Raw genomic sequence first — 132,767 nt, forward strand, 5'->3', positions numbered from 1 at the left:
CAGTACTTAAAGGGTGGCTACAAGGAGGATGGAAGCTCTTCCCAAGGAGAAGACTAGGGGTAACAGATACAAGTGGCACTGGGAGATGTTTCATCTTAGTATAAGGAATTTTTTTATAGTGAAAACAATCAATCACTGAAATAACTTCCCCAGCGATGTGGTGGAGTCCCTGTTGCTGGAGGTTTTCAAGATGCAGTTGGACAGGGTGCTAGATTACCTCATCTTGGCTCCCTTTCCCACAGAAGGCTGGACCAGATGGTCTTTCAAGGTCCCTTCCAGCCTGGGCTGTTCTATGGTTCTGTGATTCTATAAAGCTGTGTGGTATTCAATACAGACTTAAATAGAACAGCTGGTCAGTGACAGCAAATACCAATAGCACTGGGGGTTATACTATTTATAATTATGGAGTGTTAATTACAGCACGCTTAGAGCAACAGTAAAATACTGATGGTGGCATTTAAAAGGCCTTCTGCCTTTCAGTTTTATAACATCCTTACAGAGGAAAGACCCGTGTTGCTTTTCCGGTTCTCAGGCGAACCCACGTTCATTCATCGCGCTGCTCCCCGCTGCGCTCAGCTGCCAGGGACGTCCGCGGCGCGACCCGCGGCCCGCCTGCGGGCGAGGCCCGCCCTCAGCACCGGGGCTCTGTCACTTCACATACACGGAGAAGGGCTCGCGTCCCCCGCGGGCTCTCGCGCTAACGGCCCCGTGACCGCTGTGCCCCTGCCGGGAGGGGGCGATCCGCTGCCCCCTCCCCAACGGTTGCTACCGCCCCCGCAGGCCTGGGGCTGACCGGCGGCCGCCCCTTCCCGCCGCCCGGAGCCGCTCGCTGGCGGCGCGGCCCCCGGCCCGCAGAAGGGCTGCCCACGCAGGCGCACTGCACCCCCAGGGACCGGCGCCGAAGCTGCCTTTCGGCGAGGTAACTCCGTGTCGCCTCTCCCGCCCGTCTTTTTGGCGAGAGCTTCCGGGTCACGCCTGACCAATAGCCTCCGCAGCCTCTCCAGCGTCACCGGCACCACGTGAGCGGCGGGCGTCTCGCGGCGGAGGCGGGCGCGGTGCCGGAGGCGGTTCCCGCGGCACTCCCGCGTCCCGTCAGGCCGCGCGCGCGCGCTGCACCTCCACTCTATGGTAACGATAGAGATCCACGGCGGTGGCGGATCAATACTGGGACGGCGGCGGCCGTGGCGCCGTGGGGAACATGGCGACACTGGTGCTGGATAACGGCGCCTACAACGCCAAGATCGGCTACAGCCACGCGAACGTCAGGTGAGGGCCCGGGAGGGGGCGGGCGTCCCCTTATCGCTCCGCCAGCACCGTCTCGGCGCGCCTGCCCTACCGCCGCTCCCCGCCGGCGCCTGGGCGCACGGGAGGCCGCCCCGCTTCTTCCGCAGCCCCTCACCGGCGAGAGGGCCGCCCGCGCGCCTACGCTCGCCGCGGAGAGGCCCGGCCTGGTCCCGCCCCTGCGGCTGGTGCCGGGCTCCGCCCCTGCGGCGCGCGCCGACCGACCCGGCGGGACTGGCGTCCCCCACTGCTGGTGCTGGGGGTTTGGTCCCGGGGGTGGCGGTGCTGGAGGAGCCCCCGGCGCCCCTTCTGTTGTGCTGGCGGCGGGGCGGGGGTAGCTTAGTGCAGCGTGGAGGGAGGGTGGTTGTGTTTTTCCTAAAGGTGCCGCATCTGGGCTGGAGGGGTCAGAAGTTAGAGATTTCCCTCGTAACTCGCTCCGATAAGTTGATTAAAACCAAAACACAACAGCAAAAATATTATTGAAAGTATACTACTCATCAAAGTACTGTGAAGACAGTGGTTGTGTCTCGTATCATGATATATAGGAAACTTCCCGATCTTTTCCAGCGTTATTCCCAACTGTCAGTTCAGATCAAAGACTGCACGCTTGAAAACCTTTACGGCAAATCAACTGGATGAAATTAAAGATCCCTCTGGTCTTTTTTATATCCTCCCTTTTCAGAAAGTAAGTAAGATCTCCTGAGTTTAACATTAGAGCCGAATGTAAATTGGTGTTTTAAAGAATACTTTTCATACAATATGCCCCAACTGCAGGGTCATATGTAGTATCATACAAGTGTCAGGCTCAGCAGTGTGAAGTTTACCAATCATAGAATCATAGAATCATTTAGGTTGGAAAATACCCTTAAGTCCCTTTGAGTCCAACCATAAAGCTAACACTGCCAAGTCCACCCCGAAGCTCTGTCCCTAAGCACCTCGGCTACACCTCTTGTAAATACGTCCAGGGATGGTGACTCCACCACTTCCCTGGGCAGCCTGTTCCAATGTTTGACAACCCTTTTGGTGAAGTAACTTTTCATGATACCCGATCTAAACCTCCCCTGGTGCAACCAGAGGTCGTTTCCTCTTGTCCCATTGCTTGCTGCTTGGGAGAAGAGACTTAACACCTGCCTCATTACAAGCTCTTTTCAGGTAGTCGCAGAGAGCAATAAGGTCTCCCCTCAACCTCCTTTTCTCCAGCCTAAACAACCCCAGTTCTCTCAGCCGCTCCTCATAACACTTGTCTCCAGACCCTTCACCAGCTTCATTACCCTTCTTTGAGCACACTCCAGCACCTTAACGTCTTTCTTGTAGTAAGGGGCCCAAAACCGAACACAGTGTTTGAGGTGCGGCCTCACCAGTGCCAAGTACAGAAGGACGATCGCTTCCCTAGTCCTGCTGTCCACACTGTTTCTGATACAAGTCAAGATGCTGGTGGCTGCCTTGGCTACCTGGGCACACTGCTGGCTCATACTCAGCCGGCTGTTGACCAATACCCCCAGGTCCTTTTCCACCAGTCAGCTTTCCAGCCACTCTTCCCCAAGCCTGTAGCAGTGCACGGGGGTGTTGTGCCCCAAGTGCAGGACCCAACACTTGGCCTTGTTGGCCTTGGCCCATCAATCCAGTCTGTCGAGATCCCTCTGCAGAGCCTTCCTACCCTCAAGGAGATCAACACTCCCACCCAACTTGGTGTTGTCTGCGAACTTACTGAGGGTGCGCTCGATCCCCTCATCCAGATCATTGATAAAGATACTGAACAGAACTGGCCCCAATACTGAGCCCTGGGGAACACCACAACTCTTTGGGTCCAGCCATCCAGCCAGTTTTTTACCCAGTGAAGAGTATGCCCATCCAAGCCAGAAGCAGTCAGTTTCTCCAGTAGAATGCTGTGGGAAATGGTGTCAAAGGCTTTACTAAAGTCCAGGTAGACAACATCCACAGCCTTTCCCTCATCCAGTAAGCGTGTCACCTTGTCATAGAAGGAGGTCAGGTTAGTGAAGCTTTCATAAACCGATGCTGACTGGGCCTGATCACCTGGTTGTCCTGTATGTGCCACGTGATGGCACTCAAGATGATCTGCTCCATAACCTTCCCCAGCACCGAGGTCAGGCTAATAGGCTTCTATCAAAGAGAATAATTTATATAGGAAACACAATTTACATTGTTTTTGTAGTGTAGTAATTAACATATTGATGGGCAATATTTGCAACATTCTTTATCCTATGTAACATTTACTCCTTAGCGTAGAAATGTGAATTTAGACATTTTTACTCTCAAATTTCTTTTTATTACCGGTCTATCAATCACTTGACATTTAAGTATGATTTTATTTTCTAAACAGTGTATTTTTTTTTCTAAATTTCTGCAGGGTTACTTGGTGAACTGGGATGTCCAGAGACAGGTTTGGGATTATCTTTTTGGAAAAGAAATGTATCAAGTAAGAGCCTTTTTAATTACGGATTTTGTGTAGGTTAAATACTGACTAATGGAATTAACGTAAGTACATCAAATAGAATTGGTGAGCTTACTGTTCTCTTTGAAAGTGCCTTCAATTAGAAATCATGGGGATTTAGTTTTTTGCAAGCTGAAGAAAAGTTTTACTTTGAGCTCTGGTGAAGGAATTTAAAAAACATTTAAATTTTTCAGTCTTGTGTGTATTCATACTGAGTTCAGTTCACATATGTTAAGAAATTCACGTCAATATAATTGAGAGTTCATGTTCGTAAAAAATGATGATAGACAGATACAATGTGATTTAGAGATCAACAGATTGTTGATGTAAAAGAGAGTGATAAGCTAGGTCAGTAGGCCAAAAGACATACACATTAAGTAACCATCTTTGGCTAACCATTTCCTGCCTATGAGTAAGTTGAATGTATAAAATATGAGTATCTGATACTTAATTTTTCTTACTTATCGCACAAACTGGATTTAGCACAAGAAGTGTAGTAAGCCTTCCCATTTAATTTCTCTTTAAAAAAATATATTGTTATATACTTCGAAAGTTGTTTTTTTTTTTGTAACACCTAGGAGGCAGAATGGTCCTGAGAATGAATATAACACCTTAAAATATCTTAGTCTCCGTACATAAAAATATACAGTGCTGGCTTTTGATACTTAGCTTTCATTTTAGTTTTGGAACTAGATTCAATTTAGTCATGGTTTCAAGGAGAATTTGTTTTTAATTCTTTTTATGAGTGAAGACTACAGAGAGGTAACAGCTGGCAATACGTTTAGGGCCATATCCAGTTATGATTGAAGTAACCCTCTGAAGTCCTTTCTAAAGGAGTTTGAGATTATCAGTAAATGCGGAAAGTTCAGAATCTTTTGCTGGCCTCATTAGAGGTCACTGGGAGTTTTATTATTGATTCTGCTTTGCGCAGGACTTCAGCTTTGGTTATTAGATAAGTAATTTTGTGAGGCAAGTGCTGAGCTGTTAAAGAGACTTACCTTTCTGTAGTTGACAGGATTAGTGTAAAGTATCTTACGTTAGTATTGTGGTGTTCCTTTACGGGTATCTCTTTAAAATGTTGGATTACAATTTGTAAGGATGGCAACAGGAGCAGAATATGTATGAAGGTGTTCCCTTCTATTATGTTTTCACCCATTAATTTGATAAAGTTGTATCACTGCTCATGAAGTCTATGAAAAAACTAAGGCTTTCTAAACGTAGCTTCTGGAAACAGATACGGCAAGTGGTAATCATGTCTTCAGATTTACATGATCTTCAACTGCTGCAAAATATGGTAACAGAGTATTAATTTCTAAGTTTTGTGTACTGACAATCTTGATGTATTTTTCATAGGTGGATTTTGTAGATACCAATATTATTATTACTGAACCTTATTTTAACTTCAGTTCAATACAAGAGTCCATGAATGAAATCCTGTTTGAAGAATATCAATTTCAAGCAGTTCTTAGAGTAAATGGTGAGTCTGTCTCCTGGTTCACATTTATATATTTTGGACAAATGCATATGCACACACATGTATATATAAAAATAGTAAAGGAATTAATTTCCTTCCTGGCTCTTGAGTAATATGCTACTATATGTACTCTAACTGGATTAAATTTATTTTTTTTTTAGAAATTCCAGCTATACTCTTCTATTACTTTCTTAAGAGTGTCATGGTATAAACTTAGAGGAGATCTGAGGAGAGTCAGGATGACAGAGATAACAGATGGATTTTGAAACCAACTTGATAGCCTTTTATGAGGACATAACCCGGTGCATAGATGATGGGAAAGCTGTGGATGTGGTCTATCTCGATTTCAGTAACGCGTTTGACACGGTCTCCCACAGCATCCTCGCAGCTAAACTGAGGAAGTGTGGTCTGGATGATCGGGTAGTGAGGTGGATTGTGAACTGGCTGAAGGAAAGAAGCCAGAGGGTGGTGATCAATGGGACAGAGTCCAGTTGGAGGCCTGTGTCTAGCGGAGTCCCTCAAGGGTCGGTACTGGGACCAGTACTATTCAATATATTCATGAATGACTTGGATGAGGGAATAGAGTGCACTGTCAGCAAGTTCGCTGATGAGACAAAACTGGGAGGAGCGGCTGACACACCGGAAGGCTGCGCAGCCATTCAGAGAGACCCTGGAGAGTTGGGCGGGGAGAAATTTAATGAAATATAACAAGGGCAAGTGTAGAGTCCTGCATCTGGGCAAGAACAACCCCATGTATGAGTACAAGTTGGGGACAGACCTGTTGGAGAGCAGCGTAGGGGAAAGGGACCTGGGGGTCCTAGTGGACAGCAGGATGACCATGAGCCAGCAGTGTGCCCTTGTGGCCAAGAAGGCCAATGGCATCCTGGGGTGTATTAGAAGGGGTGTGGTCATCAGGTCGAGAGAGGTTCTCCTCCCCCTCTACTCTGCCCTGGTGAGGCTGCATCTGGAATATTGTGTCCAGTTCTGGGCCCCTCAGTTCAAGAAGGACAGGGAACTGCTAGAGAGAGTCCAGCGCAGAGCCACGAAGATGATTAAGGGAGTGGAACATCTCCCTTATGAGGAGAGGCTGAGGGAGCTGGGTCTCTTTAGCTTAGAGGAGACTGAGGGGTGACCTCATTAATGTTTATAAATATGTAAAGGGCAAGTGTCATGAGGATGGAGCCAGGCTCTTCTCAGTGACATCCCTTGACAGGACAAGGGGCAATGGGTGCAAGCTGGAACACAGGAGGTTCCACATAAATATGAGGAAAAACTTCTTTACGGTGAGGGTGACCGAACACTGGAACAGGCTGCCCAGAGAAGTTGTGGAGTCTCCTTCTCTGGAGACATTCAAAACCCACCTGGACGCGTTCCTGTGTGATATGGTCTAGGCAATCCTGCTCCAGCAGGGGAATTGGACTAGATGATCTTTCGAGGTCCCTTCCAATCCCTAACATTCTGTGATTCTGTGATTCTGTGAAACAGGATAGCATTTGAGAAAGTCTACCAAAGATTTGCGTGAAGACTTTGATAGCTTTCCTTTTTTCGGAAGGGTTGTGGTGGTGTTTTTTTGTTTGGTTTTGTTCTGTATTAGCAAATAAAATGCAGCATTACAGTCATGAAATATATTGTGTCTTACAGGGAATGTGTAAATAACATCACAACCCTTCTGACAGATAGTGGGACATAGGGTACACCTTTAGATAGGTTTGATAAGTTGTGGTGTGACCAGTCTGCTTGGACTTCAGGAGAGGAAACTGAACATGGGCTGGAATTCTTGAAAAAGAATAAATGAGGGCATATACAATACTTAATTTTATACCCTGTCAAAATTAATTCATGTGTTGGGTGTACTATTATGTATTGAGGTCTTGGAAGTCTGTCAAAGGCATCTAAAATATGAAGCAAGTATACTTCCACATCAATGTAAATTCTAAAAGTGTATATTCATACAAAAATTGAATGAAGTTTTCTGTATTTCAGCTGGAGCTCTTAGTGCGCACAGGTATTTCCGGGATAATCCATCTGAGCTGTGTTGTATCATTGTGGATAGTGGATACTCTTTTACACACATTGTACCTTATTGTAGAAGTAAAAAGAAGAAAGAGGCAATCATCAGGTAAAGTGCAGTATATGTTTTCTAGAATTGTTTGCTATACCTGAAGTTAATGATGACAGAATTCCTTGTGTTACTCCTTTTCTGTAGGATTAATGTTGGAGGAAAACTCTTAACCAACCATCTGAAGGAGATAATCTCTTACAGGTAAAGCATGCTAATCATCATCTTGAGACCTAGTATGAAATGAGCTAGAAGTTTGTGCGGATGTTCTTACTGTTTCTGTGAATTTTAGATGAAATGCTGTTTAAAGGAGAAGGCAATTTTTGTCTATTATAATCTGCTAGCTGCCATCTTGAGTTTAAACTCAAGATGAATTAAAATGAGCTTAAGCTCTTTGAAGAATTAGGCTGTTAGTTTTTAAAGTGCCAGCACTTTTGAAGTTGCGGAGGTTACCTGTGTATTCGCAGTTACACAAATCCTTACATATTTTCTGAGATGTCTCAGTAGATCATCGGTCCGTTTGCTAATTGATTCTATCCATACCACAAATAAAATCCAATAGGATCAACTTTTCATTAGGATCCTTTAGCTTGAAACTTTACCTAGGCAAAGATCTTTGCTAGTAGAACTAATTGCAGGATTATGGCTATACTTGTTATGAAGACATTGGACAAATGCAGGTAGTTTGTATTTATTGAACTGTGAAATAGGAAAATATCAAACTCCAGTAGGCCAGGAATGCTTTTGTAAATTGAATACAAGTTTTAGATATTGAGACAGTAGCTTTCTACGATTTGAAAACTATGGTTGCTCATCTCCAGTGGAAAACTGAACAGGTAATGCTAAGACTTAATTATTCTCAAACTTCTGTGTTTTTTTGTTTTTCACAGGCAGCTACATGTTATGGATGAAACACATGTAATTAATCAAGTGAAAGAAGATGTGTGTTATGTTTCTCAAGACTTTTACAAGGACATGGACATTGCTAAGTACGTATACAATGGTACTAAATGTAAAAGTTGGTACTTCTGAATAATCTATTTGTACAAACAAATAAAACTATACTCTTAATTAGAAAATTTTCCAGTTAAGTAAAAGGAAGTCTTGTCAGTATTTAACAGTTGGCATTTAGAACTTGTTCTTTATTCTGTTGTATTTTACATTCTTCTCTTTCAGATTGAAAGGAGAGGAAAATACTGTCATGGTAGATTATGTTTTGCCAGACTTCAGCACAATCAAAAAAGGATTTTGTAAGGTAATGATAGCATGTTTTTTTAAGTATTTTTTGGACTGTTCCACTGCACAAGTGTAGTAGAGAGGTTAAAAAGACTTTCTTTTTTCTAATGCTGTATTGTAACTTCTTTCTGTGCTATGCATTAAGTGGTAAAGTTTTCCTTAGGAAGTTGAGATGAAAATTAAATACTATTTTTCCAGCATAGCATTTTATGTTTTATTGTTTAATACTTGTAGCTTTCTATGCTTGTGCTCTGTCATTCATACAACCTAACCATATAAATATTGGGGGTTTTTCTTAAAGTTGGAAAATGTTTTCTTTGCTTTGTTACTTTTTTGTAAGTCTCTCTGAATTTCATTTAAATACCCTAATAGGTAGAAAGTTCAAAGTCATGTTATAGAGGAGCCTGAAAAGTCTTCATACGAATGAAGACAATTTAACAATTTTATCTCTCTCATTTACTGAGTTGGCCATAGTTTCAAAAGCAGTCCCAATATTTTAAGTCCTCTCTCGTGCATACCTATTTTATTTTGCTTCAGGCAAAACTGCAGCTGATAAGAGCAAAGCCACTTCAGATTTCATACCAGAGTATGTATTACTCTTAAAAGATTTGTTGATAATACAACTTAACATAGGATATACTGCCTACCTCTGCAGTACATTAAAAAGATTAGCTGAATACTCTAGGATGTAATTTCTTTTCTTAAGCAGTGGCTAATATTCATGTCTTTAATTTAGCCAAGGGAAGAGATGGTGCTAAGTGGAAAATACAAGACTGGCGAACAAATACTTCGTCTAACAAATGAAAGATTTGCAGTTCCAGAAATACTCTTCCATCCTTCGGATATTGGTATTCAAGAGATGGGAATTCCTGAAGCCATTGTTTATTCTATTCAGAATTTACCTGAAGGTATAACCTAAAAGTATTTTGAAAAGTGGGTGGGGGTTGTTGTTGTTTTGAGGTTTTTTTGTTGTTTTTGTTTTTTGGTTGTGTTTTGGTCTTTTTTTAAGCATCTAAAGTATCTTAAGAAGCTAGTACTCTCAATATGCCAGTTACTAAGTTGTTGTGAACTGTTCTGTCTTCTGGTGTGTGTCACACACCCTAGAACTGATTGTCTACAAGATTCTCTCCTAGGCAAACACAGTTTTGTGGCGTTTCATTGTTTGGTTTCTACTCTTGTTTCAGTTAATCACTGTAGACTTAATTCTTCTTAACATCCTTTTCTCATGTGACCTGTCTGTCTTTGACGCCGATGATGGAAAATACTTGAAATTAGTTTTAGTTGTGTTTTAAAATATCTTTCTTCACTGGAAGAAGAGAAAAATCAAACTGATGAGAAAAATTAAACTTACCAAAGTCAGTAATTTAAGCATCAAAGTATAAAACCTTTCTGGCTGCTGTGTTTTTCAGAAGTAATACTAAAGCTTTCATTTTGTAGATTATGTACATGTAATTAATGTTATTACTACAAAAAAGACTTTCATAGGTTTTTATGATACCACAGAAGTACGGCATCATTGAGGCTATTCTGTACTCTTGAAAAAATTGTATTATTTAAAATCCTTTTGAAAGGGGAATTGTGTTGGCAGACATAAAATTTAATAGACAATATAAGAAAACAGTAGTTATTGAAGCCAAATACTAAAAATCACAAAGAACAGAGGCTGACTGCTCACTTCCATGTATTTCTCAATAAAACTGCTTAACTGATGTGATCATTAGATGATCATAAAATTCTTCTATGCATATTTCTTTCTTCTGTTCCAATTCATAACAAAATTGGTGTGGAGGCTTGGTTAAGTGAGAAGGGGCATGATTTCATGCCACTGAGCAGTCTGAGCAATCCAAGCTTTGAGCAAGAGTTAGGCCCAGAGCGAGTCACCTTGGACTCTCCTTGAACACTGCAAAAATGCAACAAAACAAGGACTTGGCAGTTGTAACAAACAGATAAGAGAAACAGGAAAAGGGGAGGGGGTGCTCATGGCTCTGTGTATCTAAATATATAGACCAATCATATATGCTACTAGTACGCGTGGACAGCAAGGCTTTACCAATGGAAATGCGGGCTTTGGTGCGTGATCAGCGTGCTCTCTGCTTAGAGTCTATATATATCCTGTACGTGTAATCATTAAAGGGAGAACTTCTATACTCATATTGGGATTGTGTCGTTACTCCGGAACCGTCGCCCAGCACCCGTGAGCCGCGCCCTCGACTTCCCCTTTTCTTCAAATTGGGAAAAATACTTTAATCTTTAAATATATATTCAGTCTCTAACTACAGATTTACTTATTTATTTTACAGAAATGCAGCCTCATTTCTTCAAGAACATAGTTCTCACTGGGGGAAACACCCTTTTTCCAGGCTTCAGAGATAGGGTTTATTCTGAAGTTCGATGTCTTACTCCAACTGATTATGATGTTTCTGTTGTTCTTCCTGAAAAGTAAGTTCTAAACTGTACAGAACGAGCTTTGTCCTTCTAGCAGAACAAACTATAAAGTAGGATTTCTTTTGTGGTAAGGGGGTTAATTTAAATATTAAGTGAACCAAAATTGTACAGGGAGAATGTTTTAAATAAGTGTATTTACAGACAAACCAAATAAATTAGAGACCACGTGCTTGCCCTGTACTTTGGCTAATAAAGTTTAAGCACAAGTAGGTGTTTTCAGGATCAGTCTTTTTATTGTAAACAGATAAATAAGACTGTATTGTCATTAAGTGGATACTAAGTATGCAAGATCAGAGTTTAGTCTTTTACTTACAAGAATTTTCAGTATCTGAATGCTGCTGTGTCATTATTAACGTAGCCACTTCAGAGATTGGAAGGGGTCACATCTTTGTAGAGAGAGAGTATACAGTTGAGGCAAAACAAGTATATCTTGAAAGTACAAAAAAAATCTACTTTTTTAAAGTATTATTAAAAAGTATTTTTAAATATTATTAAAGAATCATTATCTGTGCAAAGTAAATACCAAAGACATTTCCATTTCCTGCCCTCTTCATACCTGCCTCCAAAGAGGCACTTGCTTTTTATAAAGACCAAAGTCAGTTAGCCCTGCTAAAATTTCAAACTTTGTCTCATAACTTGTCTAGAGCTGTATGGTTTGATTTAGCAATCAAAAATGTATTTTTAAATAGGTATGGCTAAATAAAAGTCTTGGAAATCATCACTGCAAACTTCTATTTAAAATGAACTTACAGATGAGTAACAGTAACTTTGTTCATTTTTCAGCCCTATTACTTATTCTTGGGAAGGAGGGAAGCTCATTTCTGAAAATGATGATTTTGAAGACATGGTAGTAACCAGAGAAGATTATGAAGAACACGGACACAATATCTGTGAAGAGAAATTTGATATATAGGCAGCGTAGTTGGATACATTGTTACTCCATTGTTTTACTCAGAAGGGAACTCTCTGAACTACAACCTATTTTCTGTCAGTTAGGATTGTGTTTTAGCTTTCCTGTATTTAAGTGGGTTGGGAAAAATAATTTTCAGAGTTTAAAATTAAAGTTTTACAAGCCTAATACTATTCGTTATGTTCTTATCTTTTACTGATAGCTTCATTGTATTCTTATTGCAGAAAACCTCAATGCATGAGGCAATAAGAATATTGAATGCTTGTACTGATGTGAGAAGAACTCAAGATTTCTTTTTCTTTTCAAAATGAATATTATTCTAACTTGTGCATGCAATTAAATGGACATTAAACACATCTCAAATGGTGTCTTTGATATTGCCTGTCCTGAAAAGGAATACTTGAGTTTTATTTTTGGTTATTTTAGTGAATAGCCATGAGAGGAATATACTTGAAATGTGACTGCTGCTATTGAAAGTATACTTAGGCTTTGAGAAAAGAGTAATTTGAACAATTCCTTTTTATAAAGGGGTTTTGGGTTAGTAGGTTGTGGGGTTTTTTGTTTGGTTTTTATTTTAAACAGTGGCTGAGCAAATAAGCTTCCTACCACTCCCCTCACCTTTCTGAAAGGGTGACATCAGAAGCTGTCTGAGGTGAAGAAATCTTCCAGCTGTGTCCTGGGTAATCCCATGTGTCCTATCCATGCATTCTAGATAAACGCAAACGCCCCAGCCTCTACCTGTTATTTCCATTTACAGAGCAAAGGTGGCATCAGAAGCTCTGTTACTGTACCATCAGTCTGTGCAGCATTGCATGCAGGAGGGGAAGGAGCAACAGTACGGGTAAGAGCCAGATAGAAGCCTCGGAGGGCTGTGCTAGTAGGGGGTGCCACACCTGGCTTGCTTGGTGGCCAGGACAGGGGCACACACTCTGACAGGGTGGATAATGGACACACAGGTGCTGACACAGATCTTGGCCTGATGCAGCTCGTGGCCACAGGGGAACTGCCCTTTTAGTTGGGCTGGTGACAGTGGACTCAGATTTGCAGAGGAGCATCCTATTCTCAGCTGAAGTCTTCTACTCCTTCTCTTGGCTGACCCTATGTAAAACCAGTAAGTATACTTACACAGTATGCTTACCTAGCTAGGAACAAAGGGCACTGACTGACTGAGGGAGTTGATGGCAGGGATCAAGCAGAGGCTTCACTGGATTTCATGCCCCTCCGGTAGTCCTTGAGAAGGTCCAGAGAGGGGCACTCTGAAGCACAACGAGATACTATTACCTTCTGAAAAATTGTTCTTTGTGACGATCTGTGACCCAAGGGTAGTGGATGTAGTTGAATGGTCAGAGCTGTGAATTGAGGAAACAAAGGTGTGTACCACCATCCCCTAGGCTCACTGATGATAGCATTAAGATACAGAGATATCCTCATTTCTGGCTTCCATTTCTTTTCTGCTTCAGATAAGCACGTGGAGTCAGAGCTATGTTGTACTGATCAACATTCCAGATTCTCATGAGCTGCTCCTGTTGCTACCTAGAGGTCTCAGCATAAGGGCAATATAGAAGAGAAGCCAACACTCCTAAGAATGGAAGATCTTGATGGTAAGTTGCCCCAATTAAATAGTTTTCTGAGAAGATCTTTCTTCTTCTTCAGTATGATCTTTTCTTACTTTGGACTGCCAGCTTATGGTGGCTTTCCTCCAGTCTAACCTGCTGAAAGGAATGGAAGAGGTACCCTCCTCCTCTTCTTAGTAGCTACATGAGCCACACAGGAGGCAGCTAGGGTATTGATGCAGGAGACCACCACCTACAAATTCTTGGGTACAGCTGTTGTATTACTCTGTGTAAGAAAATACAGGACATGAATAAGTCTAGTACACTGTTATTTTGATAGCCACATGTAGAGGCCCTTGTGTCTGACCTCTAGTTTTTTAAATAACTGCTTCACAAAATTATCAGTATGCTTTAGCTCAGACTTAAAAAAAGGAAATACGCATGTTGTTCTCATAAAAGCAGCAATGAACCTTTTCCTTGGTAGGATCAAACATGAATGCTCTATGAACAGAAGTAAGCCTCCTTACTCTGAAGGTGGTATCACTTGTTCTTTGATAAGACTGCACTGGAAAGTAGATCTAGACTAAGCTCTTCACTCCAGAAATTTTATACTTCAAATACAAATTCATACTGGCAATTAATTTGATAGCTCTATGCTAGAAATCATCAATAGAAATGAGAGGTCCAAGTTTCCCTACCAACGGATTTTGTGTCAAATATTGTTAAAAATAAGACAGAACTTTCTGAAGTCCAATGAAGTTTTCCTGATTTTGGACCGTAACTGAAAGCATAAACAACGAAAAACAGTAATCTGTAGTTCACCGAGCTTGTTCTGTTCAGCAGGCCCTTAAACTTAAATGTAAAACAACGTTTCTTTCAACAGAAGATTAAAAATCAGTAGATCCTTCTCTCAGGGTAGGTGAATAACAGGGCTCTCAAGAGCTCTTCCTTTCCTTTGCAGAACTAGATCAATCTTGACTTCTTGTCCCATGAACTGAAGCAAAGCACCTGGCAGCTATAAACTCCTGCTGTCCACGTGAAGCATTTCCTTACTGTTTGATACCTGGTTCTACACCTGCTGAGCCGCCTCTTCCTTATGAAAGCACTATGAAATGATAGACAGATTCATCTCTTTTTATGCAATGTTTTATTATCATCTTTAAATTAGCACAAGAAAATTCTAATCAAGCCACAAAGTGCAAGAATTTGTTTTTCAAAAAATACAGTTTTCCCCAAAGCAATTCCCAGTCCATCTAACCTATTAATTACCATGTTACCATCCCTCCCTGTTACCAGGTTCAGTATTTTGAGTGAGACCCAGTAAAGGGACTGAAGACAGAGCGAGAAAAAAAAAAAAATTAAATCCCATTCTCCCACTACTCAACAACAGAAGCACTTCATCAGGAAATACTTTCCTGTTTACCATTCTCGATAACCTACTTCTGTACGTGCTCCCTTTTCTAGGAGAATGACCAAAACACCCCCACAGGGCTAGAAAAAGAATACATGTGGCCCTGTAGTCATGTAATTAGGGCATTCACCTCTGAAAGGTGAAACTTGGTCTTTTTTCCTCCTCCAGAAATTTTGTATTTCACATTGGACAGTCACTGTTGAATAACAAGTGCACACACAGGGATGTGCAGACAGAGATTTCAACTACTCTCCCTGACTTCTAGTAGGGCTGCATCATTTAATCAAAGCTACTTAGAATATGCAAGTTAACACAACCTACTACCTGTACACATAGTTGGTTATATTCAATTTCTAAAAAAAAGAGAAAACAGCACTTGTTTTCAGAAAGCTTTGGTATCCTCTTAACTTGACCACACATATGTGGAGTAGTTGAGGATGTAGATACCTAAAGAAGTATATTCACAATAAAACTCACGGGCATACTGGAGCTAGTCCAGCAAAGGGGCCATGAAAATGATAAGGGATTGGAGCATGTGTCATACAAGGAAAAGGCTGAGAGTGCCTCAATTGTTTAGCCTTGAGAAGAGAAGGCTCGGGGCGGTGGAGGGGGAGCGTGTAAAGACTAAGCCAAACACTTCTCAGTGGTGCCCAGTGAAAGGGCAAGAGGCAATGGGCACAAACTGAAATGCAAGAAATTCTACTTAAATGTAAGAAGTTTTTTTATTATTATTTTTTAAATACTACAAGGGTGGTCAAATTCTAGACGAGGCTGACCTGAGAGGTGGTGGCATCTCCAGCCTTGGAGATACTCTAAACTCAACTAGAAAAGGCCCTGAGCAGTCTGCACTAACTGACTCCACTTTGAGCTGGGTGGTAGGACTAAAAAAATCTTCCAATCTCAGTTCTGTGTTTCTGTGTCCAATACAAGATCAAATGTCTGCCATGAGGATGGAAGAGGTAAGTTAACCCCTATAACATTATATTGCATATTTATTTAATGATTTGAATCAACATTTCTCTGTCAATGTACAGTTAACCATCAATCTGTCAAGACAGGCCAATGTGCTTTCTAGCTTTGCCGTATGAATCCATAAATGCTATCAAAGTATTTATGACAAATAACTGGACAATACCAAAGTATGCTCATGTTAAAATAAATTGCTTCAGTACATCAGCAGATCTAAAACAAGATTATTATTTCTCAAGTTATTTTAAAATGTAATTTTTTTTCTTGCTTTTTGTGTAACTGCCTAATTAGCAGCAGCTCAGTCTGCCAGAGTGGGGAAGGAGCCACAGGCTATAATTACTGACTGGAAGCACACACAGCTCCCTTGCCTAATGATCCTGCCTGCCACAGATTCAAAACTCACTGACCCGCTCCTAACATTTTGGACACACTTTGTACAGTTACAATACTCATAGAAGTCATAATCTACAGTTTAAGATTAGCCTACAGTTAGATTATGAACTACATATAGTAAAGATTAAAAACCTTACAGAGTATCAACCCAAGCATGGCTCTGAATGTAGACTTGGCTCAGCTAGAAAGCCATGGGATCATGGAACAGAAGGAAAAAAGTGCCAAACCCTGAACTCAAAGCAGCACAAGCAGTGTGCCGTTATTACCAACTTAAAAGTAATTAAATACATTTTGCTTAAAAGTCATTAATTAGAATTAATGCTTTTTAGCAGCATAGTAATTTTGATAGTTGTAGTTTCCTGTAACTGAAGATTTAAGGACATCAGAAGAAAATGGTTTGTAACATGAGCAATTTTCATATGCATCCCCCCTTTTTAAAAGGAAAATAAATGGCTGTATTGATGTCTAACCATTTAGAGTACAAAATTCACATGTAGTTTTACAACCACTACAACAGGTGAGAGAATGGTATTTTCTGACTTCTTTAATTAATTTCTTCTTCTGCTTCGAAGTAATAGTGGGGTCATTGCCCATCTCTTGAACCAACGCGAGAAGATACTGATTTGTTTGTTGTTTTTGATCTTCATATTCTTTAGTTGTCACGCGCTGACAGAAGGTGAAGCCTTTGTAAGAAATCAGAGGTTCAGATTAAGTTTAATACATCACGTAAGATCCCAATTAAAAATATGATCAGAAACACAGGTATATTGTAATCACATCTGAACAGGAATATCAATTCTCTACAAACAATGAGAAACATATAGCCCTCTGCTGAGCATAGATGAACATCTAAACATTAATTGCAAAAATAAAATTGAAAAGCAGTGTTACAAGTGCAATATCACAGGTGATCTTGTACTGCAAACTGGCCTGCAAGACAGCCAGAAATTGTAATGAAGAGTAGAATCATAGAATCATTTAGGCTGGAAAAGACCCTTAAGATCATCGAGTCCAACCCTAAACCTAACACTGCCAAGTCCTTAAGCACCTTGTCTACATGGCTTCTAAATACCTCCAGGGATGGTGACTCCACCACTTCCCTGGGCAGCCTGTTCAATGCTTGACAACCCTTTCAGTGAAGAAACTTTTCCTGATATACAATCTAAACCTCCCCTGGTGCAACTGGAGGCTGTTTTCTCTTGTCCTATCACTTGCTACTTGGGAGATGAGACTGACACCCACCTCACTACAACCTCCTTTCAGGTAGTTGTAGAGAGCAATAAGGTCTCCCCTCAGCCTCCTTTTCTCCAGACTAAACAACCCCAGTTCCCTCAACTGCTCCTCATAAGACTTGTTCTCCTGACCCTTCACCAGCGTCGTTGCCCTTCTTTGAGCACACTCCAGCACCTCAGTGTCTTTCTTGTAATGAGGGGCCCAAACCTGAACAGAGTGTTCGAGGTGCTGTCTCACCAGTGCTGAGTACAGAGGGACGATCACTTCCCTAGTCCTGCTGTCCACACTATTTCTGATACAAGCCAGGATGCTGGTGGCCGCCTTGGCTACCTGGGCACACTCCTGGCTCATACTCAGCTGGCTGCTGAAGACCAAGTTTCACCTTTCAGACACTTGGCCTCGTTGAACCTCGTACAATTGGCCTCGGCCCATCGATCTGGCCTGCCCAGATCCCTCTGCAGAGCCTTCCTACCCTCAAGCATATCAACACTCCCACCCAACTTGGTGTCATCTGCCAACTTACTGAGAGTGCACTCGATCCACTCATCCAGATCATCGATAAAGATAGTAAACAGAACTGGCCCCAATACTGAGCCCTGGGGAACACCACTTGTAACTGGTCCCCACCTGGATTTAACTCCATTCACCACAACTCTTTTGGGCTTGGCCATCCAGCCAGTTTTTTACCGAGTGAAGAGTATGCCCATCCAAGCCAGGAGCAGTCAGTTTCTCCCGTAGAATGCTGTGGGAAAAGGTGTCAAAGGCTTTACTAAAGTCTAGGTAGACAACATCCACAGCCTTTCCCTCATCCAGTAAGCAGGTCAATGCTACATAACAAGAATAGCACCTTGCAGTTGTCATGATCCAGTGACTCCCTGTGAGTGAATCAGACCTGTAGCAAGGCCCAGTACCTAATACAATTGAATAAATACTTTGGAGAAACAGTTGCCTCTGAACAACACCTCTGAAATCAGGAATAGTATTCAGGAACTTTCAGGTGACAGCTCAGTGTGGTTTTGGCACCAGAATCAGAGGCGATGTAACAGGCAGCAGTTCAGGGTGAGGGCAGAGCAAGAAACTGAACCCCAAGAAACACACAACTCAAGCATGACTTAGCTATAAAAAGGTTGTGAACCTATGCAGTAGAGTACTGCCCTGCAAGGATTCAAGCCCCATCATTGGAGAAGCAAGTTCTGGCCTGAGGAAAGACTGGCATTCAGCTGCTCCACAGACACTTTTTCTTCCTATACATGTTAGAGAGCAAGTTGGTTGAACACCACCACCTTCTCAAGGCTTCACATACAAGGTGGTAATAACCTGAGCTGCCATAATTATCACATGGACCTATCCTTCCCTTCTTTTACAATAAGTCTGTCAAACACCAAATGTGAAATACTTTTTATGATTTAGTAGAGCCAGATCAAGAAAAGATACCTCTTTCAAAAGGGAAAGCTTAACAATTTCTGGCAAAAGTATTAACTCTTAAAACTTCAGAGTGGCTCCATTAGTCCAGTGGTTTCAAGTGGCTTACTAGATTAAAACTAACCCCAGAGTTCCCTCAGTGTTTTTAGTGTTTTTTATTTCCTGCAGACCTAAGGATTACCTTCTTGCAATAGATAGACCCCTTTTCTTATCAGGGTCCCCTAGCCTTTCCTGCTGCTCCCACCTGCACTTCAGAAGTTCACCAGCTAAGAATGATTTTCTTCCTGTCTCCATGAGAAAAGGGAAAAAGACACCAGAATATGAGGCACACAGGAAACCAGGAATATGCCACGCTAGAGAGCTTACAATCAGATCAAACTAGCTATTTCAACAAGTAGATGGAATCCGTATGCATTTACAGATTGACATTCCAAAACTTAGTAGGGTGAATATAGTATGGGGTTCGTACTTCAATTGTCAGTTCAATGTACTGATGGAGATCATACAGGCCCCAAGAATACTGTAGACAGGCAGCTCCTTCCTCTGTTGCTCACCTCTGTATTCTTTGGCTACCCAATATGCGATACTCGGAACACTGAACCGGAAGCAATTTGGACATGTTCCAGAACCTAACACAGATTGTAAAAGATTCTGTACCAAAACTACTTCTCAGGCAGCTGCTCTATTAAATATAGTATTAAACAGCACAATAACAGTATTATTCAGTTCCCTAATGGTTTGTCTTCAATGTTTAAGCACATAATGCACCGGCAATACAGAAGTCAAAAGGAAGAAGCTAAAGAGTCAGAGAGAAATTCAATTATTTAAGCCAGCCCTTTTAATCACAGTGCTGAAAGATGTTTTTGGCTGCAAGGTCAGACGGAGTGTTAGCTCATAAAGGAAATGAGCTGGAAAACACTAATCCCATATATGCACCAAGTGTCAAATGCCTTCCTTTTAGGCTACACTACCCTTCTGTAAGTCTTAAGCTCTTAATAAACTTTGTACTTACCCAGAAAAGGAAGAGAGTTCTTCAAAACAGTAAACGATCAAAGTCTGTGCTCAAGACATCTATTAGAACCTAAAACTACTCAGCTCTATGAGAATTTTTAGGTGTAAGAATGTAAGAATGCTGCTCCTAAATATAAAGTCACATCAAATTCACCAACCAAATTATAAGCAAGTCACTTCAGGAAGCACATTTTGCATTAATATCTCCAGAAGTAATTATTTGGTAAAAAAATTTTGTAATGTGTTCAAACTAGATAATTAATAGAAACCTTGTTGGCGAATATTCAGAGGTGAGTGTTCTGCTTATAGCAGATAATTATTTTGTAAATTAGCCAATAGTTCCTTTAATGCTTCACTTCTGATAAAGGAAAAGAACAGTCTATGCAAAATCATAGTCAACTGATAATAAATTGATTTGTATAGAAAGCTTTATATAAAAGTGTGTATTCCATTATCTACCTGAATCGATACCTGGATCTTGTCCTTCTAGCAAACTCTCAAGTCTCCTATTAGTTAGATCCAGAAGTGTTAAAGGAGTCTGAAAATACAATCCAACACAGAAAAAAAATTACGAAAAAAAATCCTTCTGTATTTTGAGAACCTACAGATTTCAGATGATCAATTTAAAAATCACATAATTAACTGCAGAAGAATCTGTGCCTCCATTTATTTAGGTAAACATTCAAAATCTCTCACAAAATTGCACTAAAACACATATACATATGTTTATTCCTGCTATTTCTGGCCAAAGAAATAGGACAAGATGTTCTAGATATTGTTTTCTACTGAACTACAGCAAAAACTGTAGCGTAGAACTTGAACGGATTTCAGCTTATATAATACAAAAGGCTCTCAACTGCAGTTGTGAAAGAGCAAGCCATCCTGCACTCCGCTGTCACTGCTATGAAGCAGTGTGCACTTCATTTGTCAGATCTGGCTCCATCTCCAGTCATGAAACAAAGCACTAACCCTCATGTCAGAACCCTTAATAACAAACTAAAAAGAAAACTACAAAAAAGTATTTGATTTTGGCTGCATATTAACACATAAAAAACTCCCAGTAACCACTTGATGCTTTCAAACTAAACTGCAGCTAATTAAAAAAAATAAAAATCAAAAATCTCCCATGTCTTTTTACCTGAGGTCAGAAGTAGAAATGAATGTGTTGTATAAGAACCAAAACTATTTTACTGACATGAAAGTAGTGTTTCTGTGAGGCTTATTTGTAACTGGACAATAAATGTCTAGAGCATTTTACAGCTATCTTACAACAGCTGAGATAATTAGTTCATATCTATCTAGTGTTTTAATGAGGAATTTTATAGTTGAGGAAAACAGTAGAGAAGCATCACAGCTTTAATGCACTGTCTGAATTCAGAAAGTCAATATAGGGTCTGGGAAGGTTGCATCTATTCACATGTGTGACAATATGATGGAAGGTAAATAAAGGAGACCATAAAATATATCTGTAGATTTACATAACTGATAAAGTTAAATAGAAAGGCCATCTCATTTTGTGGTTCTATTTATTTTCTTTAATTTAGAAGTTAACATTTCAAAATATGAAAAGGAATTCTTAAGAGTGTCAGAGCTGTACATGTACACTGGGGCAACAGAGCATGCCATTTTATGTATCACTCAGTATGTCAGCTGACTTTTAAAAAAGCCTAAAAATAGACAGCCATCAGAAACAAGGTGCCAAAAGCCCTCTTTAAAAATTCTTAATAATTCTAATATTTTCTTAACACAAATGATGTAAATAAAGAGAGAGGATATTATATGTAAAGGATTGCAAAGCTCTCAAAAAGCTGTCCTCCATAGTCTGAAATAGCTCCTCACCCTACTTGACTGTACCATTAAACTGTAATACATGGGATATTAAACTCTGCTCCTCATACGTCTCATCTCCAGAAAGGCACTTCACAGCATTTAGCCTTTAAAATGACAAAGCCAAAGATGTAAGGAAAATGCTACCTTGAAGAGCTCAGAGTGATTGTCCATCAGAAACTGAGTCAGCAGTTCTGCCTGTGGTTTTGACAATGTCTTATTTTGTAAAATGAACTTTGTGCAAGTCTTGATGATCACTGATCTGTTATCAAACTAGAAAAAACAAACACCCAGATTTGGCATTAGATTTACTTGCAATGTGTCAGCAAAGACTAAGGATGCTATCAGTGGTATTTGTTTTAAAACAAATCACACTGGAAGGCAGTAAACAGAATACTTCTAACTTGGGGGGGGGGGGGGAAATAAAAAAAGCTAGCTTTAGTAAAGTGCTATTTCCCACACCAAACATAACAGATACTTACTTGTTTTTGTAATTTGTAGCCCTCAGATTCAGATGCAATGACTATGAATGTCAGGAGTCTATGTAGTTCTTCTTGGATATTTGGTGCTAGTAATTTTAAATAAAGTTGTGATGCCTCTAGAGCTTGATCTGTTTTTCCTTTTTCTGCAGTGGAGAAAAACAGTGTATCCAGTGCAACTGTTCATTTTCAGAGTGAAGAATACATATTTATATTCCAATATTAATCCAGTTTTGGGGGGGTTTTCCCTCCAAACAAAGCAGGTTCTCTCAGTGACTTTAAAACCTTTTGACAAGACTCAATACACCATTTAATTAATATAAGCTTAAAGTCTTTATCCCATAGCTAGTCAGGGAACAGATATACTTGGACAACATATATAGGACATTACTATGTTTGTGTAAAATGTGCAAACACTGAAGTGATGTTTGCACTGTTTGTGTTTACACGTCTTTGTACTATATTCCAGGATTCATCTCAAAGTAATTAATGAGCTGAACAAGTCTAGCTTTCTCATTGCTTTGAGGTTTTGTTGGTGAGGAACTACCAAAAGGGCAAGTAACTTTCTTAAGGCAAGAGCAAGATGAGGGCAGATACCGGAACAGAACCTATGTATGATGTTCTGGCCTCTGTCCTATTACTGGGACAGAGGTTATATTTTACAAGAAATAATCCAGGGCTTTCAGTGGTGTACCACAAGCCATTTGAAACCATCTTTGTTTAAAAAGAACACCAAAAGAGCAAGTAAGTGACCCTCTTCCAAAAGAAGGGCAGACAAAAAAGCAGGAAAGAGAATTGTCAAAGGACATGATCAAGACAGGTAAAAGTACGGATATGAAGACAGAAAGTTAAATAATTTCTAGATAAAAGTTTAAGAGTTTCTCAGATCCGTGATTGAAGCTTTACTGCGTTACTTTAAAAGACTGTAGGAAAAAAAAGTTCCAACATAAAAAGGTTCAATAAAACACAAGGACTAGTTTGACCAACTGCATTCATCTGTTACATACGTAAAGTACTCTAAATCTGTTTAGTTTAAAGGCAACAAGCACAGCACACTGCCTTCACAATAAATCTGTATTATCAGCCATCTTAAATCAAACTGTTTAACAACTGAGGAAAATACAGTTATAACTGTATATGCATTGATAACAAAATGAAGTCATACTTTAGCTAACTGCAGCACTCCTCAAATTAATTTTGGAAGCGTTTTAAATATGTAGATGTTCATAGCCAGTTTGAGCTCTCTCTTGTGCTAGAGTCAGAACAGCAGCACTTAATCAAAGTAAGGTTAACTGCACTGGATTCTACTTGAAAATTATTATTATTAGAATCCAAGTTAAGCAGATACTTAATAAGGAAAAGACCTATAGGCAACTAAAGCATTAAAGTAAATCAGCAGAATGATGACAGTCGTTTTCCCTTGACTATAGATTTGGCTGTTTTGATTCTCTACTTTAGTAATATTCTATAATATTGGTTTGTATCAGTTTTGGATTTAAAGTGTGTATATGAACTATAACATCTTTAATTTAAATGACCGTTTAGCAGAAGTTACCAGTAGCTATGCCAGTTATTTCAAATTAGCATTCTTTTTTTGTGGATGGGTTATGTAATTTCGCAACAGTTTCCCTTTCATGACTTCTCTTATAATTTGATTTTTTTTTCTCCTTAGCAAAATACTACTGATAAAAATATTGCCTTTTGTATTCTCATGAGATTTTGGCCACAGGATCCACCACTCTGCTCCAATTTTTACACCGGCCAATTGTGCTCCTATGCCAGTAAGGTTGTCATAGTTCTCTGAAAGTTGAAACTTTTGATAACACTCCATACACCCTACAGAGCTGAAGAAGTAACAGGGCCTATTTAGGGTAGGATTGATCTTAAACTTGTATTTAAATTAAACCCTTCCATTTTACTTGTGAGTATATGTAGGGGGTGTTTATTGGGAGGAATCACAGCCTGAATCACAACCTCAACAGCCCCTTTTATCATTTTAAATAACTTGTATTACTAAAAAAGCCCTAAGTCCAGAACTTACAAAACCTTATTCTGGTTAACAAGAAAACTTTATAGCAATGATTTTATTTTTATATTATTAGTCACAAGTAGCAATAAGGAAATTCTGACTAGCAGTAAGAAATTTTCACAATGAGAGTATTTGTATATTGAAACAGGTTATCCACAGAGGTTGGTGAATCTCTGTCCTTGCAGATTTTCAAACTTCGGCTGGACCAGGCCCTAAGCAACTTGATCTAACTGAAATCTGTCCTTGCCTGGAGCAGAGGTTCTAACTAGTGACCTCGAGCATTCTCTTCCAACCTACAAATTAAAGTGCATCTGTAATAGCATTGCAAATGGTGTTATGATTCAATCAATTAATGCTTAGTAAGTTACATCCTTTATACAGCCTTCACTTGCATTTTTTGTTCCAGATTGCTCTTACCTATAAGTTCTATAATTCCTGAATGAATATCGAGATCCTGAGTGGCAAGAAGGGAGTCCTTCTTTTGACTATAATACCTTATTATAATGTCAAATATAATCTTCTTGTATGTATTCAGACTGCTCGGTTTGTTAGTGCTTTGAGGTAACTGCTGACTAACCATCACTATGAATTGGTCTGGGAAATACTCCAAGCATTCAGTTGCAGCATAGAGCCATTTGTCAAGCCTGTAGAAGGAAAAGTTAGTTTTAGTGCTTAGTTTAAAACACTCTGCCTATTCTTCATTAATCCGTTAAAGAAAATTAGATAGAAATAATCATGCAGGTAGAGTCACATATTTGAACCACAGCATTAAACTTGTTGCTTATTAAGCAGTTTATGTAATTTATTTCACGATAGTAGTTCAAGGACCTGCTCAAAATAAGCAGCTCTCATGGTTCTCCTACACTACAGACAATACCCCTGAGGTACGCCCAGATCAAAACAAGGTGCAATCATGCCAGACTGTCACTGATCCCAGGACGCTTGCCTGATTCAGCTAGTATTTAAAGCCAAACACTACCCCACTCATACTTCAACACACACACTGAAAACCCACCAGAGCTAATCAGAGTGAAAAAGCAAGGGGCTGAATCTTCAGAGAAGAGACACAAGACAATTAGTTTGAAAACGGAGAAAAATAAAAATAGTTTAAATCCCAGAAGACTGCAGAAGCAGTTTATTACGTGACCTACTATAAAGGCATGCGTTTTCTTAAGCATTTGTTGCCAATATGACTTAACAAAGGGAGAGAAAATGTAAGGCGAATCTAAAATTCAGACAGACAACTCATTGTTCAAAGGGGCTGGAAAGTCAAAGGAAAAAGTCACTAACAAAGGAGGAGGGAGGTGTGTGGAGGGAGAATTACTTTTATCTGACTCTCTGGGTATAAAATAATTTGAACTGAATTAATAACTCGTGAGAAGATGCAAACATTATTTAAGATCCACACACTCTTATTTTTATCACGGAGAGCAGAAACAAAGTTTTTTGAACTTGCTGCTGGACAGCTAGATAAACATGAACCTTTGCTAGGACTGCTGTGGCCAACAAGGATTGTATAACTCTTGGATGCATAAATGGGGTAATACAGTAAAGTAGAAATGGGATTACGACCTTCCTTTAGTTATGATCCCACAAGCAGTGCAACCACACTGCCTCTAATTTTATCATCCATAACAGAAAAGTCATAAAGAAAAAAAAACCTGGAAAACATCTTTGTAAGTTAAGCATTCAGAAAGGAGTCTAACTAGCTTTATAAAAGAGGAGGATAAAGCAGGATTTGATTGCAGTTTTTAAGTACCTACATGGAGAACAGGTATTTGGTTACTTCAAGCATAACACGACACTATTTGAAAACTGAAGACATAAAGAGATATAAATTATGTTCTCTCCCACCCCCCTTCATAAATGGGGCAATTAATCCTGCAACAACTTGCAATGCTGGTAACTATTCTTCATACCTGGAATTTCTCATTTCTCAGGCGTGCTAAGCCAGACCTAAATAATATACTGTCTACAAAGATGCTACTCTAGCCCTCCACTTAAGTAATTGTAGAATAAAGTGATGAAGCAAGCATTTAATATTCTTTATACTCATTTGATATATCAGCAAAGACCCAAATGTCTGAGACACTTAATACAGAGTAACAACGACATATGAGAGATTTTAAGAGACATAAACCCACCAATCACCCAAGAATCAAGTACAACAGAAGTATACAGCTCAAAAGAAACAGCGTCCATTAAGCCATTCTGGGAGGAAAAACCCAGGGAGTTAAGATGCTATCCAGCAATAAACCTAGTTTGGAACCAGGAGTTTCATTAGGTTATATAAAACTCTAAACATATGCAAGAATATTAATATTTTCTCCCTAAAGCAAGAATGCATAAAAACCGTAAGAAAGTCTCTTTAGGTTCACAGATTGACCTCAATCTCACAAACAGATAAAAATTGCATTGATTTGACAGAAATAAGCACTACTAAGACATACACAGATGAGGAGACATGCCTTGACATATTCATAAAAAGTACACGCTAAGATAGAGATCAGCCCAGGTGCAATCAACAGGAACACTACAAAAATAATAGAACATTTAAGGGAAAAAGCACTGATGACATGCAGCTACTTCCACTTCTATATTCTCATGATATAAGCACTCTTCAGTGCTACAGCGTAGTTTCTCCTTTTTTGTTGCTAGCAGTAGATGCCTTATTGAGTTTAGATCTTCACAGCACCACCACCAGGAACTGTGACAAACAAACAAGAGGCCTCAGAATAAATTTGTTCAATTCCTAATATCTGTTTTAGAGACCTAAGAGTGAAGTGTCTGATCTAGAAACTAGGAGTGTTTTCAACATTTGAGGTTACTGTTTTAATGTATACTTAAAATCCTCAAATGTCCAATCCTAAACATATACTTTTTGTGAATTTCCTTACCAATTCTGAAAGAAGTCAACAAAGGAAAGCACATTAATGCCACCCCGGTCTACAAGTATAAAAATGTAACTATGTCTGTTTTGTTCACTTAACACAAATAGCTGATCAAGAGTAAAATAAAGCATTTACTAACAAATCCATTTTATAGATGTATAACTTACTCAGGCAAGTTTAAGCTACATGTAACCTCTCTGTCCAGGAAAGTATTTGAGATAATCAGGTCTTCCTCTTTGCCAAAACGGTCCGTATTTGTCTTTGCTGAAGACATCAAGATGTCTTCTAGAAGTGGAACGTCAATTAACTGCAGCAGTCGTAGCAGAGTTTGCTGTTTCCAGACATCATCTATTACTGATACCATGAACAAACAAACACACACTCTCAGAAATAAGATCTTATGTAAAACACTAACCTTTGTTTCTACTCACTCAAGAACGTTTTAAATGTTCAAAGAAAACAAGGTAACAGCATAGCATGAAGTTTCTGCTTTGGGGAAGAAGGGATCAAAATAGGAATGCTAAGAAAGAAGGCTTTAAAGAGAACATGTCTCCTCCATCACATCAGAATTAGTAATAACCTAGTCTAATTAGTAACATGTACAAAAAAAGACAAATGAATAGCAAAGGAATCATATAATGCAGATGTACTTAATCTTAAAACCTATTTCCTTCTGAACTGGTATTCGCATAAATAGAATAGCACCATCCTGCAAAAAAATTTAATCCTGTTTTGCTTCCTTCATTTTACACACTATGAGCATTTACCCATTTAGCACTCATTTAGCTATTTTGTCATTAGTGACGTTAAATTTAGGACTCTGAGGGGCAGTGTTTAACAGAAATGAGGTACTCCAAATAGACACAATGAAGAACAATAAAGTTTTAAAAAGAATAATTCAATCCTTACCTCTTTTTGAAAGCAGATGAGTTGGTTCATTAACCATGATCTTTGGATGTAAAGATGCGTGAACATTTATTGATCGAAGAAGCTCCTCTACCCTCTTTTTATCGGCTGCTTCTAATGCTAAGTTGTTTGAAAGTGTTGTTTCACACTTCGTTCTCCTTAGGAGGGGAAAAAATAAAAATCAGATGTATAACAAATGCAATCAGGACACATTTATCTTTCTGTCACTTCCTAAATTGCTGTTAAATCAGGACTTTAGGGCTTCATTGTAGCTGGGGTTTATCCTGCTGCTAGAAAACCAATCATCCATATGTGCTTTGTGGAAAGGGCAAGGATATTGATTCCAAATACTGTTTATTAGTTCCATTTCTTTTACCAGCTTCCAGCAAGTTACTCATTCATACTAATTCTCAGGTTTCAGCACAACTGATTGCAAAACAAAGGCTTATGCTACTGTGCCAGACTCTATTCTGAACAACAAAGGGCAGATCAAAGCAGTTTAGCATTACCAAGAAATATTAGGTAGCATCTGCAATTTAGGCATGACATTTCTCAAAACTGTCATGTAGTTTTCAAGTCTTCAATACCTGGGTTACACAGACATAACTTCATCTACAGTTAACCCACCTAGTTCAGAGTAACTCACTTGGAACATCTTTTTGTCTTCTGTTTGCAGATTTGCTCAGGAGACAAGCTCTCATTGTCTTTATTCTTTCTCGGAAGAAGAGGAGTAGGACTGCTATTTACAAATTTATAGAGACTAGTGTTTGTATCTTCAAACTCTGATTCTTTCTCATTCTTGAATAAGTAAAGCTTTGCTCCGACCGGCTCAAACACCTTGTGATCCATCAACGCTTGGCATACACGGACTCCCTTCAGCCGAGAAATATCATTGCAGCTCAGGTACATGCTTTGCATAAGGTGGCTTAGTACCACATCAACAGCATTTGACCCAGTGAAACAGTTTTTATATGTTTTCAGATGTTGTCTACGTCTTTTGATTTCCACCTGACTGTGAAGAGCGTGAATAATACTATTCCACATCTGAGTTGCTTGAAAAGGACCATCATAATCTGCAAAATATTTGTATGAAAGTTTTACAGATGTTTATAAAGATTTACTTGTAACATTTTTAAACATATTTTACTCTGAGAAATTAGTTATATATTTAAAAATTCTCCAGAAATCAGCTTAATTTTACAAAGACTGAGAAAGATAATACTTCATGAATCAGTCCTTCTTGTAAGCTGACTCCCACCCACTAGGGCAGAGTCAACAGAAGAGAACAAAAAGACACTAAAACAGGTGAGGAAGGTGGGGTTTTTTTGTTGTTACCACACGTACTGTATGTATGTACACATACACATTAATTCATCACAGAATCACAGAACAGCAGAGGCTTGCAGGGACCTCTGGGGTCCATCTGCTCCAACCTCCCCTGCTCAAGCAGGGCCACCCACAGCTGGTGGCCCAGGACCATGTCCAGACAGCTTTTGAGTATCTCCAAAGGCTGAGCGTCCACAACCTCCCTGGGCACCACTGAGAGGAGCCTGGCTCCGTCCTCTTTGCACCCTCCCTTCAGGTACTTGTAGACATTGATGAGAAACCCCTGAGCCTTCTCTTCTTCAGGCTGAGCAGTCCCAGCTCTCTCGGCCTCACCTAGCGCAGATGCTCCTCCAGTCCCCCGTTTCTCCTCCACCTATCACTCTCAGCTCAGCAGACGACAAACCACCATTTGCAACACGCTAAACCTACCAGCCCCCGCAAGCCTGTCGCTCCGAACACTGAGACACAGCTCCGCGCCCAGCCCTAGCAGCGGCACCCCCTTAGCCACGACTGCGGGAGGCAGAGCCGAAGGAAGCTCCTCTCTCCTCTTCAGAGCTCCTTCCTGCCCGCCAACGGCCGCTCCCGCGGCACCGGCAGCCCAAGGCACCCTCAGAGCCCGCTCCGCTCCCCGGAGAGACAAGGAGCCACCGCCAGCCCCACAGGCGCTGCAGAAGAAAACCCCGCGGCAGCGCAGAGATGGGGACGACTCTCTTCCCCTACCTCGTCGTTGCCGCCGCCCGCTCCCCCGCCGCAGCTCTAGCTCGCTCTGACTCCGGAGCCTCCTGAACCGCGGAGTCAAATAAACCGCCATCAGCGCGGCGGCCGCCGCTGGCGGAAGGCCGCAGAGCGCATCACTTCCCGCCCGCCGCCACCTCCCCCGGCCACCGCCCCAGCACCGCCCCTCCGGGGCGGAAGTGAGGCGCGCTCCGGCCGCCCTCCTCCCCCGGCGCTATGGCTGTTGCTGGCGCTATGGAGTAGCTGGAGCGGGACGGGGTCGAGCTGGAGCCGGAGCGAGAGACGGAGCCGGCGTGACAGGTGGCCCACTGAGCCCACAGGGCGACGGGCAGCCGGGCGCTGCGCCGGTGGCTTCCCGCGGGCTCAGGTAAGAGGCCTGTCCCCCGCGCCGCGGGGCAGGAGCGGCTGCCCGTGGCCTAGTGGCATTGCGCGGGGCGGGCAGGGCCCTCTGGCTCCGCAGGGGCTGGGGGCGGCGGTCTCGTGTCCCAGGAGCACGGCGCTGAGGGGTGGAGGGGAAGGGGGCTGCCCTGAAGGCGCGATGGTTGCGGGAGCAGGGCCTGGCGGGGACCGTTGAGCCGGCGGATCGCGGGTCACCTGCCCGCAGGTGTGCCGCTTACCGCCACCGGCCTCTGACCGCGGCCGCCCCCCGCCCCAGGCAGGCTCCCTCCCGGCGCCCAGGCAGGCTCCCTCCCGGCGCCCGGGCAGGCTCCCTCCCGGCGCCCGGGCAGGCTCCCTCCCGGCTGCCCCGCGGAGCGGTGAGCAGTCACTGCACAGGCACCGGCCCTTCGGGCAGCGGGGGATTCCCTGCGCGCCGCTGGCGGGGGTCTCTCGGCGGAACGGAATGAGTCCGGTCTCACTGTAAATAACAGTAAATACTTCGTCCGGGAGGACTGGCCCGCGAGAGACAAGCCCGGTGTTTGTGCGCCATATGGGTTAGGTTTCTCCTGTCAGCAGGCGACAGACAAATCCCCGTGCATGGATCTCCTGCCGTGAGTTTTTGTTAGGGTTTCGGTTGCAGCTCAGTACCGAAATACTGAAAAAAAATCACGAAGGTGACTTTTCTCTAAGGGCAGCTGCACCATGCATAGTGCATCGTTGCCTATGATCCTCCTGTTGTTTTTGTAACAAATGCAAAGGCTTGGTTGTGCCCAAAAAATGTTGGATTTTGTGTTTTTTTTTTTCTTTTTTTTCCTGAGATTTGGTTGTTCTAGTACCTGTTTCTTCCATGAATTCGTTCATTGTTTGGGCCAAATGGATAGGATGGAAGTTTGGGTTGGGTGGCATGAAGTGCCTGTGCACCTGCCTACTGCCTTGGCTCACAAAAGGGAATCCCAGCTTGTTATAGGTCAAAATTCTGGCTGAGTGGGTGATGCACTGCTGTACAGTGTGTACCTGTATCCATACATCAGATGAAGCTATGAATGAGTTCAAGGATAAATTAGTAGTTTTAAATCATGCAGTTATTTTACGTGAGTGAGAATTAAAAAGTAGTGAGGAATCTTTCGTTTGGATTTACTTTTATTTCAACATTTTGAATGTTTTGCCTCATTTCTTAGTGCTGTGTTGGCAGGTGCTTACTACCTTGCTGAGTGATTAGGATGTCATCGTGCTGACGCATTATTGTTGATGTGCATCAGCATAAAGACCATTATCGATTGGACTTAGTAGCATTAATATTACCCATGAAATTCAAACTGGAAGAAATCAAAGTTCTTAAACATTTATTGCATGTCCTGTATTGCTTGTCCGAGCACTGTTACTCTTAAGATCTTGTACTTTTCTCATTTATTACCTTTTAATTTGAAATGAGAGTTTCATTCAGGGTGACTGACTTGCTTTATTGCCCCGTGGTTGTTAATTTTTCTGTAAATAATAGTTCAGTCTTAACTGAACAAACCAGTTTCCGTACGGTTGAGAATTAAAGTTGCATATTTCAGATAAGGTTAATATCCTCATGATTTGTGGTATTATCAATACTACCCAAAATAGTTTGTTGGGTTTTTTTTTGGCATGGATTTTCTAGGTACGTTGTTCCTGTTGACATAGGTTGAGTTTTTACTGGAGTTGGTAATAACAATCATTTTTATAAAGCAAAAGAAATACACCATTTTAGATCGGAGTTGAAATGTTGGCCTGAGGATTTCTACGAATTTACACTGTTAGATGGACATAAACTTAAAACCCAAGCTGCTTATTGGGAAGTAAGTTTCTCAGTACTCCTTACTCAGTAGCTAGATTAAACAGTAGTTTGCATACTGTCAAGGTGGAGAGGAACAGGTTGGACAGGGCCTACCAGGCTTGCTTTTTTAAATCCTAACCCTTCAGACATTGGAATGCTGTTAACGTTCTCACCTAGTGGCTTTTCCAGGCTTCTCACTGCAGTTAGTCTGTCACCCACAGCAGAGGGCACTTCTGATTTAATCAATACTACACCATTTTTCCACCATCTGCATAGAGACGCTTCCTTTCAGATTTATACAAAGGAATTTGATAGGCACATGCATTTTCTTCATACTCACTCTGCAATTAATTTTGCAAAGCGTCTCTCTAGTTTTGAGAATTCTAATGCAAGATTGTGTTGCATTGATACTAGAGAAGGTTGGGAGTGAATGAAACAATGTAAAAAGCACAAGATTTAAAAACAAATTAGATTTGTGGTTATCTTAAACTCATGAGGATTGATTTTATAGTCCTTTAGCATATAGAGTTTGCCCCATGGAATAGCTGCAGAATAAAATCTCTTGAGAGCTGGAAATACCTATAGCTCCTGTTCAGAATACTCCATGATTATTGTTTCTACCTATTTATCAGAGTAATGAAAAGTTCCTTTATACAGGGATATTAGCTAATGTCTAGTAGCTGTTTGATCTTGGGCTGCACAGTTAAGAGTTGCATGCATTTTTCCATAAAACAATTCATAAGGTAAAATTAATATATTGTAATAAAATGTCACATACTGTAATAAAATTACTTAATAAAGGAATTCCATGTTTCTGTAATTTATTTCCAGCTGTGTTCTCAACAAAACACTTAATACATACCAAGCAAGTACATAATTATTCTTAAGATTATCTCATTGTATTCAGACTCAGCTTCTCATATCTAAAACTCACAACCTCCATAATTAAGACCAACTCCACCCTGAATGTACTTGCAGTCATATCTGGTTCTGCTCCTGAGTAGTCCCACTGAAGCCATAACTACCATTTCTGATTTTAAAGTTGATTATTTTCTTTAAACTCCTAGTCTGATTCTCCTTTTAGTAGCACAAAGGTGTGTCACTTAGCTGACATGGAAATTGGAGATTTCCATGGAGCCAATCTATGGAGCCACAGCATTAGTGTATGTCTGCATTTCACTATGGGAGAATACTGAAGATGGGATATAACTGCAACAACAATCAAGACAGCGCAGCATAGATGTGGTGCTTCCAGCACTGTGCTACAGTTTGCTTTGGACTGGGTTAATACTGTTGTACACATCCACACTGGAGTGAATTGTTCAGTAACTCATGTAACTTTTTAAGAAGTTTTGTTTCGTATGTTTATTACTTCTTTTAGAAAACAAGTCTGTCTTTCCAGTTTACTACTAATCAGATTATTTGCCCTGATTTCTAATGAAATCACATCTATAGTACCAGGGAAAGAAGGTGTGCATGTCCAAGTAACTTTAGTGTGGTTGATTTCAGTCAAGTTTGACTGAGGTATAGAGATGTCAAAAATAAGTTGCTACAGGTCTTGTGAGACTAACGAGCTGTGGAAAGGGAACAAACTCCATCTGTGTCTTGAATGTGGATGAAGCTGTGGCATAAATAATATATCAATAGACACCAGGTGATCTATGTAGACCAGAACTTTGCCTTATAAATGTATATAATACAGTGGGAAGAGCTTTAATTTATACAAGCAAGCACCTCACATCAGATCAGAAGGATACTGGGGCTGATTAGTCCCAGTGCTCAGTGGATTATTTGTTAGTGCCTTCTGCTTCTTTTGTCCTTGTTACTATGACTTGGCAAGCGTTATCTTCATCACAACAGAATCTTGTCTCTTCTATTTAAATAGGAATGACATTCTCTATTTTTCAAGTAGTTTTACACAAAATATATGCCAATGGGTTGAGTATATGGCAAATAAGGCTATAAATGAAAATAGTATTTCTACAGATTTCCCTACATTTGCTGATGTGCTCTCTTAAGTTTATTTTACTATAGGTTGAAGAAATTAGTACTCTTCACACCTATTTGAAAGAGAGTATGAAGTAGTATCCTTAAATGTTGCTTTTGAATATACCACGTAATACTGATTCCAGGAAATAATTTCTTCTTGCATTCTCTCTCCATTTTTGCTCACACCGATAAGGAAGATGGATGTCTATCCCCTTTTTTCACTGTTTCTTTCCTGTCTTCATTCTTTCTTGTGTAACCATTATCAGAGAGACAATTGCATAAATGTGACATAGGCTTCAGAACTTCTGTCTGGCAGACTAGGCAAGTCAGATTTTTTTGAACTAATTATAACAACTTAAGAAACTGTGGAAGCACACAGTACAGAGGAAGGTGAACTAAATTGTAAGCTGCCACAGTCTTTTAGCTTTTAAATTTGCAAGGTGATGTAAAAAACTTCCTTGTACAATTTCATTAAAATAAAGCATAAAAAGATGGTTTCTTGTTTCCTTCCCCTGCAGCAAATGATTAATACTTAAGGTCATTAATACTTAGATCATACAAATAGTAATGTCAGCAGTCTGATGGGTAAAACACTGAATTTTGAGCTTGTTTTTTGACAGACGCAGTGTAGGAAAGAACACATTTTTTACTTGTTTTCTGTATAATACACATCTATTCCTTTGCTGGTCTGGGATCTTAAGGTCCCAGGGTTGCTTAAGCAACCCTTCCCTTCAGAAAATGTGTAGTTCCATGAGCACTGGAATTAAAGGAGCCTGGTTTCCTTTGGATTTGGTTCTCTTTGCTGATTGATATTCATATACAAGGTGTGAACCTTTCCCTTCATGTGAGCAGTTTATAGATGCTCTGCATTATTCACTTACCTGTTTTCAAGAAATGGTTGCATTTCTCAGTCTTTAATTGCTTCGTTAGATCTAATGAAGAATGATGAAGAGACTCAGAAGTTTTTGAGGAGGAGTAGAAGCAATGACATATAATGCCCAGACATGCACACACAGATCTGTGCATGCAGTGTGAATATGTATAACTGCAAAGCCCTGGAAGTTATATTTCAGTATTCTTTTTGTGTGTTACTCCTGTAACCTATTGGATCCTTGGTTAGATGTTGTAGTTCTCAACATGTGTCTTATGTTAACAGAAATGGTGAGAGGACTGTAAAGCTTTTTTTTCTTGTCTTTGTAGGATAAAACATTGGTGCACAGTTGAGACAATGGAGTCCATGCTGAATAAATTGAAGAGTACTGTTACAAAGGTAACGGCAGATGTCACCAGTGCAGTCATGGGAAATCCTGTTACCAGGGAATTTGATGTTGGCCGACATATTGCCAGTGGTGGTAATGGTCTTGCTTGGAAGATATTCAATGGAACTAAAAAATCAACAAAACAGGTGGGTTGTCAAGTAAAGACCTAAATTTATAATCATTAAATAACAGACTGATAGGTAGCAGCTGTTAAGTGGCATTTAAAAACAAAATCCGACTAGGCAGACTAATGCTAAGGATAGTACTTTAACTAAAATGAAACTAAGAACTCAACATTATTTAAATATAATGTTCTCAGCTACATAGGTCGTATGTAGCCGAGATAGTTGCTTTAAGCCTTCACTGCTGGAGAAAGAAGTGGTTCTGCATGCATAGTGTACAGTTTGAGAGCAAGATCAAGAATTAATCCGAGTTAAAACTGATTTGACAAGGAAGAAGTTTGTTTTAACATGGATCAGTTCCGCAATTTGTTTTACCTTACAGCTTTTTTTGGCAACAGTACTGGCTTTTTACAGATTAAAATAATCATGAAGTATGACATCATTTGTTGTCAGCAAAAAAGACTGTAGATTTTTGCTCAGCTGCCATACAGAAATTGAGGGGTTAAAAGTGTTAAGTCATGAGATACAGTAACAGGAAGGCATGGGATCAAGGAGGAGGTTGTGGAGGAAGTAAGTTGTGCCTTCTCTGTGCTGCTTTCACATCTGTATAGTTCCCTGTTAGTTTTCTCAAAGTATTAGGGTTTAGAGCACTAGTATATAAACTTTTGACTCACTTGAAGTCACATGTGTAAATGGAAGTGGGATTGTGACTTTGGAAGGTTTGCCAGAAACAGAGTTTAAGAACTGCTATTATAGAAAATGATTTTTTTGTACTGGAGAAATGTGAAATATCTTTTTGTAAACTTGGAGAGGAAATAGGATTTTCAACAAGTAAATACAAGAGTTAATAAGTTATGGCCTTCAGTTAAACTTGATGCTGAAGTGATGTGAAGTCACTTAGACAATGAATCAGCTTGCTACAGATGTACCAAAAAGAAATGCACACAAAGGAATAACTTTGGAAAACATATATACAAGCTGTTAGATTGTAGGAAAATAAACTGTAGCAAATAGAGAAGAAATATACTATGCAGAGTATATAATCTGTGGAGAATGCGTGATGTGATTGTGACAGAATCTGAATAATGTTAAACACATACTTTTTGTCATACTCTCAAGCATCTGTCTCGCTGTTGCAGGACTCTATACATCTAGTATTTACTGAATTTACCGAATATACCAATTGTGGGTTTTTTTGGTCTTATTCAATTACAAAGAAGTGATAACATTAAAAGTGTGGTAGTTTTCATAGGTTTTATACAATCTCTGTGCCCAGTAAGCATTTGAGCAGGTGTAGCTTTGAGGGTCTGGAGAGTTGTAGCAAGTTTCTTTCACTGCCTAATTGATAGAGTGTATGTAACTTGGTTTCTGTCAATCATGTTTTTTTGAGCTTTGAATGGGTGTTTTGACCACTGATTTTGCAGACTTTTAGTTCAGGTGTTACCACATGTGATCCTGACTAATATCTGTATATTTGTATGCCATCATTAGTCATTAAAAATACAGCAGCAGTTGTACTGCAGGGAATTTTAGTTGGCTGGTGATTTGACATGCATAATTACCATTCATTATTAGTATTACCACTTAGATAATGTCATGTCAACGTTCAGTTTGCCTTTGCAAAATAAAACTACGCAGCAATACAAACAGTGTATGTTGTGTTGTATAGCGATATATCTGTTTAACGTTTTTTTTTAATTTCTTTTGCATGTACCATTTGAATGTTGGCTGGGCAATATGGAAGTGGCTGGCTGTCATTTTCCAAGTGGTAGCAGTCACTTTTGTGAAGTGATGCACATATTTGCTGTATTGCAAGTGTGTATATCTAATTTGAAACTACAAGCACTTAGCTTTCTTAGAGTAAATGTGTATTGCGATCAGACAAGCTGGATGTAAGGGCTTAATTGCCCATGTTGTTGTCACTTTACAACAACACAAGTAATAATTTAAGTCATTGTAGCCAAATAAAGTAGCTAAATTTGGAATTTCAGCATTGCAGCAGTAGAACTGATCAGAAATCTTTGTTCTCAGGACAAATGGAAGTCAGTGGTCTTACAGAAGTTGGTCAGCTGAAGTTAAGATTTTAAATATGGATTAATTCGTTTCCTATTTTAAGTCAGTAGACAGTTACAAACGTTCCATCTCTGGTGACAGTAGATACGTATGATTTTATTCCTCCTTTCAGAGTTTCACCTGGTTCCTGCCTTGCTGATTTTCCTGGATTTCTGAACGTTTACTTTGTTTTTTTTAACGAGTCTTGTCTTTTCTTGCTTATTTTGTAGATGACTGAATAACAACCTAACAGAATGTGAGGAAATTACTTACCTGTGTGCATATGTTTGTCTAGTGCTATTTGATAGCTGATTTTCTGTTGTCTATTTGAAAGATTTATGAGTCTTTCTGGTTATATGTGTATACATGAAGTAACATGTTGCTAATTTTACAGTATGTACTTTGCTTATCTTGGATTTGTTAACTTATTTTTTTCTGGCATAGTATGGTAATTGTCCTTTTTTCTGCTTAGAAAGTGTGATCATAAAGAAATAGATAGGGTAAGGTCACTTAATGTTCTTGTTGGCAGCTCAGTCATAAAAACTAGCAAAATTAAGGATATAATGGTTTGCACTTCAAGACTAATATAGTCAAGTTTAACTTTTATTGTGGTAGTACTAAAAATGTTAATGGTAGGTAAGTCTGCTTTCTGTTGTTTTGGCTGTGCATACAGTAGCTTTGAGTGAAAGCTTCCTACTGTTCAAACTTTAAAGGCTAATTCATTTTAAAACTGAAATAGTTGTATACTGTATGACTGAAAAAAACTGATGGGAAAGTAGGGTTCTAAAAAAAACATTGGCAAACTTCTAAAAATAAAACCCCCAAAAGCTGGAGGAAAATTCTGGCGAAAGACCAGAGTAATACTGGAATGCTTTACAGTATTTTAGTTCAGAGACTATTTTGCTTTGCATAGTGGGAGGCTTTGGTAAAATATCATGTGTTTGCATATTGAGTTACATTTGATTATTCATTAAAAAAATGCATGAGTGCGTATGGGTAAAATAGAGAACAAAAACAAAAGGGAAAACAAACATGACGTTTCTAAAATCAAGCACTCTGTTACCTTAAAATTTCCTTTGCTTTTATGTTCATGACTTACTCTTTAACATGATCACATTCATTTTTTTTCAACTAGAACACTACAACATTCAGTTCACAGGATAGATGGTGAACTGTAGTTATTAAATATTTTGTGGTGGGTTTTTTTTTCCTTCCTTATTGTTCTGTGCTTAATCTCTGGCCTTATCACTCCACACTATTCAAAACGTCATTGAAAAAAGAAGATTTGAGTTTCTGTAGCATTCATCACTATAGTGCCTGAATGTTTTACAGGTATTGTTAACATGCTTTCTCAGTACACAGTGAGGTGAATAGGAAGAGATATTGCTATTGCATTATCATTACATTTCCGCAGCTTTTAGTCCTTAATTTAGAAATACATTCTAGTTTTGTTTGCATCTTTTTTGATGCACAAACCCAATGTGTTTCTGAATTCTTGCCGTCCTCTTGGGGGCAGGAGAGAAACCGTGAGATGCCTTGGTAGCCTGATTGCCTTTTTCTGGTTAGGGGCAGAGGATATCAGGAGCTGGAATGGAAGTGATGGGGCACAGCTTGCTAAGAAGCACCAAGGATAGGTGTACTATTAATATTTCTTTCCCTTGGTCATGGCCTTTGTTGATGGACATCAGCAGTACTTCTTTTTCCTTGCATGAGAACAGAGTAGGACTTGCTTTTAATTTTGACTGCCTGCTGATCTTAGAATTATTTTTCTCTCTCTCTTTCTCCCTTCCCTTCCCGCCTTCCTTTTTTTTTTTTTTTTTAAGCAGTTGCATTAGCTAAGATAGGAGCAGGATCTTTGCATTCTCCTTAGTTTATAAGGTATATATGTGAATAAATAAGTGTTTTAAACTGTCAGTGTGTGTTTCAAAATGGTGTGTGTTTCATAAGGAATGCAGGATTGCAAACGGATTTGGAGGATGCGGTGGGTTGACCCTGACCAGCAGCCAAGCACCCACACAGCTACACACTCACTTCCCCACTCCCAGCAGGATGGGGGCAGAAAAATAGGAAGAAGAAAAGCAAGAAAACTCATAGGTCAAGATCCAGACAGTTTAGTAGGTGAAAGAAGAGGGGAGAAAAACAAGCAAAGCAAATTAAATTGCTCACCACGTCCCACATGCAGACTGATGCTCAGCTAGTCTCCAAACAGCAGCCACTTCAGAAGCCAAAACCCCCTCCTCCTTGCTCTACCCTAGTTTTTATCACTGAGCATGATGTATATAATACGGAATAACCCTTTGGCTAGTTCGGGTTAGCCGTCCCAGCCATGTCCCATCCCAGTACGAAGGAAAACTGCCCAGAGAAGCTGGGAAAAGGAAATTGGGGCATTTAGTGATTAAAAATACAAGGATAAAAAAACCTTTATGAAGGGGTATATTAGTGAATACCAAGTGTTTGGGTCAATGGTCAACAGAATTCCCTTGAAATACACAAGCACAATCAAGGAGAACTTATTTACACTTTTCTGTTCAGTGTCTAAAAGTGTTCTAGATGTGTTAATATGATTACAGCCGAGTTAAACCATGTCCTGTGTCTTGCATGTTGTGGATAATGGTTACTGCTGTTTTCACAGGTGACATTTAATTCCTTGGCAGAGGCATTGTAAAACTTAAACACTGATCTTTTCAGAGATTCATGTTAAAAATTCTGAATTCGTGGCAGTAAAAACAGATCTTTTCTTGAAGGTCTTTGTCCTGGCAAATATATACACAGTACACATCACAACATAGAGCTGTCTCAATCTCATCACTGAGCTTTACCTAACACCACTTTGAAGTAAAGCACTTGCCTTAAACATGTGGGAGGTAAGACAGAAGGTGCAGACTATCTCATGTTTGTGAACAGAACTGAGACTGGAACTTAGATCTCTTGAGTGGCCAGTCTAGTCCCCTACATACTTGTCCATACTTCCTAACCCAGGTAGTAGCGTTACCAGTATACTGTGTTGAGACAAGAGCATGTTGAGCAAGGTGTGTATACTTCCTATCACATAACGAATGAAAATTTGTGTCATTAAAGATAAGGGTTGTTTTGTCTCTACTTTTTCACTTTGTGGAGAGCAGTCATATTTTTTAAATATATTTTAGTCTTTTTATGTTAAATTTATTTTTATATCACAAAGTTGTAATTACGACACAACTGCAGATTTAAATAACAAGTAGTCATCTGCAGGAGGAAGCTACTCTTCCTTCGTACCTATGAAATGAAAAAACCAAAGTGGAAGCTCCCCTAGAGCTTTCTATGGAAAGAAGTAATAACTATGTAAGCCTTTGCAGGCTTTCATCTCAGTAAGTTTCCATAAAAGTAATTACAGGAAATAGAATCCCTATCAGCTACAGTCAGTAGCACTCCTTTTTGGGGTTGAATATCAGTTCTCGTAAAACAGAAACGGAAAAACAGAAATAATGTGTTCAGAGTCAAAATTTGACAGGGTTATTTGGTTCACGCAGCATAAAACAATGAACACTTTTAAAGTGTTTCCAAGCGTACTATATGGTTTCAGTGATTTTTGTGCATTGAGAGTGTGTTCTATGGCCCATGACTCAGTGATCTCTTCATTCTTCTGTAGGATAATATCTGGTGACTTGCAGGAGTTAAGATATTATAGTGTTGATATGGCATTCTGCAAATAAAAATCAATGTTGATTATGGAATTAAATTTCAGAATGCCGTATTTGGAATTTTTAATATCAAAACACATTTAACATTTTAGTGTCCATGAGCAGACAGAGATGGCTGTATGCTTTCTTCTTGTATCAGACATGTTACATGAAAATGAAGTATGTGACCTATGTTAAAGACAAAGTCACACAGCTCACAATATTTTGATTCTTGACACTCCACAGTAACTAGGTCTACAAAATCAGTGTGATAGCAATCATTTTCATACCTAGAATACTATGGTTTCATTTACATACTTGTATGTGAGCTAATTTTGGATATGTAAAAGTTCTGTCAAACTTCAAACAAACCATGAAGGATTTCTGCAAGCACCAATAGAACTTATTTATAGCCATCATAAAATATTCAAACCATAGCTCATGTCCCATACTATCCAATTTAAATATTCACTTTCTGATTCTTTTGACTTGTCATTAAACAGAAGTGCTTTCAGAAGTGCTGAATTAGTTTTAAATGTTGTTATTGGTCACGTACTGCTGAATACATCCACACTTTGTACTGGAAAATGTGTATTTTTTAAAAAGTGGATATAGTGTGTGTCTTCCATCCCATCATTGGTTCCTCCTTGCCTTGTGTCAATGTTAATGTTTGATTCAACACACTTGAGAGTTGGAGCAGGGAGCTGGTATGGATAGAAGCAGGAAAAGTGTACTTAGCTTAGTTAGTTATAGATGTTCACCTGCTAATGACTTAATGAAACAGGTACCAGCTAAAAAATATAAAAATATTGTTTATTGGACTGAATTTCTTTTTTTATATACCCTGTTTCTAGAAGTATTTTTTTTACATCAATAATGTAACTGTTCCTGTGAGATTTTAGTTAGAATAATGGTTATAAAATGTGCGGTACAAGAGCATAGACTTCCTCTTGGGACTGAAAACTGTATTTTCATATTATTTTCTACTGGTTTCTAACCTTTATTATTATTCATAACACTGTTGTAGGAGTATAAGAACATCTCTGTCTCATGATAAAGCTTTTAATTCCTTTTTTCTTCACTTGATTTATTTCTCTTTAATGGCTTCCAAGAGGTGATGTAATCTAATTTTTTATTTCACATCCAACTCTGTAATTTCAAAGTTTCATATAAATGTCTTAATTTTCTCCCACTCCATTTGCAGAGGTTGATTGGAAGAACTATTTTCCCTGTTTTTAACATCTACTACATTTCTGGGACTTCTTTTTACACATGTTTAAGCATAAAAAAAATTTGTAATGTTTTATCATGTGAATGATCTAATCAGATTAATTGATTGCTGTGACTATAAATTGTCTTTCATGAATGTCTAGTTTCATATAGATCGTACTGGTTTTGAGCAGAACGCTGAGACAAGGTCTGGTTCAATAAAGTACCACTTGATACATTTAATGCCAAATGAAAGCATATATGCTCATAATATTTTAATTGTTCATACTGGATGTAAATGCTTTCATCTACTTGAAATTAATCTGATGTCTGTCCTGTGGATCTGCTGCTTTGGCACTGTGGAGATAGTGGTCATAATTTACATATTATTGTATGTAAGATAAGAAGCAATAGTACCTTAACTCTTAAAATATATGTTCCAGAGGTTATATACAGTAACCTGTGTGATTATGACTGGGACAAATTAAGGACAATATGTATATATACATTGAAATATTTATTGCATTGGTGGGATTGTACTGTTGATTCAAAAAATGTGTATGTGTATGTAATTGTGTATAGGCTTGTTTTTTGGCTATGTTATATACCAAGTGAATTTTATTGCTTATTTCTAGGAAGTGGCTGTTTTTGTCTTTGATAAGAAGCTAATAGACAGGTACCAAAAATTTGAAAAGGATCAAATTATTGATTCTTTAAAACGAGGTGTTCAACAGCTAACCAGGCTTCGACACCCTCGACTACTTACTGTTCAACATCCATTGGAAGAATCCAGGTAAGCTGTAGTAAAGTTGAGGACAAACTTTTTTAATCATTGTTTTGTTATCAGACATAAAATATCTGGAACATTCAACACATACAGCTGATGAGATTCAAGTCTACTCTATTTACTCATGTGAGAATGGTATTCAGCTAACCCTCAGATTTTTTTTTCCCCCCAATCCGTAGGATGCATTTCTGTTGTGAATCTGGTGAATCTAATTAATAATCTATTACATGATCTTAGTCCAGTTGCAGCTATAAGGCTACACATGACCCTTACAGCATGAAAATTTGGTAGTTCAATTAATTTCACTTTTAAAGAACTCTTTTGAAAATAGTTTTCTTTCAAAAGGTTCTTCATACATTTGTTCCATTTATGAGATGTACGTACTTAGTGCATGTGAGTGTGGAAATTTTTGGTAAATTGTATGTGTTGTGGCCACATATGTGTTTAAAAGGTCCTCAAATGCCAACTGAGGGAGACAAAATTCAGTGTGTTTTTGTAGTGCTTATTTGATTTATGTAAGATTGGTCATTATGCACAATAATGGGTTAGTCTTACAGATTTATCATTCAACTGTGGTGATAACAGCACACTAAAACCTAACAAACAAATAAAATGAAGGTTTCACGTTAAAACAGAAAGCTGATCCTGATGCTACTGAGAAAGATCATGAAGGTTTTAGAGGTTTTTTCCCAAAGCAGTTTTTCTAAATGGTAGCCTAATAAAGATTCATGTACATTACCTTTCAAACTTCTACATTTTTGATTGTATCTGTTAACCTGCATTTTTGAGAATACTGTAGGAATGGTTGTTCATCTTTGCAGTGCCTGCTTTGGGAACGATTCTTGGATTAAATGACACTTGCATATTCATATATATATATCTTTCCTCCAGTACTAAACACATTTTGCATTAACAAGGGTTCAAAGCTGTCATTGCTCCGAGCATTTAGTATGCCCCTCACAAAAGCCTAAGGAAGATTAATTAGGTAATTGAAGACAGCTCTTGGTGCTCTACAACGGTAAACAAACTATTACACACTAAAGGGCCTTGGGTCATCTCAGTCATAGTGTCTGCAAGTGAATCCCAGAGCATACCCCAGGCTTCTTCCTAAAATTTTCACAGTATTTCAATTGACTCAGCAACTGTATCTGTAATTATTTTTTCCCTGAACTCTGCACTTCAGAAGAAGACGCTAAGATTCATATCTTGGAGTGTTAAGAAAGCTTTGATGATGTTCTTGTGAAGAATTTAAGCCTTTTGAGTAAAATTAACAGTTATGTCAGTTCTCATTTGTGAGTTTTTAGTAATGCCCTATGCTCTGCCTCAGTTGTTCTTCTCTCCATACTCAGCACACTCAGCTACTGGTGTTTCTACCAGCAAGCACTGCTTGCTGTGCCAGAAACTGATGTAACAGTTTTTGGAGGGGGTTCATAAAAGAAAAGTTTGCTTACAATATTTGTGTGTATAACCTTGTGCAAGCATGCTGTAAGATTTCTTTAGAGTTGCAGGTCTTTCCAGAGTGCTTATTCTTGAAGAAATCTGTCGTGGGCTCCTTCTGGCTAGACTGTACCTGGTCTTTATTTGTGTCTCCAAAGTACCATACAGTTGTGTTGAACTGCTTGCAAGTCACCCTTTATTCCTCCTTCGTGGGGCAAAGGGCTACTTGGTGTACCTGCACAGCTGAAGTAGATATAGAAAGAAAGGCCATACCTTTCTGACCCTAGTGTGTAGGCAGCTTTTCCACTATTAATAGAATGTTTCTACTCCAAAATATTGCTATTCAATGTAATTACTTTTAATATAAATATATGTTCTATATACTATGGTGTATACATTTTTACATGCATTTATGTAATGAATAACTTTATACTAAATATTTAATATAAATACAATATATTTACTTACAACTGGTCTTGAATTCCAGTAACAGCACAAATGAGCAATATTATTCTATATTTAATTTGTTATTGGAGAAAGGGATAAAAAAGCCAAATTATAAGTTCACTCATAATGTCATTGCTACCCATTAAAAATATCAGTAGTGTGAAGAGTCCCAGATACTTAATTTACTAGACATGCCATCTGTTGTAGTTTTTCCCGAAGCGTATGCATTTGTGGCCATCACTTTTATTTTTAACTTGTTTTCTTTTTGTTATGTTACTCTGAATTTCATTTTTATGTTATTCAGGGAACTGTTAAAGAAGGTACACTGTATGGCAGATGTCGGCTTCTGCAATATTCAATTGCTTTAATTAAATTTGCCCCATGCTTCCGTTACTCTGGTTTGGGTCCTTATTTAATTAGCTCTTAAAGTAAAAAATGAACAGCCATCTTTTTATTCCCTCAAAACAACAGCAATCAGAGGGTTTATGTTATGACAACCACTGAGTAACTGTTCCCTCGGTATTTTCTATCATCTGTGCCTTAGCTGTGATTAAATGTATAAGCACTATGGTAAAGCTGAAGTCAGATTGAAAATGAAGGGCTTCGTCTTTCTGTGCTCTGATTCTTCCTTGTGATTACTACAGAAACAAGTTTTATAGCCCTAGCTGTGTTAACAGAAACATGAAAGGGATGTTAACAGAATGGTAGGGAGAAAAGCAAGCAAAGAAGTTCTGTCAGGTTGACTGACACTTAGGATTCAATGTATTTTAATTTTCAGTTGTTTTTCCTTCAGAAAGGCAGTAGATAAAACTAAAGTAAAAATGAAATCTGGATGGGTAATAAGAGATTTGCATGTTTTATCAGCCTTATTACTTCAAAGAGAAAGCTTGTAAGTTATTGAGATACATAAAAACTATATGATAGATTCATGCTCAGGCATTGTGTCTTCTGTGGTATTTTTGATGAACAAAAAGTTAGTTTTCTGTCTTTTTGCCTATAACTTTTTATTCAAAAATATATCTTTATTATTGTTACTCAGTCTCAGTTTTCTGTGTTCATACCGATGCAGTATTTAGTGTTCTCATGAATTACTCATCCTTAAACCAGGTATGTGTGCTACCATCTGTATAATGCTTTCTCCAAAGAAAACTTAAAACCATTAAGAAGTGAGGTGCAGTGACTGTCCAGGGCCTCCAGTGCTGTGCAGACCAGTATGAAGAATGCGGATGTAAAGAATGACTCTGTCTGTGTTAGAAGTTTGTGAAACTGAGGCGTACATTGTTATCAGGACTTAGAAATTTGAAATTTTGAAGCACAGTGTTACAACCAGTTCACTTCATGTGCAGAAGTGTGCTTCATGTGTGTTTTTCAAACACCATTGACACAAAAATGCATAAACAGGACCTGTAGTTTTTTCATGAAGAAAACAATAGATAAAATAATTTAGAAAACAGTCATTTCACATTCAAACTGCAGTTCATACAACAAGCATATTTGTGTATGCACCTCTTTTCTGTTCATATGCAAAATAAAAGAATATTCAGGTGCTACCTTACGTTTTACTAATTTTTTTTCTGGTCATTGTCTGACCACATTAAGTATTGCTTCAGTCAGGGACATGTCAGTTTTAGGGACAGCTAAAACCTGATTTTACAAGTTTTAATAATAGTAAGAGTTATTTGTTTGATTTTTCTGGATCAAGACAAGGAAAGCATTGTTTTGTTAAAACTTTTTATGAAGCATTGTGTGCATCATTAGTAATATATGTGAATATTAGAGAATAAAATAAGATTATTTCTGGATTCTAATATTTTTGAATACTTCAGATATTTATGTATTTCTCTCTAGTATAATATTACTTACAAGGATACAAAACCTGAAATATAACATGTTTTTAGGTAGAACGAAGTGCTCTGGTAATGTGTAATATGTTTGTATGATTCTTTAATCGCAGTCAAGAGATCTATTACATTTATTTACAGGAAATGTTTTTATGTATTTCCTCCATAGGGATTGCTTGGCATTTTGTACAGAACCAGTCTGTGCAAGTTTAGCTAATGCTCTTGGCAGCTGGGACAACCTACCTTCTCCTTTACCATCTGACATTAAAGAATACAAACTTTATGATGTGGAGACCAAATATGGTTTGCTTCAGGTATGACACATATTGTCCTTATAGTTTTCTTGTGCTTTTAGTATTAATGATTATTCTATAAAGTTTGTAAACTGCCAAAGTTTTGTCTGCCTATAGTAAATCAAATAATTGGGAAGTGAGAGATGATAGTGCCCTGATCCCTGTAAGTATAAGAGAGGAAGAACACTGGAGGCTCTAAGTTGCTACTGTTTTTGCTTATTCTGACATGGAAAATATGAAATCAAATGAATTTTTATTTTCCATATAAATGTCTGTGCTACAGCTGTCTCTCCTATGCACCTCTCCTATGAAGAGAGGCTGAGAGAGTTGGGGTTGTTCAGCCTGGAGAAGAGAAGGCTCCAGGGAGACCTTATAGCAGCCTTCCAGTACCTGAAGGGGGCCTACAGGAAAGTGGGAGAGGGACTTTTTACAAGGGCGTGTAGTGATAGGATGACGGGGAATGGTTTTACACTGAAAGAGGGTAGATTTAGATTAGATATTAGGAAGAAATTCTTTACCGTGAGGGTGGTGAGACACAGGAACAGGTTGCCCAGAGAAGCTGTGGCTGCCCCCTCCCTGGCAGTGTTCAAGGCCAGGTTGGATGGGGCTTTGAGCAACCTGGTCTAGTGGAAAGGTGTCCCTGCCCATGGCAGGGGGGTTGGACTAGATGATCTTTAAGGTCCCTTTCAATCCAAACCATTCTATGATTCTATGAACTTTGAAAAGCATTTTTGTTCTTATGCTGTGATAGTTGATTGGCATTAGTAATCTCATAATCTCATCTGCTGATTACACATCAGTGTTTAATTTCCTTCATACATAATTTTTAAGACATAGCCCAAAATAGTGGTGAAAAATTATTTCTTAGTTAAGTTACCAATTTAACCATGACCACAGGAACAGAATTTTTGTAAATGTCTTACAGGATGTTTGGGGAAATATTTAACCTGAAATAATAATCTTTGATTAACAGGTTTCTGAAGGCTTGTCATTTTTGCACAGCAGTGTGAAAATGGTCCATGGAAATATTACTCCTGAAAATATAATTTTGAATAAGAGTGGAGCGTGGAAAATTATGGGCTTCGATTTTTGTATCCAGTCAACAAATCCGTCTGAACAGGAGGTAATAGATCTTTATATTTATCATCATTAAATTTCAAATTCAGATCTTTGTTTGAAACCAATTTCATGACCTTGCATTTCAGTACAGAATCATTTATTTAATATTCACCTCTATATTTTGTTGGCAAGAAGTTTGAGCATGTGGCACAGGTCTTTGATCATCACAGAAAAAGAACCTGAGTTGGCTCAGTGGAGTCAAAATAGACTAGTGATAGTTTCAGACAGAGGCTGAAGCCTGTCCTGCTTCTGCTCGCCTGCATGTTGGATGACATGCAAAGCTACCTAATTTAGTCTGTTGCATCCATTCAATACCTGGTTGCTATGTTGTAAAATGAATTTCCATCATAGCTCATGTTGCCTTTTACACTAGTGCTTTGATTTTACATTATACTTCACAATTCTAATATTCAGACTTAACTGCATCAGCTAATCACTCTAAGTTACAGAAACAGATTTTTAATGGTTTTGCCTTGCTCTGTTTCTGTTTCATTCATAATTGAATTTGAGTGGATTAATTATTTTTTGCTGCTCAAGTTTCTTATTTAATATGTTCTTTAAAAATACCTAATAAATGTACTTTCTTTTACTTCTCTTGTAGCCAAAATTCCATTGTAAGGAATGGGATCCAAACTTGCCATCCTTGTGTCTTCCAAATCCTGAGTATCTGGCACCAGAATATATTCTCTCTGTGAGCTGTGAGACAGCCAGTGATATGTACTCTCTAGGAGCTGTTATGTATGCAGTGTTTAATAAAGGGAAACCGATTTTTGAGGTCAACAAGCAGGATATTTATAAAAGCTTTAGTAGACAGCTGGATCAGGTATTTGTTCTATTTGTGACTATTATTAATTGATTTTCATATTTGAAAAGTTACTGTTTTAAAATAGATTTAAATAGTTAGAACACAATACCAGTGCTCCAACATAAACAGTCCGATAATGGTACCTTGCATCCTATCTTTATAACAAGAAAAAAGAATCCTAGCAAAATATGTGTAGAGAAGGTTACATGTACCAACTTTATAAACTACAAATTTCATTTTTCACCTGATTTCTCTGTAAACCTGTTGAACACTGGTCTTGTGGAATAAGTACTTTACCTGTTGGGGTGAACAGTGTGAAACACAAGGTAGTGAATAACCTATGTTGGACCCTTGAAGATGGCTGAGTTTAGAGTGTTTTGATCACTCGACATTGCAGTTGTTATCCACTTAGTTATCAGCTATTTCAAATTCTTTGTGGACTATGAATATTAACAGAAGACAGTTACCTGGATCAGCTGATATAATGTACATTCATATGCAAGTTTCCTTTGTCATAACTTCTTTGGGTGCCCATTGCCTTAATTGTGTGTACTGTATTTTAATGTGTGTAGACAACATCTCAGATAATAACATGTACCTATTTAAAAATGCTGGGTTTGTGTTCTCCAATAACCTGAACACAACGAGGAGTTGGAAACAGGGGAATGTAACCTGAAGCAGGTAGGCTGTTGGGAGACAGTACGACAACTATGAGAGATCAGAAGTAAATGGGTTACAAAAGGGGAGAAGGGGGGGACTTCAAAGGTGTGGGCAGAGAAACTATCAAGAGGACAAAGTATAGTCCTGTTGTATATTGGAAACAGTTATATTCAGGACTTTCTGACTTCATGGTGTGTGTGCTTAAATTAATTACACAGCTGAGCCGTTTAAGCTCCAGTACTCTTCAGAATATACCAGAAGAGGTGCGTGAACATGTAAAGCTACTCTTAAACGTAGCTCCAGCAGTCAGACCAGATGCAGATCAAATGACTAAGGTCAGTTCATGGAAAATACAGTAGCCATAGGAAAGAGGGAAAATAGTGTTTTGTTTGTAGAAACAATAGAGCTATTTTAAAGTGTTTTCCTGTTACTCATTTTAGTTGAAATGTTAAATATTTTTTAACTATTTTGGAAGTAATGATGTTAGTTGATGCCAAAAGTTATCCTTATGCTGACTTTTATTAATATGGAGGAAGTGGGTGCTGAGACAGAATTTAGAATAGTCATTCAATGCAACACTACTTTGTTGCTTTCCAATGCAGTTGCAAGTATTTTCTATGTTTTTATACAATTCAGTGTTTAAAACTGTGTTGGGGCAATAAATGTAAGGATTAACTTTTGGCTTATGAGTTTTGTTGTGTTCTTAAATATGCAGAAGAATAGCTTAAAATATACTTGTAGCTTGCTTACCGTAATAAAGCAAAAATTAATTGCAACTAGGATAATTTAAGTTTTAATTTGACAAACTTTTCCTCCATTTTCCTATCTGAAAGTAGAACTTAAAAGCATGATTCTTCCTTTGTCTTATACCGTATTTTTTCATACCTGAGAGCCTTTCAAGTTCCTGCTTATAGATTTGCTTAGCTAAACAATTGTCTTCTTTTCCTGTCATATAAAAAGAGTGTATGCAATGTCTTAACAGTTGGAAGAAATAGTGAGTGAAGAAGGGAGGGGGAACAGGTAGTAGTTCTGCCAACATATATGCTGAAAGATGGGAATTGAGGAAATGGGCAAATATTACTCAGGTATCAACTCACTTGTCTGAAGGACTACAACAAACAAATCTGTAAATGGTTGTATTAAGCAGTATGGTTTTATAAAGATGTTGAGTCTGTTTTACAGCATCTGCCCTGCAGACTGGATTGTAGGGTAGAGATATTGGAGTTGTAGTTCTAAAAGCAATTTGTTATGGCCAGCATGGCACGAGCTAAAACAGAGCTTGCCCTGCTCCTATCAGCTTCTCTTTCTGCCTTACAGCAGAGCTGCTTTAGATGTTTTTATATCCTTTCTTTTTGCACAAATTTTTCAACTGAAAATAAATTTCTAAATAGTCTGAGAAGACCGTGCTTTGTCTTTAACTGTTGTGAGCCCTTGAAGTTTGATATATCCCTCCCTAAAACTGAGAGCTAGCAGGAAAGAAGAATCTTACCCACGCAAGTTTTTGAATGCAGAATTTTTCATTCCAGTCTGTATAGGTTTGGGATAGACACTCTTCTACTCCTTTTGTTTATCTGCGAACTGAAAGCTGAATATTTGGGGATGGTTTTTTATATACAATCTTGTTATCATCATGCATTTTTATCAGTCTTTCATTAATGATGAAGCAGCTCTATCAGTATTAATATGATATACAATGGCTGGTTGATGAAACACCCTGGTATTTTTTTGGTGCCATCTTTATAAACCTGGTCTAATGCCCTCTTTGCTGAAGTAATGCAAACATGGGAGATCATGTGAAAAATTACAGTGGACAGGATTTGCAATTGAGTCTGAACATTGGAGAGAAATTTATGTAATTTATGTAATTACACATTTATTGCATATAAATGCTTGTTGATTCATTTTAAGTTTCCAGGGTGGTAGCCAGATCTGGATGGCCCAGTCGGTAATCCTTTGTTGTAATATTAAGTAGCATAATTATTCCTAGGAGAGCTTTTAATCAAGGTTTTTACTCTTCATTCCATTTTTTGTAGACAAAACATTATTTCATATACAATAAGTTAACTTAGATACACATACCATGCATGGGTTTCTTTAAAATGTTAGGAAAATTCTGTCTTAATAATCAACCTTTTTCTGTTTTACTACTACTTAGTATGTAAAAATGTACTTTTCTAATTGTTAGTTGCAGGCACACCATTGTGAAGGTTTGCTATAGTGCATTGAGGAAGTAAATAGATTATTATATCATGGAATCTTTGTAACAGTGTCCATGCTGTCTCCCTGAGGATAACAAGCTTTTAATCTTATTTTTAGATACCATTCTTCGATGATGTAGGAGCAATGACGCTTCAGTATTTTGATTCATTATTTCAAAGGGATAACCTTCAGAAATCACAGTTTTTTAAAGGGCTACCAAAGGTTCTGCCAAAACTACCTAAGGTATGTCTGTATGATCTCTTGAAATAGTGAGTTTAAACATATGTGAACATCTATTAACATTCTGAATCTGGGAATGCTGGACTTTGTGTAGCATTGTACCGTGATAGACTGCCATGAGACTGTCAGAATAGAGTAGTAGGAAAGAAGGGGAGATTAGAAGATAATTGGTGTGGGAATACCCCTCAGCTATCAATAATTCTTTAAACAAAAAATGGCAAATTGTGCTATCAGTGTGTGTAAGGAAGACATCATTTGTGTGTCCTCTAGTAGTTCACCCACTTTGAAAGGGAATTGTCTTCTCTCTGCTTACAAGGCTTTCCCTTTGTTTCCAGATGCTATCATAGCTCTTTGAAGTCATCGTGCCACCTTTTCTCCCAGTAAGATTGCTTCAGGTTTTTTCATAGCAAGGCAGTACTTTAATGATGTTGAATGATGCAAAGCTTCCTTCCCTCAACAGACTAAGTGCTTTCTTGTGCTAGCAGTGTTAGACATTATGTCTAGACTGACTCTTTTTCCTTTTGTGGTATTCTTTGATTTATATAAGGCATAATGCATATGTGATAGAAAAATAGTATTCGTTTAATACATAATAGAATAGCTGAGCTTCTCAACCATTGCATTAAATTTCTTTAATTTTAATTATGTTTTGAACTACACAGTGCAAAATTCAGACTTCATGTTTAATACTGTCTTCTTTTTAATTTAGTAATTTTTTTCCTTTAATCAGAAATCGTTGATGCTTTGAATTTGGAAATAGATAGGATGTATTTCACCTAACTTTAGACAGCCACTGACTGACCGAATCATCTTTAGGGCATTCATTTTTTTTTTCTGTCTTGAAAGTGTATTTTAGGAGGAAAGGGACTGTGCCCTTGAACTGTATATTTCTCTTTATTGACTTTAAAAGCATTTAAGGATGTCTAACTTTACAGTAAACATCCACAGTGTATTTTGTCAGCAGAATCCCATTTGGGAATGTACCTGGAGTTTTACAGGGAGGTATAGTAGGATTATGGTTTTGTTCAGTGAGTGACGGGGTACTGAAAAACTAATTATTTGGGGAGGGGGGCAGGGGGAGGTAATAGGATCTTTTTTAAGGGTCTTTTTAGGGTCTTTTTTGAGAAAGCATGTAGAATAAGGTTTTCATAATTCACGTATGTGACCGAAAGTCCTATTTTCTGTACATTTAATTGCTTTTTGTTGACCTTCACAGTTTTTATAGTCTCCAGTTATGTTTTGAGTGCAAGAAGAGAAAAGTAAGCAAAGTAGCACAGTGTAAATTATCTAGATTCCACTGTAAAAATAAAAATTCAAAATTGAAAATTGTCTGTCTGCTTTTTTGTAAATATCAGGTTAATACAAAAGCTGTTGAGCTGGCACAATAGTGTCTTACTGCAATGCGGTACAATGTAATGCATGCTTTTGTTTCTTTTCTTTTAGCGTGTTATAATTCAGCGAATTTTGCCTTGCTTGACTTCTGAATTTGTGAATCCTGATATGGTACCCTTTGTCTTGCCTAATGTTCTTCTGATTGCTGAGGAATGCACCAAAGAAGAATATATCAGGCTCATTCTGCCTGATCTTGGTCCTGTTTTTAAGCAGCAAGAACCAATCCAGGTATGTTAATATTGTTCAGATTACACTTTTTCTCTTTGGTGTTTTTTTCCCTGAAAAATGACTAATTCTTCTGTTTCCCTTTCCAGCTTCACACAGATTGCCCATCCTGCTCTGTAGTTATCCAAGCAGTCAGTCTTGATACATACGAAATAGATTTTTTCCAGGGAATTCACAAAGCCTCTACCCCTGCTTTTTTAGATGGGTTTTCTGAGGGTGTATTTGCATTTATAGATGAGATTAGATTAGCAAAAAGGAAACATATAATTTACCACTCAGTTCTTGGTTTTGGTTAGTTGTAGAAGGTGTATTTGTAAACATTTTATCACTTATCTAGCCAATCTGTGCAAGGTTGTACAGCACAATATTTGCACATATTCTACCAGTAGCTGAACCTATGATTTTTTTTTTCTTGTGTCCAGATAGCTGACACTGGGATTGTGGGGTGGAAAAGTTGTAACTTTGACACTCTCTTAAAAGTGCTGTTTATTGATGATAATAAAATAGTGTTTATTTGAGGGATGTGCACATATTTGTGAAATTTGTTTCATTTTATTTGGCAAATCTATTGTGTAAGTAAAATATGCTTTTTCCTGTTGTTTACGTGCATAAAAGTAGTAAGACTTTCTCATTACTGTAATGAGAATACTGTATTCTCGTTGCGTCCTTTTGTCAATACTATGTGCATGATGATTCCTGAGATTTCTGTCACAAAGTTAGGCATTGTGCCTCCACAGGTAAAAGGCAGCTAACGCGTTCCTTCTAGCTCACCTTGTTTTACTGCTGGATGCTGTTATTTCTCTGCAGAGCACTTAAGGGGCAAGATAAACATAGGAATGAACAAGTAGACCATTTATTTCTGGGTTTCAGAAAACTGGATCAGAGAACTGTCATTATACTGGGAAGGGGGGACAATTGTGTAACTGAGAATACATCAGAAAATCAGAACTACTTAATGTTCTTTACTTTGGGTACACTGGGGCTTTATGTTAGCATTGTTGTTGTCTTGAAAAAATTAAACATTTAACCCACTGAAAGCCACTGAACATCTTGTTTGTGCTGTTTCATCCTAAAAGGTAACATTGTGTTTTGCTACCTTTAACATCAGATTTGTGAGACAATCCTCGCCGCAAAAAGTTTATCTCAAAAGTTATATCTAGAATATAATGGGCACAAAAGCTGTTTTATTTCTTGAGAAATGAGGGAAGCAAAATACAGACTTTGGATCAGCTCATAAAGAGAGAGCTTTGCAAAGTTTTTCTATAGCTTTCTAGTTACCGTATGTTAAATTCTTATGTTGACTTTTTTAATGTACACTAAGTACTAGATGGCTTATTCTACTATTATTTCTATAGTCTTTTTAGTATGGCAAAGTTTGTTTAAGTAATCTAGGACAGGTTTTCAAAGTTAATATACCAGAAATTCGGGGAAAAAAAAAAAAGGTTCAAAGTGACAGAGGACAGAATTCCAGGTCTGACTGTGCAAGACAAAAACGTCCAGTTCCTGTGTGTTTGTAACTCGTGGAGAGGCGTGGACAGAGAATGTGTCAGTGTTTCTTCCAGATGCTCTCTCAAGATGTTTTAGATATGTATGAGGCCTGTTGCTTGGCTTTTGTAGGGTACTTGAGTTAGGAAGTGAATGTATCATAGGGAGGCTCCTGTAATTCAGTATGAAGAAATTGTTACCCAGTGTTCACTGTGTCTTTGTGTGACGGAATTTATAATATGAAAATGGAATATTTAGTTAAACTACTCATTCTCATCGTACTCTTGGAGTTAGCATGGAGTAACTGGTATGCTGTAAATTGTCATCCTAGCTTACTCTGACGTGGCTTCACAGTGTAGACAAACCCTTGATTTTTATCTAGGGGAATCCATGTGAAGTTAGCATGTGACGTGCTGTAAAGTCATATTATATTTCATTTCACCAGAGTGTACCCTGACAAGTACTGGGCTCTGTATTAATGAATGAAGCACACCTTTAGCATTATTGTTTAGAGTGCAACTGCTGGTGCTTGCTTATTAGATGGTGTGTTTGAATCTGTGACTATAACATCTTAGTTTCTACTTAAATGGATAAAAAGTATCAAATATGATCTTATAAAGCTAAAAATAAAAGTGGTTCATTGGAACAGCGTGAATTACGTTCAAGTTAAAGACAGGTAGAGAGAGATAGCAAAACCAATACAGCTTTATGTTGTCTTAGTTGAAAAGCGTTGACAGCCAGTGGAAAACAGCTGAACTGCTTCTGTGAAATCTAAATGACTATATAGTACAATGTTTAAATTAAAAGCAGGCTGATACATGTTTAGACATCTGGATCTTATTTCAAAGAATGTTTTCTAGTTAAATAACAGGTTTCGTTCATGTCCTTTTCAAATTTGCAAAATCAATCTAACGATTCTTCTCCAAAAATACACATTTAGCTAACACAGAAACTGTCATGCCACAGTATTACAGGGTTGCTAGACAAGAGAACAATGTTATGAGCACATGGATGTTTCAAAAAGTCAAGCTTAGGACAAATAAAAATTCTTTATTCAAGAATAATTATAAAATCTAACTTTAAAACTGATCTGATCCATCTCACCTTAATTCTTCCAAATTTGGGGATATTGCGTCTGAATCAGTGTTCATGGAATGAATGAATGAGTCTGTGTGTACGTGTGTACAGTTTAGGTAATTATAAATATACAAAAAGAAAGCGGATATTAACTGCAGTTTAAAAGAATTAGTTTTCTTCCCTGTAAAGGAAGCAAATGAAAGGGAAAACTTACATGTGGTCTTGGTATGCTTGTATTTCTACACTTTGATGCTTCTGTTTGTTTGACATACAAGCACTGATTGCTACATATTTTTAGACTTAAAAAATGAAATCTTTCCTCCTATGAAATACTTGTCTTTTTATTATGAACGTGATACCATTCACTACAATTTATCCATCTAGTCTAACCTATTTTTTAAAAGGAGTTTAGATATCAATGGATAGTCAGTGTCACCTGTAGCGTGTTGCCTCACCTATCTGAGATGAGACATGAGTCCTATGAGTTATGTAGCTCTCTCTTGGAGACTGAGCCTGGATGAGTAATTTAGAATAGCAGCTAACTTTTAGATGTCTAAGTCTAAGCAAGGTGAATCCCACTGTGTAAATGTGCTATTCTAGTGTTACTTTTGAGGTTAACGTGATGTGAAATTTTTTTGTTTGGGATTTTTTGTTTTATTATATATAATTTCCATGTGAAATAGAATAAAGGTATTTTGTGTCCATACAATAGCTGTAATATTCTTTTCATTGTGTCCCTATTTTGATTCTAGATACAGGTGGAATGCAGCATTTATATGGGGAGTTGTGGCAAATGCTTTGACAGCATTTCTGTCACAGTTTTTTGAAAGTTTAGCTTTTTCAATAGTGATGTGTGTATAAAGATTTTCTGTGGGTGGATTTTAACAAAAGACCATGTTGTAAATAGAAACAAGAACTCCCTCCTTAGCCATTATGATTTCTTATTTCAGAGGATTAGTCTAGAACACGCATATTTTGTTTGATTTATATTTGCTGTTTTTAAAATGCAATAATATGTCAAAGTGTTTTTTGTCTTCCATGCCTTCAGGCAAGCAACATGGTAAGTGAACACATTTACTGAGTTACAAGAAAACTTCTGAAGTTTTTATGATATGATACAACACACTTTAAATTGTAAGTATATGTTTCTGGAGTTAAAACTTTTGGCTTCTGAATTGTCATTCTTTTAATAGATCTTGTTGATCTTCCTGCAAAAAATGGACTTGCTTCTAACCAAAACTCCACCAGATGAAATAAAGAACAGTGTTCTACCAATGGTTTATAGAGCCTTGGAAGCACCTTCAATTCAGATCCAGGTATAGTAATTGCAGCCTTTATTTAAAACAATTTTTTTCTCTTTTCTTTAAGCTGATGTCCCAGCTTTTTGTGTACCCCTGTGTTTGTTTACTTGAAAAAAATGATAAAGCTGTGTAATATTCCTGAATGTTGAAAAAGATGAATTTTTTATTAAAGAAGATTTGTTTGAGTAAGATAAAATTTAGTTCCCTGATTTTCCAGGGAGCACCATTTGATTGTTGTTCTAATGCTGTTGTCCTAAATTCTGACTAGCCACCATAGCAAAAAGTAGGATGTGCGTTTATAAAGCATTGCCTGTGCCACAGAAACTATGCAGGCATGCATGCTCTTACCAGTCAGTGAGAGGTGGCTTGTTCTGAGGTCCCACTGGTAAGAACATGTGTGCTGACAGTTACCCTGGAAGACCTGATTTGCTATAAAATCATATTGACATACCTTCTGGTGACATTTTTATGTATCCATATTTTAATGTTTCTCTTTATGCTTTCTCTGCCTTTCTAAAGTTCTTTTTTTTGGAAATCATTCTTCCACTGGAATTAACTTCCAGTTAGCCAAAGTTATTTGAGAGTGGGAAGGGGAGATAAACAAAGAAAATATTTCTCAAAGAAGGATTTGGATAATCAGATGTGACTTTCACCTTTGCAAAACTTTTGCAGTATTATGGAGAAGGGTTTTTCTTTCTAAATAGGCTTGAGATTTTTCTGCATCAGTAGTTTGGTTGCTCAGATATTTACTTGCAACCTATACTTAATATTGCTGTCTCTTATATTTTGAGATGGGGCTGAAATTAGGTATTTTTATTTCTCTGTTGCTTAAGTATGTTTAATCTTTATGTGCTCTTTTATCTTTCAGCCTATCATTGAGCTGCTGCAGTGTTGTTGATAGTACTCATTTAGATTTGCTTCATTTATGTAGGAAAATGTTGCAGTTTGATGTAATAAAAGTTGTTTTTTATATAAAGGTGTTTTGTGAAAATGCAAGATATTCTTGCTATCCAAATATTTTATTATAGATTTATGAATACTCTTTTTGAAATCTATTTCTCAGGGTTCTGTCTGCATTTATTATTCCAGTTATTTTTAAGTAAGTCTGATAGATTAAGGTTAGCTTAGTTGAACATGATATTTCCTTAAATATTTCCTTAAAAGAAAAACTTAAGAAGACATTTTAAACTATTTTTGATCTTCAGTAATATTAGTGCTAATTTTATAATAAACATACATGTTTCTTTTTAAACTTATGTGCATTTTTTTATAGGAGCTTTGCCTAAACATAATTCCCACGTTTGCCAATTTAATAGATTACCCATCAATGAAAAATTCATTAATTCCAAGAATTAAAAATGCATGTTTGCAGACTTCTTCTCTTGCTGTAAGTATCCTAATAATTTTATCTCTTTCTCAGTCCTCAGAAAATGTTGTTACCTTTTATTACTTTGGCTTTTCTGCTGTTGTGTCTTTAAAGAAAAGCCCATCAGTGTGCCTTGATTTCTTTTTGAGATTTTTTTTTTCACTTTTTACAAATACAAAAGCACAGTTTACTTTTTGAGTCTAACAATTTTTAAAGTTATTAGCAACTTAGTGTTGTTAACAATACTGTAAAAATTGTTGAAGTGTGTTCCAGAATAACAGTGTTTGTCCTGCAGAAACACCAAGGTTTTGTGAGCAGTATGTAACTATATATATTTTCCTTTCATGACACAAAAGGGTTTTTTTAACTTGTCTTGAATTTTCAGATACGAAGGTCTTAGTTTCAGCAGCACCTGAAACTGTTTTTTTTTTTTTTTTCTTAGGCAAAAATATAGTAAAGAGTTTGTTTAATCTTGTCATACTTAACAGGTCCGGGTAAACTCACTAGTGTGCTTAGGCAAGATTTTGGAATACTTGGATAAATGGTTTGTGCTTGATGATATTTTACCTTTTCTACAACAAATTCCATCCAAGGAACCTGCAGCGCTAATGGGAATTTTAGGTAATTCATATTTTCAACTTTCTCCTCTTTTGTGCTTTCATGTTGTAAATCTGAGAGCTTTCGATATTATCATTGATAATGTTTACATAGTGTATCGTTAAAATAACTATTAAAAACTAGTCCTGTCTCTGGTTCTTAAGTATGCCACTGTTCGGTTATCTTGTGTATTGCTGGTATGTCCGAACAGTAGTACATATATTTGTAGTCTTCAAGGCCCAGTGCAGTTCTGAGTACTCATTGCAGTTCTTGGGCTATGACACTCTCATGGACTGTATGGTCCACACAGCCAGAGAAGCTGTTTTCCTCAGAAGAGTACATGATCTGTCTTCTTTCAGATGCTGCTGGAGCTTTTAAGAGGTTACTGTTGCCTTCTCTTAACACTCTTGCATGTCAGATGCTATAAATGATTGTCTACAAATCTACTGCTCTTCGCTGCAGATTTTGTTAGACTCATTTTGTTGGACATTTAAGCAAACATGGCTGCCTTTGCACTGAAGTGGAGCATAGTCTGGGTGAGGTTTCACAAAACAGCTAACAAAACCTAATGGCCTGTTAGTTCTGGAAGGGGAGGCCTCACTCCCAGTTGTGCTTTCCTAGTGCCACTCTGGTGTTTGCCTAACTCAGGATGTGTGATTTTATCAACTTGAATGGGCTCAAGGAGACCAGATGACCAGAGTCACTGCCAAGAAAGAGGTGTGACTGCACGGCCAAGTCTGGAAGACAGTGACCATTTCTCTTACTGACAAGAAAGTAGTAGACAGAAGACCATTTGTAACAGTTGAGCTGTACCGGCAACAGCCCTCATTAAACACTGTATTAATACATGATGGCAGCATTATTTTGATTTGCTCAAAATCAGCAAGAGAGCATCTATCTGTGCTGATTTAAAGCTGCCTGTTTCCCTTAATCCTTGCAGCTTTGACTTGTATTTGCTGTCTGAGAATGATGGACAGTGTATCTATTACTTTAGTTGTATTACGCCTGAATTCTATTCAGAGTGGATAAGTGAACCCTAGTTTGGAAATGATGGGCTGAAATTAGTTTTATATACTTGGGCTGTCCTTTTTTCCAGGATCATAATACCTTCCATCTTGTATGTGATATCTTATTTGGCCAGGTGACAGCTCTGTTCTAATACTAACCATAGAAAGTGAGGAAAGCTGCTTCTTTTACATTAGTATGTTCAGTGCTTACCTCCAGAGGTGAACTATTTAAGCAGAGGAATACTTCTGTCAGAAACACTACAGAAGCTTGTAGGCTTAACACTGGATCCCTTGTGCCTGTCAGTATTCTTTTTTCAGTGATTTTAGAACAGATACAGACTATGCATGATTTCTGATCCTATGTAACACAGCCCCAAAACTTCTAGGTAAGAGTCTTTGTAAAATGCAGAGACCAATGTGATTGTTACTCCTAGCCACTTTAGTGTGCCAGGAGAGAACACATCCTTAGTTAATGCAGCTGAATTTCTCAGCGGCAGTTTGTCAGTTCATGATAACTCAGTTGCTCGTGATCTGTTCAAAGATGCATATTCTCAGATAGTTGTCCAGAACAATACATTGACTAATATCAGGTTTCATAGCTGCAAAATATTACTTTGGACCTCCTCTTGTTCTGAACTTTAGCAAAGTCTCTTGCTATCGTATGTTTCTGTTGTGGATGAGTACTTAGCTTTTATGGTTCTCTTGATCATGTTTGTCCCTGCTTCCACACAGAGCCAATGTACATTCAGATGATCAATACATATTTGTGTGTGCTACTTGTTCACGTTGTTTACTAAACATAACAATTTTTGCTATTTTGATGTTGTATGTCAGGTATCTACAAATGCACATTTACTCATAAGAAGTTAGGAATTACCAAAGAACAGCTTGCAGGAAAAGTATTGCCCCATCTGATTCCTCTTAGTATTGAGAACAATCTTAATCTCAATCAGGTAGGAACATGATGTTTTGCATGCTTTTACTTGATAATTGGCAGAGAAAAAATTTAAACTGTTGTCAGAGGAAAAATTCATACATTACTGTATGTCTATGTCTGTTGTAAAAACAAAACCAAAAACCCTTCCAGTATTACTCTGTTTGCATGTTTAAAGCCTGTTACTTTTCAGTGGATTTAACTAATCTAGTATAAAATTCAAGAGGAATACTATCACCTTCCAAATATCCTGCAAAAACAGTTAGCTACTAACATAATTACAATTCAAATTAAAAGCTGAAGTACAATCTTAATGTTTCTTCCCTTTCTTTTGTTTGTAAATGTTGCAGAAAATGTAGAAGTACCATCATGTTGCTGTGAAATATTAGGAAATGGAATACCTAATAGGATTTTTTTTTTAAAAATGGATCTGGTAATACTGATCCGTGGGGTTTTTGTCTGCATTGCCCCACTTTTTTTTTTTTCTTTAGTGATATATATTTTTCCCTGTTTCTGTATACACTGTGCTTGTAGTTGGGTATCTAATGCGAGATAGTGAAGGTGGTTTGTAAATTGTTTAAAAATCTTCAGTTTATCTAACATTGCATATTGTAAGTTTTAATGAGGTATTACCTTTTAAGTTATACATGTCTGAATTCCATCACTGCAAAACCCAAACTTCTTGTATATTTCTTTTCCAGTTCAATTCTTTTATTTGTGTTATAAAAGATATGCTTAATAGATTGGAGGCAGAGCATAAAACAAAACTTGAACAACTTCATGTCATGCAAGAGCAACAGAAGTAAGTGCTTGTTTATGTTTGTATTAGAGAAGGAACAAGTGAGCAGAGATAAATTTCAGTTAATTTTTTAGCAAACGTGAGAAAACTCTAGCCATAGCAATAAATATCTAGGTAATTCTTAGTTCAGTTGTTGAGAATTACCTCAAATAAGCACAGTTGTCAGAAGATCTATTAGTCCTAGAAAGATGATAATATTGTGATGTTAGTGGTTTTATAGAGTAAAATCCTTTACTTTTATGCAGTTTGGTCACATTTTATTATTTTACGTCAATAATTTTTAATTCATTAAATGTAAAAGTTCATACTGAGCTCCACTAGTACAGTTTACGTCTTGTTTCTGTATGCTAAGTTGCGTTTTTGTAGTTGTTGAGAACATAAACCATACTGGAGAAACGTAGAAACATAAACATTGCAGCCTTCTAGAAGGCTGTGATATTTAAAGGTATTTAGAGCTATTTTATGGAGTCTGATATGAGTTGAGATTTCTGAGACAAATTAACTTGGGCTACCTGACGTCTGTGTCACCTCATTCAAAAGGAGGAACTAAGAGCATGTGAAATGATCATTAGGAAACCTTTACAATTTAGAATATTAACATTTTTCAGTCTCCTACGGGCATTCTATAAAAATGGCAGTGCTCTCATAATGCAATTTTTTTTATTGTTTAAATGCAGAAGAATAATCTGCATTGCTGAATTAGTGTTGTGGATGTGACTGCAAAGTTATCTTTTTGTAATATGTATACTCTGCACTATATAGATCTTTGGATATAGCTAACCAAATGAGTGTGTCTGAAGAGGCAAGATCTAGTAGTACATGTAATCAGGTAAGTGACAATATTTTATTACGTTACATATAGAAATTTGAAATTTAAAATTACTTTGTATTTAATGTTACTTTAAATTACAACATTTCAAATAACTAAATTTTGTTTCTTTGAACTTAAACAGATTGACAAGGTATTTAATACTAGTGGAACTGACCTTCTAACTAGTGGATCTGATAATAATGAGAATGAGATGTCATCAAAACAGAGAAAGGTGTGTTTTACTTTGTTTTGGGATTCTGTTACATCCATTTGTCTAATACAAGGCTGATATGGTTACATAAAAAGAGTATGTGTAAATATTTACCATATTTAAAGCTTTAAAAGAAAAACTTAACTGCTTTTGTATAGCACACCACCATACATAGTCACACGTGAAGGTCCACTGAAAAATGTTCAAATCATATCCTTGAATTTCTGTGAAAGCCTTTCCTTGAAAATACCTTTGTACAAAGTAGGCAACAATTAGGATTATAAATCTTTGGTCATTTTGTTTCTCCTTAATTATAGATTTCAATGAAACTGAAGCTTCAGCAGTGGATTTAGATAGGAAAATCAAAATAGTCAACTTTATGATAAAATTACAGAGATGAAGATAAAATGTAGAATTTCATGCAGTAGCAGAGACTAGCATTACTGTACAATTCAAAGTTAAGTGAAAATGAATAGTCAATATGGGGATAAATACAAGAAGGAAAGACAAAGCATGACATGACATGACATAGCATATTAAACATAAGCATAAACTATTGTAAAGTTCTTTTCATGCTATTAATTATGTAAATGGCCCCCCAGAATCTATACATTTTATAATTTCCATTTCTAGTTATATGAACCCTCTCACTAATTTTAGACTAAGAGGGAATGATTTTATGATTTTATCCTTCATTATTAGCAAAAGTAGAGTTAAAATCCTGAAAAGCCTCTGAAGCAATCTTAAAATAAAATTCCCTTTCCAGCTCCCTGGTCAGTTGCAGTTCTATATCAAGTGCCATTTGGTAACCATGTAAAAATAAAAACTGTGAAGAACACTTTTTTCTTATGCCCAACATTAAGAAGACAAAGATGAAATGGTTTAGTTGTGATACCTCTTTATTTGAGATCTGCCCAAATTTCTCATTATACTACTTTCAATATTGTATTTATTTGCTTTAAGTACTTTTTAGCAATATGATAAATATTACAATAGATTTTGTGCTTATCCACTTTCTCTTTTGTATAAATAATATGTATTGTTCTACCATGTTATTGAAACGATAGTGCTATTTATGAAATAAAAATATCATTGTAAGAATAACCATTCTGTGCAACTTAGTGTCGGTACTTTCCCTTTTAAAGGCATCACTTACACTTGAAGAGAAGCAAAAGTTAGCTAAAGAACAAGAACAGGCACAGAAACTGAAAAGCCAGCAACCTCTTAAGCCACAAGCAACTGCAATAACACCTCCAGTGAAGCAGGTGAGAAAACTACTGCACTGTTTCCATTGGAGCTGTGATGCTTTTTCCTTTCAAGTGCTGTATGCATTCAGCATTTTTCTTCTGTGACTCACCTTTGTTTTCACTGGTAGTACAATGGCACAGATGAGAAAAACTAAAATAAATTTTAATCTGCCTTCCATTTACATCATTAACAATATTTCCCGCTTTATAAATCGCAGGAGTTTCCAAAGGAATAATTATTATTGGAAAGTCATTGTTCTAGATAAGGAAAAAGCACATACTAATAAAGGTTTTGCTCTGAAGAGTTTATTAACTAAATATATAAAGGGCTTGGGGATAGGAATGGGGCATGTAAGCAAATGTCACAGTAGTACTTCATGTATATTCTTAGTTGTCAAATTAAAGCTGCATAACAATTAGTTCTAAGTAGCAAAGAATGAAAATAACCTAACTGCTGCTGTGTATAATTACATTTCATGCCCAATTCCATGCAGTAAATTCTTAAGTCCTGAAAAATGAATGCCACTTCTGCAGGAGCAACGATAAAGACTGTTTGCTAGAGTGTTTGTACAGGGAAAGCATTTAACTGCATTTTATGTATTTTGCAGACAAAAGACTTGACAGATACCTTGATAGATAATATGTCGTCTTTGACTAGCCATTCTATCAACAAAGCTAAAGTTGCATCTTCAAACAGCTTCTCTTCTGTCCCTTCCATGGGTGTTGGAATGGGATTTTCATCACCTGTTGACAACACAAAGAGAAATATAACAAACGGACTAAATACTAATACGGGTTTTCAGACTGCTGGATTCAGTATGGGAGCTGGTCCCACCACTCAGAATTTCTTCGGTGGTCCAAGCGCAACAAGAACAACCAAGATGAACATTGTACCAACTGCCAATATGCCAAATTACAGTCCTATGAATGCTGCATCTGCAGTCTCTCCGCTGACGCAACAAAACAGACCCCCAGATATGTCTGCTTTAGATAATCTTTTTGGTCCTCAAAAACCCAAAGTTAGTATGAAACAGTTGGCTCAGCAGAAATCAAGCCAGTGGGTAAATCAGTTTGTACCCCCGCAAGGGTCCCCAAGTGCGAGCAGTTCAGTCTTGGGACCTCAGATGAACATGATAGGACAGCCTGGCTTTGGTATACAGGGTAATCCTTTCTTTGCTCCTCAGAACTTTGCACAACCAACAAACACAATGACAAACAGCAGCTCAGCTAGTAATGATTTAAAAGATCTTTTTGGGTAAAATGCTTGGTTTTCTTCTTTCAAAGACTGAGGAAATTTGGATCATGGGTAAGCTGATTAACATCTCCTTTTGATTAGTAAAAGCATGACCTGGGGAAACTTTCAACCCAGCAAAGTAAAGACTTTCGCACTGGAAAAATGACTGATTTTGCATTCACCTGGTACTGCAGTGGAATTGCATAAGTGCAGAGTCATCTTACACACTAAAGATTTCCTGTCTCTTTACCGAACATCAGAGCACTGAAGGTAGGATGCATATATTCAACTGAAAAAGAAGCAGCTAAGTATTTCAAAATTATTCAGAAGTGTACCCAATCAACTCCTATGAAACGTCCTACAAAATTTTGTTTCTCACATTCAACAAAAATGGTTAGGGGGTAATAACGCTAGTGAATGCAATCCTGCAGCCCAGTCCTTTCAGCGTCTGCTAAATTCTTATTGATGATTTGTGTTGCCTGAGTTTGGCACAAACCGTCATTTTGCCACATGACACTGCAGAAAATAAATTCATACGCTGCCTCAAAAAGTTTTGTTAGCCATGTTACACAGAAAGATCTCTAACCAGTAACTATGTAAGAGGCTAAGAAGAGAAAATATTTTGTATTTCTTCTTTTATAAGATAATTAAAATTAATGTGGCAGTAAACTACAACAAGATTCAGGAGGCATAAGAAGTTGTTTTAAAATTTTGTGCAAGTTTGGGACAGAGTAAGAATACTGCTCCAATGGTGATGCTGGTTTACAACCTGTTTTATGCTGCCAGATCCTTGTAACCCACACAGCAAAAGCAACAGACCACTTAAGCAGAATTTTAAAATACATATGGTGACTTGATCACATTTATTATATATTCCATTGTTTTGGCTCATTTGACACTACTTCTCACTGGTGTTAAAAGAGAGTATGAGTAGTTATGGACCCTCCTAAAAAGAATGTTCTCTGTGAAATTCAGATGTTGACTGCCCCAGCTGTGTAACTAAACAGTTCTGTGTAACTAAACACACACTGTTTAGTTACACAGAAATATCTTTAATTACGTCATTGGTTTTGGCTCCGTTGGGAAGATGGAAAAGGATTGCCTCGTACAACTTGTACATGGTTGTGTGAAAAAGCAGACTGCCATAAATTGCCTTGACTAGAATAAACTATTTCATTTTAATTTTGTTTTAACTCAAGTCCCTATGAAGGATAGATGAATATGAAGTGAGTTCTCAAATATGGATTTGTAAGCTCTAGAATATATGGTAAATACACAAGTATTTCAGATCCTTTTTATTGTACTACTCCAAATTTAATAAAGCTCACCAGAAAACCAAACAGTAGTTTCTTGTACTTCCCAGAAGGTGTATGTTCAGCTTGCCCATGATAGAATCTCTGCTCTGTCAGATACTACTGTTGGGTTTTAACTTTTTCTTTCCTAGGAATTTCAGGAGCTTTCTTACATAATATTTTGAAGACTATAGCTGGCTATTTTGAGAAGGAAAGAACTAGTTACCTTTTTTATGGAAAGCCTACATGCTTTATTTTTCAAAGCCTTTCACTGAAGAAGTTGTTCTTTCATTTGCTGCTTAAGAAACCAAAGGGCCTTATGCTGTAAATGTGACTTGTATTTTGTTATATTTCCACAGTTCTAAGCAGTAATAGCATTAAGCATATTTCTTAAAGAATTGTTTATGTATTATAGCTGCTGCCTTAGTCCTGTTATTTTAAAATACCTGGGACCAGTGAAATTGTGGTTTAGAAAACAATACCTAACACATTGTGATGCTTATGTGGTGTTAATATTCATGGTCAACATTGTAGGTTATGTTAAGGTATCTGTGTAAAGTTAAGTACAATACTAGAACTGTTAAACTATTTAAGTTCATTTACGATTACTAGTACTCTATACTCTCTATCACACTAATGGCTTCTTTTGTGTCAACTTTTGAAAGCTACATTTTGTTAGGGTAACTTAAGGCAAGCCTTTGAAGAATTACTTGAATCTATATTCCTCTAAATTATTTGGAAAATGAGTTTATATTAAAAATAACATCTCTTGGGACTCTACAATGTATTAAATTAATACATACATGGTAAAGGCAGTCTTAAATGTTAGTGTCCTGATCTGGGGTTTCAGTCACTGATCCCCCTGGACTGGGGGCTTTTCAAAACTGAATTTTAATTTAACCTGTTGGAGGGAAGATTAACTGAAAAAATTTGATCTGATTTTATGTACTAGACCTCCTAAACTGTGGGGTTTGGGGTATGTGCTTTTGGCGTGGGCTATCTAAGAATGTAATTATTTTGTAAGAACAAAGTCAAAAAAATCCTACAAGTTCAAATTAAGAGAGGCTCTTCTCTGCACTGGTAATGTCATGGAATAAGATCTTTGTCTGGCTCAAGTAATTTGATTTTTTTTTTTTCTATTTATATATGCAAACATAACTTTGATTTCTCTTGTTTGCTGCAATTTTCAGAATGACCAGAGTAGCAGAATAACAACAAAGAAAAGTGAAAAGGGTCCTTATGAAAGTTATAACAAAACTTTACAGTTACTTAAAAATAAAAAAGAAAAAAATAACTTCAGTTAAAATGAGAGGGTCAAATCCCTCTTCCTTGTAGATGCTTCCTGCTTAGTGTGTCAGGAAACTGGGTGTGTGTGAAGTTCTCTAATTATTTCTTCTTAACTTAAAGAGGAGTTGCAAGAGATATGTCACCAAGGCCATGTGCCACTTGGCTCTTGCTACAATAGTTTTTCTTTGGGAAGCCTTGTCCAGTTGATATCTCTGCTTACAAGTCGTCATTCTGAGGCCCTGCAAGAGGCTGGAAGACTCATGTTGTGGCCAGAGTGAATACCATTGTTTGAGAGCAACAGCTGTACTTCACATCCAAGTTGTTGTTCGGGGAAGAGTAGGAGGATGGGACAATGTTACAAAATGTGGGCATTCCAGGGGCCTTCTGTTTCTGGACTTGAATGGAAAGCAGTGTTACATCTAGCTTGGCCTGAAGCAGAGGGACCATCCAGCCCTAATGCAAATCAAAATGGAGAACACAGGTTTGAAATTGGTATCTGATTAAGAAAGTGCAAATTGTGTTACTGAAAAAGTAACCTGATATAAAATAAGTTCTTATTACAATGCCTTGAACAATACTGTAAGTTACACACAATTTCTGCCCTTTGTATTCAGCTTAATTTAAAGGAAAAAATGTGGAAGCCTGGCAGGTTATATCATCACTTTACAGCCTTCACCCTATGCACCCACTGTGCTCACCCACTGCGAGCAGATCTTCATTCCACTGTGGATATTAGAGCAGGGTCTGGGCTGGACTGCCCAGCCCACCTGGTTTACTTTACATTTATTTGTAAAGGAGAGGTAAAGAGAAGGGAGTAAGTTCCTATTCTTTAATTGATTTATCTATATTATGTTTACTACAAAAGGAGAAAAGAAGTGGGAATAGCTGCACATCTGAAGTATAAGCATGAGTTGTCCTTCGACCACTCTGGTGTGTGCTAAATGAACATGACTGCACCACAACAGCAGTGTTTTCCATATTAGAACTGTTGGTTCTGATTGGTTTTAAGTATGAAAGTCTCTGGAGCATCCTTTGAAAACTCAGTTTTAGAAAACAAACTAATCATATTAGATGGAAGGATTGTATGAAAGAGGCTTGGAAATCTTTGTCTGCTGGGGCTGATGGAGAGGAACCTTGAAACTACTGAGTTACAGATTAGTTTAGAAGCCCCTAGATCTGCCTCTCTCCAGAGGAGAGATACAGGGAGTGAAACGGCTCAAGCGTCATTTCAAGGATGGAGGAGGGAGCAGGTTTTCTGTTCCTTTTCACACAAGTGTTCTGAATAAGGCACAGAACAGCCTGTGGAACCGGCTTATGCAGGAGGACAGCAATACCAGAGGAGTCCTTTGAAAGGTAAAGGAGTCCACCAGTCTCCCAGGAGTTGGGAGATGGGGAGAGAAATTTTACTGGGAACATGGGTAGAATGCCCTAGTTTGATTTAATGAAGATACTATGTCTTCCTCTCTCAATGGTGATGCAAATTAGAAATGTCTTGGGAAAGCTGTGGCCTTACAGGTCTGCGCAGATGCTGAGTACCCCAAGCAAAAGGCTGAATTTCTGGATGTATAGGTGCACAACATTTCAAGCCTTATTATTTAAAACTTTCCTTTTCTGTTAAGTTTTGTCTTTCCAACACCACCTGTTTCACATTTATGTGGAACTTTAACAAATACGCCGATGGCCTTTTAAAGTAAGAAAAATGTGTGTTAACTTTTGTATTATAACCCCTGTTATAATGTTACATATGTCTGTAGATAGGTAAGTAAGTGTGTATATAGATCATAGGATTTTAGATTTTACAGTTCAGTTGCACCAAAAGAGCAAAGATTAAATGAGAAGTTAGGTTTGAATCAAATGCCACAAGGCTTCCATCCAGGCTAAAAAGTTTTGTTATAAATTTACATGCTTAGTCTGCCTACATCTACGTGACTTGAGCAGAAAAGGAAAGTTTTTAAGACATTAAGTTTATGTACACTGGATCTCTCATTGCAGATGAAGCTTTTGGACTTTAGAGTGACCTTTGTTTATTGATTAGGAGTTTTTTTAATTGGGGGTGGGTGTGATATCACTGATTTGTGCCATTTCGAATGAAAGAAGTACAGGGTAGGGGATTACAGAAAAAATACCCTGTTGTATATGTGACCCTTTTTTGTTCTTTGTTAAGAGATATGCTGCATTTTATATACTCATTGTAAACTTTTACTCTGAAATAGCTGTGAGGAAACCTATCTGGAGAATTTCCGATGAGTTAGCTGATTTTCAGGTGAGGTCCTGCCTTGTACCTTACTTTTCTGTTATGGTCGACTGCTTTACAAGGAAATTACGCAAGGCAGTAAAACCTTGGATTCATACACCAAATCGTCTTGCCTTCCAGGCCTCACACATGTATCAACAGAACAAATAAGCCTCTGAAGTTGTATTGTCTTTAAGTTCTCTGAAACAGTTTTAACTGCTGTACATATTTCTGAGATGAAGTTGTAAATCAAGATGTGTTATAGTGAACTCAGGCCTTGTGCAAATTATTTAATGTTTATTTGTCTAATCATACAGTCTCTGTACTAGTGGCAGTTTTATGTTTTGATTGTAAAACATTAAAATCCTCATGAGATCTTTATAAAGTGATGTTATTGTAGTGTCAGCTGTGATTCGTAAATAGAACTCTCATAGCATGGCATTAGTGTATATCTGGTTTACTGGACAGCTCTTCAAAACCAAATTTATTCTTGTATCAACTTTTAGATCAGTTACTTAAAAATATGTAAAAGGTACAGTGACAGCTTCAAAAAATTCATATCACTTTGGACTGTGAATGAGGTTGCCTATGGAAATAAATGAACTTTTCATATTTTCATGTTGGAAGATATTTTTATTTTAAATTTCCATAAAATTAACTAATAGTAACTTATGTAGAAAACTTAATCACTGTATATTTTGTTTGAAATACATTTTATCCCACGTAATTTTGAGTTCATTTCTTAGAGTGGTTGCTGTCCAGACATCTGTAAAATGTGATCACATATTGCCTTCATGCAAAGAATAAAAGTCCTGGGGAAAAACTGACACATTAGATGCCTTTAAAATTAGCATTTGCTTTTTCTGAAATCACACTAAGCCCATGTCAGAATCTGGGGTTCTGATACCACATAGTGATCTCAATTTGTATTTTCACTGCTCTTTTACCCAGAAACCAGCCCCTTCTCTAAACCTGGATTTCAAGATAACACTGCTTTGTCAGGCTTAGAGTTTGCCAGCTCTGAAGGAAGATAGTTCTCAGCTTTTTATATGGTATAAACTGATACAGTATGAGACATCTGAGATCTGATCTGCTTAGGAACATCATTGTTGGCTGGAGATGGTATGGGAGGAGAGAGTAAAAGAAGAAAGAGGTGGATTAAGTGGAAACAGGTAGCATCACATGGCTCCAATTCCCTCTTCCTTTTCAGTTGCTGAGGATGACAGCATCCCGATTCCTCCCACAGCTGTGTCCATCAAGGGAGGACGGCCTTATTATATGCCAGCTTTCAGTCAATAGTAGCAGAAGCTGAGTGTGTGAAATTTCAGTACGGGGGAGCCATACTTGATGTCACTCTGTAGAGAAAATGTCTGCTTAAGCTGCTCAGCAGATCACAGTCCTGGTCTGACTTGAATGTCCTTTCCTGTGATAATGTTCTCTTTGTTCCCTCCATTGCTGGACATTGGCAAGATCCATAACTGTTACCTGTTTCTTAAGCAGAAAAGTCTCAGGTGCTGAAATCCAGATGTTCTGGGTTGGTTTGTTGTGGCTTAAAATTCACAGTTTCATAAACTCTTTCATGAATTCAGATAACCTAAGACTTCAAACAGGAAAAGCTGGTCTTTGCAGTTGATTGTTCTTTGCCTGCAATATTTTGATATTGGCAGCTAGTTGTCTCTGCTTCATCACTTAAATATGTCTAGTCCCTCCTTTAGGGATGTCATACACCAGAGCTTTAGGGTAATCCTTTTTATATTGGTGTTTGTAGAGCTCTGTTACACTATCAAGTTTACAGTTGTGAGGAATGCAGCTCAGTAGGTGTAGGAAATGAGCTGTTTGTGAGGAGTTACACAAAGAGAAATGGTTCATTCGCTGTTCTCTTCCTGTTGCCAGACACAAATGCACTTTTACCCTGCATCTCAGAAGCTCCCTGCACTCATGTCACCAGCTGGAGACCACTGCAGTTGCTCAGTAGATTGGAAAACTGGCTCTTAGGGTGACAAGGTGGATTCCAATTTGTTGTGCCAAACTTACTCCCAAACTTATAAACCAGGAATTCGGAAATAAACTCCTAACCATGCACAAACCCAAGAGCAGCTAAATAAATACTAGTTATTCAAGCTCTAAAATGATCTACTAAGTATTCTAGGCATAAGTTTTAGAGTTAAACTATAAGCTTTAAAAAAAAAAATCTTTCCTTTTTTCTTTTTTTTATTATTTGGCAAGCAGGAAACTCCTCAAAATTAGTTGAGTTTTTTGTAAGTTGATTGTGCATATATGCTTTATGTTTCCTAAAGAATTCATTGCTTGATTCTTACTGATTGACAACCCTTACAAGAAAAAGATTTACAGTGAAATACCACCTTTGCATTGTACTCGCTGCCACATTTTGCAAACCAGAACCATCCAGTTGAAGCTCTTTGATTAAACAAGCTATAAATATTACTTAAGCTAATCAGATCATTAACTGTCTGCTGAGTAGGAGGTGTTTCCTTATTCTTTTCATGACATAGATAGCACAAAGCCTTGGTTTTTCTGCACATTGGAGAAATCAAATAAGTGGAGGTCTCTTTACACATAATTGCCAGCTTAACTGAGCTCAGTCATGTGTAGCACTTCTTTCATCAGAATTTTTCTTAGGACTCTGTGCCTGCTACTTTTCCAGGCCCTTTCTGGTGCAGCCATCTCTCGCAGCTCCTCTCTCTTCGATTTTCTTTCCTACATTGATGCCCACAGGCAGCACATGGCTGTGTAAAATTGTAGAAGGGCAACAAAAATCAGAGGGCTCTGACAATTTTTTTCTGATGGTACTTGGTAAGGGAATGCTGAATTTAAGACAGTGGCAGCCTGGATGTTGTGCCTGTTGCTTTTCAGCTGGAGATTATTGCTTTGCCATCAGGGGCTGCAGAAGGAACCTAACCTGAGGCTCTGCATCTCTGCTTGATGGTCCAGTTTGCCAGACTGTGTGATGGAGGTGGCTGATGAGTAGGCACGTGTTTCCTTTGCTACCTTTTCTATGGGCAGCGTGAGACTGAAGGGGAAATGTTAAAAGCAGCTGCAGGTAAGGGATCCAGAGGATTTCCAAACCCAGATCCCAGAGTGATACAGCAGCTGTTCAGAGCAAAGGGACAGATTTCAGGGAACGGCTGAAAAAAAAAGAAGGAAGGAGACTGGAAACTGTCATCTGCCAAAATGACAGAATAGCCAGTGCCAGCCCCATAGGCATGGACCTGGTTTCTTTAAGATACTGTCCCCTGTCCACCCGCTCTGTTCCAATTCCTAAGTTGCCTGTGCAGAGGGTGCTGCCTGCTGCTGCCTCATGAAAGAGCTTAACTGGTCCTGACAGCTGCTGTTGCTGCAGGGCAGCTGCTTCAGCTCGGATTTAATTTAACCATAACACACTTACTGGAACGTTTCATTTCTGTGTGTTTGTTTTAGTTGGAAATGACTACTTTGTTAGATTGAATGGTTGTGATTAGAAAGTTGAATAAATTACTCTTTTTTTTCCCCTGTTTTGCTGTAGCAGACATTTTCTGGTGAAAGGTAGGTAAAATATTCAGTATATAAAACTACATAGAGAGTACATTCATAAAAAAGGAACTTTATTAAACCTGTGCATTTTAGAACAAACTTATTTGAACAAAACTATTAGTATCAGTAATTACAAGCACTGTCCTGGACTGTGCATTATTGGTCACCATGTCCTTCAAGACTCTGCAGCTGATGAATTGCATTCTTCTTCAGTTCTTTTTTGTGTATGCATTGTAAGGAAAGAGAAGGTTTTGCTTCTTCAGTGTTGTTCAGTTTCTTAACTTTGAAAAACTCATGGTTTTAAGTAGAAATAGAACTGGTATCTTTTCTACTCTTTCCAAAAAACTGGTGCTAGGTGCTTAGCCAGTGATTTCAGCTAGCTTAGCATTATGAGTATCTTTAGAAGTCTGGTGAAAACAGGTGTTTTTCTAATTTATAGATTGTAAGAGATGACATATTTAGGCACTGACATAGGTTGTCAGCACTTAAAGTATTAATTATAAACAGATTTGTTTTGCTCAATTAAACAAAAAGCTGACTTACCATTTTAAGCTGTGTCTCTATGCCACAATCAATTTGTTAATGAGAAGGAGCTACATAAAAGTTATTCTGGAGCTTATTTTATTCTAATATAAATAAGCCTTACCTGCAGTTCAGCATAAACACAACTCCCCCTTCCAAGGAAACTGTAGCATATGTAGATTTTAAGCTTTGTTTTTAAGACCAATGTGACTGCTCAGCCATTCTTCTCCCTCATTCCCTCTCAGCCCTTTGCTCACTTTTAACCCTTGTTTGATTGAGAGGGTGATTAAAATACTAAAGGTAAGGAATTCATAAATGTTTTATGGAAACCATTGGCTCATTAGAGGGACCAACTTCGCACTTCAAGTGCGGGAAGGGCTGTAGAGTGAGATGCCTCCTATTAGACACTAGAAAATTAATGTAAGGCAGAGCTCCAGGAAGGCAGGTTTTATGAAGTCTCATTTTCACATAGTAGCTGGTTCAGATATTTACTTACATATTGGACAGGTCTGGCTTTCAACAGTATTTCAAAGGAAAGAATTTTTTCATTAACTTCTTTCATGTTGTTTTCTTTAAAGCAGTTCAGATCTGGGATTAGAGGGACACAATTAGCTATACGGTATAATTTGGTGAATCAGTCCAGTAAGAAATTGTATTCACAAGTCAGGTTTCACCACAGGTAATTTTGAATAGCATGTTATACATGTACTGCCTGGCATAGATTATCTATTAAACATGGAGAGAAGACAATACCCAAGACTATTCCCTTTTAAAATCTATTTTCCTAGTAAGGGCAGAAGGGAAACCAGAAAAATTGAAGGGATGAAATAAGTTTTTTAGTAACTTATAAGAAAAAGCTTTCTAAAAACATCAAAGCAGTTCCTTGCTGATAGTGACAGGCTTTAACAGGCTATAAGAGATCTTAACTTTCAAAATGATATGTAAAATATAAAAAAACTACCATAAGGTGTCACTATAACCCAAGCAACTTTCAAATCAATTGCAAACATTATAGAAATGTTCTTATCGAGCTACAAGTCTTTCCTTGTGCTGCTTTGTGAAAGTAAAAAGGGACCTATTTTTAAATAATATAGTGTGTTCCTGTATGCACAGAAATCATCACTAAATATATCTGTAGTAGTTAGTGCAATAACAGACACTCTGTCCTTTTCTTTGAGAGGAAACAGATGTACTTCATGTAGTAACTTTCCACACAGAAATGCTTTAAAAAGCCCTCCTACTTACTGTATAAGGTGTCACAAATTACCACTTAATTAGCAGTTTCCAGTAAGGAAAACTATAAATAAGAATTCCCATTTCCGTTATTGTTTTATTTGTTGTTAGCATTTTTGTTCCCAGAGTGCCGTGCCCCCGTCTCAGAAGTACAGCATCACAACTCTTGTCTCCTACTGGAGGATTTTTATTTGCCATATGTAATGCTCTGCCTCCTGAGGTGAAGTGACAATTTCAGCTTTGAGTGACTTTAATGCTCCCTGAAACTTCAGAAAGGAAGAAGGTAAAATAAACCCATTTAGAGAAGAACTCTCATGCTTTCTAAGCTATAATCTTGTGATTTCTTAGGGCCGCAAACGTGATTTTAGCTTTGTGTCCTACAGATGCAAAACATATGTGATCATCCTGTCTCTTCCTCTGTGTCCTCTCTTAACTTTTGAGCCAATTTCAATCCTTTTTACAGGAGTAAAAATCTCTAGGAACCTAAGTTGCTACATTTTATAAAAAATAAGCAGCAAGGTAGCACACACTTGACAAGATACCAACAAATCTACCAGACAACTTTTACAAAGGTCTTGTCCATGGGAAAAGCATTGTCAAACCCACGCTGCTGTAGACATCAAAGTCTACCAATCGTATGGCCTACGTGCAGATGAAACCAGTATTCAGCACTTCTGCTTCATTACTTTGCTCCATTTGGAAGAAAAAGTAGGTATTTAAAACTTCCAAAGAGAATTTTGAAATATCGTAATGTTTTAATTCGATTTAATTTTAAGAAATCTTAAGTTAGGGAGACAGGGAACCCAGGATTTTCTAGCCTTTGAGCTCTTAGTAAGAGCTAAAAGACAAACTCACCTGGGAAGCCCAGAGCCACAGATAAGTAACTTGCTTTACCAAAGGAAAGTTCCTCCAAAGGAACTTTGGAGCGATCTGCAATCCAACAAGCGGCTCACAAGCACCAGGGATATGATCACATGGCCTCCAAATGAAAAGAAACCAATTAAAAATTGACAAGGTTATTCTAGTCTGACTGTGACTGCCCAGGCTGTGACAATGCTTTGCACTTGTGTATGTTTCCACTGGAGGACCCCAGCAGCCTCTGGTTATTGTTAAGGCTGACCATACAGCAAAAAGTGAAGCAGCTTTATGTTAATTCAGCAGAGACACCAAAAGGTTAAATTGATTTTCCCAGGATGTTAGTGTCAGAGTGTGAATGACTATGATGATTAAAAATTTGTAAAGAGTTCAAAATTTTATATTTTACAAACATTGGGAGAAGTGGCTGCTTGCAAGGCTGTATCAGGAATTGCAGTTAACTGAAGCACACTGTCTGAATGACACCTGCACATGAAATGTGTATGCTGCCCAGTCCGCACTGAAACCAGCAGCAAAATTCTCCCTTTAAATGTGGCAAAGACATTATTTTGAGGAACCAACAGTAGAAGTAGCATAATTAAAATAAAATAATAAAAGTAGAAGTAGCCTGGATTTTTCCAGGCTTTTCAACAAAAGAAATAACTGTAACAAAGTAGATGATAGCATCTAGGTGTACATTTACTTGCACTTGTAGAAACTATCCTTCCAGGTGAGAGTTATGTTTATTGCTAGCTGTGACATTTTCATGCCTAGTTTTCTTACAGGGATGCCGCAATCCCGAATCTAGCCCTGTGTCTGCGAGGCACAGCTGTTGTTAGAACAGCACATCTCCTATATGTGCACTTGACCCATTTCTAAGTTTTCTTACAACTCATTTTATTCTTGAGCACCCAAGGTAATGATAGTATACGAGCCCACAGCAATGGCTGTCTACATGCTGGTTTTATGTCCATATTGGCTCTAAAATACAGTTTTAATACAGCCTTACTGGAGGTCTTCGGGGATTTGAGTCTGTAGTTTCAGCTGTAGCTACGAGTTGTATGAGCCAGGAGTAGTTTTAATTTTGCAAAATATTTCTTTGCCAGTGCAGGCCTCAATCATGCTGGGTCTTGGACTTAGATTCCAGCCTGCAAGCAGCAGGCTTACAGTGATATGATATAATACAAGGTGTTTTAAGAAGAACTGAGACATCAGAAGAAGAATTTCAGAGGGGTAGTTTAATTTCTGCAGAAGAAAATTGAGGCATATAGGGTTAAAACAGAAAAAAAAAATAGGAACAAAGACACTTGGGGCCAGCCGGGTTATCTTGTTAGATCTTGTTAAGGAAGACATGAGATTTCCTCAGCTGACACTCCAAAAGGTGTACTGGGATTAGTCACATAGGGATTTCCATGGCCTCATCCAGCTCATCCTTGTTGAGAATTGGGTGGTGGCCCTGTGGCCAGTGCCCCAACAGGAGCAGGGTACTGCAAAGCTGCTGTGACACTCTCTGCAGCGGCATTTTGGAGTCTGGGCGTTTTCCTATCCCTGGGGAGGAGGAAGTGGAGAAGCAGTGCTGCTGCTGTCTAGCAGCCTTCCTGCAGAGAAGCAAGAGTAACACCCTTTAAGCCTTGGGGAAAGGGTCAGTGAATTTCAAAAGGGGTCACCACTGAGGCACTGCAGAACTGCAGGCAGTGGAAGGATTGCAATGTGTAAGGAAGAGGGAGAGGTGAAACCTGTGGTGACGGACAATTCTGCTAGTGGTGAGGTGGGCAATATTGCTAAGGAGAGCCTCTCCATCTGTGAGGGGAATGTACCCTGCCAGGTGCCAGCCAGGACATATCTCTGAGGGAGCTGCTTGAAGCATTCCCAAATGCACGAAGGACAGACTTAAGACTTTCATGCTAAATGCAATTACAGAATGTGTGGATAAGTGAACAAAGCACTAAATTTTGAGCATAGCTCCTTTCTTGTGTCTGCTCTGTGCTCTCTTTTACTGAAGGAGGACCAGAAGTCCAGAAAGAAGGGCAAACTAAAAACCTCTGTTCCACAGCTGCCAGGAGATCCTGGTTTTAACCACCACTTTCCAGCCTGAGCCCCCAGTCTTTCAAGGTGGATTCCTTGCACTGGGATTTGCACCATTTCCAGTTTGGAGCTGGGTTCTCACACGGTTTCAGGTGTTCAGCTGCCTTAAGAGCATTCAGGAAACTATCCCAAATGTCGGCAAATAGATGTTTGCATAAATGGAAGACAATTTAATTACACACTTCTACATATATACATCCCTACAAACATGCATACCTCTGATGTGTGGCAGTTAGCCTGCTAGTGTTTTTCTGTGTGCCCTCTGAAAATTGGAGACCTTGTTTTCATGTGTGCACGTGATTGCGTTGGGCCTGTGCTCCCTTCCGCAGTGGTGACCTTGCTGCTCTGGCTCTCAGCGTGTCCCAGTGGGCCAGGATGTACCAGGGCCAGGGGTTTGGAGTGAGAAACCAGGCAGAATTGCCTCCTCTTGCTCAGCTGTGGAGATGGCCACATTCAAGCCTGAGCAGTGCGAGGAGGAGGAGGTGCAGCTGCTGCCAGGGCAGCGAGACACACTGCAGGGAGGGTTTACCAGGCAGTGCCTGCGGTGACAGTGAGAACAGTTGCTGTTCAACCCAACTAGACAGAAATACACCCAGAGAAGCCCTGCTACAGGCATGCGGGTAGGTAGTGCTGGGAGCTGGCTGGCCCCACGGCCCCAGCTGCACTCGCTGCTTGCTGTGGGAGAGCTGGCTGCTGGAACAAACGTTTGAGTTAGCCGTGCTGAGCCTGGGGCATCCCAACACTGCTCTACAGCACGTGAATTATTCAAAGAGGAGAAAGAAACTGTAACCAGTTCTGCAAGGAAAGAGACTCCAGCCAGCAAAACTTCCTCCCCTCTCTCTCCTCTCTCCTCTTCTTTTCGTGTTCATACTAGGAATAAAGGGATTTCAGTGCAGGCTGATTTTCTGCTTCACCTAACCATGAGGAAGCGTTTTTTCCAATATTCCCTTCTTCGTCGTGGAGCTGGGACAATCCAGACATTTGATATTTGTATTATGGAGATGTCTAAAACCCAGAGACTGGTGGCCCGTGCAAGGAGCTAGGGGAAGAATGGAGGGGCGGATAATCCATGCCCTGCTTTGGCCCAGATTTACCTCCTACGCAATCCTACTCACTCAGTTCAAACACCCAAATGAGGAGTCTGTAAGTGCCCTAAGGCAGCTGAAAACAACTCAGATGCAGTTTGTTTCTCTGGAGGAATCACTTTCTCGCATTCTTTTTCCTTCTCTCTCTCTATAGAGTCTGGGTAGACCCAAGTTCTGAACAGAAGTTACGGGAAAAAGCGTGGCCCCGCTGCCTGGAAGATTAACAACAAGTATAGGGCAGGAGGGAGGGACCCAGAGCCACAGCAGCTTGCTCAGGGGCACCAGGTAGCCAGTGGCAGAGCGGGAGACGGGGTTTGTGGGTGGGCAGCTGCCTGCCTGCCCCACCTGCCCCCCACACGGCTTCTCAAACCCCGGGGCTTCCAGGTGAAACCAATTCTTCTCCTGCAGGTGGCCTGAGAGGGCACTGACAGGCTCTTAGTTTAACTTTCCTTGGCAGAGCAAGGAGGACATGGCAAACACAAAGCTTTCCATTTTTCTTACAACCTGGAAGGTTTCTGCCTTCCCTTCCACCCAGGGAACAGGGAAAGGCTGACAGAAACACAAAACCATTATAAAATGGGGCTTCTTTTTTTTTTTTCTTGTCATCCATAACCCAAACCCAATAACTGAGGCCTTGCCAAAAGCAGAATTTCTTCATTTGACTCCAGCCAACATGCAGGCTTGGCGAGTGTAATGGCAGGCTGCATTTCCACAAGTGTTTTCATGAAATACTTTCCGACATGCTAGGGAAAGTGTGTTGTCATGAGGTCACGTTGAGTTGGACTGGTTCACCTCTTTCAGCCACTTTGTGTTTCAAAAGTGCAATACATTTAATTTATGGACAGTCTTTCATTGCTTATTCAAACGGCATCACACCAATGCACCTCCATGTCTGTTTGCCCAAGGGCCCAGAAACATCAATAATAAATGACCAGGCTGGGGAAGGTGGCTCTGGGTTCGAACCAGCAGGTGCATTGGAGTAGGGGGGCTCATCTGGGCGGGGGGTACATAGAGAATGGGAACTGTAGCTTGCAATAATTCCCTCCCTGCAGAAAGGACACGTAAATGTTTAATAAACTTCTTCCCTTTGTCATAGATGAGGTCTTATTAATGAACTGGAGTGGCTTGAGGACAGGTATTGTGTCCGTTACTATAGCATCACCTTGCACAGGATCTCGCCGTGAAAGACGCAGAGGAGGGAGGGAGGGAGGCACTGAGGATGAGCCCCAGCAAGCCAGCCTGAGGTTCGCTCCTGGTGCAGGCAGCAGCATCCTGCCCAGGGCCACCAGCCCTCGGCAGCGCCTCCAGCTTGCCAGCTGCAGCCCCCCGACCAGCTGCCCCCGTACAGGTACCCGACCCTGCGCAGATGCCCATCAGAGCTGCTGCAAGTGCACTGCTGAGTCCCTGAGCACTTCCAAGAAGGTTTCGCTCCAGAGCTCACCCCGACTGACTTTCTGGCTTTGGAAGATTTGCTTTATTTTTTTTTTTTCTTCCATGCTCCTTTCTTGAGCAACTGGTTGTTATTGCCGAGGTCACCGAGGGGACCGGCAGAGGCTCCCGAGTCTGGCATCGGGAAATATGACAGCAGAAGTGAATGCTTGTTAACATAAGGGATTTACTGAAGAAGAAAGACAAAATGCCTCTCAAAGGGTTTGGTTCACTGAAGGAAAGATTTTTTAACCCAGGAAAGGAAGAGGTGAAGAACACCATTAGTGACTCGCTGGGGAATCTGAGAAGGTAAAATCCAACAGAAAATTCCCAGACAGGTCCATTGGTAATTTATCAAAGAGAAATGAAGTATAGAAAAATATATAAACATAAGACAGAAATGAGAGTTGAAAATTAATATCTGATTTCAGATAGCGAAAGACACTTTGCTGCAAGACATGTAAAAAGAGCACTGTTACAACAGCACATGATGATAGATGATAAAATATTTATAGTAAACAAAAAAAGGTGAAAATAAGTTATAAAATAGTGTTCTAATATTACAAAGAGCATGAAAAAGTGTTTTAATTAAAAAATGTTTAAATAATTAAATGTGAATAATTCTGAGGTTTAGCCTGCATGAGAAAAACTGATGATTTAATAGGAATTAACACTCTCAAATAATGCCACTCTTGAAATTAGACTTAATGTCCCTAAATTACAGGGGCTTGTTCAAGAATCTTGTTCTGAATCAGTAAGAGAAAATGTATTAAATAGAAATGTGTATGTGTGTGTTTACTGAGACTAACAAATTAGAAAGAGAAAAAGGAGAAGCAGCTGTTTGCTAGCAAAAAGAGAAAAAAGATTAAAGATTTTTATCTTAATCTGACAGTTTATGAAAAAACAAAGATTTTTATTTTTTGATAAATGAAAATACAATGTAACAAATGACCAGTTTCATAAAGGGAAAGAGATTTCTCATTTAAATGGAAGATTATGTCTATTATTAATGGCCACTGACAACATTTATTTGTCTAATCAATAGATGAGAGCCAGAGGGTTCAATGGCACTTCTTGCATGCTTGATGTTAAGGTTTTTAAATCTTTGTATGGATCAGGCCAACATTTTAACTGAATGTATTTTAAGTGATTGAATTGTATTTGCTTTCATATCCATCCCTTTACCTTCTTTTGGGAATGCTATTTTGAGTCGAGATACAGTCCTTGGCACATCTAAACATGCTTTTGATCACAGGAAAATGTATAATAATTTACATGTATTATGCTACAGCATGTATATGCAAGAAAATAAGCATGTACACTTTAAAAGAAGTTACTAATATGCACTGGTAGATTGCCAGTTACACTATTTCTATGCCATGTGGACAGAGTATCTCTATTCCGTACAGTTTTAACTTAATTTTTCTTCATTTACAGTGTTACAGATGAAGTCTGGCATTTTGCTTGGTTTACTTTTACCATACTCTACAGTAATTCCAGGGATTAATTTTTTCTTTCAAAACATCAAGTTAAGTCATTTATTGATTCATAAATTCTCTTTGTTGTGGGCTCTGCTGGCCAATTTGACCAAATACATGTAGGGTTTGTATTTAGTGAGTATGTGATGTTTGCTATGTGGAAATGGTATGCAAACTTTAAATTATCCAGATTCCTCTTGTAGCTATGTATCAAGGATGTCATGCTGGTTCCTACACCGTTGATAGTACTGGCATCCAACTTCAGCAACATTGCTACTGAATCAAACCAAATCAAATTTGAGTTGAAATACAAGAAAGTTTGCTTGGAGTTAATTATTTTCTGTTTTAAACATATATATACCAGTGCCTTTCTTAGATGTACTAGCCAATGGAGGAAATAATCCAAACAGTAAAAGTTTCTTTACTATGTCTGCAGTCAGAACTGAGTAAGAATTGCTGCAAGTTGAGCAGTCTGTTAGGAAGTATGCAGTCATGTTTGAAGGTTTCTGCAAGGAATGAAACATACATGTTTCTAACTTGAACTTCATTCTCTACAGCTTAGCCTACAAACGAGAGCATACACTCCTATTTTTACATGATGGTATCTATGTATATGTACCAGCTGCAACCTCGACTTTGCTCTTCATCCAGTCCTATTGGCTTTAATATGGTGTAAATCAGCAAAGAATTTGGTGTCTTTTCTAGCATTTGATAGGTGATTAATTACATTAATGTGCATTCTTGATTAGGTCTCTGAGTGTGAGCTCACTGACTGCCGTGTGTGGATGTGGGATCAAAACTAGCAAAGTAGATAGAAAAATACTTTTTAGCTTTGGTAAATGGGACAAGTCTATGCCTTCCTACCACATTTCCTCCGTCTTGCAAACAACAGAGCAGATCCAGAAGCCAGTGTCTGGCAAGACCAGCTGCCGGATACCAGCTGCTCCATAGTGATTGTCCACACACAAGTTCAAGTGCTAAAGCACAAGCAGCATAAAGCAACTTACTGCCTCCTCACAGGTGTGTAGCAACCTCAAATTATTTTGTGGGTGCTGTAAAACTAGTCTGCCCACAAGAGGTTACTTTAGGGTAGCTGGATCCTGGAAGGGAGGCAAGGGGGACTGGAGAGGCGTCCTTTCTTTAGGCTGTTGCCAGCGGTTTCATTTGTGAGATCTTAGAAGATGTTTTAGAAAATGTTTTAGATGTTTTGTAAAAAATAATTTTTTATGCAAAATTGGGGTTGTTCTTGATTAGTTAAATGATCTTGATTCTTAAGATTAGTGGGGCAGAAAAAAAAAAAAAAAATTTAGAGGATTCAAGGCTTGGGTGAATGGATATCCGAGATAGAGCTCTGCAAGCCTTACAAGTTTCCCAGAAAAGAAAGCTTTTCCTGCAGAGCTTCTTGGCATGCACAAACACTTTGGGCCTTCTGTGAACTTAGTGTAGTCAAAGAAAAATTCATGAACTAAAGTAAAATCTCAGGCTCTGCCTACTCTGGGGATTTCAGGAGTCTTGGATCAGCTAATGCAACTGTGGGCTTACTGATGCAGTGGGAAGTGACTAAGTGGGTTTACAACTCAATAATATCACTGTTCATGTGAAAAGTCATATGGGCTATGTCATACAGCTGCTGTATGTAGTCCGGGCCCTGATAGGTGTAGCTCTGGCTGCTGCAGATGTCCTTTGATGAATCAGACAGCCTAAACTGCTGAAACCTGCAACCTGAAGCTGGACAATGCACCCTTGCATTGGACAGGGCTGCTTTGCCTGTGCCGGATCACAGCCTTAGTCCTCTCAAATTTTTGCTTTGCACACAAGTACAGAGAGCTTAGTGCACCGCAGCCCGCGCAGCACTGTGAACACAATGTGGGGTGCCCAGACTCAGCTGGTTTGTGAGTCGTATGAGGGCCCTTGTAAAAAGGTGTTAGTGCAAGGGCACAACACACATGTGCAGCGCTGTGCTGCAGCACCCATGGGGCGTCCCTGCGGTGCATTGAGGCTGTGCTGAGGAGAAACTGTGAGGCTGCCCTGCGGGCTGGGAGTGCAGCACCTGTGAGAAGCAGTCCTGTGGGGCGTACGTTTGAGACATGCCACGAGTTTTGTACAAATACCATGCAGAAACCTGCCATGGAGGTCCCATGCACTGAGCGACTTCAGAGGGTTTGCCTGTCTTTACTGGGATTTTGTACCAATGCATCAATTGCGGGATCTGGTGTGGACAATTATCACCTGGGCAAATCCCCAGAGAGTAAATGAGATCTCAGAAGATTGTATCTGCGTTTGGATAAATGATATTTTTCGATAGCCAGAGTGTAGGTTTCTGAAGTTATGTCAGGATCATAATTGTTGCATGTGATGACTGATGCTGGGTTTGTAGGTGTGAGGTTTGAACATTGTGTATGATTGTTCTGTAGCTGTCTGTGAAAGACTAATATCTGTTAAAAGCCATTCTAGAATGTGTTGTAACATGTGGCAAGTATTAACATTTGTCCATTATTGTAGAATTTATGTGGTTTTAATCAAAGGAAATGAAATGGTATTATTCTAGTCCACCTACCTTATCATTTGAAGAAATAAATAATTCCTATGCCAAAATCCCATAGATACAGATTGGTGAATGCATATCTGTTCTAGGGATTTTATTTATTATTGATAGGAATTTTTGAAATTTCATTCTTCCAAAATTCTGTATGTGCCAGAGTAAAGTCATTCAATAAAGAAGAGAAATTTTGCATACAGTTATTATGACATTTGGACACAGAACATGAATGCAGATATCTTCAAACAGCTTAGCTCTCCTCACTTGCCAAGTGTTGTATGTTTGCTGAAAAAAGGAAACAGATATAAGGACTGAACATTCCCCATGCAGCGAAATGCCCTCCTGCATTGGTCAGATAATGAGAGGCAAACGCTGGCTCTGAAGCAGTTTTCTTCTAAATCATTGGTGTACGACAAGTGAAAATCTTCAGTGGCACTACCAAAATATATGGATCAATTGGAAGATATATATCTCATCTTTTCATGGAGTTGCCATACCATCATTATATGCCTGTTCTATAAAACAAGGCTAAAAAGCTAGGTCAGACACTGGCTCTGTGAATGTCTACACTGCTGATGCTTCATCCCAGCTCCATTTTTGGACTGCTATTGCAAAATAGTTTTCTCCAAGACATATCTGCTACAGAGGGGTTAACGTTAAGTTTTGGGGGTATAAAAAAATGCTGTATGAATTTGAGGTCATGGATCAGTCCTCAACCTGCTTTTCATAGAATCATAGAATGTCCTGAGTTGGAAGGGACCCACAAGGATCATCAAGTCCAACTCCTGTCCCAGCATAGGACAACCCCAGAATTCACACCATGTGTTTGAGGGCATTGCTTTTATTAATGAGTAGTTGAATACAATAGCAAAACAATTAATTTCTCCGCAGAGGCAATGTTGGCCCATAGTGCTAGTCCTGGCTCACCGCTTTTAACAGTGAATTTGGTGCAGAAGGATATTTTCATGCCTATGTGAATTGACAGCCAGCCAAAAATGTCCAGATCAGAACAGATGTTTTGGCTTTGCATGATGTGTCTAATCTTTGCCAGCTGCCCAAAGTAATGCACCAATTAAAGTCTAATGTCTCTCATAAAAATAGAGAGCCTGGTAAAGGAATAAAAATTTGAGGAATTGTGCTTTGATTTAATTCAATCAGTATCTTAGATTATGTTAGAGGAAGACAATCAAATTACTTCTTTTGGTTTGTTAATAGCTCTTTTGAGATGACAACAGTTCTAAAAATAATTATTCAATTGTCTTTTAACTTCCTGAGGTCTTTATTTTTGATATTTTATTCCATTTACACTTACCTATATTAACACACAGAGCATGGAATTTATGGTGTCTTCTTTTCAAAGAGGCTGACTGCATTACTCCCTGCACTCTCATTTCACTAACAAATGCTGTTTCCCTGCCAGTGAATCATAAGATCTCAATCACCTTCAATAACACCACAGTAATATCACATTTCCTGTGTTACCTTGCCTTAATGCAAAGACTTCCCTCCAGACTGACAATGAGCTAATGACCTAACTTTGCAGTTAGCACTGCTTTGAGCAAGGGGTATTAGTTGATTGAAATAATCCCTGGAGTTCCCTTCTGGCCCAAACCACTCTGATTCTAGTGTTTCTTGGAAGCATGAGCTGATGGACTGTAACATGCTTTTTTTTCTTGTTGCTAAGAATAAGGCTGGAGTAATGGTTTGATGATATGATATAAAAAGGAATAACATAATAAAAGATGCATCAGTTAGCCTGTAGCTGTAAAGCCTGGAAATGCTGAGTTTTTTAAGTGAAATTTCATATTGGAAAGTGAAATTTCATATGGCACCACAGGAAGCCATACTTACCATCTATATTTGCAAAACCTTTAGTATAGAGTACTATCTATTAGATTACGGCTAGTGCATTAGATTTACAGCAACTGGAGAAAGCTCTGATTAAACCAACACTGTTCTTCCAAAAAAACCAACCAGCTACTGTGCAGGTCGGCCAGGTGTAGCCCCTATATGCTCTGGCAACATTTCTTTATAGCTGATTTTCATAGGAAAAAACGAAGTGCATTAGATTTGAAACACATTCAGTCAGATGTGTGAAAGAAGGAAATAAGTTACTCCTTATCAGAAAAGAGTGAATGAAATCATTTCATCATCTTATATGGCAAACTGGGCTTCCTTTAGATTAAGTAATTGTTCATATTTTCACAGTACTGAGTGTAACTCCATGGCAGACACGAGAGGAGCCGGATCCTGAGCTCACTGCTTCAGAGCGATGCCAAAACTGAAAGGCTTCATAATGTAACTGCCAATCGAGGCCTCCCTTTAGCAAACACTTAACCTTAAGCTCGTGGGCAGTATTCAGTGGGCTAGTCATGTATTCACAGCTAACGACGTGCTGAAGTGTTTCGGCATGTCAGAAAACCCATATTCTCCATTCAAAACAAGTGCATGGGAAGCTAATGTTAGGAAAGGAAGCATTTAACTCTGGTCCAGTGGTGCGTACTCAGTTATTTCTGACCTAACCTTTTCTACCAGGGACATTCCCTGGTCCTACAGCACGGGATGTTAATATCTTCAATCAGACTGGAAGATTAAATTAATTTTTAATTGCACTATCATGCAATTCCAGCTAACATGGAAGTGCCATTTTGAATCTCTCAACTGGGTTGCTTGTAGGAAAGAAAACACTGGATACACAAAGCTGGAGCAGCTGCATTCCCATGTTAGTTGGCAGCTGGTGAGCAACCTCTCACAGGCTGAAATGGCTGGGTACCATTTGCTCCTATCCTAAGTAAATGGGAGAGCCGACATCCCTGGCCCCTTCCCTCCCAGGTGCACTGCAGCTGACACACCAAATTTGATCCCAGGCAAAGCCCTTTCAGCCTCTGCTGCTGAGTGGTGGATCAACAGCCCAGAAAATCCCTGTCCTCCTTCAGATCTCATTTAATATTAAGTATTCTACACAAAGGGCAACACGTTCAACAATAGGAGTTGCGGGGGTTCACTTAGCAACGACCTAAGTCCTTGTGGTGAGAGGATGTTTCAGAGAAGATGGGACACGTGGTTTCAAAACCCTTCAGGCAGAGAAAGTCTGGGCCTGGCTCTTTTACATCTTAAATAGGTGCTTTTGACACCACAGGCACTTCTTTTCAGCATAGCCCTGATTTTTGTCTCAAAGGTGAAAATAAATTCACAGGGAGTTTTGGGCTAAGCAAAACCATGCTTTGTGCTGTATTTGCCCTTTTCTTGAAACCTGCTGCCAGCTCTGCTTAGTGGATCTAATTAGAAATTATTATTAATTTCTTCATATGTGTATTTTCCTAACAATCAGCAGAATTTATCACAACAGAGTTCAACACAGCTCTTATAATTATGCTCATGAATAGCCTGTGACCATTTTTCTAGCTAGCTGCCTGGCTTGGTGGCTTGGGTTTACAAACTTCAGAGGTTGTTCCTGAAAAAGTGCAGGCTATGCTAACCTTTCACAGCCTGCCCAGCACTAACCCATCACACCACCAAGAGACAAAGACCTCACAAGGAGATGACTTAGCAGCTGACTGGAACACCTAACTATCTACATTTAAGCAAATTTTACTGAGGCAGTAAGGCCATTTCATTTTCTCTTTCTTCACTTGTTCAGGAAAATCGATGGCACCAACGTAGAGGAGGATCACATTGAGCTGACAGAAGAGGGGCGGCCTGTGCAGGCAAGCACCCGCAAGCTGGCACCGTGTGACTGCTACTGCTGCGGGCTGCCCAAGCGCTACATCATCGCCATGATGAGCGGCCTGGGCTTCTGCATTTCCTTCGGAATTAGGTGCAACCTGGGTGTTGCCATCGTGGAAATGGTGAACAATAACACTGTTTATGTTAACGGAAAACCGGAGCTGCAGGTGAGAAAACATCTTCCTTTCACTATTCTGAGGAGACCCCATTGCAAAATCATCAGAGTGACACATATCAAAGTACTGTATATAAATAGATTGAAAATGGAGGTGGGGACACACATGAGTCTGGATTCACACAGACATGTAGGTGCTTAATTCCTATTTAGGTCTCTAAGTCACATTAAAAATCTGTAAGATCTGAGGATTTGCAATGTCATACAGGACGTAAGTAGCAGAAATGAGAAGTGAATTGGCTTGCATGTCTGTCAGGTCCCTGATCTTTCAGTTGTAGACATTTTTTTTTGTGATGGCAGGAGCTTTTACTATTTACTGTCTCTCACGGAAGCGTGCTCTGATACTGCTACAGAAGGAATGATTAATTGCTGTATGTAGTGCTGCACTCGCTCTGTTCAGACCAGTAAATGACTTTCAAGAGAAGAGGTAGGTTGAGGAAATTTGGACAAACTCATCTCATGAATCTCAAATTATTCTGTTTGGGCATGAGTACTTCCTGATACAGGAACTTTTTCCATGTCTCATGGTATTTCTGCCTTCAGAAATCAGCACTACCTAGAAACTAAGCTGGAAATCACTAGTAGAAAGTCAGGTATTCAGAACAGAAATGTAACTCAGCACAGGAAAGTGGGTCTCTTCTCAGAAGGTATACTGATTGAGAGGAATATCCTTTAGCCCTCTGTAAACACGCCTGGCTAATTAATGCCATATTTCTCCCTGCAGGTCAAATGATGAGCTATTTTTCAGCTTGCTTGTTTGGGGAAAAAAAAATCAGCCTACTGAGGAAAACTGGTTCTTTTTACACACAGAAAGTAATACAGAAAAAAAGAAATGTTAAGGTTTATCACTCTAGTTTTCATTTTTCTGTAGTATTTTTGTGACAGTTAGTTCAGAATCTAAAAGACATCTGTGCTGCTTCTTCGTATGATGCTTAGCCACCTTTCCTTACGCTGTGATTAGCATAAAAATGATCATGAAGCACAACAGTTTCTCTTTGCTCCAAAACAGCCCTTCTCAACTGTGAGTTCAAGGAGGAAAAGCTGACCCTGGCCTTACATCAGTGTGATTATACTGAGCCTGGCCCTGTCTGACCTCCCAGAATGGAGGGCAAGAGGGGCACCTTGGATCCACCTTTCTTTTCTTCACTTCCTCTATGTTTTGCCCTGGGCTTTGGCTATCCCTCCTCTGAACAAGGTATGGCAAACAAACAGGCTCATCAGAGAACAGGAATGTCCTTGTTCAGGAAGAGTCTTGAGAAGACTGAAATTGCTTGGTATCCAAGGATGAGGTGTATGATGAAAACATTTCTCTGGGCTGCAGATATTTTTGTCTAGGAACCATCTATGACCAGCCTGTGAGTGGCCTCCTGTATCCAAATCCAGCCTTCCAACGGGCATCACTTTTAACAGAAAATAAACTAGTCAGCTAGCTAGTGTTACCTAGTTTTATTTCCAGATTGCCTTGTCTGCAGATGTTACCCCCCCGCCAACACTCCACACTCCCCCTTTTCTGTTTTCACGCCACTTAATGCAGATGGTGGATGGTCAGAGCTTAGCCCTGACAAGGAGAACCATGGATAACACAGGACGAGCCTGACCAGGAAGCTGACCAACCCAAAGGACCTGAGCGACTTTGATAATCGTGGGGAAATGGATATGGCTATTGAAAGGCATCAGGTCCTTGTTATAACACCGAGCATGTTTCAGGAATAAGCAGCCCAGGGGGAAGCAGTGACAAGTGGCAAAGGTGAAGGTCCAGCATTAGCTGCCTAAAGGCTGAAACCTTTTCTATCTCCTATCCACCTGACTGAAAGCTAAGAGTAAAAGCAGTAATCTTACATGGGAATTTGACATCCTTTTGCCTTAACTGGGGGTATTCAAGCTCAGCAACACCAGCGTAAAGAGACTGCCTTAATTTGGAGGATGAGTGACTTCTGTGTGATTTCCAAATAGTGGTTATCTTACAATGAGTATGCGTATCTTTTTTCTGTTTCCTCTACAGAAAGCCCAGTTCAACTGGGATCCAGAGACAGTAGGACTCATTCATGGCTCTTTTTTCTGGGGTTACATTGTGACACAAATTCCAGGAGGGTTCATCTCAAACAAATTGGCTGCTAACAGGTAAGAAAACAATAATCAAAAGAATTAAACTTTACAGCCTGATGACTGTTTTACACTGTTTAAATGATGATTACCAACACAGTGAATTCATGTGTTTCAGAAATACACTCTGAAACTGAACATGCAGTATCTATGTCTATAACCAAAAATGGGACTAGATTTCCATTATGGGTCTACTGCTGATTCTCCCAGTTTAGCTTGTTCATCTCAAATATTTATGCATTTCTTGTTCTCTAGACAATAATGCTTTCTGGAGAGTGTTAGGAAAATCACAATGCTTTAGACAATGACTGTAGCATTTGTCTTTCAGAAGTTGCCTTAGTGCTTTTTAGCTGAACACCAAACAAAAATTTTCCAACAAAATTTGACTTTTCTCCTTTAAAAATTCCCTGTGAACTGAAGCTGGGCATATAGTCATTGCAGAACTGTTTATGTTGTGGAGACACAAATCCATCCTCATGCACATGGATAGCCTCACCATGGCTGGATACAGTACTGACATCTGTTGTTAGGATTGCCTAGAACTTCTAATACAGCTTCATGATTTCTGTTTGGTGAACTCTGAGCATCAATACAGATTTATTCTATGATGTTCGTTGTATTTGTGAGCTGATTTTTTTAAATTCAACTGCTTTTGAAAATGAAAGTAAGAGAAGTAGCTAATTTTGCCAAAACTAAATTTGGTTTTGGGCTTTACTTCAAAAAGTGTTCAGAACTTGGAATATGATCACGACAGAGAGGGGGAGATTTTCTGAAGACAGCTGGTTGTGAATGAGCTCATGAGACATGCATGTTAAGGGCATTTGGGATTTACAGATAAAAAAGATGATTGATACTCATTTCATTCCCTGCAAACAAGATGTGACTTATCTACAAACACTTTCAGAACTGGAAAAGGTCTTTAAGACTAGTTACATATTGTTTTGCCCCAAATCAAGTACTTTGCTCTCTGCATTCTGCAAAGAGCTATAGGGGTTACAAGACTGCCTGGCAGTTCTTCCCACACATATGCCCTTATGGAAATGACTCCAGGACAGAGTCATCCCATAGAATTGACCAGAAATTCAGTCCCAACTCCCCTCTGTCTGTAACCAAAAGTTACTCAGAGTTCAGTTTGCACTGCTGCTTCAACATTACTAGCATCCTCAATTATTCATTTCTCTACCACACAAAGGTGCCTAAGCAGAGTATTTTTCCATCTGCTGAACTAGCCATATAAGCTAAGCTTAATCATTTCCCCAGCCTTTCTAATCTTGCCACCTGCTTTTGCATCAGAAGGGTGCCAAAACACAGATGTGCACCCTGTTGGCTGAATAATTCAGCATATTATTAGTTTGGCTTTTGTTTCCCTAATTTTCTTGCAAACGGTAAAATCAACCATGTTTACACTGTAAGTCAATGTATTCTGTCAGCTGACTGCTTCCTTAGGTATGTGTTGTTCATATGCACAGAAAGCTCTAGTTCTGTCCCCATGAGACTTTCAGAGTCAGCCTAATACTGTAATACTACATAAAGTTATGGATTTGACTATCATAACTGGGCTTAGGAGTAGAATTTGCTGAGGAGCAACAATATCCCAAAGGCTGGGCTCAAAGAGAATTTCTGTTTGTATTAATAGGATTCACAGGTCTGGCTAACACTATATTTTTCCTTTATTCCTTGTTTACCCAACCAATTTCAACTTGGGTAGATTCAACAGTGGTGCTGAGCTTCTGTTTCAGAGGGGTTACTTGCTTGCTAAGACACAGGGCAGGAAACCAGGAGATCTGGGGCCCGTCTGTGAACCCACCCCACCTAGAAAGACAAATGTTTTCTTTTGCTCCAGCTGCACTCTGACAATGAGATGTATTATTCTATCCTATTATTAACATTATAGATTTAGGTACAGACTCTTTTGTCACCCATTTAAAACCTGTACAGCACTGTACAACCTTGAACATACATGGATGCCCCCACCCCAGGCACTTCTTCAATGCAAATAGTTATCTCTAATAATGAGGGATTCAAATGGATCTCAGAACAGCTGAAAATATTGAGCACTTTGTGGTTTTGCACCAAAACCATCTAACAGCGTGCAATTTGCTTTATACATTCGTCCAAATTTGTGTAGGTCTTCATTCCACCAAAAAGTTCATGAACCATTTAGTGACACTATCTCTTTAACTTGCTGCTTATCCTCAAACATGCAGCTAAATGTAATTTCATCATTGTTTGGTGCTGACAAGGATACGTGAAATGTGAGGCACTTCCTGATATCGGTTTTCAGTAACAGCACCCTGATGGGCAGAGGAGTCCGTCGCTGAAGAAGTCTGTTTTGATCCCAAAGTGGCAGCTGGCCAGGGATCACAGCAGCGAGGAGAGAAGAACACGTGAATGAATCGAACAGAAATGGGATATTTTTAGTCATGGTGGACAACAACGTTTTTGGGATAAATGGCAGTGAACTGCTGGAAAGATGCTGGCTCTTTGTGGAAACACTACTCGCCCTCTTAAATAGTAGCAGAAGAGTGACTGGTTCTAACTCAGTATAGATGATGAATTTACAACCTAGGCATATTAAAAGCTGGCACTAAATGAAGTAGCAGAGACTGGAAACTTAGTCTTCAGAGCTAGCTGTTTGGATAATTAAACATGTTCTCTTTCTTACAGCTTATTCTTCCATGTGCTTATTAATTTACATAATTTGCTGTAGTTCCCTGAGACTGCCAGTTGCGTTACCGTAACAGACCTGATATTTCTATTAGTGGCAAGGAAGCAAGGTGCAAAACTCTTTTTCTTCACTGATCATAATAGAGAGCTAAGTAATTCTTATTTCTCAGTTAAATGTTTACTTGGCTTTGAAAGTAGTCTCGACATAAATGTCAAGATATGATCATAGGCTTTGTATTTTAGTTCAGATTTTCAGACTGCTTGCTATATAAATCTGTTCCTTTGTCACTTTTCTCTGCCAGCCTACCCAGCCTCTTTGCTTTTGTGTCCATCTGTTGAGTGCTTTATTGTCATTCAGATTATGAGCTGTCCAGGCATGGACTGTTGTTTCTGTCAGTAGGTGTAGAGAATTTAGATAAAACAGTGTTGATCTCTGACTGTAGATTCTTCACGCTATAATACTACCATTAATCCTGCTGTGAATAATAAGACCAGATTCAAAAAATTAGGTGACGTATATTTCCTGTGAATAGCTTTTCAAAAAGAGATTGAAATATAAACAATTTAAATCCTTATTTAAAAAATAAAGGATGAAAAGAATGGCAACAAAGTTTTTAAAAGTTTATAAATATTTTGAAGTGGAGCATGATAAACAGCTATGCATAACAACATCTGTGTATGTCTTTGGCAGAAAAATCAAAAGGGGGATAAACACTACTGTTGTCCAAATCATATGATTTCTGATCAAATATCTGTCTAATACCATCCATATTGAGAAGGAAGCTTAATGTGTCTTTCTGAAATGCCACACACATAACAAGACAATTCAAAGCTTGTTAAATGTCACTGAATTTGCGTAGTTTGAAAAAGGAACATGAATTCTGGTCCACAAACAGCAGCATGCTGCTAGCTAACATCAGTGTAGCTAGGACTTGAGGGCCTTGAACAGAAGAGGCTGCTTTATTCTCAGGGTGTCACCTTGAGTCCTGGAGCAAGACAGGGCAGCTTTGGGCTGACCTTCCATGTCCTAAGTGCTGTGGTCCCCAGGTTCACCAACTGCTGCAACTTTCTGTCTATCTGCAGAATGAAAGATCTCCCACACAAAGGCAGTCCCGCAGGGAACCAGACATGTTTGCTTTGAATTGCAGACAACACAAAGAAGACAGTAAACTACTAAGGATTAGTATTAATCCATTCAATTTAGATGGTGCTTGGCAGTTGTGGAGAACTGCTACTGCCAGTTCTGATATTTTTCAGTGCTGTAACAGGATCTTAGAGGGGATCCTCATGTATATCAGCTTCCACAGATGCTGGAGTAATGAACTCTTGATATTCAGAGAGTGCATGACGTAGCTATTGAACACCATTCATTGCACAGAAAGGAAACAAACCTGAGGCTTCAGTCAGCCAGATGTGAAAATATATGAAATCTAATCAATGAAGTACAGGTCATTCCTACTAATGGTAGTAATTTCAATGATTGTTCCAGCTGGTTGTTCCCAGTCCCTTTCTTGGTTTCCAGTGGTGTTTTTCATGGTGCAGCAGCTTCAATTTTCAAATGAGCTCCCCAGATGTCCTTTCAGAAGCTGGGCACCCAGGGATGCTTTTCCCTTGCACAGCAGCACCAGTGCCTGGCAAACCTGCAGCCCATGCCGTACTGAAATGACTTCCTGGTAGCCCATCTGTCTTTCATGTCTGGTGTCACTGTTTATTATTGGCACAGGGCAATAAGTGTGCACCACTCTTCAGTTAAACATAGGAAAGCCCATGTCCATGCTGGGAAAAGCTCCCACAGACTGCAGTAAGTGAGGGAGACACGGCTTTGAGTGTTACCCCAGGGCCTCTGAGTGGCCTGGACTTTGATGGATGTTGCTTGGATCCATTACCACTACACAGAGGTTTCTGCTGCCTGTTTCTCTAATGGGTGCTAACACTGAGAAGCTGCAAATGATTTCCCAAAGGCCCTGGGCTGCAGGTGCATTTAGAGCCTCGACTGACTTGTGCCCAGCTGCAGCAAGTGCTCTTCCCAATCAGGGTAACAAAATGTTTATATCATGTTTTTCACAGAAGTTGTCTTGTAGAAATACCCCTTCTATGTCATAGTCACAAAGGACACTTGTAGCTGTTATTTAGAGAATGATGTTGGAAAGGAGTTGATCTTAAGCAGCTCTGTTATACATTATAGCAGCAGCAGCAAGTGGAACTAACCAGCACACTTCCATGTTCAGAGAGGCACCTAAGCAAGACTTTATCCGATTTAAGTTAAACCCTATTGATATAACAGAATTTAAGTACTTCCCAGGATAGGGAACTAGTACTTCGCAAGGATAGGCTTCTCTCAGGTCAGGACTCATATAAACACCTTAGCCTCCAGTACCAACACCCATATCTATTGCTTTGATACAAAGAAAAATCCAGCACCTTTGTTTGAGTATGTATAAAACTTCTGGTCTATTCAGAGAAGAAAATGTATTGACCATATGGGGATTTATCCCTTTTTGCCAATAAGGAGACTTTACAAGTATTTGGGTTGGTGAGATGGTAGTAGGTGAGATTGTCTCTGTGACTGTACCCAAGAACAGCATTACTTCTGAAAAGTAGACGATAATTATATTCCCTTTCATGTTACTTTTTTCCATAGGGTATTTGGAGCAGCTATCTTTCTAACATCGACACTGAACATGTTCATCCCTTCTGCAGCAAGAGTGCATTATGGCTGTGTGATGTTTGTAAGGATTCTGCAAGGTCTGGTGGAGGTAGGAGCACTCATCATTTTCGTCCTTTCATGTATCATTTGGTTTTGGAGATTTGGTTCTAAAAATTTGTAAGATCATTTGGTCAGGTTTTCTAATCAATCTACAGTTTTACTCAGTCATTTTTAGATGACAATTTTTAAATCATACCAATTCATATTTTTAAGTTTACTTAAAAGGAAATAAAAAGTTTAGGTTTCCAGTGCTGCACAGAATCACAGAAACACAGAATGTTAGGGATTGGAAGGGACCTCGAAAGATCATCTAGTCCAATCCCCCTGCCGGAGCAGGATTACGTAGACCATATCACACAGGAACGCGTCCAGGCGGGTTTTGAATGTCTCCAGAGAAGGAGACTCCACAACCTCTCTGGGCAGCCTGTTCCAGTGTTCGGTCACCCTCACCGTAAAGAAGTTTTTCCTCATATTTAAGTGGAACCTCCTGTGTTCCAGCTTGCAACCATTGCCCCTTGTCCTGTCAAGGGATGTCACTGAGAAGAGCCTGGCTCCATCCTCATGACACTTGCCCTTTACATATTTATAAACATTAATGAGGTCACTCCTCAGTCTCCTCTTCTCTAAGCTAAAGAGACCCAGCTCCCTCAGCCTCTCCTCATAAGGGAGATATTCCACCCCCTTAATCATCTTCGTGGCTCTGCGCTGGACTCTCTCTAGCAGTTAGAGCTATTTTAATTTCCATTCACTGAGTGTACTAACCAGTATTTAATGCCATTCACTGCATGTGCTAACCAGCATTTTTACCTCAGAACACATTAGCATTTAAGTGATTATCCAAATTAGTTTGACATCTTCATACCCCAACAACAGAGGCCTTTCAGGCTTAGCTAACCCTTCCTACATCTTCCATGGTGACAAACAGCTAGACAGGTTGAACAGTATCAGCAACTGCTTGAAGCAGGAATGCAGTGAAAGCAAATCATATGATGTGTGAAATGTCTGCCAGGGCGTCACCTACCCAGCCTGCCACGGGATGTGGAGTAAGTGGGCTCCTCCGCTGGAGAGAAGCAGGTTGGCCACCACATCGTTCTGTGGTAAGTTGATAGACTTATATGGTTTATGTAAGTACATATTCCTATTAGACATATTTTATTCATTTAATTATTTAAAATAGAAATGTAAACCCTCTGCCCTTTACTGTACCTGCCCACATACCCATTTGGCTTGTACTCTGAACTCAGGAATCTGAGAGTCTTTTTGTTTAGTATGTCGCCATTTCATCATTTAAAGCCAACCCTCAGAATGGCTCTCATAGTATATTAAATGGGTCTAGAGGTGCCACATGAGAGAAATCACACTTCATTTTTTTTTCTTCATTTGCTCCATCCTTAGGGATTCCATTTATTATACATATTGAATTGACCCTCCTAAACAAGCACACATTTAAAAAAAAATCTTAAAAGAACTTGAGTACTTTAGGCTGGCTGCTCAATATACTGCAGTGGAGGTGATGTAACTTCTTGCCGCTGACTGTTTTGCTTCACTCTATTTTGAATTATTATCAGGCAGTACTTTGCTCTCTTCTCTGTGTCCCTTTCCAATGCTGACAGCTGGCCTTTTGGAAGATGGCTTGTGGGAAATTTCAGAAGACTTTGGGGAGAGGAACCCCGTGGAAAGATGGGAGAAGTCAAACTCTCTCATTCCCTTTGGAATGTTTCTAGCTTCTGGCAAGAGCCTTAAACCTTGCTATGAAAAAGGAAGGAAAAATACTGAGGTTTTACACCTTGTTCTTCAAGGAAGATACCCTCTTTTTGCTTACAGCCACAATAATGAAAAGGAAAAAAAATTTAAAACGGCTTTCTACTTTTAATTCCATCCTCCAGGTAGCAGTTTTTGCCACAGGTCACTCTGTGCTACCATAGATTCTTGCCAGAAAAAAATACTGTGAGTGTCACACCTGCCTGGCCCTTTCCCAGGTCTCATTTGAGCTGTCCCCTCCTCATACATTCTCCTACCTAATGTCTTCATCTTTTGGTAACCCTGCAATCTTCAATTGCTAATTCCAGGGAAAACGGTGAATGTTAGTATCTCCTTACCAGCTCCAGGCTGGATTTGGGTAGATGGCTAAATGTAAGGAAGGTAAGACATAATCTGAATGTACTCCCTCTGCTTTTTCACCCTAAAAAGTCCAGATATGCAGAGTACAGGGCAGGAATTGTTCTGCTTAAATTTCAAATGCACTGTGTTGGCAGTGAAGGAAAAGGCATTGCTCATTATTTCACTCTGTCATTTCTCTCTAAGACACCCTCATCATCTGTATTTGGTGTGTCCCTTCCCATTTGTAACAGGGAAATTGGAATGGTGAGTGGATGTCTAATAATACTGGAGAAAAATCAGAAATAGTAGGACTTTGAAGAGTAAGCAGTTGGGAAAGGTGGAAGAGAAAACAATGAAAATAAATGCAGGTGGTGGGGCAAAGCCAGATGAAGATGAATGTCTGTGAGAGAGAATATTCAACAGAAAATTTAAAAGAGGAAAAAACAGTCTGTCCATCGGCAGTGGAACTGAAAGGCCAGGGAAAATACAGCACTAAAATACAGGAGAAAGGGTAAAAGGAGGAGTGAAATGAGAAAAAAAAAAAAGCAGCTTTTCATAGTATGGAAATTTTATTTTTCCTACAGATGACTCTAGGATTTAGTGATTATTTAGGTGTTTCCATTTTCTGTAGAAGAACAGACCAAAAGATAAGCCCCTGCCCCCTCAATGCTCTCTCCTTGAAATCCTAGCTCTGGGTAGAGAAAGATCCATCCTGCAGCCCAGCACACATTTTAGTTGCTACAGATCACCGATTCTTGCACTCAAAAGGTGCACAGGAACAGTGGAAAAATTAGGAAACCCCATGTTAACCAGGTTCCTGGTTTCTCTGACTGTATTCTTGCCTGGGGCTTTGCTATTGCTGGAGGAAAAATGAATTACACAGAGACAAGGGAGAAGGGTCACTGTGAACCATTGCAAGAAGTATTTGCTAATGAGTAGAGCATTAACAAATGCTCATTAACAAAGTATGTTATACTCTCAAAACGACAAGTATCTAATTTCCTAGAATAATTCAAAGCAACACTTCTCACATGTGAAACCACTGCCATGAGCTTGCACTGAACCCAGATGTCCCGAGTGCATGATTTCTCCCTAGGGTCTTCATGGAAATTCCTTTCCAAGCACTTAAATACTCATCTCTTTCTACAGGTCACTCGGAGATATATTTCACCAATATTATATATTTCCCAATCAGAAACCTTGGCACAGACCATTTTTTCATCCTTTTTTTCCCCTGTCAACTTTTGCCTATTTATTCCAGCTCTTTATTCATGCCGCTGATATGAACTAAACATGATTAAACAGACTCAGGGTTGGTCTGAACACCCCCTCTGCTAGCAGCAGTTGTGGGGTCATGGGGCTAGAGCCACAACAAGAGCCTCCCAGACACCAAGAAGGCTTCTGAAACTTGGGCCATTATTTTAGGTGGGATTCCCCACTTAAGTGCATACATTCAGCTTATGCCTGCATGATGGTTTGCCGTCAGTCTTGGATTTACACAGAATCACAGAAACACAGAATGTTAGGGATTGGAAGGGACCTCGAAAGATCATCTAGTCCAATCCCCCTGCCGGAGCAGGATTGCCTAGACCATATCACACAGGAACGCGTCCAGGCGGGTTTTGAATGTCTCCAGAGAAGGAGACTCCACAACCTCTCTGGGCAGCCTGTTCCAGTGTTCGGTCACCCTCACCGTAAAGAAGTTTTTCCTCATATTTAAGTGGAACCTCCTGTGTTCCAGCTTGCACCCATTGCCCCTTGTCCTGTCAAGGGATGTCACTGAGAAGAGCCTGGCTCCATCCTCATGACCCTTTACATATTTATAAACATTAATGAGGTCACCCCTCAGTCTCCTCTTCTCCAAGCTAAAGAGACCCAGCTCCCTCAGCCTCTCCTCATAAGGGAGATGTTCCACTCCCTTATTCATCTTCGTGGCTCTGCGCTGGACTTTCTTTAGCAGTTCCCTGTCCTTCTTGAACTGAGGGGCCCAGAACTGGACACAATACTCCAGATGCGGCCTCACCAGGGCAGAGTAGAGGGGGAGGAGAACCTCTCTCGACCTGCTGACCACACCCCTTCTAATACACCCCAGGATGCCATTGGCCTTCTTGGCCACAAGGGCACACTGCTGGCTCATGGTCATCCTGTTGTCCACTAGGACCCCCAGGTCCCTTTCCCCTACGCTGCTCTCCAACAGGTCTGCCCCCAACTTGTACTCATACATGGGGTTGTTCTTGCCCAGATGCAGGACTCTACACTTGCCCTTGTTATATTTCATTAAATTTCTCCCCGCCCAACTCTCCAGCCTGTCCAGGTCTCTCTGAATGGCTGCGCAGCCTTCCGGCACGTCAGCCACTCCTCCCAGTTTTGTGTCATCAGCGAACTTGCTGACAGTGCACTCTAATCCCTCATCCAAGTCATTAATGAATATATTGAATAGAACTGGTCCCAGAACCGACCCTTGCGGGACTCTGCTAGACACAGGCCTCCAACTGGACTCTGTCCCATTGACCACCACTCTCTGGCTTCTTTCCTTCAGCCAGTTCACAATCCACCTCACTACCCAATCATCCAGACCACACTTCCTCAGTTTAGCTGCGAGGATGCTGTGGGAGACCGTGTCAAACGCTTTACTGAAATCGAGATAGACCACATGCACAGCTTTACCATCATCTGTCCACCGGGTAACATCCTCATAAAAGGCTATCAAGTTGGTTGAGCAAGACTTCCCCTTGGTGAAGCCATGCTGAGTGCCCCTAATGATCCCCCTATCCTTGATGTGTCTAGAGACAGCACCAAGGACAAGTTGTTCCATCACCTTTCCGGGGATGGAGGTGAGGCTGACCGGTCTATAGTTACCTGGGTCCTCCTTCTTGCCCTTTTTGAAGACTGGAGTGACATTCGCTTTCCTCCAGTCCTCAGGCACCTCTCCCGTTGCCCACGACTTAGTAAAGATGATGGAGAGTGGCCTAGCAATGACTTCCGCCAGCTCCCTCAGCACCCGCGGGTGCATCCCATCAGGGCCCATGGATTTATGGACGTCCAGATTGCTTAATTGGTCCCTGACCCAGCCCTCATCTACCAAGACAGATTCCTCCTCTATCCTGACTTCTTCTGAGGCCTCAGGGGTCCGGGGCTCCTCAGGACAGCCTCCAACAGTATAGACAGAGGCAAAGAAGGCATTCAGTAACTCTGCCTTCTTTTTATCCTCTGTCTCCAGGGCCCCCACCTCATTCATCAGTGGGCCTACATTGCCTCTAGTGTTGGCTTTACCTGCAATGTATTTGAAGAAGCCCTTTCTGTTGTCCTTGACCTCTCTTGCAAGGTTTAATTCCAAGGAGGCCTTAGCTTTCCTAGTTGCCTCCCTACATCCTCTGACAACAGACTTATATTCCTCCCAAGTGGCCAGCCCCTCCTTCCATGATCTGTACACCCTCTTCTTCCACTTGAGTTTGCCCAGCAGTTCCCTGTTTAACCATGCAGGTCTCCTGCTACCCTTCCTTGACTTCCTACCTGCTGGGATGCTCTGATCTTGAGCTCGGAAGAAGCAGTCCTTGAATGCTAACCAAGTATCTTGGGCCCCCTTACCTTCTAGTACCCTGTCCCAGGGGATTTCCCCTAGCAATTGCTTGAAAAGGCCAAAGTTGGCCCTCCTGAAGTCCAGGGTTGCGATTCTGCTAGCTATTCTGTTCCTGCCACATGAGATCCTGAACTCTACCATCTCATGGTCACTACAACCAAGGCTGCCCTCAACCTTCACCTCTTCAACCAGACCCTCCTTGTTAGTGAGGATAAGATCCAGCAGCGCTCCTCTCCTAGTTGGCTCATCCACCATTTGCATCAGAAAGTTATCATCAATGCACTGGAGGAACCTCCTGGACTGAGGATGGCTGGCTGAGTAGGCCTCCCAGCAAATATCAGGGTAGTTGAAATCCCCCCATGACAACCAGGCCCTGTAATTGAGAGACTGCTCTCAGCTGCCTGTAGAAGGCCTCATCACCCTCCTCATCCTGTTCCGGTGGCCTGTAATAGACACCCACAACAGTATCACCCCTGCCAGCCTGCCCCTTAATTCGCACCCACAAACTCTCAACTCGCTCCTGATCCGCCCCTGGACAGAACTCAATACATTCTAGTTGCTCACTCACATAAAGAGCAACTCCACCACCTCTCCTTAGCGGCCTGTCTTTCCTGAACAAGACATAGCCATCCATGACCACATTCCAGTCATGCGAGGCGTCCCACCAAGTCTCTGTAATTGCCACTAGATCATAGCCCCCCGACCGAACACGGATTTCCAACTCCTCCTGTTTATTCGCCATGCTGCGTGCATTGGTGTACAGGCATTTCAGGGAGCGAGCTGAGCACACCGATTTCACCCCAGGGAGATGGGAGGCCTCCTGGTCTACCTCAACACTAGAGCGTTGCCCCAGTGGTGCAAGCCCAGCTACTACCCCATCCCCCTTCGAATCTAGTTTAAAGCTCTCCGAATGAGCCCTGCTAATTCCTGTCCCAGAACCCTTTTGCCCCTATGACATAAGCCTTTCCCATGTATTACCGTCACACCTGTTGTCTTATAAAACCAGCCATTATCAAAGAACCCAAAGCCCTGCCTGTAGCACCAGTCTCGTAGCCAGGCATTAATAGAGAGAATCCTACTATTCCATCCCACGTCATCACCTGAAAATGGAAGGAGGGAGGAGAAAACAACTTGTGCCCCAGACTCTTTCACCAACCGTCCTAGGGCCTTGTAGTCTTTCTTCATCCCCCTCAGACTACGGGATGCAGCTTCTTCCCCACCTGTCTGGAAGATCAGCAGGGGGTAGTAGTCTGTGGCCTTTACCAGGTTGGGGAGTTGCCTGGTGATATCCCTGATTCAGGCTCCAGGCAGGCTGCAGACCTCCCTGTGATGGGGGTCAGCTCTGCATATTGGGCCCTCAGATCCCTTTAGGAAGGAGTCTCCAACCACTAAAACTCTTCTCTTCCTCCTTGTGGAGGAGGTAGCTATACACCTGTCAGGTTTTTCTGACTGTGGTGGGACCTCTGATATAGGTTGCCTCTCCACCACATCCCCATTGGACCGGCTGTATTCCACTAGGGCTTCATATCTATTGCTCAGAGGCACCCGTGGAGGTGAGGTAGGCAAGGAGGGCACTCGCCTTTTGCCACGGCCATAGACTTGCCTCCACTCACTCCTCTCCTCTAGGTTATTGTTTTCCACCTGAGAGGGGCAGAGTACAGGTGTCCCTCGATTCTGGGAGCTCTCTGGCAGGTGCTCCCATTTTTTTTGTTGCAGGGAGGGCAAAGCCTGGCTCCACCAGTCTATCTCCATTTCAGCCTCCCGAATGCTCCTAAGCCTTTCTACTTCGGCTTGAAGCCTTTCAACCTGGCTTTGCAGCTGTGCCGCTCGGCCGAGCAGATCATTTACTTGCTCACAGCGCACACAGCCCCCTGACACCACAGAGACGCTGTAGCATTCCCTGCAGCCTGCGACCTGCACCATCGCCTCCTTCCGTGGGAGCTCTGTCTGGGTTCCCACATCCATTTTGGTCTTCTTCCACCGGGTAGATACCATTGTTCTTTCACTGAACTGGGAAATACCTGCTGGTGACACCCCTGGTTCACAGCTCCTTGGCACCTTCCTCGCCTTGTGCACTGGGAGGGAGTCAGAGCCCTCCCCAACGAGCTGCAAACTGCTGCAGCCTCTCCCGCCCTGGGACACACCCAGTCACTGCTGAGTCTCCCACTCCCCTCTGGCCAGGGACTAGTCCCTGCCCTCCAGGAGACTTTTTATCACCCGATCACGATTTGCAAATATCATTTACCTACAGGGCACAGCCCTTCAAACTGCAAAATGAGAATGGTGATCCCATGCCAGTGAACACCAGTCCTTCCCACCACCCAAGCAAAATTTTACAGTTGCCATCCCAATCCCCACGTTCACAAGAAATCATGGTGTCAATCAGCCAGAGATGTCCCTCTAGTTCTGTCCCCCTGAGCACCAGCCTGGATTGTCTGCACTGAAGGCTGCATGCATCTGTCATAGCTGACATGTTTTATTAAACTTTTTTCTCCTCAGGGTCTTATGCAGGTGCAGTGGTCGCCATGCCGCTGGCAGGTGTGCTGGTACAGTACATAGGATGGTCATCTGTCTTTTATATTTATGGTGAGTTGCTTAACATAAAGGATCTCTGTGACTAGATTGGTACTGCCAGCAGTTCTGTTAAACCTGTATAACAATTATGATCAAACTTGTTTTGGGGAATGAAGAAGTTGCAAATGGATATTCCAATGTATTCCCTACTTATTGCAACTTCTGAAAACTGTTATTTTGTAATCATCTGTTGTAAAATATTTTAAAATTGTAATGACCAGGCTACAGCACAGTGACAGGGTTGGATGCAGTTGCAAAGGTTGCTCTGTAACAAACACTCATGTGATATGTGTCCTGAAGTGCACACTAACAGTGAATGCCAAAGCATACACTGCCGATGGGGAGCTGAATGCTTCTGAAACCTTCTGCCCTGACACATCTGCCCCATGCTGCCCACCCTTGGTAAAAGCAGTGCCATCTTTACAAAGCGGTCCCATCACACGGGCATGGCCTCATGGCTGATCCATGATGCCTTGTGCTTCCCCTCATGATATATGGCACAGCTGGCTCAAACCTGTCCTTGCACATCAGCAACCTAGTCAAGATGGGTTTTCTTTGGAGACACAGGCACACCATAAGATTTGCCATTGCAATCTGACTGTGAAGTTCTTTTACGCAGATTGCGACCATTTTATGACTGGTCTGCTTTTTTCCTTCCCCAGGTCCCACATAAAGCTTTGCTTCTGTATTTTCTCTATCCTGCGTGTATCATGTAATCTAAGTGACAAAATGATCAAACACTTTTCAGGAAGGTGTACAATATACAGAGTTAGTTATCATATTTTCTTACTTCCCTGGGCCTATTTTCTACACAGATTTGGTTTAATTGGCTCTTGAAACAAACATCAAGGCCTGCAGATAGTGAAGTGTGGCTTTATTGGTTTTTAAAACCGAGCTTTGCTTTTCCTGCCTCTCCAGGAATGTTTGGGGTTGTTTGGTACATGTTCTGGTTGCTTCATGCCTATGAGACCCCTGCTGCACATCCAACAATAACCAACGAAGAAAGGATGTATATAGAAACAAGTATCGGAGAAGGAGCCAGCCTAGCTAGTGCAAGTGTAAGTAAAAAAGGCTTTTCTGGTTATAATTTGTGAGCACACTGCACAAGATGAGCATATGACTGGATGAATACTATTAGCTGCGTAAGAGCTGCAGAACTATTTGCTGTTGATGTTTAGGGATTTTTCCTTTTATGAAAACTACAGGATCAGGCTCATGCAGCTGGACAGGACGAGTTCAGCTACAGGCAAAACACGTAGTTCTGTTTCAGCTCTTGGCTTATAGGGTCTCCCTAATGTAGGGAGGGAAGGGAGTGGGGAAAGAGGGGGAACAATGCACGCTGATCTCCTGCTCTTGAGTTACTGTATCATGTTGGTTCTAAAAAATATTAATTGAAATGGCTAAATAAGAAACTGGCTGCAGATGTTAATTATCCAGCTGTCTTTTGAGCTCTTATCAAGGATGATTGAAATTCTGAAAGCTTAAGGACAGGGTTTCTGCCCTGCTCACTCTCACAGCAGCTCAGCTCCTTGTTTTGAGACTTCTCTCTCTGAGAGGATCCTGGAGGATCCTGGAAACTTAAAGCTAAAACCTATTTTCCCATCAAATTCCCAGGTAATTCATTTTTGCTAGTGGTGAAAAACAAAGCTGTTTCTTGGTAAGCTGCTCCTTCTTGGCTTTTACTCTTGAACATTCTGGAATGAAATAACTCCAAACTCTTTCCTCTACATGTTTGGCTAATAATAGCCTTGCTGAGAGTATAAAGTACCAGATTCTCCTTTCGGGCATGCTCCTGAAATTTGGCTGAAGTCATTCAGGTCTTGTCTGGAGACACGCATGCTTGTTCCAGGTCTTGATTTTCCCTCTCTGTACAGTTGTTTTACTGCAGAGGACAGTAGTACCATCATCATGTGTTCACACACAACCGCAGGGATATGGTTGCCTGTAGAAAGCAACTACCATTGAAAAAAAAAGGAGAATGCCAATGTATATTGCCATAGTTACATATTTCAGCTTCTGATTTGAATTCTATTATAAGTGAATAGGGCTCTGAAGTGTTCTTTGTTCCAGCTGTATGGAGTATTGCAACATAAATAGAAACTGGAAATGCCAAAAGCGAGTTTTAGAAATTAAATCCTCTACCACGGACTTTCTTTGCTGAATGAAATTAATTAGGTTGAAGAAGGTAGCTGCCTGTCGCTGTGCTACCGCATGTTTCTTAGCTTGGATAATTCTTTTTTCACAGTCCTTTCAATGGAATGTCTCAAACTGCATCATGCCAAAAAGTGGGGAACAGACAAGGTTTCCTCTAGTTTTCTTTGTTTCTGTTATTGATTCTGTTATCCCAGTAGCAGGATCCCAGAACACCTTGTGTAATTTCAGTAAGTAGAGTAATAGTAGCACAGGACTAGTCTTAAATATCCTAAATATTCTAAGGAAGTTTCTCTACCTGTTTTTTGCCACTAGTCCAGGAAACATCTTTCACTTGCATTGTAAGTGATTTGCAGTGTAAATTGGATGCAATGTACTGGATAATCCTGATACTAAAAGATACTTGTCTCTTTATTTTGCCTTCTCCCTACTCAAAAATGCCTTCAATATTTTTTTTCTTCCTAGAAATTTAGTACTCCCTGGAAGAGATTTTTCACTTCAATGCCAGTTTATGCAATCATTGTGGCAAACTTTTGCAGAAGCTGGACCTTTTATTTGCTCCTTATAAGTCAGCCTGCTTACTTTGAAGAAGTCTTTGGATTTGCAATAAGCAAGGTAAATGTCTGAGACAAAGCAGTGACCTTCACACCTCACCCCAGGAGATGCAGAGTGCTTCAGGATCCCCAGACCTCTCTGGAGTCATTACAGTAGATTATTCACAGTAGCTGGGATGACATACTTCTGGTGATCTAATAGAAATAAAAGCTTCCTAGCATCAAATTATTAGCAAAAGGAAAGAACTGAAAAGTTGTTTTGAGAAAGAGTTGATTAAAAAAAACACATATCGTGAAAACCACAAGGTAAGTAAACAGAAATGCACATTTTCTTTAGTGCTGGCAGTTTACCATTACTTGCCAGATAACTGTTATCCTCTTCTTCCCCCCCGCTTCCCCTCTGCCCCGACACAGTTATTTTTCATTGACAATCAGGGGTCAAATTCTGTATGGATTGATATTCCCTGCCACTGCCACTTCATTAAAGCCAGTATTGTTACATTCCCTATTCAGAGCATGAATGAGGACTTCAGAATATTTGTTCCAGAAAAGTTTTCCCAACATTCCTTTAAAAAAAATGACTTGCTATATTGTAAATTATTTTCAAGTGTCATCCTGCAAACCAATAACAAACAGCAGCATTATCTGTGTGATCTGGGAGCACTAGTGTGCTCAGATTCTGCAATGCTGTCGTGGTGGCAGTGTCACTCTGAATGGCCAAGTGCAGCATGGAGGTGAAGAACAGGGGTATTAAGACAAAATAGGTTTGTTTATTCTAAACTGCCTTAATAAATGCTACAGTTGCACTTCTGTACCTCATTAAAAACAAATGTAAAACTGACTCTAAGGAGGTTGCACATCCTAGGAAATAAACTTGAACTTCTCACTAAATTACCGCTTCAAAGAAAAGCTGCTAAAAGATGACATGCTGATCATTAAAACCCTGAAAAGTAGACTTTTTGCATATTTGGGGTAAGTACCAGAGCTAACAGAATAAGTAATAACCCTTTGGCAGAAAATTCACCAAGGGGAAGTCCTGCTTGACCAACTTGATAAACTTCTGTGATGAAATGTCTGGCCTGGTAAATAAGGGGAGAGCAGTGCATTCTGTCTACTTGGACTTCATTAAGGCCTTTTACACTGTCTTCCATAAGATCCTCATAGACAAGCTGTTGATGTATGGGCTGATTGAGCAGACAGTGAGGTGGATTGAAAACTGTCTGAATGGCTGGGACCAGAGGGTGGTGATCAGTAGCACAGTCTAGTTGGAGGCCAGTAACTAGCAGTGTACCCCAGAGGTCAATAGTGGGTCTGACCCTGTTTGACATCTTCATTAATGATCTGGATGGGACAGAGTGTACCCTCAGCCAGTTTGCTGATGACAGAAAACTGGGAGGAGTGGCTGATACGCCAGAGGATTGTGCTGCCATCCAGACGGACCTCGACAGGCTGGAGAAATGGGCTGGCAGGAACCTCATGAAGTTCAACAAGCAGTGAAAAGTCCTGCACTTGGGGAGGAGTAACCCCAGTCACCAGTATGTGCTAAGCACCACCCAGCTGGAAAGCAGCATGGCAGAAAAGGATCTGGGGTCCTGTTGGACACCAGATTGGACATGAGCCAGCAGTGTGCCCCTGTGGTAAAGAAGGTTAATGGTGTCCTGGGCTGCATTAGGCAAAGTGGTGCCAGCAAGTAGAGGGAGGTGATCTTTCCCCTCTACACAGCATTTGTGAGGCCACACCTAGAGTACTGTGTCCGGTTCAAGAGAGACATGGACATATTGGAGAAAGTCCAATGAAGGGCCTCAAAGATGATTAAGGAACTGGAGCATCTCTCCTATGAGGAAAGGCTGGGAGAACTGGGACCGTTGAGCCAGGAGAAGAGGAGGCTCAGGGGTGATCTCATCAATGTATATAAATACCTGAAAGGAGGGTGTAAAGAAGATGGAGCCAGTCTCTTTTCAGTGGTGCCCAGTGACAGGTCAAGTGGCAATGGGCACAAACTGAAACACAGGAGATTCCCTCTGAATGTTAGGAAACACTTTTTTACTGTGAGGGTGATTGAACGCTGTCACAGGTTGCTCAGAGAGGTTGTGGAGTCTCCATCCTTGGAGTCATTCCAAAGTCATCTGGACACGGTCCTGGGCAATCTGCTCTAGGTGATCCTGTTTGAGCAAGAGGATTGGAGAAGATGACCTCCTGAGGCTCCTTCCAACCTCAACCATTCTATGATTCTGTAATTCCATGAAAATGAAAAGAAGATATCACCAATTTGTAGGCTATAATCCCACAAGAATAAAAATACATGCATGACTTTAAATATATGCTTAGTTAATAATTTGTAAAATTATATCATAGTGTCAGGTTTTATGCTGTATGTTCTTTCAGTCAATATACAACATGCAGGTGCTGCCTTCATTTACATAATGGCAGGTAACAGGGACAGATTTGTTAAGGAGCTCCTTAAGAACATGAATAGTAAAAATATATAAAAGCAGTGGAAAACTAATATCAGGACACATAAGATAGGGCTTTTTGATGTATACAATAGAAGTTAATATTAACAGTCTTCTATGCAACTCTTTAGTGTAACTATGGAAAAGCAGGGATATTGCATGATATTTCTAAGGTGAGACTCTCACTTGTGCTCTGGCTTCTACTCCTGGGTATTCCTTCTATCACTCAGATTTGGGCATCTACTCTAACCAGCTAAACTAGAGCAGTTTTCTTGTGTGCCTTTGCTGGTCATTGGAGAGAGGAGAAACTCCATCACAGCACCCGCCCCAGACTTTTGAGACAGTTCTCTTTTTCATTTTTATCATAGCTTGGATCCCTTCCCTGTGACTAGGGACAAATACTCAGAGATTTTCCTACTGTCAGAAAAGAAATAGAAAGAGGAGGGAAAAACCCTACCAGCCCTTCTATCCTTCAGAGAAAGAGAGAAGGAAGAAGAAAAAGCACCCTACTCCCCAAAAAATGAAGGAAGGTGCCCAGACACCTTCCACTTCACTGGTGCCCTCGATGTTGGGTGGCCAAGGGATGCTCTGCACAGGTCCAGCTTCCTGACAGGGGCGAGTTACTGACTGCCCTTTTGGACAGGGCACTGTGTGATCCCAGTAGTGAACAAACAGCCCCGTTTCTGACCCTATCTGTCAGGGACAGTATCTGGCACCTCGAGGAGCATCCTGTAGGCTCCACTTCCCAGGTACAGCATCCTGCTGAGACCCACCTCACAAGTCCCAGCAGAGATGGTGGACCAAAGCTGAGGTGGATAGCTTCTGGCCATGTCATGGCTTACATACTGCTATTACTGGAAAGGCCTGGGAGAAAAGATGCTACTACCTGGACAAGAGTATGCTGGAGTCTCTCAAGCTCCTAGAAATTCCTAAAGATGGGACAAAGGTAGCTTAAGGTCACCCAGGTCTTGGTTGCGGGTCCTATTGGACCTGTCTGTAATCCTCCCACACAAGGATCCAGGATAAAAAAGTGCCTGATGGGGCAAAAAAAGGAGGTGAAGAAAAGGTCTTGTTCCTGTTCTGTTCGCCCTAAATCCTGAGGGAGGACACGAACAGTAATCACTCATTTGTCTAATTGCAGGTTGGCCTTTTGTCAGCAGTTCCTCACATGGTCATGACAATCATCGTACCCATTGGAGGGCAGCTAGCTGACTTCTTACGGAGCAGGAAGATTTTAACCACTACCACTGTAAGGAAGGTCATGAATTGTGGAGGTACTATTTGATTCTGAAAATACAGTGTTTCAATTGCATGCTGCAGTCGATGTCTCTTGTGTAATTGTAACAAGAGACAAAGTACTCTAGATTGCATTCGCAGCTGGTTAATCTGAAGCGTTTAATGGAGAGCTGATGGTCGATGTCCTCATGGTATAAATCCTTACTCATATGAGCATGCTTTTAAAAAGCAAGGAGGCAAGAAGCCTGGTTAATAATTAAGAGGGCAATAGGAACTGGCCCAGAAGAGTAGTATGATCAAATAGGCCTCATTCTGCAAACGCATACAGACAAAGCCATCCATGTACTGTGGTGCTCGAGAGACCCTTTCCCAGTAGATGCAGTCTTGCAATAACTTGCCATGTTCCCATGTGCTACTTCCAGCAGAACCCACTGGCAAGTTTAGGCTGGAAAGGTTGCGTAAAAAAGAAAAGGCAAGGGATGGACAGACTCATTTTTACTCAGCACAAAAGAATTTGTTTCTAGTTCAGTCACTGAACTGAAAAATCAATGACATCTACATGTAGGGGTGATACTAAATTAGAGAAAAAATTTCAAGCCAGATAGACAGCCTGTGGAGTCATTCTCTGCTGTCAATTCGTGGCTTACATTATTTATGGATGGCAGGGACTGCCTGAAATAGAGACGCCTGTGGTCAGAGATGCCATGCAGCTTGGCTATGCATCTTCACAAAGGATTCTCAAATTCATTGTATTTTCAGGGTGTATTTTTAGTGTCATTCAAAAAAACTAAACAGAAGGACTGTAATGTTACATATTAGAAAATGTTAATTTGAGGTAATGGCAGAGACTGGAAGTCTCCGGTAATGCTCAGGGATGTCCTGTTGTGTTGACGGCACACTTGTATGCAAAATACTCTTTTGTTCCATTTACCAAGAGCATCTCACATCAGCACAAACATGAGAAACTGAAGGCAAGAAGTATTTTTCTCCTTTCCCTATCATGTTCATGTGTTTATGAATTTTCCAGTGCTTTGTACAGAGTCACTTTCTCATCGTTTCTCTGTACTGCTCAGTGACTTAACTTCACCAATTGCTTGGGTCATTTACACAGCAATGAGGAGAAAAAAGTATATTATTGAACAATGAATATTCAAATATTTCTGCAAATCCACAAAGCTTCCAAGAATGTTCAAGAATAGCTATAAGATATGAAAGAATTTAGTCTCATTTTAAGCTGCTATTCTAGCTAGAACTTATTAGTATCTCAGTGACCAATAGTAATTGAAATGTAATTTATTCCCATGTGTTTCATTTGAAGGCTTTGGGATGGAAGCAACCTTGCTTTTAGTGGTTGGTTATTCTCATACAAAAGGTGTGGCTATTTCCTTTCTGGTGTTAGCAGTAGGCTTCAGTGGCTTTGCAATTTCAGGTAAGAATTAATCATATTCTTGGTTTTACTATTAGTGATACAAGTGATGTTATTATCCTCACTGTTGTTACTGTCATCATTTATATTATTCTGTTTGCTCTTAATGTGGATGCTTATGGGTTATTCCCTATTTCTTCCCATATCAGAAATAATTTTCTTCAGTATCTATGAAACGTGTTGGACCTAGGACATGAAGCTTTGAAAGAACCTGCTCTTTATTGATTCCGGTTTACATCAGCTTTGTGCTGTTATTTTCTAATACACTTTTACAGTGTCAGCCACCTTTTCTTCTTGCATAAACAGTATCCCTTAAAGGAGAGAGAGAGAATTACTCTGGAATGAATAGTTGCTCAAAGGCTATCAGTTGCAACCCCGCTCCCAGCCCTAGCTGCCAGTTTCTGCTTTCTAGGTCAGTCCCCTCTCTGTTATGTCCTATAACCAGCCCTTCTCCATAACAGGTGTTTCTGACACTTTCATGGGTCTCACCGGTGTCAGACTGACTTTTGTAGCTCCACCAGTACCATTGTTATTAAAAAAACCCTTTCATTATGAAGATGGAAGGCCATCAGGTAGCAGACTGCCAAGAAGATGGATCTGTTGAGCGAAATTGACCAGCAAAGTAACTGCTGGTCTTCAGTTGGTTCAGGATTATGCAGAAGGGAAGTAGTTTTGCCTACTCAGTTACGAGGTGCTTGCACAGCAGGCCATTTCTGTCAATCAATTTTTATTGCAGGATTTTCCCAGTATTCAGCTTTTTACTGTATTTAATCTCATGGACTTGGAATTCACCATACTTTCTTGTGATCATCCATGGCTCATATGACTAATTTTCATTACCTAAAGCAAGATAATTATCTGAGCTGATTTTTACTATTTATTTTTTATTTCTTAATAAAATATGTACCCAGAAGATACACTACAGTAAGGGTAATTATTTTTCCTACTGGTTTATATTCTGCATTTTTTATCATGTTGTTAAGCTGCTACTTAAAGTACTGGAAAACATGTATTAAAAAACACTACTACCTAAATCAAAAGATATCAGACATTTGACAAGCATGAGTCATTCATTCCTTAATTAAAAAATGTTTGCTGAGTGCATTGTTTCAGTATGAGAAGATGGGAAGCACAGATACTTTAAATGAGGCCAAAACAAACTATATTTTCTATACAATATGATCCCATAGGTGGGAAAAAAAGGAGTTTTGAAAAAGACTAGAGAGTTGCAATGTATCTTCCATCTTTATCACCAAGAAAATACTACCCTTCTTTCTGATATATGTAGTAGGGGCTTTCCTGCCTTTTTCAGGCTTCTTCAGCCAGAACGGCTGTAGAAAGCCCTGTTGGCCTGGTAACGCAATGCTGTACAGTTGACCGTTGTCTCTCATTTGTTGTAGGGTTCAATGTGAATCATTTGGACATAGCCCCACGTTATGCCAGCATTCTGATGGGGATCTCCAACGGTGTGGGGACACTGTCGGGCATGGTATGCCCACTTATCGTTGGTGCAATGACAAAACATAAGGTAATATTTCTCCATGTTTTCTAGGAAAAGGATAAGGTAATGCAACAAAATTTAAGACATTTCAAAGCTTCCCGGGAACTCCATTTAATCATTGATCTCTGCAGCTCTTTTCTGATGTTGTTTGTTTTAAACATTCACTTTTACAATATCACGGGGGCCAGATTCTCAGCTATTATAAACTAATTATCTATATAAGGAGATATTATTTTATACCACCTGAGGCTGGGTCTCTGCAACATCCCCATACTACTGGGTAATGCTTATAGGACTTGGGAAACTCCTCTACAACACTTCCCTGGTAGGGTTCCTAAGCAACCACTGATCTACAACAAGATTAACTTAGTTGGTAGAGAAATCCCTGCATTTCCAACTCCACAAATATTTCACATACAAGAGAGAAACCTCACTGTGAGAAAAAAAAATCCCATGTTTTGTTTTATTAGCCATTGTTATTAAAAAAAAAAATCTTCACAGTGACTCTCCTAAATTGTCCTATCTGTAACATCATGAATCAAACAGTGATCACGGTCATTGTTCAATATATGCTAATTCATGGCCTAATTCAGAAAGTAATATTTCTTTTTACTGCAAAGTTAATGAGACCTACACCATTCTTTCAGACCCGGGAAGAATGGCAAAACGTCTTTCTGATCGCAGCCCTGGTGCATTACAGTGGAGTGATATTCTACGCTATCTTTGCTTCTGGGGAGAAGCAGGAATGGGCTGATCCAGAAAAGCTCAGTGAAGAGAAATGTGGCATAATTGATCAGGATGAACTAGCTGAAGAAACAGAGATGAACAATGAAACTTTTGTAAGTCCAAAGAAAATGTATGGTGCTACCAGTCAACACAGTGAAGTACAGAGAAGGGAGTGGAGAAGGCAGAAACAAGTTACTCAAGACATGGAAGAACAGACTTTTTACCATTATGAAAATGGAAATTTTCAAGATTTGTCATAATACTTGAAATTGTAAAGTTTGTACAGCAGCTACTCCCATCCCCCCTTCTGCCTAGCTGCCCCAAATAATCTAGTATCCGTATTTATTCTCTTATTCAATCATGTAACATCTGGCCATGTGGCTAGATACAAGGGGTAGTAGTTCCCTTCTAATAGTATGGAAGAGGGCTAACAACAATGGGACTGGTGAAATGATACTAAATCCTTGCTCAGCCATTGTATCCTCTTGGGAGGAGCTCCTGCACCCATTACGAGAGGACCAGCCCCGGCAGGTCTCCTGCTTGGTGCAAGCCTATGACTGTAGGAGCAAGGAGTGCCCTCACCTTCTTGCCTGAACAGAGAAAGGACAAGGTTTTATCACATGGTGGATCCACAGTGATATATGTAATTTCCAGTGGCATGAAAGTCTGCCCTAAGTGGCTCTGCTTTGCCTTTTTAGGATTCCCGTAGGTTGGCATTTGAACTGCTTAACCCATGTCAAACTGCAAGCTCATGCTGAAAGAAAAGCAGTTTTATGGCAGTAGGCTGTAATTAATTACTAATGGTCACTCAATAACAGGAAGACGAACACGTAGCAGAGACGGCACAGTATTCTTCAACAGTTCATTCAAATTGATTGACAGTCTGCTTTATATGCGCAGCCCACGGAGTCTGGATAAGGCAATAAAATGGACACGTGAGATTTCTCCACCTCCAAAGATTTTGTGCTGGCATGAAATAATTTTGAATACAAAATCATCGTTAGTGATGCAATATTATTAATCCTTATGAAATGAAATCTTAGTCCTGTTGGGATTAGGTTTCTCATTCAATTCATTATTGTGAAGTAATTTAAATATATTTTTCTAGTATTATACTGATAGAGTTCCTCACATCAACTGCAGCAGTCCTCATTTAGGTGAATGATCTTACAAAAGTAAAGTCTTTAGTTCTGGATCTGTAACTTTTCAATGCCTCAGTCTTGCCGTTGCTACAAATGAAGTACCGTACCATTTAAAAGTTGACAGAGTATTTATGTCTGAAAGTAATTTTCTTTTGCCATTGGTATATGTTTGACAGTATAAAGTGGCTTTAGCCTTTTTCTACCATTTTTAGAATCAACCAGTGGAGCATGCTGTATCATTTCAAGCAGTTAGCTGCAACTCAGAGACTCACTGTGGCATTAATACTCTCTTCAGAATGGAGAATTTCAGTAAGCTGTGATTTAATTTGTCTTTCATTATGATTATTGCCTCATTAAATTCAAGTGAAAGCTATCCTGTCTAGCCTACGATGTGCTTTGTGATGTTTCAGTGTTATTGTTCTCATGTACCATATATAGCCACTGTGATGCACATGAGATTTGAATATCCCTAACATGTATTTTGCTATTTTGTTGAAGTGCAATTGAGTACCACGAGTGGAATTACACTTGTACATTCATTTGAATCCATGGATGATTCATCTTCTCTACGAATGCAATTAAATAGGGAGACCAGGAAGTTAGCTGATTCTGTTTCATGTCTCTGGTTCCTTTTCTACCCAGCAAAATCCAATTTGCAACTATGTATGGACGAGAAGTAAAGTAAGGTGAATGGATGGTGCCTAATTTGAGTCCAGTGAGGATTTTTTAATTGGTATCAGCACATAATTTATTGGTATGGGTATTGTTATGGTACAGCTCAATCCTACCTTGACACAATGCAGGTTATTAATAAGCCACTCAAAAAATATTATAGCTTTATTCTGTTAGGACAGAAGATAATATTTTTTCAAAATTGTAAAATTCAGTTTAGACTAGAGTTGCTTATTTAATTACTGACATTTAGAACAGGCATAAGAAAATATATTCTTTCTTGCAGGTTATAGTCAACATTTGGTGATTTAAGTGGCAGGAGCTTGAGTCAAATGTTCTCACCAGTCTATCAAAAAAGCCGGACCAGCTGCTGTCAAACTATTTTGCAATGTTCACCACATCTTATGAAAGAGAGAGGGCCACTTCTTTGCATATGTGCAAATCAAACAGCTTCTTCCTCCCTCTCCAATCATGTAGGATGCATGTAGTTACTACAGGAACTCTTAATAGGGAAAACCATATTGTGAAAGGATTTAATATAAGAAACTGTCTAAGTATAATCTGGCAGAGAGGAAAGAGTAAGAGAATCAGCTGGTCTTATTAAAGAGAAGACCAGACAATGGACTATTCTAGAAACAGTAATGTTTTCTGAGAAGCAGCATCATTTTTCCAGTAATGATAAAGAGTAACTTTCCTGTCTTGCTAAGAGGAACACAAAAGGAGTTAATGTCGTCGTTACAACAAAGGATTACAAACATCCCCAAAATTTGAGAAATGGCCAGCCGGCACATGAGAGCTTGGTTGCCTCTCTGGTGCATGTAGCTGCTCTTTCTAACTGTTAGAGATATGTGCCACAGCTGTCACAAGTGACGTGATACAGTGAGGAGCTTAGTTTAGCAGGTTCATTTCATATCCGCAGACTGCACTGATTTAGTTCAGTGGAAGTTTGACTTCAATGGACATTTGAGCATTATTTAATGCCCTGAAAGAAATGGTTTTAAAACATTTGGACGAGATTTTGCACTTAAGTAATTTCTTCCTTTTCTAAATTTAAATGCTTCCAGAGGCAAAATATAATCCCTGACAAGATGAAGTTATGCACAGACCACAATGTTTTTCCAGGCAGTCACATTCAGATGTTTGGGCTGTCTTTCTCCCTCTCCTTTTCATCCGTTTAAAACTGTTCAGGTGCATTGCGTGAAGTGTAAACATCAGCACTGGTTGGAAATTAGTTTTCTTTCCTGGAAATCTTTGTTACTTAATCAACACTCTGCTCTACACAGTGACTTCCACAATACTGTATGACCAAGAATAAAGCATTGAGATCAAACAGGTTTTGTAACTCCATTTTTGCTGGATGATCTGCAACCTGCTCCAACAACCTTTTCCTGTGGGATCTGGGAAAGTGCAATCACTGATGGTGTTTCTTCTAAAACTGACTTCTTAAAATATGTTAGAATTTGGAACATTTATACTATCAGGCAAACAGCTGGCATATCCCAACCTGACTCCAAAAAGGTCATGGCTCTAATGCTAGTGGATGCGAATAACTCAAATGATATTTTCTAAGGGGAAATATTAGCTTGATTAAACTTCATTTATTGCATTATTTGTGTATTTTTCTGTCCCCATGTCCAACACAACTTTTGCATGTTTTCATATATAAGACAGTGCTCATACACTCAGAGTTTGATTTGAAAATGGCTTTCTGATTGGAGAAGGAAGCAAAATTTGGTTTATATTGGAAAAAAGATCTTAAGCAAGCTAGAGGAAGAGTCAGCTCTCCGTAATGTGAAATGGTAGAATAGATAGGCCACAGAATATTAATTTAAGTCTGAGAAGAGAAAAAGTAGGACAGTAAGTCCTAGCTATATGTTGTTCAGTATTGTACAGTGTTGTTATCCATTGGTCTTTCTTAACAAAGCAAGCTGCAGCTTTTATTTCCTTGACACCTGATGTTTCTAGGCACTACTAGCAGAAGTCTGATGGTAATTAATACTCCTCTCATATTTATGTAAGAGTTAAACAAAATGTTCCCTGTAGTGAGAAAGGAAAAAATAATGACAGAAACGACAAAAATTCACCTAAGTAGAAACATATCCAGGGAAATAATCACTTGGTCCAAAAGAGTGTACAGACTTTTGGGTAAAGAATATAAGGGCATCCAGATGTTAACAAAGTGCCAGGAGGACTCTCAGGTGTGTAACATAATTAATTTGAAAGTATCAAGGCAAAAATTAATTCAAGGTCATGCAAAATGTGTCATGGCTTCACATGAATGTTTCCAATTGACTCCTGCTGTCAGATAGTTACAGAGGTCTTTAAGTTTAGTCATTATTTTAAGGATTTTTTTAAGGAAAATTTTGTGAAAAAACAGATTTCTTACCTTATTTTTCTTCCCATTTTCTGTTAAAGACCTTAATTTGAGAGTGCTATTTAATTATTCATGTTTTAAGAGAGAAGAGTGAGTATTTCTTGTGGTTAAAAGAATAGAAAGGGGAAAAGAGAAAAAGAGAAAGCAAGTTGCAGCTAAGAGCCAATACAGACAAGGAATCAGCTTCCAAATCCTGGAAATAGAACTTGGAGTTCTTAGATTTTTGAGTTAAAAACCTACAGGATGGGTCAGGACCTGATAATCTGCACCATCCCAAGGTTCAGGGAGTTTACTCAGGTCTCGTTTCAAAGCTTAACTCTCACGAAATCAGGAATAAATAAATAGGGAGTTTAAAAACTCCTCATTCTTACATCATCCAAATGCTTATGTTGGATTAGATAACACTACTAGTGAGATCACACTACTAACACTACTGCAGCTCTATATGTACATGCAGAAGACAGTCTGGCAGGATTCTTTGTAAAAATGCTTTTAATTACTCACTTACTGATACCAGTTATTTCTTAACTTCCATTTGATAACAATGTTTAGCTGTGACAGGAAAAAATGTCCCTTCTTTTATCTCAGCCTTTTTTGGTTTTAGTGTTTATACCATTTATAATTTTTACAGCTCTTCTATAAGCAAAATTGCTGCATAAGTAAAGAAAGAAATTTATGTAAGAAATGTAGTGAGACTGTACTTCTTTGTGGTGACCTGTCTTTAAAAATAACATAATAAAAGCCAACACATTTTTCCCCAAGAGCATACCATTTGCATATTTTAGGTGTACGTCATAATAAAAGCTTGATTCATTTAACTTGTTTCTCCCCCTCATTTAATTAGTGTATTGGATATCTGCAGCAGCCAACAGGCTACATTTGTTTATGTATAACCATATTTATCTGCTCAGTAAGGTCAGTGCTCAGACTCTTGCTGTACAAACTTTTGGCATCTACTTTGCTCCTTGTTTTAGGCTTAGTTCTACCTGCATGACAAATTCAGAGCTCCTTTGAGCAGGTCATGGCTGTTTTGTTAAATATGTGTTAGGAAAACACTGGAACTCATGAAAAATAAATCTCCGTTGGTTCAGAGCTGTGGCTGCCCAGGGGTGTCTCACAAATCTTTGGAGTACCAACCTCAGGAAGACAACAACTTTTGTAAAACAGGAAATATTTAAGGTACCCAATAAAAATAGCTCTGCTCTCATGAGCTGGCAGTCATCACCAGAAGCACCATGCCAGGTGCTTTCTCTCTGCTGGACATAGCTGTAATGAACAGCAAGGTAATTAGTCAGAGAAACTTGCTGATACCATGATTAAGATAAGGGGAATGGGACTTTCTCTTGTTTTAGGGAGGACTTTGAACCTATCTGCTTGTTCCCTGCCCCCTCCCCTGTGTAATCAAAAGAAAGATGACTGCATGTCCTGAGAGACCCGATCTATGTCCTGACAGTGATCAGTTCTGTAGTTTCTGCTGGTAGAATTCTGCAGGGGGATGGAATCGGCTTATGGGTCCCTGCTGATTCATGGTGGGCAAGGGAAAATCACAGTACTAATGTGCAACTTGAATTTAGACGTGAAAGACATTAACGTTAAGGACAAAAACAAGTGAAGGACGATCAACCTGAGTCAGTGTAATGTTACTCCTCTGGAATAACGCTGCTCTATGGGGCAGGCAAAGGCAGCTGGGAGTAACTCCAGCAGGTAGGTTTTCCCTCAACAAGGGAATGCAATATCCTCTGTCCTGCACTGTTCACTTCCCATTTCCCATTGGTCTGCACTGGCTGCAGGTTTACTTGTTACAATGCTTTGGGCATAGTACAGAAAAGAGCTACAGTTGCACTGGACCCTTATCTTTACTCTGTATTTTCTTGTTTTCATGTGTGGCTTCTCCCGACCCTCGCTAACTTATGGAATGGTACACAAGACCCCAGGGCAACACAGAGCCAATAATAGCAAGGGTTTGCCCTTTAGCAAATTCCCTGTTTTATTTTTATTTGCTAGAAAGAGGGACATTTTATGCCGAGGTTCCTGCTTGCAGCAGCAGCCTAAGCAGCCTGGCCGTGACGGGTAGCTGAGGTGTTACCCTGGCTGGCCAGGGGTCAAGGCTGCGCTGGCCTGCTCCGCACCCTCTGCTCTGCCAGAGCACCAAGGGAAATGTCACGCTTGGACAGAGCTGGAGGGCAAAGTCGATGACAAAGCTGGGAGGGAAACTGCAGTCAGGATCTCTGTCCCCTGCCCGTGTTGGCTGCATCGGTTACAGGAACTGTCAGAGCATGAGAACCAGCCAGCGTTCCTAAGCCGTTTTCTGCACCCCTCCTCCACAGTTTTACTATTTCCAAGCGTCCACCTCTATTCCAACTTCATGAAAAGCTGTGAGCAGCTTAAGATGCCCCTTGCTGACTGGCAACCTCTGCTGTTACATGTACTTATGACAAGGAGCAGACCACAGCTAATTCCTTCTCCTCACATGTCAGATGCTTCAACCCGTTAAACATCTTAATGGCTTTTCGCTGGACTCACTCCAGTAAGTTCGTGTCCTGCTTGCACTGGGGACCCCAGAACTGGACCCAGCAGCCCAGATGGGTCTCACCAGGGCTGAGCAAGGCAGAGGGATCACCTCCCTTGATCTGTTGGCAATGCTCTTGCTAACCAGCCCAAGGGGCTGTTGACCCTTTTTTGCCATGAAGGCACATTGCTGGCTCATGTTCAACTTCTTGTCCACTAGGATGCCCAAGGGCTTCTCTGCTAAGCTGCTTTCCAGCCCACCAGTGTCTATTGCTGCATGGGGTTATTCCTTCCCAGGTGCAGGACTTGAGGTCCCCCATGAGGACCACGGGCTGCCCACATGAGGCTTCTTCCAGTTGTCCGAAGAAGGTTTGATCTACTACTTCCTGTTCGGGCAGTCTGTAGGAGACACGCACCACAGCATTGCCCTCATTGGTCTGCCTCTAATCCTGACCAGTAAACTCTCAGCTGGCTCAAACTCCATCCCAAGGCACAGCTCCATGCATGCTTGCTGCTCTTGTGTACAGGGCAATTCTTCTTCCTTGCTGACCCGGTCTGTCCTTCCTAAATAGCCTATATCCATCCAAGGCCGCACTCCATTAGTATGAGCTATCCCACCATGACTCCATGATCCCAATGAGATCAGAGCCCTCCAATTGCACACAGACCTCTAATTCCTTCTATTTCCCCCTCATGCTGCGTTAGGGAGTGCATGAGTATCCACTATCTAAAGGCAAATAATGGAGGCACCCTGAATTTTTAATTAATTTCTCAAACAATGGACTAGGAAGTAGATTGCTAAAATACTGCTAAATCATGATATCAAGTGGAGGGATCAAGGGTGGGTACAGGAAAACAATGCTTTTTCACACCTCAGTTATTGCCTTGAAGTAATCCAAGGTCAGGTGCAAAGGCAGTCAAGGTCTCATTTCATTTTAGCACCTGCTGGCTGACATTCCTATTACGGAAGTCATCACGTCTCTGCCCACTTTTACTGGTAATCTCAAAAAACAGAAGGGCTATATTCAGGCCATTATAGATCAAGCTTTTCCACTTGAAGAAATGAGAAGCAGTATATTTACAGAACAGAGATTTATTACATTCAAGAAGCCTAAAGTATCTGGTTAATTACAGTTAAATTCCTGGAATAAATTGATGATATTCCAAACAAGACTTTATCAGCTTCTTTGCAATACAGGCCATTTTACTGGCATGCTGTTCAAAGGTTTCTGTTGCAACTCATATTTAGGAGAGTTACGTAAAACTTGATGTAGGAATGAGTGACAAAGGTTTTATTTATTTCGTATTATTATCTGTTGACTTTTAAAGACCTAAGTAACAAGACAGGTTAAGCAACAAGTCAATGATTAAACTGACAAAATGAGTATCAACTATGCTAGTTTTAAAAGAGATTTAGAAAGTATGAAGTCTAAAACATATAGTTCTCTGAGTTGTAAGTTGAAGTACTAACATTTTCAGCTTCAGTTATATTTTTCTGTTCTACTGCTTATTTACAGCCTCTGATATATATTAACTATCCTTTTTCTCAGGCAATTTAATTTTGTATAATCTGTAATGTCAGAGGAGAGGCATATGTTGGTAATTTCAATTTTAGATCAACTTTACAATACAACTGGTTTATGCTTTGTCAAATTTTCCTAGAAGATTTAAGAACTGGTGTTTCTTCAAGCAAACTTTATTTAAAATAGAGGGTATCATGCTATAGCAGTGACATTGAGGTCTTGTATAGTTCAAGATTACAGTTCATCACCTACCTGAATAGCAATTCTGTCACTGGGAAAATAGCAGCTCTCTCACATTTTCTAATTTTGAGTTATCTTTCTTGGAATAAATTGCAAGTGGTAAGAACTAAGTATCCTCTTCCTTGGCCTTCTCTGGAATGAACTGGATGTGCAGAAAAAAGAATGCAGTTCCAGGTTAATGTACATTTCCTGGTTGATATCACATATCCAGGAGAAAAATATTTTCTATTTTTAAAAACTTATGTTGCTACATGCATTTTTTTTCCCTCTATCAATCTTTTATTTGGCAACATGCATGTTTATTGGCTGCACATTAATAAGACACAATCTGAAATACAGAATCATCTGCTAGTATCTGGGTAATTTCCACGCATATGGGAAGGAACAACCTCAATCGTCAGTGACGTTAATTTCTTTGTTAACCCCTTGTACAGATTCTGTTTCCTTTGAGTAGAAACAGCAACACTTGCACATAGGCACACACTTCTGCTTCAGCCAAAAAAAAATTAATGTGTAAGTTTGCTGCAGCTAAGCCTCAGCTGTAGTCCACATGATAACCAGGACAGCAGCTCCCTGGTTATGGATCATTGGTGCTGTCTTGTTTTAACTTTTCACTTAAACGTAAGAGATCAGAAACTGGAACTTCATTCTCCATGCTACATGGGGGCTGGTTCGTGTGGGCTAGGGATGTTTTTGTTAAGTAGTTATGTACATCAAAGTGGTTGGTAGGAGGGCTCCTGATTGCTGCTGGAGTCCATTTCTCTACTAGTTCCTGCCAGACAAAAGAGTTAACACCAGGGCTGGCTGCTTGGTCCCGCCTTTGCTCCGAAGAACTTCCTAGACAGTATTTCTGCAACAGTAACACCTTCCTTTCCCCATTTGCCATTGTGGTAATCAGTTTCTATGTCCAAGAAATGCAAATATGGCTATAATGGGCTGGTGAAACATAGGGACCGATCCCATACGCTCTTGAGGATTTATTCCACCATGGGTTAGCAGCTGAGAAAGGGCTGTCTCCTGTATGAGCATGTCTCATCTTCTGGGTGGGCAATTCAATTGCTCAGGGGAAATGCCAGTTTTGGGGGAAGGCTTGTAAATTCAGAGTTATAGCCACAGTACCCCACTAGCTTGAACCAATTTTGAGGAAACCTTGAGAGAAAGGATAGAAACCTCTAATTTGGCTCCATATTTGTGAGGAGCCAGAACAGAGGGAGGAACAATGGTTTATGCTGCTGAGTAGGTGAACTGCCGTGCTTTGAACTGATTTTTACTCTTTTGCACGTAAGTTGTCTCATCCTACACACCTATTTAGAGAAACCTTTAAAGCCTAAAATTCATTAATTTGTAAGACTCTCTTCCTTGTGAAGTTTTGGTAGGAGGTGTCACTAAAGACAAGAAACAGAACCAGACAAATTTCCCATGCATGTAATCTACTCTATCACTATTCTCTAGATAACCTGGTTTTGCTATATCTTTTCTGTTAATGGAAACACAAAATGTACGTGCCAAGTGAGATTTGAGATAAATGAGGGATCTGCCAATGCAAATGATTCATATTTTGGGATATGACCCAATTTTGGACAAAAAGGGTATTCAGATTAGGTTTTGATAAATGAAACTCTTCTTTAGAGTGAGCCCAAGTTAATACTTCTATGAGATAAGTAACCTCTGCATTTCCTGATCTGTGTTATTTAAATTTAATAAATTTTATATTGCATTTAATTTCTTTCTTCCAAAAAGGGAAGCAATTTGTTTTCAGAATGATGTAAACTGAAGATTAGGAAAGAAAGGAAAATAAACGAAATCCTTTAATTCTCTCAAGAGCTATTGTTTAACATCCCCTTAACTTCCTCTTCAACCACCCCACTTTTCTTTGGCTTTCAGATCTCTTTCTCTGTTTGCTAGGTGGAAACCAAGAGGATGATCTGACTGACCTGGGCCCTAGTACATGAAATAAGGATCCTCTGCCCAGTTGTTATGGTCTTCCACTCTCCTCAATTTCATGCCTGTGTTTCTTAGCCCTCACTACACACGCACTGCCTGCTCACTTGCGTGTTACTGCTAGTTATAACAGTTATTACGTCATGCTTTTTTTGCACCTCCATGGCTAAGGAGACGATTGTCCTAGAAGAGCCATGGCCATTTCAGAGCTCTTTGCTGTAATGTGCCTAGGAGCTCTGCACGAGTTTCACCAGTCATCGCACCAACATCTTCCACATTGAGGTGGGAAGGTCTCCACCAACAGAGTCATGGCTGACTTTGTTGGAATTAAGGTGGAGGCAATTGAAAGATAATATGATATAATTTCTCACTTTTCAGAGTTTGGCAATATCTCAGCTATGTCCAGGACCCAATGTTATCTAATTTCCAGCCCCTTTGATTTTTCTTTAGCTGGTTGGAGTCATGAGTACTCTTCAGCTGAACCTGTGACATGAACTTTTTAATATCTCAGTCTTCTCAGTGCAAGTTGGACATTAGGGGTCTAGTCCTGCTGCTGCTCCTCTTGCCTGCCACAAGTGACCATAACCATCTTCATCATTTTTACAAAGTCTGGTAAGGAATGAGGAAGAGCCAACAAAAGCTTTGAGAGCTGCTCTACATCAGGGTCCTGAGGACACTAATAGGCTTTAACAGCCCTGATCAGCCTCACCTGGGACCTCCCACACACCCTGCCCATGGGCTCAGGATGCTATTTAAGTGCAAGTCTGGGCCTCTAGTACTGGCCTATGATAAGCTGGAGGTGTGCTTGGTGCTGCCTTCTTGTGTCCTGGCTCACTGGTGGATTTTTCCCAGGTGAACTGTGGATGTAAGCTGTAGCCTGCATTATCTCCGGTCCTGCCTCTGCTCTGTCTCCTGAGTGGATTTCAGGTCGATGTTGCAGTAGTGTGTCTCCAGTCCTGTATCTGGCCCTATCTCTTCCTGCTGCTCTTGGCTGATCCGTGGATGGCCTCTGGTCCTGATCCACCATGTTGCCTCCTCTGGGCCTGTTGCTACCAGCACCCTGGCCCAACTCAGGTACTGTGGGACTATGCACTGTCACTGGGGCTATCTTCAGTTCCTGGCTCATCCTTCTCATGGAACAGCCCTGCTCCTGCTCTTTGCTGATGTTCAAATGTCTTCCTTGCAGAAGGAAAAAGTCAGCTTCTTCCAAACTGAGTACTGCATGATTCCTCATAGCCAAATCTGATGTTCCCCCTTCTCCTGGATGTATAAGCAGATGTAATGAGCTTTCCATCAGCTGCTAAGTGTGTGATGTCCCCTTGTTCCCTGGGTGGTCATGGACCTCTTGGGGTAGGATGGGGCAGTTCCCCTGGGTTTTGCTCTGAGTACTTGTCTGGGGTCCTGTGCCTGCTCTGCAGCACCCCCCTCAACAAGCAATGAGAGCAGTCACCTGTATGCAATGCTTCAGAGAATGGTAGGGTCTCTTCTAGAGCAAGAAAGTATAGAACTGAGGGTTTAAAATTCTAACAGTGATTCTGGCTTCCAAATAGCCTTAGCAGAGGCTCCTCCTGCACCTCCAATCGCTTACACTCATGTGATGCCTAGACTATATTTCCTCTCCCATCCTGAAAGAAATGATTTCTTGTTAGTGATTGAATGAGTTCTTTTAAACATCTTTCTTTTTCCTTGACACTACACACAGTAAGAAAAACAAGTAGGAGTTTAAATATTTGCAGAATGAATTTACTTAATATGCATATTTTAGTGATTCAAAAGTCCATCTAAAAATATCCCAATATTTATTTATTAATAATACTCCACTCATCGCCTTTGACATTTAGTTTAAAAGAACTACTTAGTAATGAAAGTATTCATTTACTGGAATAGATCAACATTTCATAATATTTTTGTCTCTCCAAATATTTACATAAATGAAGGCTAGCCCTTATTAACTCAATCACTATCATACTGTATAACATCAAAATGTCAAGAGGAAAAAATTGAGAGAATAAAGTGTATATTTACTCAGAGACCTCTAGAAGGACTTCTTATCAGCTAATACTGACTAACATATTTAACTTAAAGCTGTGATTCCTCTAGGAACTTTTAAACTTGTAACCTCTAGAAGGGGGGAGGGGAGGGGAAGGGCATGTAATATCAATGCCTTAATTAAAATTTAAAATAATGAGAGAGAATCTGATGTGGATAACCAGAATTTATTTATAGAAAAATAATTTTTAAATTTCAGTTGAATTCAGCTGGGGGGAGGTAGACCAAGTTTCCCATACTGAAGTTTAGTATCTAATATTGTAGCTGATTCCACATATGCTCAGCTCCCCTCTTGCTCCCAGACAGTTGTAAGATGGTCTTATTAATAACATATATGCTCTTGTTAGAGAATGTTGACTAACTACTAACTGCTTGCTGTTAGGGAGGAATTTTCCCATTTAGAATAGATTATTCCATGGTCATTTTACCCTTTCATGACCCTCCACTTTAAATATGCGAGTGATAAAGACAGAATATCGGATTTCATCAGGGCACAACATAGGATTGTTGAATGAATTTTGCCCTGTTCAGAAACTGAATGATCAGAGAGCAACTTATAATAAAGAGGCTCTCATTAATGAAAGTGTTATCACCAGCAACAAGGTACTATCACCCCACTTTTTGAGCCAACTTCCCCCATGCACCCTGCCAGGGCATTAATGAGCATCTCAAGTCTCTGTACTGATGGACAAGCTGGGATTCACAATGTTTTAATACAGCCCGTGTTTGGATTTTCGCAAAGAAAGAATTGTTAATGAGTAACCCTTGTCCATTAGGGCACTGAGCCAATGAGCCCAAGCTTTGATTCATTGTGTTATCACTACAGGCTTCTGCTAAACCTAAAAAAAAAAAAAAAAAATACAAACCAAAAATGTTCCTGTGTGAGAATCATTAGGATACTGAACTGAGTGTAGGACTGTCTTACATCCTGCCATCTGCAGTCTTCCAGAAAAGAACAGTAAGTAATAATTCCTTAAACTGATAGCTCTTGCTGTTGTGTAACATAAAAGCAATTTTCTCGCCTGAATTATTTAGTGGATGTTAATGGACTTTTGACCGGAAAAAAAAAGATTTTAAAGCTACTATTTTATTGAAGAATGATATAAGGAGAAGTAATTTCTTCTACAAAACTGGTGCAACAGCAGGAATTCCCCGGGGGAATAATATTAAGGTCATGAAAAATAATGACAGTGTTGGAATTTGCCTTTAGAAAGCTGGTTTCTGTGTCACTGGAAAAGAAAGCATAACTTTGATACTGAGTCTTTCCTGCAGTAACACTATCTAGTTAATTATGTGCATCAGCTTTAAAATTGTACTGGTTTGTTAATTTTTTATCGTTTTAGGAACAGAAAATGTTTTAAATATGATTAATAGGAGAACAGAAGACAATCCAGAAAGGGAATAGTTATATTTGGTTTATGTAATTTCTTTGTTTGTTGTTTTGTGTACGGCTTCCAGGTGCATCTTCCGAAGTCCAGGACTTTAGCACTTGTTTCACATAACTAGCATAAGCAAAAGGGGGTTTCACATTTCAAGCAATTACTATTTGAATCCATTGCCAGTTTTTAAGAAAATATCAGTTTATTCTGAGTTTTCCTGCTAGACATTTATGTTCAGAAAACTATAATCGTGGTGGGACACATTTGGATTTTGTTATTTTTATTGCTATTGCTTGTGCAACAGAGAACCTAGAGATCCCAAACTAGATTGGGATCCCATTAGGCTAGATGGGAGTCCAAAAACAGGTTAAGAAAGGAGGGTTTGCAGTTTTATCAGGTGATTCATGCAAAAGATGCTGGAGAAAGGAAGACACAGAGAAATGGTGTTCAGCAGGTCATCCCAGAGACAGTCAGAAGCTGGCCCCATTCTTTGAAGTTACTTGCCTGCCTACAGAAATGTCGTTGAGACTTCTGGAGGAGTTTTCAGTTCTACTTGTGGCTGACTTAAAGATATTTATTTTTGCTTCACAATTAAGCTGTAAGAATATCCTATATTTTTTCTGTGTCCCGTGTCTCTTTGCTGCTCTGATTTTAAATGTAATATTAAAAAATCTAAACAGTAAACTTCAAACAAACAAACACGTTAACACCAGTCCTGGCTCTGGTTCTCATACTTGCTCATATTGTTGCTTGTATTTTGCATCAGTTGCTGTGTAGCTGCCTGTGGTGCCATGCATGCCAAAATTATCTGGCAGCAAAAGGCTGGAAACAAGGAGCACGAATCTTCCTAATGCTTTCATGTCTCTTTGATACACTTTAAAACAAACAAGCAAGCAAATAAAAAAGCCTCTCAAATAAGGGAGGCCCTACATTAAATAGTCTACAAAAAGGCTATGAGGCCAGATCAAAAGCCTGTGAACTAGACGGGAACTTTCCCATTGACATTAAGTGTTTGGATCGGCCCATAGATTAATGATGTTACTGAAATTTCTCTTTGAGCAATCAGCAGCCAGATGTGTAAAGAATAGGACAATATTACGGGACAGAAGGAGGCAAATGTACCTCAATAATATTTGTGAAAAATTTGCGAGTGCTTTGATATGTCTTCCTTTACTGAGTAATTGAAATGGATTCAATCATTCTTCTGAAGGTAAAATGCAATTAGACTATCATGGATCTTTCCCGATGATCAAACGTATTTTTACTTTACCTGAAACTAGGGGGCTATGATGCTGTTGTCTTTCAGTGAGCCCAGTTAATTTTAACTTTAATTATTTCATTGAGAAGCTTGGCTTTGCTTACACAGAAGCCAGGGAAAGCTTTACTATTGACCATAGTAGGGTCAGAGGTAGTCCACTGACAAGAGTCCACAATAAATCTGAAGTCTACACCCAGATGCATGTGTGTATACATATATGTTTGTATACTCCCATGAACATATATCCCATAAGAAAACTGAATAAACATGCATGTGCATACATATGGTGAAAGAACAAGACACATATATAATAATAGACATCTCAATTTCTCAGTTAAACATAGAATACATAAACATGCATTGGCTGACTGTTCTGAAGTATGCTAAAGGATATGTGTAATAAAATTTTACGTAATTCAGAGCTCTTAATATGCAATTGATGAAAATAATCTTAAGCAATTGGGCATACATTTTACTTTATACATACTGATCTCTGTTTTTCTTTGCTGTACATTTTTGGCCTATGAAAATAATCTCAAAATGTGGTGGAGTAAAGAGGTTTATTAACAAGTTAACTAAAATAATTATTTGGAAAAAAAAGCTTTGTAACTTATCCTTTGCCTCTTCATTTCTCTTGAGGGGCTCTTATTTTGGAGAACAATATTGATTTCCTGTGTGCCTATTGCCTTTATCTCAGCTTTTACCTATCTATCTGATGCATATTTTTGTTGCACCTCAGGATGCAGTATCAGTCAAGCTGGCTAAGGTAATCTAGATTCATCTTGATAGCAGTAGCAAGAAGATACTTTATATAAGGAAGCAAGCATGAGGTAGAAATACCTATGAACCTTTAGTCATACCAAAGATGCCTGTGAATATCAAGAAGCATTCCACTATTACGTGGTTTTGGTGGATAAAGAAATCTAAATTGAGAGTGGTTACTGATCCCAGTTCATGTAGATGAACTTATTCTGGAAGCTGAGACAACTTAGCTTTATGTTACCAGCCAAAAAAACACCTCAGACCCTTTATCTTAGGAAGGAATACTTCTGCCAAGAGGTATTCTGGCAGGTGCTGCACATGGCACCCTTTGTCACCCAGCTGTGTTGCTAACACTTTGGGTGCCTCTGCACACCTGCTGGGTGTGACTATCCCACTGGCCAGAGCAATGCTTCTGCTCCGTGGGAGTTGCAGCCAGCTGGGACCAAAGTTGTTTAACTGCAGCCACAGCCTAGAAGGATTAGGCTGAGAAGAAGCTAATGATGGGGTGTGCATTGTGGAACCAGCTCTTTGAAGGTGGAGTCCACCCCTGGGTCTGTGATGCCTTGTGACACTGACTTACAGTGACCTATACTCTTTCCCAGAACTGAATAATGTGTGGAATAAGTGGTGCTTAAATGCTCCATATTGTGTACCTGGCATAGGTCTGAAAGCTGGAAATCAGTAGCTGCTGCTTTTAAATACTGGTGAAACTAATCAGATAAATTTAATATACGATAGATGGCTCACAGCAAGCTGGATTCAGTGGCAAATCAACACAAAATGTCAATCATTATTTAATGAAGAGTTTGGTGTTCAGCCAAATTTACAGTAGCAAAGCTACATGTAATGGAAAATATATTTCCAGCCTTTTTAACAGTGATCATGTCTTGTGCCTTGCAGAAATCCCCAGAAGACAGGATTAATTTCTTCCATGAAATACAGTGAATGGTCTACATCTACATATATTAAAGAAAATGAAGTATTGAAAAGGTGGGAACTGTAAAATCATCATGAGCATTCAACTCGAACTGAATCCATCCAGATCAAAATTAATGCGGCAGAAGGGGTAGAGTTACAAAACCCATAACCTCCTAGTGTACTGGGAGGTTATGAAATATATAACCTCAAGTTTCTTACTATAAACAAGGCAGTATTAATAGCACCAGGGTAGGGTGGTTTTCGTGTGTATGTAAAGAATAATAGATTTTAAGAAGTCTATCTTGTGTTAGAGTGACATTATCTAATGACATGTTAAAAAGTGGAATAGCCTCAAAGAAACAAGAAAGTTTATAGATATTTCAACGAGACTGTAAAAACACAGACACTATATTAGCATTTAAAAATATAGCTTGCTTGCTTTCTCCTTTATTTGCAGCACAGACTAGACAGATGTAGGATATATACCTTACAAGCTAAGAAGCTATGCATTGAAAGTCTGACCGTATACTGACAATCTAACAAAATACTTTAAAATGGATGTCACTCTGGAACTGTATTTAAAGTATTTTGATATAACATCCAACATTCCCTAAGATGAGTTCTAGGCTACGTATGAACATATAGAAATTCACAATCCCAACACAATCCCAACATGTTAGATGTTGCAGTGTTATCTCCTCATACAGGGTCTGAGGAGGAAACATGAGA

General features: G+C 39.6%; 4 protein-coding genes across 6 annotated transcripts; 3 read left to right on the forward strand and 1 right to left on the reverse strand.

Annotated features, from left to right (window-relative positions):
* Positions 1–1,026: 1,026 nt before the first annotated feature.
* ACTR6 (actin related protein 6) lies at positions 1,027–12,213 on the forward strand. The gene is made up of 11 exons (XM_068401428.1): positions 1,027–1,266; positions 1,849–1,966; positions 3,650–3,718; positions 5,087–5,210; positions 7,191–7,326; positions 7,414–7,470; positions 8,157–8,255; positions 8,443–8,521; positions 9,239–9,410; positions 10,803–10,941; positions 11,731–12,213. Exons 1-11 carry the CDS (start codon positions 1,199–1,201, stop codon positions 11,858–11,860), a joined length of 1,191 nt encoding a protein of 396 aa, XP_068257529.1. The 5' UTR covers positions 1,027–1,198; the 3' UTR covers positions 11,861–12,213.
* Positions 12,214–14,569: 2,356 nt separating this feature from the next.
* Positions 14,570–30,154, reverse strand: DEPDC4 (DEP domain containing 4). Of its 2 annotated transcripts, XM_068400612.1 has the most exons (9): positions 30,028–30,154; positions 28,628–29,054; positions 27,985–28,139; positions 27,243–27,429; positions 24,602–24,828; positions 22,159–22,301; positions 21,824–21,949; positions 20,309–20,387; positions 14,570–16,866 (listed from the first exon to the last, which is right to left on the reverse strand). In XM_068400612.1, the coding sequence occupies exons 1-9, from the start codon at positions 30,116–30,118 to the stop codon at positions 16,649–16,651; spliced, it is 1,653 nt and encodes a 550-aa protein (XP_068256713.1). In that variant the 5' UTR covers positions 30,119–30,154; the 3' UTR covers positions 14,570–16,648. The 2 variants fall into 2 exon arrangements, with proteins under 2 accessions (XP_068256713.1, XP_068256714.1); XM_068400613.1 differs by lacking the exon at positions 21,824–21,949.
* Positions 30,155–30,231: 77 nt separating this feature from the next.
* SCYL2 (SCY1 like pseudokinase 2) lies at positions 30,232–71,610 on the forward strand. Of its 2 annotated transcripts, XM_068400610.1 has the most exons (18): positions 30,232–30,409; positions 35,411–35,615; positions 43,147–43,304; positions 47,193–47,337; positions 48,290–48,439; positions 49,037–49,258; positions 50,119–50,235; positions 52,217–52,342; positions 53,783–53,959; positions 57,712–57,834; positions 59,093–59,206; positions 59,674–59,806; positions 61,624–61,742; positions 62,425–62,525; positions 63,285–63,351; positions 63,476–63,565; positions 64,690–64,809; positions 65,400–71,610. In XM_068400610.1, the coding sequence occupies exons 2-18, from the start codon at positions 35,439–35,441 to the stop codon at positions 66,048–66,050; spliced, it is 2,790 nt and encodes a 929-aa protein (XP_068256711.1). In that variant the 5' UTR covers positions 30,232–30,409; positions 35,411–35,438; the 3' UTR covers positions 66,051–71,610. The 2 variants fall into 2 exon arrangements, with proteins under 2 accessions (XP_068256711.1, XP_068256712.1); XM_068400611.1 differs by lacking the exon at positions 50,119–50,235.
* A 10,132-nt stretch (positions 71,611–81,742) lies between these two features.
* Positions 81,743–115,532, forward strand: SLC17A8 (solute carrier family 17 member 8). Its single transcript, XM_068401429.1, has 12 exons — positions 81,743–81,885; positions 89,234–89,486; positions 91,497–91,615; positions 96,906–97,020; positions 97,981–98,068; positions 105,151–105,237; positions 106,144–106,283; positions 107,842–107,991; positions 111,525–111,657; positions 112,938–113,048; positions 114,446–114,573; positions 115,194–115,532. The coding sequence occupies exons 1-12, from the start codon at positions 81,743–81,745 to the stop codon at positions 115,530–115,532; spliced, it is 1,806 nt and encodes a 601-aa protein (XP_068257530.1).
* Positions 115,533–132,767: the final 17,235 nt, after the last annotated feature.

The sequence above is a fragment of the Nyctibius grandis genome, chromosome 5 (genome assembly GCF_013368605.1).
Source record: "Nyctibius grandis isolate bNycGra1 chromosome 5, bNycGra1.pri, whole genome shotgun sequence".
In the NCBI taxonomy this organism is placed as follows: Eukaryota; Metazoa; Chordata; class Aves; order Nyctibiiformes; family Nyctibiidae; genus Nyctibius; species Nyctibius grandis.

Coding starts and splice junctions, on each gene's coding strand:
- SCYL2 (XM_068400610.1), top strand. CDS start 35,439: ATGGAGTCCATGCTGAATAAATTGAAGAGTACTGTTACAAAGGTAACG. Junction 49,259..50,118: donor TTAGTAGACAGCTGGATCAG/GTATTTGTTCTA, acceptor TTAATTACACAG/CTGAGCCGTTTAAGCTCCAG. Junction 53,960..57,711: donor AGCAGCAAGAACCAATCCAG/GTATGTTAATAT, acceptor TTCTTTTAATAG/ATCTTGTTGATCTTCCTGCA.
- ACTR6 (XM_068401428.1), top strand. CDS start 1,199: ATGGCGACACTGGTGCTGGATAACGGCGCCTACAACGCCAAGATCGGC. Junction 1,267..1,848: donor TACAGCCACGCGAACGTCAG/GTGAGGGCCCGG, acceptor GATCTTTTCCAG/CGTTATTCCCAACTGTCAGT. Junction 8,256..8,442: donor AAGGACATGGACATTGCTAA/GTACGTATACAA, acceptor CTTCTCTTTCAG/ATTGAAAGGAGAGGAAAATA.
- SLC17A8 (XM_068401429.1), top strand. CDS start 81,743: ATGCTTGTTAACATAAGGGATTTACTGAAGAAGAAAGACAAAATGCCT. Junction 81,886..89,233: donor TCGCTGGGGAATCTGAGAAG/GTAAAATCCAAC, acceptor TCACTTGTTCAG/GAAAATCGATGGCACCAACG. Junction 97,021..97,980: donor TTCTGCAAGGTCTGGTGGAG/GTAGGAGCACTC, acceptor AATGTCTGCCAG/GGCGTCACCTACCCAGCCTG.
- DEPDC4 (XM_068400612.1), bottom strand. CDS start 30,118: ATGGCGGTTTATTTGACTCCGCGGTTCAGGAGGCTCCGGAGTCAGAGC. Junction 28,140..28,627: donor AAGACAAAAAGATGTTCCAA/GTGAGTTACTCT, acceptor TCCCCTCCTAAG/GAGAACGAAGTGTGAAACAA. Junction 24,829..27,242: donor TGTAGCTTAAACTTGCCTGA/GTAAGTTATACA, acceptor TTCCTTCTACAG/GCTTGACAAATGGCTCTATG.